The 119,545-nt window shown below is 43.0% G+C and overlaps 2 long non-coding RNA genes across 2 annotated transcripts; one reads left to right on the forward strand and one right to left on the reverse strand.

The window, feature by feature from the left end:
• Positions 1-8,555: 8,555 nt before the first annotated feature.
• LOC117501845 lies at positions 8,556-98,450 on the reverse strand. The gene is made up of 4 exons (XR_004558101.1): positions 98,382-98,450; positions 86,797-86,801; positions 48,606-48,615; positions 8,556-8,622 (listed from the first exon to the last, which is right to left on the reverse strand). It is a non-coding gene; the product is annotated as an uncharacterized LOC117501845 (long non-coding RNA).
• On the forward strand, positions 98,147-98,480 carry LOC117501847. The gene is made up of 2 exons (XR_004558105.1): positions 98,147-98,232; positions 98,384-98,480. It is a non-coding gene; the product is annotated as an uncharacterized LOC117501847 (long non-coding RNA).
• The last annotated feature ends 21,065 nt before the right edge of the window (positions 98,481-119,545 follow it).

The raw sequence follows: 119,545 nt of genomic DNA on the forward strand, positions 1-119,545 counted from the left end.
CAGTGTGGCTTCGTAGTAAAAGAGTTGTTATGTGTCGACGCGGGTTGAGGAGCGGACCTGCGTCTGACGGAACCCAGCGCTAAAACAACCAGAAAGCGGTTCCAATAACAAAACAATTTATTTTTCCACCCTTTGGTGCATAACAAAGTGCACAAACAAGTCAGTGGCGGAGTGAAGGACGGCACGCTCTCCAGCGCCCAAAAGGATCGAAGCCCGGCGCTTCTGGACCCACGTTCACCGCCAAACACCCCCCAGGTGGACACAACAAACCGAATCTAACAGGTGGAGGATCATCAGTCCGCATGCCACGGCAGTGAGAAGCAAGCTGCACAACTCTCATCAAAGATCCTTACTCTGGATGGCATTACCCTGACCTCTAGTAATACTGTGAGAAATCTTGGAGTCATTTTTGATCAGGATATGTCATTCAAAGCGCATATTAAACAAATATGTAGGACTGCTTTTTTGCATTTACGCAATATCTCTAAAATCAGAAAGGTCTTGTCTCAGAGTGATGCTGAAAAACTAATTCATGCATTTATTTCCTCTAGGCTGGACTATTGTAATTCATTATTATCAGGTTGTCCTAAAAGTTCCCTAAAAAACCTTCAGTTAATTCAAAATGCTGCAGCTAGAGTACTGACGGGGACTAGAAGGAGAGAGCATATCTCACCCATATTGGCCTCTCTTCATTGGCTTCCTGTTAATTCTAGAATAGAATTTAAAATTCTTCTTCTTACTTATAAGGTTTTGAATAATCAGGTCCCATCTTATCTTAGGGACCTCGTAGTACCATATCGCCCCAATAGAGCGCTTCGCTCTCAGACTGCAGGCTTACTTGTAGTTCCTAGGGTTTGTAAGAGTAGAATGGGAGGCAAAGCCTTCAGCTTTCAGGCTCCTCTCCTGTGGAACCAGCTCCCAATTCAGATCAGGGAGACAGACACCCTCTCTACTTTTAAGATTAGGCTTAAAACTTTCCTTTTTGCTAAAGCTTATAGTTAGGGCTGGATCAGGTGACCCTGAACCATCCCTTAGTTATGCTGCTATAGACGTAGACTGCTGGGGGGTTCCCATGATGCACTGTTTCTTTCTCTTTTTGCTCTGTATGCACCACTCTGCATTTAATCATTAGTGATCGATCTCTGCTCCCCTCCACAGCATGTCTTTTTTCTGGTTCTCTCCCTCAGCCCCAACCAGTCCCAGCAGAAGACTGCATCTCCCTGAGCCTGGTTCTGCTGGAGGTTTCTTCCTGTTAAAAGGGAGTTTTTCCTTCCCACTGTAGCCAAGTGCTTGCTCACAGGGGGTCGTTTTGACCGTTGGGGTTTTACATAATTATTGTATGGCCTTGCCTTACAATATAAAGCGCCTTGGGGCAACTGTTTGTTGTGATTTGGCGCTATATAAAAAAATTGATTGATTGATTGAAAGTTCAAATATACCTTCCTCCTTCACAGGCACGATGTGTCAAACCCAGGCGCGGTCCTCAGCGTCTCACAAATGAACATCACAAGGTCGAGTTCCCGGCAATTCTGCTTGAATCACACATGACTTAAATGCAGAACGCCATCTCATTATCTGCTTCAGCTGAAAGTCTTTAAGGTTGCACGTGAGCACCATACACAGGTGCTGCACATCATGTTGATGAGGGTGAAGGACTCTTCTGCCAGCACCTTCTCCGCAGACAATAAATCAGTTTGCATACCTCCTGGAGAGCAAAGAAAATAAAAGAACACCAAAACATCCAGCCACACCCCCCCAACACACAACAAGAGTGCAGGTACTAGTCTGGCCTGCCTGCAGTCCAGACCTGTCACCCATTGCAAAAGTGTAGCACATTATGAAGCGGAAAATATGACAACAGAGACCCCGGACTGTTGAACAACTGAAGTCATACATCAAGCAACAATGGGAAAGAATTCCACCTACAAAGCTTCAACAATTACTGTCCTCAATTCCCAAACGCTTATTGAGTGTTGTTAGAAGGAAAGGTAATGTAACACAGTCGTAAACATACCACTGTCCCAGCTTTTTTGAAATGTTTTGCAGGCATCCATTTAAAAATGAGCAAATATTTGCACAAAAACAATAAAGTTTATTAGTTTGAACATTAAATATCTTGTCTTTGTGGTGTATTCAATTGAATATAGGTTGAAGAGGATTTGCAAATAATTGTATTCTGTTTTTATTTACATTTTACACAACGTCCCAACTTCATTGGTATTGGAGTTGTACTTTTCGACTTCGCAGGTGATCAGAAAGCAGAAAATATTAATTCATTCATTCATTCATCCAATACTGCTTAGTCCAATTAAGGGTACATGGCACATGAGACGCGCATATGAAGGAATGCCAAGCACAATCCTGAATGAGCTAGTCTGTGACCAGTTCATCCATGCACTGACACCTGTGGAGCTGCGCTTACACGTACAGCTCGCCCACCCTGTGACACTGGGTGAGGCACTTGAACTGGCCCTAGAGAGGGAGCTCGCCACCTGTGCCATAAAGCCGTCAACACCTACACCAGTGATGGCTACCACTGTGAAAGAGCTGTCAGAACAGAGACCGGTGTGGGCAGAGGAGCTGGTACGTGCTGTGAAAAATCTGTCAGTGGGACCTAGTGTGAGCGGCATGCAACGCAACCTGCCTGCTGTCTGCTGGGGTGTGGCCAGCCAGGACACATGCTCCGTCGCTGTCCAGAAGCTAAAGGTCAGCAGGGAAATGGGAAAGGGTCCGTGTAGCTCGGATGACACGGACCCCGTCAACCATTCACCGGGATCCGCATGCTGATGCAGTAGAGACTGTGGGCTGGACAGAGGTGGGTGACCGCTGCCATGTTCCTATGCTGGTTGGAAATGTTTCCTGCCCAGCCCTTGTGGATGCGGGATCTACTGCCACATTGATGAGACCTGATGTCGTCCCAGAAGGGACCGTTCTAGAGCCGACGTCAGTGAGGCTGCGGACAATGACTGGTCAGACTGCTGAAATGAAGGGCAGAGGAACTTTTGTTTTCACAGTAGGGAGTTTGACAGTGACTTTTCCGGCATGGGTGGCTGAGGTGAAAGACCCATGTGTCTTGGGCCTGGACTTTCTCAGAAGCACAGGGTGTGTAGTGGACCTCGGGGCAGGTGTGCTCGTCTTGCCGGGAGGGCAGACTATCCAACTGATTCCGCACTGCAATCAGGTTCTCCCAGTGGCGCCCATCTCATGCACTGCTGCACATTCAGAGCTAGCCAGTCCTTATCTGGATGAGATCCAGCCCAGCCCGCCCATGCCACTCACCCCAGCTGTGCTGTCTGCAGATATTTTAGCCCCGCTGGATGCCACAGTAGATCGGATGGAGGCTATCCGTGGTATCTGGCAAGGAAGCTGCGTTGGTCTGGATGAATGGCAGCAAGTGGAACTGTGGCAGGTTCTGTGGGAATTTAAGGACATTTTTGTGCTTGGTGAAAATGAAGTGGGCCTCACACACCTGGCGGACCACTACATTGACACTGGGGATGCACGGCCCATCAAAGTGCGACCCCGTCGCTTGCCTATGATTCGACAGGAGGCTGCTGATCGTGAGGTTCAAGCCATGCTGGAGGCGGGCATAATCGAGCCCTCAGACAGCCCATGGTCTTCGGCTGTGGTCATGGTCCCTAAAAAGCATAGCTCAAGGTGGAGGTTTTGTGTGGATTATAGTCCCCTTAACAAAGTGACAAAAAAAAGACTGTTATCCCCTTCCCCGAGTTGATGAGACCCTGGATTTGGTGTCCGGCTCCTCATGGTTCTCATCACTGGACCTGCGCAGCGGGTATTGGCGGGTGCCCATCACCCAGGAATCCAGGCCAGCATTCAGCACCACCAGGGGACATTGGCAGTTCAAGGTTCTCAGCTTTGGACTGTGTAATACACCTGGGACCTTCGAGAGGCTTATGGACAATGTTCTGGCCAAGGTTCCTCGACAGGAGTGCTTGGTGTACTTGGACGATGTCCTCATCCATGGGAGGTCCTTTGAGGCTGCGCTGGACTCCCTGAGGCTGGTGCTGGGTTGGATTGCTGCTGCCAGATTGAAGTTGCACCCGGAGAAGTGTCACTTTATGCAGCGGGAGGTGGAGTTCCTTGGCCACAAAGTGAGCAGCGAAGGCATCAGCACGCTCCAGGTGAAAATTCAGGCTATCAGGGACTGGCCATTCCCAAATAACCAGAAGCAGCTCAAGAGTTTTCTCGGACTGGCCTTTTACTATCGGAGGTTCGTGAAGGGTTTTTCCTGCATTGGAGCCCCTCTTTTCCGTCTCCTCCAGAACAACCAGCCTTTCATGTGGACACCAAACTGCCAAGAGGCATTTTCTACCCTTAAGCAGGCTCTCACAAATGCCCCTATTCTCACCACACTTTGCCATTCTTGCTGGATACGGATGCCAGTGATGTGGGAATGGGAGCAGTGTTGGCGCAAGTGGGTCCTGAAGGGGAGCGGGTGGTGGCATATTTCAGCCGCGTTTTCAATAAGAGTGAGAGATGCTACTGTGTGACCAGACGTGAGCTTCTGGCTGTTGTTTTGGCTGCCCGGCACTTCAAGTATTATTTATGTGGCGTGCCCTTCACAATCAGGACTGATCATGCAGCCCTTCAGTGGCTGGTATCTTTCAGGGAGCCGGAAGGCCAGGTTGCAAGATGGCTGGATGGAGGAGCTGCAGTCTTTTCACTTCAGTGTCGTGCATCGACCAGGGGCCCAGCATGCCAATGCTGATGCCCTGTCCTGGCGTCCATGTGCAGTGGACAGCTGTAGCTACTGCGACTGCAGGGATGCCAGGGAAATGGAACTCAGGGGGGAGGGGTCGGCTGCTGAACAAACATGCTGCTCTCTAGAGGTTGTTGGGGCTGCAGATTGGGCCTCTTAGCAGGAACACAATAAAGAGTTGAAATCTGTGTGGCAGGGGGTCCAAAGCGGGGTCAGACCGTCCTGGGAGGGGGTGATGGGCCTGTCAGAGACTGTTAAGGGCCTGTGGAGTAAGTTTAGCATGTTGCGCATGCTAGATGGGGTGCTCCAGCGGGCATGGAAGGAGCCTGCCACCGGGGAAGAGAGATGGCAGGTAGTGGTCCCCAAAACCCTTAGACAGACAGTGCTGAAGGCGTGCCATGGGGGTACAGGCTCAGGACACTTCGGGAGTAGTAAGACCCTCCGTCGGCTGCTGGGGTCAGCATCGCCATGATGTCGAGGATTTTTGTCGGCGCTGCGATGATTGTGCAGCCTATAAAGGACCCCTTGATCAATCCTGGGCCCCTCTACAGCAGCAAGGAGTTGGGGAGCCCATGGAGAGGGTAGCGGTGGACATCATGGGCCCCTTTCCAGTGTCTGACCGAGGAAATAAGTATGTGCTCTGTGCGATGGACTACTTTACAAAATGGCCAGAAGCTTATGCTCTGCCAGATCAAGAAGCAGAAACAGTGGCAGACGGCCTGTTGGAGGGCATGTTCAGCCGGTTTGGAACACCTGACATAATCCACAGTGACCAGGGCCGGAACTTCGAGTCCAAGGTTTTCACAGCTCTGTGTGACCAGTTGAATGTGCAGAAAACACACACCACACCGTTACATCCACAGAGTGACGGCTTAGTGGAGCGTTTTAACTGCACAATGCAGCAGCAGCTAGCAATCCTTACTGCCACCCACCAGCGCAACTGGGACAGACACATTCCCCTGGTCTTGATGGCCTACCGCTCTGCTGTCCAGAGCTCTACAAACTGCACCCCTGCCATGCTGATGCTGGCTAGGGAAATCCGGACCCCAGCTGAGCTGGTTTTTGGGAGGCCACCAGACACAACACGGGACCCACCAGGACCGGAGTATGCAAGGAAGCTGCAGGATCGTCTCGAGATAGCCCACACATTTGCCAGAGACCAGCTGGAGAAGGCTGGCATGAGACAAAAGAGGAACTATGATTTGAAGAGCAAAGGCAGAAGCTTCAGGGCCGGTGAACTGGTTTGGGTCCATACGCCCAAACGTAAGAAGGAGCGTTGTCCAAAACTGGACAGTTACTGGGATGGCCCATGCAGGGTGCTAGAGTGTCTGGGAGGTGGTTTATAGGGTCCAAGTGCCCCCAAAGGGCAGGAAAGTAGCCCTCTACCGGGATAGATTGGCACCCTATAGGGGAGGGGATCTCCCTTCATTTGAACAAAGTTCTACCCCACTCCGTAGCCCAGAATGCTACGGAGTAAGGCCATACGTTGTCCCAATCATTTTAGCCATTTTTTCTAAAATATCAAAATGGAAATTTTACACTTTTTACGCAGGAGCAGTTTCTTTCCACAGGCCATCACACCGATGAACAATTTAACCTGCCGAAAAACTCACTAATTCATATACCCTGTGGACAACTTAACTTCAATCTGTTGTCTGTTTCATACATCCTGGTCATTTTTCAGGCTTTTTGTCCCGGACAGAGACTTTTGCACATATCCCAAGCTGTTCATTGGGTCATTTTAGTCAAGAACAATTGGGTTATCCTATCCTAAATGATGTGCATACATGTCTAAGGGCCCCTTCACACATATTGTGAATTTGGTCGATTTGCACATGAAGTGCGCATGAAGCAGGAATCGTGTGCAAAACGTGTAAAATTTTAGCTGCCTTGTACACCTGTTGCGACAATTATTTGCGCACACCAGCAGCTGAAAGTGTGTGCTGTGCAAGGCTATCGAACCCTCTCGTGGCAGGTGTCGGCCAAATTCTAGGTGACACACATGAACATCTAACACCGCTCACTTTGCACTTAAAAAATGTGTGGCCATTCATACTATTAACACAACAACTGTCAGCAGACAATCACTGTCAAGCTGGATGTGAAATTTGTCGAAGTGCCCACAACTGTGAAGTTGCCGAGTGCACATGTGGCATGCCAGCGTGTCGGCTCCCCACACAACATGTGTGCGTGTGTTTCACGCTCTCCCCCCCAACCCCTCACTCCCCCCTAACATATGTGTCTGTGTGGTTTGCGCACCTCCCACAGATGAGGCATCTCTCATCTGATCACAGAGTAACATCTTGGTATGTGCACTGACAGTACAGGGGGTGTGGCTGGCTGCCCACAGCTGTTGAGACATCTCCGGTTCTGGACATCACAGCTGCAGCACATGTCCCGTGTTTTGACGGACACGTGCGTGTGTGTGCTCATGTGGAGATACATAAAAACTGACCGTCAGGTCATGTGGACACGCAGCAGGCAATCTGAATGTCATGTCTGACAGGACATGTGTGTCAGGCTGTCAGGGCTGTGAGTGGTGAGCAGCAGGACCAGGACAAACCAATAGTGCCACAAATATGCCACTTTCAGTCATGTATCAGCAGAAATACGCTGTAACAAACAGTGTTTTTTTCTTTTTTTAGGAAAATATGTTTATCTGCTTGTTGATTTTAGCCATTTCACGCTCCTGTTATGAGACAGTGATTATAACACAGTGATAAAGTTTCTGTCTGGTAATCAGGGTGTGTGGGTTCAAATCCTGTGAGTGGCATTTTTTTTTTAAATTTAACCACAGGCTTCTGTATTGCCTCCCCTTTTATGTATTATTTATATCAACCCAGTGATATTCACTAATTATACAGCTGGTTTTTATTTTATTTTCCTCAACATTAGCAGTGCGATGTGGTGCACTTTGTCACATGGAACACAGTGCAAGCAGGTGTTCCTGCTTGAAAGACACCATCACGTGCACAAACCGTCGCACCATGCACAAACCGTCGCACCAGCATTGTGCACGCCTGCCCATCGGTGCCATGTTTCGCGGTGCGCTCATACGAGCTCTACCGCCATGTGTCGCCCTGAGTTCTACGTATTCGCACTATGTGTGAAAGGGCCCTAAGCTTGGTCCTCTAGTATTATCTGAGAAAACCGGGTCCAGATGTTGCACAAAAGAGGAGAGACTGGGGTTCTTAAAGTGGACAAATCTGATGGTCCACAAAGAGAAGAGGATGGAGATGGATACGGGGGCTAGAGAAGGACACAACAGCTGGAATATTAATTTCTCCTCATTTGATTTCAGTTTCAGCCACAGACTTGTTTTTTCTCAGCTCACACTAATACCTCCTGTTTCACACCTGCTTCTGGATCATGTCCAGGTGAAGTCTCCTGTTTCATTTTTAATTTTGATGCATTTTTTTAGATATTAACTGTTGCATTGGAGTTTTAATTGAACAAAATCTGTCCTGTGTATATTTGACTCAGCTGGCACACAGGCTGTTGCTGTTTGACAGTTTTCCTAATGTTACAGTCACATTTAAAACTTTTATTTTGACTTTGCAGCAGCAACACAGGAAATGGTTTTCCAGTTGCTGCCGACCTGCAGTGACTGTATGCTCGTCAACAATAATGTCACCTTCCTCCACTACCACCACATCCAGAAGATGTTTGGTCTTCCAACAATCCTCGGAGATGATAAGTTTCACGCCCGCTTCTTTTGTACCTCATGGGTACAAATGAATGACTGAGAAGGGAAGTAAAGTGAGTCTGACTGAATTCAGTAAATTCTTGAAGCCTTTTGTTTGTTTCTTTGCAGCCAAAAAGGCGTCTGAGAACGAGGAGGACCTGCAACATTTCAGGAAGCAGGCAGCCTGTGTTGGCTTCACTGGAGACCCAGACTATCACTACGACAACAGAAAAGGTGCTTCAGCTTTAAGTTTGAACCATTCATACAGCTCAAGGTCCACACATTTTTCTGGAGGATTGAAAACTTTTGGGAGTTCAGGTGATGTTACACAAACTATTCACATTTTTATTATTAAATTTTTTTTTTTCACATTTCTTCCACAGAATTCTGCACTCAAGGTGAAGGCCGACAGATGACGTTCTGACCATAAAGCCCCCAGGTGTCTTGAGAAAGTCATTCACCAAAAATAAAAGTGACAACAGAAAAACATCAAACGTCTCATGTGTCACATCTTTGTTGAATCAGCACAGTGGTTGAGTGTGGTGACATAGTGGTTTAAACATTGGGATCTGGGTTCATTTTCAGATTGTAGTCAAGCTCCCAAATGGCACTTTGAGCTGGAGAAGTGGAGAGACACGTGTCCTCTGGAAATTCACTTTGAGCTTTTGTTGGTGAGCCACATTAATGGCCCCTTCACACATAGTGCAAATTTGGTCAAATTACAGTGAAAGTGCGCAAAACAGTTCAAATTAACGAACCATGAAGACTTTGTGCCGACGTGCAGGCGTGTATGATCCTGCTGCGAAGATGTCATGCATGCTTTTGCACAAACCCAATGTGAGCAACTGGAGCATTTGTAACCACATTGTGCTGCTACTGTGGAATAAATAACAAATAAAAACCAGCTGGTACCTGTGGAACCACATCATGCAGCTCCTGTGTAAAACAAAACAAAAAGCATACATGCCACCCATGGGATTCATACCTCGACTTTACTGACTGCCAGCTCGAATTGTTGCCACTGCACTACCATCGCTGGCCTGTAAACAGTGGAAAAATGCGTGAAACCAACAAAGAGATGGATGTATTTAAAAAAATAAAATAAAAACACACACCATAAAAAACACCCCCTTATCAAGTATGAACCATCTGTTCCTCTGTAGGCGACCCATAGTCACAGACGTACAGTCATGAAATAACATTAATGAAGCAGTGTTGTTGTGAAAGTGTAGTGACACGGACCCACAACAGGGGGCGCAAATGAACGGTCAATAGATGAGCCAAAAAGTAACAATTTAATGTTGTGAAGGTGCACAACGAATACACAGACAATCTCAGAATCTGATAACAGTCAATCCACAAAGGTGACGTGTGGGCAGGCTCGAGGATAGAAGACGTCTGTCCTGAGAAGAGCCGGAACCACACGATTTCCGCCGCCACCAAACCTGGTGAATACTGGAGCCGCCAAGTCCAGAATTCCCAGGTGATCACCGTCCCCGACTGTCGGATCTGGTACTGCTGGCGAAGAACAAAGACAGTCAAGTGTGGGTGTGTGTACACCCCGTAACAACAACGGTGGGAATGCCACCTCCACCTTTAACACACACTCGTGCAGCGTCTGTTTAACCACTTATCTGACGAGACGAAGGACGAAACAGTCGTGACCCACGCCGGTCCTCTGGTTGACAGCTGCAACACAATAGCTCTGGAAATCACTGAATGATGACAGAGAATATTACCTCCATAGAAGTACGATATCTCGGCGATGAGGTGGAGATGACGTCTGGGTTTTATGGAGTGAGATGATGAAGAATGAGTGACAGCTGTCAGGAATTAATGAGTGACAGCTGTCACTCCCGGCTGTGTCCGTGGCGGCAGCGCCCTCTCGTGCCTGAAGCCCGCACTTCAGGCAGGGCGCCCTCTGGTGGTGGGCCAGCAGTACCTCCTCTTCTGGCGGCCCACACAACAAGTGTGCTGTTATCATTTCCACATCTACTGGTCCAGTGTGCCCAGCCGGCCCCGCGCACCTGTACATGTGGAACAGAGCTCACGTGTGTGATGTGACAGTAAGCTCGCCCACTGTGTGTTATGATCTGACGGTCCATTGTCACCTGGGGCAGCCTGTCAATGTATGGGCTGTGGGCGGATACACCCCCTGTCAGTTCAGTGCACACACCAACACACCATCTGTACATTCATATATCAGGGAAATGCAACCCCCCCACCGGCACCGCATGTTTACAGATTGGGGAGTGCAACACACACGCAATTCACACACATGGCACATGTGTGTGCGGGGGGAGCTGACACTCTGGCACCTCACATGTGTGTTGCTTGCTGTTTTGCAAAGCCACACTCGTGGGGCACTTAGGCAAATATCACATCCAGCTTCTCTAATTTTAACTATTAGAGAAAAAATTACTCATAACCATCCCAAAGACGTATCGTTATCTTTGGCTGCTTTCAGTGATGCCGGTATTTGGTTAGACTCTTTCTCTCCGATTGTTCTGTCTGAGTTATTTTCATTAGTTACTTCATCCAAACCATCAACATGTTTATTAGACCCCATTCCTACCAGGCTGCTCAAGGAAGCCCTACCATTATTTAATGCTTCGATCTTAAATATGATCAATCTATCTTTGTTAGTTGGCTATGTACCACAGGCTTTTAAGGTGGCAGTAATTAAACCATTACTTAAAAAGCCATCACTTGACCCAGCTATCTTAGCTAATTATAGGCCAATCTCCAACCTTCCTTTTCTCTCAAAAATTCTTGAAAGGGTAGTTGTAAAACAGCTAACTGATCATCTGCAGAGGAATGGTCTATTTGAAGAGTTTCAGTCAGGTTTTAGAATTCATCATAGTACAGAAACAGCATTAGTGAAGGTTACAAATGATCTTCTTATGGCCTCGGACAGTGGATTCATCCCTGTGCTTGTTCTGTTAGACCTCAGTGCTGCTTTTGATACTGTTGACCATAAAATTTTATTACAGAGATTAGAGCATGCCATAGGCATTAAAGGCACTGCGCTGCGGTGGTTTGAATCATATTTGTCTAATAGATTACAATTTGTTCATGTAAATGGGGAATCTTCTTCACAGACTAAAGTTAATTATGGAGTTCCACAAGGTTCTGTGCTAGGACCAATTTTATTCACTTTATATATGCTTCCCTTAGGCAGTATTATTAGACGGTATTGCTTAAATTTTCATTGTTACGCAGATGATACCCAGCTTTATCTATCCATGAAGCCAGAGGACACACACCAATTAGCTAAACTGCAGGATTGTCTTACAGACATAAAGACATGGATGACCTCTAATTTCCTGCTTTTAAACTCAGATAAAACTGAAGTTATTGTACTTGGCCCCACAAATCTTAGAAACATGGTGTCTAACCAGATCCTTACTCTGGATGGCATTACCCTGACCTCTAGTAATACTGTGAGAAATCTTGGAGTCATTTTTGATCAGGATATGTCATTCAAAGCGCATATTAAACAAATATGTAGGACTGCTTTTTTGCATTTACACAATATCTCTAAAATTAGAAAGGTCTTGTCTCAGAGTGATGCTGAAAAACTAATTCATGCATTTATTTCCTCTAGGCTGGACTATTGTAATTCATTATTATCAGGTTGTCCTAAAAGTTCCCTAAAAAGCCTTCAGTTAATTCAAAATGCTGCAGCTAGAGTACTGACGGGGACTGGAAGGAGAGAGCATAGCTCACCCATATTGGCCTCTCTTCATTGGCTTCCTGTTAATTCTAGAATAGAATTTAAAATTCTTCTTCTTACTTATAAGGTTTTGAATAATCAGGTCCCATCTTATCTTAGGGACCTCATAGTACCATATCACCCCAATAGAGCGCTTTGCTCTCAGACTGCAGGCTTACTTGTAGTTCCTAGGGTTTGTAAGAGTAGAATGGGAGGCATAATTATTGTATGGCCTTGCCTTACAATATAAAGCGCCTTGGGGCAACTGTTTGTTGTGATTTGGCGCTATATAAAAAAATTGATTAATTGATTGATTGATTGACAGTGATTGTCTGCTGACTGTTTTCGTGATGATATTGCGAATGGCCACACATTTTTAAAGTGCCAAACGAGTGGTGTTAGATGTTCATGTGTGTCAACTGCAATTTGGCCGACCCCAGCCGCGAGAGGGTTTAAGGTGCTCGCCCAGCACACACTCTTTCAGCTGCTGGTGTGCGCAAATAGTTGTAGCAACAGGTGTACGGGGCAGCTACAAATTTACATGATTTACATACGATTCCTGCCTCACACGCACTTCCACCAAATTTTCACTGTGTGTGAAGGGGCCATAAATAAAAACCTTTTCTGCAGGCTTAAAAATTCAACTTTTCACTTTCAGCAACAGAATATATATTTTGTTTCACAAAATCTTTGAAAAGGGGGAAAATATTTCCATCAAAAGGTTGTTTTTCAATTATTTCCTGAGAAATTTAAAAAATAATTACATGTAAAAATGGTGGGCTGTATATGTTACACCTTAGTCTTGTTCAGAGGTCCTTGCACAAATTAATCCCAATTTCTGCCGCAAATGGTGCAGCAGTACAAATGTACATTGCATATCAATCAATCAATCAAGTTTTATTTCTATAGCACTTTACAACAGTTTTCACTGAACCAAAGTACTTTCCAATAGCACCAGCTAGAGATAAAATAAAAAGAAAAGTACGAAAAACACAATAAAACACAATAAGAGCATCCAAAATAGAACAAAAATAGACAAAAAAGTGTCAAAGCAATTATGTGCAAAAAGCTGCCCTGAACAAGTATGTTTTTAACTTAGCTTTAAACAGAGGCAAGTTATTAATGGACCTCAGTTCAGGAGGTAATGCATTCCACAACTTAGGACCTGCTACTGCAAAAGAACGGTCACCCCATTGTTTGGACCTGGACCTGGGAACCTCAAGAAAGTTTTGGTCAGCAGACCGAAGTGCTCTGACAGGGTTGTGTGTTTTTAACAGGTCACATAAATAAGAAGGTGCAATGCCATTTACAGCTTTAAAAACAAACATTAACAGTTTAAAATCAACTCTAAAACGGACTGGAAGCCAGTGCAGGGAGTAAAGTACAGGAGTGATGTGGCTGTGTTTCCTGGTATTGGTCAACAGGTGAGCAGCAGCATTCTGGACCAGTTGGAGTCGGTTTAGAGAGCCTTGAGTGATATATCCCAAATCACTGTCATTACCAAATGTTATGAGTGTGTCTCTTCTTTAAGAGACAGGGGAGTGCCTGTGTGTATGGAATAGGTGGATGAGAGAGAGAGAAAGAAGAAAAACAAGAAAAATATTTCTGATGACACCCAGGAAGCTAAAGCAGAAACATTAACACAAAGAAACAAGAAAACTCACAATGGCCTCATTTGCTGATACGACCACCAATCAAGCAAAAAAATTCTATGAAGATCAATAATACAATCAGAATGAAACAGATTCCAGCAAAGTTGCTGGACATTATGTTATTTGTGTCTGACACACAGGCACTGACACACGCAGACCACAGACACTGACACACACAGACCACAGACACTGACACACACAGACCACAGACAGTGACACACACAGACCACAGACAGTGAAAGAGACAGAACATGAAAATTCACATCAGCAAAGTAACTCATCGTTAGTTTTCTGAGTACTTAATCTTAAAAATAACCAAGTTAGATTACTAGTTACTTTGTTTGTTACGTTCAGCAGCTGCGGACACATTGTCTGTAAAGTAACTGTAAAATGTAACTGTAAGAACTAACTTTTCAAAGTAACTGTGGCAACACTGGTCTCAATATACAACGATGACAGACCTTGAGCTGTTTTTTTTTTTTACAAAGTTTTATAGCAACCACCTCTTAAAATAAATAATTATTAATAGATAATGTGAAACATTTGAAGATAATCAATAAACTTAAATGTATTATCATAACAAAATAAGTAATAATTCACATTGCATAATCCAAAAATAATAGTACAAAATCAACAAACAATTGTCCATACCATAACCACAAATTATATAGTTTTTATAAAGTCTTTTAAAGCTGACTAGAGTCCAACAGGTTCTGATCCTGTTACCTTTGGGAGCACGCTGGCAGACGCAGTTGCCTAATGGGCAGCACTTTCTTCTTTCTCATCTTCTTTCATATTCTTCTTTCATCCTCCATGGGCCTTCACATTTAGGACACAGTGGGGTTAATGGGATAATTAGTTAAATTTGTTCTTTCGCCATGTACTCATTTATCATGATTCCTTCCAGGTATCACAATAAAATGAAAAAGAGGACAAAACCTCACAGGTACTTGCATGACAGGCTAACAAAATATGAAGTATGATCCTTTAGACCACCATTGGGTCCTTTTATAAACAAGCAAATAGACCTTGTGCATACGAGGGCTGTCAATAAAGTATAGGTCCTTTTAATTTTTTTCAAAAACTATATGGATTTCATTCATATGTTTTTACGTCAGACATGCTTGAACCGTCGTGCGCATGCGTGAGTTTTTCCACGCCTGTCGGTGACGTCATTCGCCTGTGAGCACTCCTTGTGGGAGGAGTCGTCCAGCCCCTCGTCGGAATTCCTTTGTCTGAGAAGTTGCTGAGAGACTGGCGCTTTGTTTGATCAAAATTTTTTCTAAACCTGAGAGACACATTGAAGTGGACACGGTTCGAAAAATTAAGCTGGTTTTCAGTGAAAATTTTAACGGCTGATGAGAGATTTTGAGGTGATACTGTCGCTTTAAGGACTTCCCACGGTGCGAGACGTCGCGCAGCGCTCTCAGGCGCCGTCGTCAGCCTGTTTCAAGCTGAAAACCTCCACATTTCAGGCTCTATTGATCCAGGACGTCGTGAGAGAACAGAGAAGTTTCAGAAGAAGTCGGTTTCAGCATTTTATCCGGATATTCCACTGTTAAAGGAGATTTTTTTTATGAAAGACGTGCGGATGGGTCCGCGCGTCGGGACGCAGCCGGCGCGGTACGGAGGCACAGGAAAAACACCTCTGTGTTGATAACCATTTGTAAAATCCAGACGGCTTTTGATGGCTTTCAGTGGAGTGAGTATATGAGAAATTGTTTAACAGCTGGACATGTTCCAACTTGTCCTTAAGGCTTCCAACGGAGGTGTTTTTCCTTATTGTCAGGGTTTGAATTTGTCTGGTTATCTGTTTTTATTTCTTTTCTCTCGTCTGTTTGTTATTTTTCTTATTTCATTGGTTTTTTGCGTGTTTATTCTCTTGCTGGGTTTTTCTGCTTGGGTCTGTCTGTCTGTCTCTATCTCTCTTATCTGTCTCTTGTTTCTTGGTTGTGGGTGTTTCCCTCTCTTGCTAGTCATGCACTTGTTCTGGTGCTTTCCATGAACAGCTGTTCCTGATTTGATGATCATCACCTGGGGTTATATAAGGTCACTGGGTATGTTAGTTCTTCGCCAGTTTGTCATGCCTGGTGCCTTCATTCCAGCTCTGTACCTGCATTCCATAGTCCTGCCTGCCTCATGGTGTCTACCTGACCTCCAGCTTGTTGCATTGACCATGCCTTTTTGCCTGATGGTTTGTGTACTGCTGCTTTTTCTGGACCCCCTACTTGTGTACTGACCTCTGCTATCCACATCAATAAAGCCTTTTTACAACCAGAGCTGCCTGTTCGAGCCATGCATTTGTGTCTAGCAATTCCTGACCACCCAGCCTGTCAGTTACGGGACATTATTTGAAGATTAATTCATTAATGTTGCAAAGTAGCCTCAGGTGAACTCTGGTGCAATGCATCAAATGGTTACTTTTATGTTTCAATTGTATGTGATCCCTTTCAAACTAATTAAATGAGAATGTTCATATTTCTGCCTCTGCTTGAGCCAAAGTTTAATTTTCAAACTAAACCTCTTTTGGAGTGTTTTGGGATTTATTTCAGAAGGAAAAGAATTCCACAGGTAGGTATTTTATGTTTCCTGTAAATATATGTACAGTGAGGAAAATAAGTATTTGAACACCCTGCGGATTTGCAAGTTCTCCCACTTAGAAATCATGGACTGGTCTGAAATTTTAATCTTGGGTGCATTTCCACTGTGAGAGACATAATCTAAAAAAAAATTCCAGAAATCACAATGTATGATTTTTTAATAATTTATTTGTATGTTACTGCTGCAAATAAGTATTTGAACCCCTACCAACCAGCAAGAATTCTGGCTCACACAGACCTGTTAATTTATCTTTAAGAAGCCCTCTTATTCTGCACTCTTTACCTGTATTAATTGCACCTGTTTGAACTTGTTACCTGTATAAAAGACACCTGTTCACACACTCAATCAATCACACTCCAACCTGTCCACCATAGTCAAGACCAAAACGCTGTCTAAGGACACCAGGGACAAAACTATAGACCTGCACAGGGCTGGGATGGACTACAGGACAGCAGGCAAGCAGCTTGGTGAGAAGACAACTGTTATGATTATTTATTATAAAGTGGAAGAAACACAAGATGACTGTCAAGCTCCCTCGATCTGGGATTCCATGCAAGATCTCACTTTGTGGGGTAAGGATGATTCTGAGAAAACACAGAACTACACAGGAGGACCTGGTCAATGACCTGAAGAGACCTGGGATCACAGTCACAAAGATTACATTAGTAACACATGATGCTGTCATGGTTTAAAATCCTGCAGGGCAGCAAGGTCCCCCTGCTCAAGCCAGCACATGTCCAGGCCCGTTTGAAGTTCACCAGTGACCATCTAGATAATCCAGAGGAGGCATGGGAGAAGGTCATGTGGGCAGATGAGACCAGAATAGAGCTTGTTGGAATCAAATTCACTTACCATGTTTAGAGGATGAGAACAACCCCAAGAAAACCATCCCAACCGTGAAGCATGGGGATGGAAACATCATACTCTGGGGTGCTCTTCTGCAAAGGGGACAGGACGACTGCACCGTATTGAAGGGAGGATGGATGGGGTCATGTATTGCAAGATTTTGGCAAACAACCTCCTTTCCTCAGTAAGAGCATTGAAGATGGGTCATGGCTGGGTCTTCCAGCATGACAATGACCCCCAAACACACAGCCCAGACAACTAAGGAGGGGCTCCGTAAGAAGCATGTCAAGGTCCTGGAGTGGCCTGGCCAGTCTCCAGACCTGAACTCAATAGAAAATCTTTGGAGGGAGCTGAAACTCCAAACCTGAAAGATTTGGGGAAGGTCTGTATGGAGGAGTGGACCAAAATCCCTGCTGCAGTCTGTGCAAACTTGATGAAAAACTACAGGAAACGTTTGACCTCTGTAATTGCAAACAAAGGCTGTTATACCAAATATTAACATTGATTTTCACAGGTCTTCAAATACTTATTTGCAGCAGTAACGTACAAATGAATTATTAAAAAAATCATACGTTGTGATTTCCTGATTTTTTTTATTTTTTATTTTTTTTTTTTTTGATTATGTCTCTCACAGTGGACATGCACCTAAGATGAACATTTTAGACCCCTCCATGACTTCTAAGTGGGAGAACTTGCAAAATCGCAGGTCATTCAAATACTTATTTTCCTCATTGTATATGTTGACAGACGTTAACCAGACAGAGCAAAAGACAGACTGACTTTTAATCCAGTGTCGACTGAATGGTCCCCCTAAAATTTTGCCTCATTTCTGCTTAAAACGGCCTCATTTCTGCTTAAAACTGACTTTAGAATGATTTAAGAGGTTTTACCTTTATCATCTAATGTTAATAATCCCATTAATACATTTGATTGCTTTGGGTGAAGAGACTCCGTCCTCAGCTGTGCTGCTGTGGTCCAAAATCACGCATGTGCGGATCCAAAAGGCGGACCGATTTTCAGGGGCACACCATTCGGTCTGCGACACCGGGTGTGAGTTGATGTTTGTGTGTCAAAAGCATTTTCTCAGTGTGTATTCAAATATTCATGGCTGAATACTGTTAAATGCTTAAGTGTGTGCTATTAGATGATGCGTGGGAACACCTGCTTCTGGGTTTTGGGATGTTTGATATCTGCATATCTGATCATATCGGGTTGCTATAGAAACAAAGTGTGATTAAACACTCAAGTAGGAAAGAATCAAATCAAATCAAATCAAAATCAATTTTATTTATATAGCGCCAAATCACAACAAACAGTTGCCCAAAGGTGCTTTATATTGTAAGTCAAAAGCCATACAATAATTACAGAAAAACCCCAACGGTCAAAACGACCCCCTGTGAGCAAGCACTAGGCGACAGTGGGAAGGAAAAACTCCCTTTTAACAGGAAGAAACCTCCAGCAGAACCAGGCTCAGGGAGGGGCAGTCTTCTGCTGGGACTGGTTGGGACTGAGGGGAGAGAATCAGGAAAAAGACATGCTGTGGAAGAGAGCAGAGATCAATCATCCATCCATCCATCCATTTTCTTCCGCTTTATCCAGAGTCGGATCGCGGGGGCAGCAGCTCAAGCAAAGCTGCCCTCCAGCTCCTCCGGGGGAACCCCAAGGTGTTCCCAAGCCAGCCGAGAGATGTAGTCCCTCCAGCGTGTCCTGGGTCTTCCCCGGGGCCTCCTCCCAGTGGGACATGCCCGGAACACATCTCCAGCGAGGCGTCCAGGGGGCATCCGGAAAAGATGCCCGAGCCACCTCAACTGACTCCTTTCGATGTGGAGGAGCAGCGGCTCGACTCCGAGCTCTTCCCGAGTGACCGAGCTCCTCACCCTATCTCTAAGGGAGCTCCCAGCCACCCTGCGGAGGAAACTCATCTCTGCCGCTTGTACTCGCGATCTTGTTCTTTCAGTCATGAGCCAAATCTCATGACCATAGGTGAGGATCGGAACATAGATCGATCGATAAATCAAGAGCTTTGCCCCCCAGCGAGGTGACATTCCACGTCCCAACAGCCAGGGGCTGTGAGCATCGACCGGGCTGCCGGGCCACCCGCCCTCGACTGCCACCCAATCCTCTCTGCACCTAGAGATCAATCACTAATGATTAAATGCAGAGTGGTGCATACAGAGCAAAAAGAGAAAGAAACAATCAGTGCATCATAAGCTTTAGCAAAAAGGAAAGTTTTAAGCCTAATCTTAAAAGTAGAGAGGGTGTCTGTGTCCCTGATCCGAATTGGGAGCTGGTTCCACAGGAGAGGAGCCTGAAAGCTGAAGGCTCTACCTCCCATTCTACTCTTAAAAACCCTAGGAACTACAAGTAAGCCTGCAGTCTGAGAGCGAAGCGCTCTATTGGGGTGATATGGTACTATGAGGTCCCTAAGATAAGATGGGACCTGATTATTCAAAACCTTATAAGTAAGAAGAAGAATTTTCAATTCTATTCTAGAATTAACAGGAAGCCAATGAAGAGAGGCCAAAATGGGTGAAATATGCTTTCTCCTTATAGTCCCCGTCAGTACTCTAGCTGCAGCATTTTGAATTAACTGAAGGCTTTTCAGGGAACTTTTAGGACAACCTGATAATAATGAATAACAATAGTCCAGCCTAGAGGAAATAAATGCATGAATTAGTTTTTCAGCATCACTCTGAGACAAGACCTTTCTCATTTTAGAGATGTTGTGCAAATGCAAAAAAGCAGTCCTACATATTTGCTTAATATGCGCATTGAAGGACATATCCTGATCAAAAATGACTCCAAGATTTCTCACAGTATTACTAGAGGTCAGGGTAATGCCATCCAGAGTAAGGATCTGGTTAGACACCATGTTTCTAAGATTTGTGGGGCCAAGTACAATAACTTCAGTTTTATCTGAATTTAAAAGCAGGAAATTAGAGGTCATCCATGTCTTTATGTCTGTAAGACATTCCTGCAGTTTAACTAATTGGTGTGTGTCCTCTGGCTTCATGGATAGATAAAGCTGGATATCATCTGCGTAACAATGAAAATTTAAGCAATGCTTTCTAATAATACTGCCTAAGGGAAGCATGTATAAAGTGAATAAAATTGGTCCTAGCACAGAACCTTGTGGAACTCCATAATTAACCTTAGTCTGTGAAGAAGACTCCCCATTTACATGAACAAATTGTAATCTATTAGATTAATATGATTCAAACCACCGCAGCGCAGTGAGAAAGGTTGCAGCCTCTCTTACGGATACACTGTAAAACCAATTATGTTACATGCTAATGCAGCTTAGAATATAAAGGAAAACCAAGGAAACCTAAAGAAAACGTTTAGTTTCAGGCCCAACTTCACCCAGATCAGAGATCTGTCTGGACAATCAATTTCTATTTACTCACTAAATAGAGGACCGGCTGATCCGCTCATTTGCTGGCTGTTGCCAGAGCACTGCCATCTTGGTGAGCATTTAGCAATCAGGCATAAAAAGAAATCAATGTGGACATGATCAATGTTTCTAAAAGAGTTTCAGGATAAATGTGCATTTTCCGTGCTATTACTGTGCTGTTACATTTATTCAAATGCAGTCCCATAAGCTTACAGCCACAATTTGTCAAAACAAATAAAGAAGAGGATCAGACTATTTATATAATTGACGCAAATTAGTTTGTCCCAGTCCAGATCGCAAATAATACCATCAGTTTGTCAAACACACCATGCCTGCCACGACATGAGATACTAGTCTAATCCTTAATTAATGTCATTATGAAGTTAAAGATGGAAAATAATCAAGGGTGAAAGAAGAACTTCACACATTCGCATCATATTAAAGATCTTAATATTAAAGGCTGCTCTAAACCCAACTGCGGTGTTGCTTTTCTGGAGCACTTCTCCACGAAAATATAAATTAATAAAATGAAACAGTCACGCCAGGCAGGGTAAAAGTAACATTATTCAATAATTTCTGGACCAAGTTGCAAAAAGTCTGAAAACACTACAGGTTGCTGGAGTGTTCAGTATATCATCGAGAAATTTATCTCATATTCTTGTATTAGTAAAATATACAATGTCAAAGCGGCTGTCATGTAACCCACCGAATTGAGAGAAACCATTTCTATTCTATGAATTTGCTCTTACAGAATATCTCAGGGAGGAAAACCTGATGTGAATAAAGAACCCTATGGTAATTATAAAGGGATAAATTGAGACTTATGAAACACTAAATGAATGGGAAGATATTTATCACCACAAAGCATTCAGGCAGTAAAACTGAAGTCATGACTTTACAGAATACAGATCGATACTAAAAATACTAATACTAATACTAATTCTGAAGTTTTGTAACAAACACAGACAGATGGCATTCTGGGCAAAATGTGCCTCTGCTAACACTGATTGGTTGACTCATTCATTCTATGTAAACCAACACGTTAATGTGAGTTGTGTCGTGTGTTGGTGTTTAGAGATAAATGTGCTTTTGTAAAATATGCCATTTTTATTATGTAAAAAAGGCATTTCAAAAAGAATCCAAGTTGCAATTCGATAACCGTCTGATATAACCGGTGTCAAAATAAATAGAACACTGCCATGATCTACTGGTGCCAGTGCGAGTTTTGGCCCTTTTTTAGCTGATTTTTTTATTCATGTGAGAATTTTTTGGATCACACAGAGTTTCAGGTTAATCGCACATCCTGCATCATTTAGTATACATGGAGTAACGAGCTGCGTTTAACATCTCACGACCACTTCCTGATCGACAATCGTATGGTCAGATGAAAATCAAAACTGTTTGATATTTTGGCTGGCTGCTGTGACTGTATCCTGCTTCAGCAGCAGGATACAGTCACAGCAGCAGGATACAGCAAGCAACCTCTCACACTGTGCCTGTGCAAACACCGCAGACCTTGTTGTGTGGGCCGCCAGAAGAGGAGGTACTGCTGGCCCACCACCAGAGGGCGCCCTGCCTGAAGTGCGGGCTACAGGCACGAGAGGGCGCTGCCGCCACGGACACAGCCGGGGGTGACAGCTGTCACTCATTATCTCATGACAGCTGTCACCCATCTACGCTTCATCATACTACTCCATAAAACCCGGACGTCATCTCCACCTCATTGCCGAGATATCATCTACCTGTGAAGGTAATGCTCTGCTAAACTGAAAACACTGACTAACAGTCTGAACTTCTTTGCAGCTGTTTTCCTGTAAGTGTTTCCTTATCTGTGGGATTGGCGTTTGGTGTGATTAGCGACGGCTTCGCTTCACACTCCAACCAGATAAGTGGTTAACAGGAGCTGCACGAGTGTGTGATTAGAGGTGGAGGTGACTTTCCACCTTCTGACTGTTTTTGTTACTGGGTGTGCACACACCCACATCTCACTGTTTGTGCTCCTCACCAGCAGTACCAGATCCGACAGTCGGGAACGGTGATCACCTGGAAATTCGGGACTTGGCGGCTCCAGTATTCACCAGGTTCGGTGGCGGCGGAAATCGTGTGGTTCCGGCTCTTCTCAGGACAGACGTCTTCTATCCTCGAGCCTGCCCACATGTCACCTTTGTGTATTGACTGCTATCATATTCTGAGATTGTCTGTATCATTGTTGTGCACATTCACAACATTAAATTGTTACCTTTTGGCTCATCTATTGACCGTTCATTTGCACCCCCTGTTGTGGGTCCATGTCACTACACTTTCCCCAACAGACCTGTCTTGTAATTTTTTTTTTTTTTTTTAACTTTGATGTCTCCCATCAAGAGTTTTTGTAAATTAAGTTTGAAAAAAAAAAAAAAATGCTTCTGTTTACATTTTGCTTCTGAAAACACGAGTCCGACGTGTGGTTTTTGAATGTACAATGTGTGTGAGAACATAAATCGTGCGCTCTGAACTTTTACACTGTGCAGTTCTGTGATACAGTTTGAGCTGGAACCGAGTACAGTGATTGAAAATATCATACAGTGTCTGCCCAGTTTCATGGTGAATACTGCCATGAACTCTACCGGCCAGTAGATGGCAGTAGAGACCTTGAAAACTTGCCAAGACAAAATTCCAGATAATCTGGGTTGCTGCGTTTAAGATGCGTGGAGTTTTACATACGCAAACATAATAACAATGTCTATAAACCCAGATAAAAACCAGCGTGCATGTGCGCCCGACCAGTTCTCTTTTGTCTGCAGAGGATAGGGCGGTTTCTTCTAGAAGCAGTTTGCTGAGGGCAGAACTACTCATCTGCTACAAAACATTTAACAGGTAGGTGCTCAACTGATTTTAAATTTTATAAGTGTTTGTCGCTGTCCATCTTTGTTTACCACGTTAACGGTGTAAAAATTATTGAACAAAAATTTATTGCAAAATAATTAGTCCGATAATGGTTTTCAAAGTTATCTGAAAAGATAATCCGATAATGAAAACTTTATCTTCGATAATTATTGGTTAACAAATTATCGGATCTGTTCCCACCACTACATCTGAAGTTTGCCCGAGAGCATATGGATGATCCAGAAGAGAAATGGGAGAATATCATGTGGTCAGATGAAACCAAAATAGAAACTCAACTTGTCGTGTTTGGAGGAAGAAGAATGCTGAGTTGCATCCAAAGAACACCATACCTACTGCAAAGGGGACAGGACAACTGATTTGGTTTAAGGGAGGAATGAATGGGGCCATGTATCGTAAGATTTTAAGCCAAAACCTCCTTCCATCAGTGAGACCTTTGAAGATGCAACATGGCTGGGTCTTCCAGCATGACAATGATCCCAAACACACCGCTTAGGCAATGAAGGAGTGGCTCCGTAAAAGGCATGTCAAGTTCCTGGAGTGGCCGAGCCAGTATCCAGAGCTTAACCCCATAGACAATTTGTGGAGGGAGTTGAAAGTCCATGTTGCCCAGCGACAGCCCCAAAACATCACTGATCGAGAAGAGATCTGCATGGGGGAATGGGCCAAAATACCAGCTACAGTGTGTGCAAACCTGGTGAAGACTTACAGGAAACATTTGACATCTGTCATTACTAACAAAGATTATGTTACAAAGTATTAAGTTGAACTTTTGTTACTGACCAAATATTTATTTTCCACCATAATTTACAAATGAATTATTTAAAAATCCTACAATGTGATTTCCTGGATCTTTTTCTCATTTTGTCTCTCACAGTTGAAATGTACCTATGATGAATATTGCAGACCTCTCTTATCTTTCCAAGTAGGGGAACTTGCACAATAAGGGGCTGACTAAATACTTTTTTACCACACTGTACATGTTGACCTCAACTAAAAATTTATGGTTTTGGAGATATTGGGTTTTGCATCTGAACTCTTCAATTATCAACTGAATATTTTCATTGAATTTTACTCTGTCTTTTGTTAGGGTCCCATCGGGTTGTTTTTGGGGGCTTGTATTTTGTCTCCTTCCTTGTCTGTCTGTCCTGTCTTCTGAATGGTCAGTGTCCAAGTTTCTGTTGTATTTGCTCTGTCTGTTCATGTCTCATGTCTGTGCGAATGTGTGGGTGTGTCATTTGGATGAAGGAGTGGAGTCGCGCGTGTGTGGGTGCGTGTGCACATCTGGTTGTTAGTGTGCTCAGCTACATGCGCATATGTTCTGGCACATGCACGTCAAAGTGGACTCCTAGTCCACACTGACATGCCTGCTGGCCCTCGTCCATGTGGATGTGTATGTCAGTGTGTGTGAATGCAGTTTTACATGATTTCCTCAGGCGCTCATTCCTCACTTCTTGTCTTAGTCTCCGCTTCTGTCATGCTGTGTATGTGTCTGCATTATTCCTCCTTCCTCTGTGTCGGTATCATGTGTGTGCATGCGCAACTCCTGCCGGTCTTTCACAGCCTCTCGTCATGTTCTGTGTGCATGTGAGATTGTCAGCTCCCGTTTTCTCCCCTTATCTCAGTTGGTCTGCAACTGTCTCTGTTGTTCCTGGTGCACGTGTGGGCTCTGTGTCTGGGTATTTCTCACTTAGCGTGCAGTGCTGTCAGCCCTGGTTAGACCCCGCCCTTTGTTCACGTTATGTTTTCTGTCTGTTCTCTCACCTTTCTTTCCAACCAAGTTTATGTACTACACTACTGTGGTTGCATGTGTCTTGGTCTTTCCACTGTGTGTTTGTCATTGTTCTTTTCTATGTCATAGGCTTATTACTATGTTGGGGCACTTCATGTCTGCACTCTTCGTTCATGTATGTTCTGTTCTCTGCCACCATCTAGTGTCTTAATTTAGTCTTCACACCCCTTCTCTGAGTTTCCAGCTGGAATTAATTCACTCATCAGACTCTGTATTTAATCTCACCTGTGTTCATGTTCCTTCCTGGTTGCTGTGGTGCTGTTTTCTCATTGTAGCTGATTCCTGTGTTGCTGGTTGTCTCTGTCCATGTACTAGCACTCTACTTATCATTCTGTTGTTAAAGTGACTGCTCACCTTTTCTGATGTCCTGTGTTCTCCACTGCTCCCTTTTTGTAAGTACTCAGTTCTGGTTTTTGCACTCCCTCTAAGATTGTCTACCTAAGTTTTGAATAGTTTCCTCATGCGCTGGACCTACCCACACCCTGAGTGGGTGAAATTTGTATTTTGGTTGTTCCTGTTCCTCCACTCTTTTTGTATCTTGCCACAAGCCCTGCATTAAACCTGGTATTTGTTGAAATTCAACCATTTGTCGTGTCTGCCCTGCATTTGGGAAATCTCAGACTCTGTTCAGATTCTGGCCACAAATCGCAACTGTCTTTATTCCTAAAAAGAAAACTTTGCAGCTGTTCCCATTGTTTTCACTCAAGGTTGCCACAGCAGATCTAATTTGGATCTGCATGTTGAAATGACACAAATTCTACACTGGATGCCTTTCCTGATGGACCTCCACATTACATGGAGAAATGTGGCAGGGGTGGGGTTTGGACCGGGAACCCTTTTGCACTGAAACCAAGTGCACTAACCACTTGGCCACACCTCTCTGCCTACTATGGATTATTAAAAATACTTAAATTTGTCAGACAGTGAGACAAAAGAAATTCTGTTTAGAAAGAAGATGCATCAAGATGCATCAATGGTTGTTTTATAATGAACACATTCATGAACTAATGATCCAAGATCTGCTGTGGTGACGCCGAGGAAAACAAGGGCAGCCAAAGGGACTTTTAACAACTCTGTCAGCTCTCACGGATGAACATTCTTTAGCAATTTTTCAAAACATGAGTTCTCACAAATGAAGTAAGAGGGGAGGTGATGGGCTAGTGATTAAATCTTTGGGCTTGAGATGAGAGGATCCTCAGTTCAAATTCCAGCCTGACTAGAAAATCACTAAGGGCCCTTGGGCAAGGTCCTTAATCCCCTAATGCTCCTGGTGTGTAGTGAATACATTGTATGACAGCACCCTCACATTGGGGTGAATGTGAGAGGCATTATTTGTCATGTCTTTGGATGTGGGAGGAAACCGAAGTACCCAGAGGGAACCCACACAAACATGGGAAGAACATGCAAACTCTACACAGAAAGGCCTCAGGTGGAAATTGAGCCCATGACCTTCTTGTTGTGAGGCAACAGTGCTAACCACTAAGCCGCCATGCTGCGCTGCAATGTTAACTAAATGAAATAAACTATTAAACAAAATATGTGACAGAAACAAGTAAACATCACTTTTACAAAGTAGAGAAGCTTGAATCTTCGACTGGACTGAGTTGCTTGACACAAGGATGTTTCGCTTCAAATCGCAGAAGCTTCCTCAGCTAAAATTCTTGCTCTGGAAGTCTGACTTCTGTCTGACTCTTGTAGAGAAGAATAAAACAGAAGCCAACAAAAGCTGGAGTTTTAAACGTAACCAGACCCCTCCTACTGCTATAGGCTAGTGACTAAACAATAGCTCTAATTAGCAACTATTGTGCTCTAGTTAGCACACCTAATGACAGGACAGCTGTCCCTCTAATGATGGGATGGATGCCTTTCTGATGGCTCCCTTGATGACGTGAATGACTCATTACCATGAACAAAAGACTGAAACTACTTTGACCTGAGTACCCCATTGTAAACAGGGGATAAAGTGTGTCTCAGACCCCCTCCCCGGTTAAGGCTGGGTTTCAAACGTTTCACAAAGAATGCCTCTTGACCCCTCTCTCAAACCATTTCTTCTCTCTGGCTAATATTTTAACTTCCTTGTCCTCAAACGTGTGGATAGTGTCTTTAAGGTGGAGATGAACCGCAGACTGAGGTCCACTGGTGCCCTCTCTGCGGTGCTGGTATAGCCTTTCTTGTAAAGGTTGCTTCGTTTCACCTATGTAGTGTTCGTTACAGTTTTCCTGACATCTGATAGAATACACTACATTGCTCTGTTTGTAACTAGGGATCATGTCCTTAGGGTGAACTAATTTCTGTCTCAAGGTGTTAACCGGTTTAAAGTAAACTGGGATTTTGTGCTGTCTGAAGATCCTCTGTAGTTTTTCCCCTACTCCTGCTAAATAAGGGAGAGACACTCTTCTTCTTGTCTCCATCTCCTGTCTATCTGGTCTCTTTGTTCTCTGGGACTTCTGCACTTTGTCCAGGGACCATCGTGGGTACCTACATACTATGAGGGCTTTCCGGACAGTTGTTGTTCTTTGCCCTTCACTCTGCAGTTGTGGGCACCTGTAGGGCTCTGTGTTGAAGCGTCCTGATCACTCCGAGCTTGTGTTCAAGGGGGTGGTTTGACCCAAAAAGCAGATATTACCCAGCCTTAACCAGGGAGGGGGTCTGAGACACACTTTATCCCCTGTTTACAATGGGGTACTCAGGTCAAAGGAATTTCAGTCTTTTGTTCATGGTAATGAGTCATTCACGTCATCAAGGGAGCCATCAGAAAGGCATCCATCCCATCATTAGAGGGACAGCTGTCCTGTCAGTAGGTGTGCTAACTAGAGCACAATAGTTGCTAATTAGAGCTCTTGTTTAGTCACTAGCCTATAGCAGTCTGCCTCTCAGTAGGAGGGGTCTGGTTAGGTTTAAAACTCCAGCTTTTGTTGGCTTCTGTTTTATTCTTCTCTACAAGAGTCAGACAGAAGTCAGACTTCCAGAGCAAGAATTTTAGCTGAGGAAGCTTCTGCGATTTGAAGCGAAATGTCCTCATGTCAAGCAACCCAGTCCTGTCGAAGATTCAAGCTTCTCTACTATGGAAACCACCTGGACAACTGAGAGCCTACACAGAATCACTTTTACAACCAACAAAGATGGTGAGACGTCTCTCACTCCACCTGCCACGTTCTCACTGCAGTCGGCTGTTTTCTATAAAAGCTGTGATGCTGCGAGTGAAGTTCAGTTTTCTGGGCTGTGAGCACCTTCAGGTCTTCTGAATCTGTGTTATTGTCTACCATGATGCTGTGGCTGACCATCCAGTTCCTCTTTGCTGCGTTGGTTCTGAGCGACGTCAGTCCGACACCTGAAGATTGTCACCAGCTGGTCAAACCCCTGTCTCTAAAGGACAAGTCCAAGGTAACAAGTCCTACATCAAAATCTATTCATACTTTGATTTTTTAAATTTTCAAATCCTCTCTTCTGCACCTTAAAAAAATCTTATGATGCTTCTTTGAGTTTAATTTTGTGTTGTATCATTTTGAAAAGTGCTAAACAAATTAATTTAATTAATGCAACAAATATCTGAGCAGAATCTGATCCGGTTTAGAAAAGGAACCAGAGGAAACTGATGGCACCACGAGAAATGCAAAAACATTTTAGTTTGTCGCTGTGAAAAGGTTCAGACACGACAATTCAAAAAATTTAGAAAAATTCTGAAGATAAATGTGTATTATTTCTAAATAAGCAAAATGAGTGACAATTTCGTAACTTGAAAAATTCATTCCTTTTAGATGTTCTCATGAACTTTATGATAAAATCAGTTTGTACTGATAACTTTGAGTGATAATTATCAACCCTGTGTGTGTGCACACACATGTGTTTTGTCATGCACCAGATGGTACAACTGCAAAGTAATCATGTTTTATTTATTTATTAACTTTTACAGAATTTCAAAGGTGATTTTCTGTTGGCACACAAAGAAAAAAATGATAAATTATGAAAAGCTTTGCTTCATTCATGAGATTGAAATTGTTCAAATTTGATATTTGTGAGTCATAACTTTATCTTCTTCATTTTAGAACTCATAGTTGATGTATTAACATTGTGTTTGCATTTGTGTGTCCAGTTCAGTGGTACATGGAAATTCATTGAAGGATTCGTTGATAATGAAGTAATCAAATCCATTATGAAGGCAGCTGATGCTTCCTTGGTCAAAATCATTGTAACACCCAACAACCCAGATGTACTACAATTCACAGATGAGCACAAAATGTGAGTGTGTCAACCAAGAACATCTCTCTGGGTTATTTAATAAGAACTTAAATGAACATTTTATTGTTTACTCATACAGTCAAAGCATTTAGCGATCAGACCACACCTGTGTGTGTGATCACATTTACATCTGATCATTATGGTTTTGAAAAGACTGAGACGGTGAAGCAGCAGTTTTCTTCATCTCTCCCGCCATCCTGTCAGGTATATTTTAATTTGTCTTTATTTTTTCCAGTAGGTCACATTTTATAGCCGAAATAGACAAATCAACTTCTACGTAGAAAATTCACTGTAGTATCCACCTCACCAAAACGGGCATCCTACTAATTTTACTGAACAATTTCTCAATTCAAGTATTAAATATTTGTTAGGTTAGGGTTAGAGAAGAGGCGGTGGACTATCAGCCCAGCAGAGACGAGGCTACAAAAGGGCCCATTGCTCCCCCCAAGTGAACCTATGTAGTTAAACCTTTAAGTGTATGTGATACAGGATACCCGGTTTCTTAACTTTAGTTTCCTAACTGTGGTCAAGATCCAAAATAAAGGAACCAAAAACCTCAACCTCAGTCTACCTCATGCTGGACACTGGCCCAAAAAGTGGAATGACATCTCAGGTTCCTCCCCACAGGCTTTTTATGTACTGACCTGTTGGAGTCTCATTACCATTTTATGTAGGTTCAATAGGTTGTGAGCTGTGAGATTCCCAACTACTGTACTTATTATACTTTGAGGCAGGCCAAGTCGCTCCCTGGAAAACCTTGGGTTTGGACCTTCAATGACCTCTCTTGCATGCCTACAGTCATTCAAGCACTGCAATTGTTTGTGGTGCTGCTTCCTGATCCAGTTTTGAAATGTGGCCTTCTGAACTGTTAACAGTTGACACCCCAACAATGGCAAGATCATGGTGTAGGTCAGGTCTGTGGGTTGACTATGACTGTTCTCACCATAGTAGAGAAGCTTGAATCTTCGACTGGACTGGGTTGCTTGACACGAGGACGTTTCGCTTCAAATCGCAGAAGCTTCCTCAGCTAAAATTCTTGCTCTGGTAGTCTGACTTCTGTCTGACCCTTGTCGAGAAGAACAAACAGAAGCCACAAAAGCTGGAGTTTTTAAACCTAACCAGATGCCTCCTACCAAAAGGCAGACTGCTATTGGCTAGTGATTAATCATTTGCTTTAATTAGCACCTACTGTGCTCTAGTTAGCACTCTCCTAATGGCAGGGTAGCTGTCCCTCCTAATGATGGGACTGACACCTCTCCTGATGATGTGAATGACTCATTACCATGAACAAAAGACTGAAACTGCTTTGATCTGAGTACCCCATTGTAAACAGGGGACAAAGCGTGTCTCAGACCCCCTCCCTGGTTAAGGCTGGGTTTTAACTGTTTCAAATAGAATGCCTCCTTCACCCCTCTCTCAAACCATTTCTTCTCTCTGGCTAAGATTTTAACTTCCTTGTCCTCAAACGTGTGGTTAGTGTCTTTAAGGTGGAGATGAACTGCAGACTGAGGTCAGCTGGCGCCCTCTCTGTGGTGCTGGTATAGCCTTTTGTGTAAAGGTTGCTTAGTCTCACCTATGTAGTGTTCGTTACAGTTTTCCTGACATCTAATAGAATAGACTACATTGCTCTGTTTGTAACTAGGGATCCTGTCCTTAGGGTGAACTCATTTCTGTCTCAAGGTGTTAACAGGTTTAAAGTAAACTGGGATTTTGTGCTGTCTGAAGATCCTCTGTAGTTTTTCCCCTACTCCTGCTAAATAAGGGAGAGACACTCCTTTTCTTCTTGTCTCTGTCTCCTGTCTGTCTGGTCTCTTTGTTCTCTGGGACTTCTGCACTTTATCCAGGGACCATCGTGGGTACCCACATACTGTGAGGGCTTTCCGGACAAGTTGTTGTTCTTTAGCTCTTCCCTCTGCAGTTGTGGGTACCTGTAGGGCTCTGTGTTGCAGAATCCTGATCACCCCGAGCTTGTGTTCAAGGGGGTGGTTTGAGCCAAAGAGCAGATATTGGTTGTGTGAGTGGGTTTTCTGTAAACTCCTGTCTGGAGCTGCCTGTTCTCTCCAATCGTAACATCACAGTCCAAGAAGGCTAAATGGTTGTTTCTGGCATCCTCACGTGTGAACGTGATATTGGAGTCCACAGAGTTGATGCTCTGTAAAGTCTTCAACCTCTTGTTGCTTGATTTTAACCCATGTGTCATTGACATATCTGAACCAGTGACTGGGAGGGATGCCCATGAAAGACATCAAGGCTCTCGTCTACATTCTCTCCATGTACAGATTGGCTACAATGGGGGATACCGGAAACCCCATCGCACAACCATGGATCTGCCTGTAGTAATTTCCCCTAAACAGGAAATACGTGGTGTTAAGACAGATCTCCAAAAGTTGGCAAATGTGGTCTGGTGTGAGTTTGGTCCTTTCAAGAAGAGACACATCCTCCAGCAGTTTCTGCCTCACAGCTGAGACGGCCTCAGCGGTGGAGATGCAGGTGAACAACAATGTCACATCAAATGACACCATAGTTTCATCTGCCTCCAGCTGAAGGTCCTTGATCTTGTTCACAAAATCTTGTGTGTTCTCCACATGGTGGTCTGAGTTACCCACTAGAGATGCCAAAATCCACTTGAGGTGCTTGGCCAAATTGCACGTGATGGAATCTCTGCTACATACAATAGGCCTGAGTGGCACGTCCTGTTTGTGGATTTTGGGCAGTCCATAGATGCATGGAGTAGCGACCCCAGGGTACAATCTGTAGTATGCCTGCCTGTCGATGAGTCCCTCTTTCTCCAGGTTTTGGAGGTAGTTAATGATTTTCTTCTTATAGCCACTTGTGGGGTCTCTCTTCAGACACTCGTATGTATTGGAGTCACTGAGCAAGTTGTTGATCTTGGCCTCATAGTCCGATGTGTTCAGGACCAGCGTGTATCTGCCTTTATCCGCTGGCAGGATAAGGATGCTTTGGTCCTTCTGCAGTGCTGACAAAGCTTTCCGTTCTTTTTCTTTGATGTTGGATGGACGAGGCTTAGCACTGTTCAGCACTGCTGTGACTCTTAGTCGGAGGTCCCCAGCTTCGCACTCTGACAAACTGTTATGTTTAATGGCTGACTCTACTGCAGTGATGTAATCTACTGTTGGTATATGTTTAGGGGTCACTGAGAAATGTAGTCCTTTAGCGAGCACATCCTTTTCTGTCTGTGTAAGAACCCTGTCAGAGAGATTCTTTACCCAATTTTCCCTGTTGTCACTACTTGATACTTGGTGTATCTTTATAACTACCACCACTGAAATTACAGACTTCTGTCTGACCCTTGTCGAGAAGAACAAACAGAAGCCACAAAAACTCCAGCTTTTGTGGCTTCTGTTTGCTCTTCTCGACAAGGGTCAGACAGAAGTCAGACTACCACTCAGTAGAGCACATACTTCCGCCATGCAACATATCAATATTAAACTAATAAACTAATACATTATGCTATATTCCAGAGTTTAATCCAGATCATCTACAAATTTTAATCCATAGATCCTGGACATATTTCCCATCATTCCACCAAATTTTGTTCAAGTGCATTCAAAACCTTTTGAGTTATCCTGTTAAAAGACAAACAAACAAACAAACAGAAACATGCCGGTGAAAACATAATTTCCTTGGTGGAGGTAATTAGGGAAACTCTTGCACAAGATGATGATGTACGAATTCTGTCAATTACAGATGATTTCACTGACCGGATGAACATCCATTGAAAGAACAAGATTATATATATATATATATATATATATATATATATATATATATATATATATATAAACCCAAGGATGTTTCTGGGGCTGAGAAGGGAAATCCATAAAAACATTAGAAGCACAAAAAACTAAACAAATAAAATGAGCGGTAAAAATTATGAAAGATATTATCCGTAAAGATCATGTAAACTTTTAATGCCCTTCTTACCCCATAAATGAAATGCAGTGTCTAAGAAGAAGGGAGGAAAGATGTGATTCTTACATACTGGGTCAAGACCTCTGATGTAAAGTCAAAATTTATACCATATTTTAATAGAGGCAAGCACAAAAGGATTATCTGTGTACCAAGACAGGATCAAAGGGAGAGATGAAATCAGTAAGTCAGGGAGAGATGTACACAAACGTGACTGAACCTCTAATTGACCCTAAACTTTATAATGATCTTTTAACCATTAAATGTATTTTTGAATGTTAGCTGCGCCATAATAAAACATCAAATTAGGTCAAGACAGACCAAAGCAAAAATTGAAGAGTACAGTAGAGCGAGCCGAATGTGAGTCTACTTTCAAACACCATCCCAAAAGTCACCTTGACATGATTATTTCTAATACAATTTGTGAAGCAACGATGATTATGTGATTATATCTCTCATCACAGTTTACTGCTCCACACCTCTGATTTAAAATCTGGTTCTGTGAATGCTTCAGAACATCAACTGACCCTCATCTGTCTTTGTCTTTAAGAAAAGGAATCTGCTATGGAGCAGAATTCAGCGCAACCATCAAACATGATACTATGTTTGCAAAATGTAAGTTACTACATTAAATGTTGCAACCTGATGTGTTTTGGGGTAAATATACAGTAGTGTTCAGAATAATAGTAGTGCTATGTGACTAAAAAGATTAATCCAGGTTTTGAGTATATTTCTTATTGTTACATGGGAAACAAGGTACCAGTAGATTCAGTAGATTCTCACAAATCCAACAAGACCAAGCACTCATGATATGCACACTCTTAAGGCTATGAAATTGGGGGATTAGTAAAAAAAAGTAGTAAGGGGGGTGTTCACAATAATAGTAGCATCTGCTGTTGACGCTACAAACTTAAAACTGTTATGTTCAAAATGCTTTTTTAGCAATCCTGTGAATCACTAAACTAGTATTTAGTTGTATAACCACCGTTTTTCATGATTTCTTCACATCTGCGAGGCATTAATGTTGTTGGTTTGGAACCAAGATTTTCCTCATTTACTAGTGTGCTTGGGGTCATTGTCTTGTTGAAACGCCCATTTCAAGGGCATGTCCTCTTCAGCTTAAGGAAACATGACCTCTTCAAGTATTTTGACATATCCAAACTGATCCATGATACCTGATATGTGATATATAGGCCCAACACCATAGTGGGATAAACATGCCCATATCATGATGCTTGCACCACCATGCTTCACTGTCTTCACTGTGAACTGTGGCTTGAATTCACAGTTTGTGGGTCGTCTCACAAACTGTTTGCGGGAGATTCTTGCAAATAAATTAGCTTCACACAGGCGTCTTCTAAGTGTCACAGCACTTACAGGTAACTCCAGACTGTCTTTGATCATCCTGGAGCTGATCAATGGGTGAGCCTTTGTCATTCTGGTTATTCTTCTATCCATTTTGATGGTTGCTTTCCATTTTCTTCCACGTGTCTCTGTTTTTTTTTTTTTTTTGTCCATTTTAAAGCATTGGAGATCATTGTAGATGAACAGCCTATAATTTTTTGCACCTGCGTATAAGTTTTCCCCTCTCCAATCAACTTTTTAATCAAACTACGCTGTTCTTCTGAACAATGTCTTGAACGTCCCATTTTCCTCAGGCTTTCAAAGAGCAAAGCATGTTCAACAGGTGCTGGCTTCATCCTTAAATAGGGGACACCTGATTCACACCTGTTTGTTCCACAAAATTGACAAACTCCCTGACTGAATGCCACACTGCTATTATTGTGAACACCCCCTTTCTACTTTTTTTTACTAATAGCCCAATTTCATAGCCTTAAGAGTGTGCTTATCATGAATGCTTGGTCTTGTTGGATTTGTGAGAATCTACTGAATCTACTGTTACCTTGTTTCCCATGTAACAAGAAGAAATATACTCAAAACCTGGATTAATCTTTTTAGTCACATAGCACTACTATTATTCTGAACACTACTGTAGTAAAGGTTCAAAATTTGGCCAAGTCTGTTTCCTGTCACAAATCACAGCATGTCTTGATGAGCTTTACCTCGTCGATGGCGAACTCTGTGGATGAAGCACATCTGTAGTGAAACTACAATCTGCGTTTGTGACAATACAGGAGGGGCTTATAGTCTAGGTCCTACCTTCGGGCCCCTTCACACATAACGCAGTTGAGGCAGAATGGCAGATGGAGGAGTCAAATGCCACTTCTGAAAAATCAGAGCCACCTCACGCCTCGTGCAGCTGTCACTACAACTAGAGGTGGGACAAAGTCACTGTTAAGTAATTCTCAGGTCATCAATCTGCAAGTCCCAAGTCAAGTCTCAAGTCAGCTTGCACACAATTGGTGGCCATTATGACTTGAGACTTGATTTGGGACTTGCTCAGTCATGACTTGAGTGACTTGAACGTGACTTTGTCTCACCTCTGGCTACAACCATTCACACACACCAGCGCCTGAAAGACAACGAGTGCCCAGGAAGTACTCATTTGATCCCCCTCTCGGCAGGTGTCAGCCAAATGCCAGCTGTCACACACAAACACTCAACCCTGCTCACTGGACACTTAGAAAAGGCGGGGTTATTTGCGCTCCTGGTATTAGAGTTGAGAACAGTTGACCACATTCGAGCTGTTTGTGAAAATTGTCTAAACTCCGAGTGTGGCATCACCAAGCAACACACATGGGTGTGGCTGTGCCGAACACCCTCCCAACACATGTGGCTGTGGCTTGCGTGTGTATCACACCCCGACCCCTAACACATGTGGCGTGCATGCGTGTCGTGCCCCCCACTCCCCGAACACATGTTGCATGCCATAGTGTCGGCTCCCCTCTCAACATATGTGGCGTGCGGAGAGGGGGGGAACAAACTTGCATGACATGCTGATATTTATGTATAGACAAGCTCACAACCAGCCATGTCTGAATGCACACAGCATGGCAGGGCGCCTCTCAGCTGATCGTTGGCCAGCCACGCACTGACAGCTGGAAATGATGGCTCAGTGCACATGACGTGTTACATTAAAAACACAGAGAACAGAGCCAGGACAAGTATATAAATAAATGCTACCATAACTGCATACACAATTACATACCAAATAATTAAAATTAATCACATAACACAGAAACAAAGAGTGACAATTTGTTCTGTGCACTGAACAAACAGGTTGGTGTGGCTGCACACAGCAGCAGCTGTTGAGATCTCTGGACCCGCGAGTCACAGCTGGAGAACACGTACCGTGTTTTGAAAGACATGACCTTACAACTGTACGCAGTGAGGCACTTGAGTGTGCTTACTGTCCTCATGCGGAAATACATAAGCACATATATCGCCTTTGCCACAGGCTGGAGCAGCCGCTCAGTGCACACACCAGCAGGTTGCACCATGAGAAATGGACAGTCTGATCCAGCCCAGTCTCACATTGTTTTTTTTATGTGCCCGTCACGAAATGAGTAAAATTTTCATCATGGGTTTTTTTAACTCAATATTACTAACCCTACTCCTACCCCCAACCCTAACCTTAACCATAACCTAATCCTACTTCTTCCCCAAACCCTAACCATAACCACCCCGACCCCCCGTTTCACTTTTAATTTCATGCAGCCATCACTGAATGAATTTGAATGAACTTTTGCTGCTGTGACAAAAATTAGGCACTTTTCACCACAATATCACAAACCAACAGATTAATGTATTTTTTATGTTGCTGAATCATGACTTGCCATGAGCTGCCACCAGGCCCAGCACAGGCGCGATACAAGCCACAGCGGCGAGACAGCTGCCACCAGGCCCGGCGCAGGATACAGCGGTGAGCCAGCTCCCACGAGGCCCGGCGTAGGCTACAGTAGTGAGACAGCTACCACCAGGCCCGGCGCGGGCTGCAGCGGTTGACCAGCTACCTGAGACAGCTGCCAACAGGCCCGGTCCAGGCTACAGTGAAAGCCATCCAGCATTGCTAATCGGCGACCTGCAAGTACGTCTTCAAAAATGTCACCTAAAAGTGCAAAATTTGAGGAGGATTTTATGATCTCCGCTCAAGTTCTTTTGGATGATCTTTTGGATCAACAAATGGCGTCATTTCAGGAGCTACTGCAACAACAGGAAGGCACCTATAAAGGTTTTATTCAGATAATAATGGACTCCTTCAACAAAAGGCTAGATGGTGTCATTAAAGATCTGTGTGTCCTTAAAGTAAGCCTTCGGTACACTCAGAAGGAGGTTGATGATGTCAAATTAATTTCTGATGATCTGTCACGTAAGTGTAAAGAAATAAGAAAAGACATTTCTGTTTTTGATTTGACATACAACAATGTGGTTAGCAAATTTGATTACCTGGAGAACCAGTCTCGACGGAATAATTTGGTGTTTGATGGAATTCAGGAGTCTGAGTCTGAGGACAAGATAAGGAAGATCATCTCTGAAAAACTTAAACTAGACCCTGAAAATAGATTGTACATGGTTCTGTGAAAGTTGTTGCTTAATGTTCCCATTCACTTCACTTAATGATGAAGAGTTTGAAAGACATCTTCTTGATAATTATGATGGTTTCGCTGTTAATGAGATTTTGTTATTCAGTCCATTTGAACTTGATCGAGATGATGTTACTCATAGATTACAAGCTGATCCTGATATGAATTTTTTTTCTAATGCAAACAACTCTAATTCATGTGATTATTATATGACAAACTCAAATTCAAACATCTTCTACAATCTTATCCTAATACTTATTAAACATTTTCAGTCTTACATTTAAATATTCGTAGTCTTCCTAAAAATAATGACAAATTGACACATTTTATATCCTCTTTGAATTCTGAGTTTTCTGTAATCATCCTGACATAATCATGTATGACTGAGCAGTGTAAAGACACTGGCTTGTATGAACTGCCACTTTATAACTCTTACAGTACTCTGTTTATTCTGTTTGGTACTCACTCTTTTATGTAGAGACTTTTCAATGCACTCTCCTTTACAGGAAGGAGTCTTCTATTGATGTCACATTTTCTGAAGAGGGAAAGAGTCCCCAGTTCTGTTGAGCATTCCTCTGGAGCTTCCACTGGCAGTGCAGTAGCATTCCTTCGTGGCCCTCACCAGGATTTGGAAGAGAACTCCCAACTCTTGAGTTTTGTTGCCCCATTTTGTCTTTGACTGGTTTCTTTATCACTAATCAAACTGTGCTTTAACATCACTCTGTGTCTTGGCTGTCCTGCATTTAGGGGTTCCCCTCCTCCCTTGGTTCACCTCCTCCTGACCATAACAGAATGGACCTGCCACAGCAGAACCTCGCAGGCAGCATTCCCAGTCCTACTGTTTTCAGGACTTTTTGTGAACAATTTACTTTGTTTTAATTCCTTCCATGGATACCAGAAGGAGAAAACAAAGAAGGAATGTCTGGTCAAGGCTCAGAATATGGTCAAAGCCCACCCATGGGCTGTGGACCTCCTGCCAGAGCTTTCTTCTGTAGAGAAGGTGTTACACAATAATAAACCTGGGCACAAGACTCCCTGGTGTATTTCGATGGACTACATTGCCGGGCGTCAGCCATGTCCGAGCAGCCTCCCACCACACCGATTGTCTCCTCGACTCCTCTTGCCATGACCAAGCTCACTCCCAGTAGATGGCACCAGCTGCCAATGGCGACACAGGCAGGGCCCCACTGAAAGGGAAGAGGAATCATGCCAAGACTGTCGATAGAGAACTTAGTGGTTCAGATGAAATGGTAGTGAACATTCATTCCAGCCCCACTGAAATCTCAGGGGTACATCCAGGACCTGTCCCGGAAGTGGTGATGGGGGAATGAGCTGCCTCCTCTCCTGAGGACACCCCTACTCCTATGGTTCTCATCCAATTACAGCCCTTCATAACTTTAGCCTGGAACTTTTTGTCAGTAGATCTGGCAGCTGTGTGTGTCCACCTGTCTGCTTTACAGAAGCAATTATCCCAGCTCCAGAGCTCTTCCACAACTCCAGCTCCTTCCACTGTATATGCTTTCATCTCCTTGATCAGCAAAATTTGCAGTCTCCTAAAACCCCTTGTCAATAAACCACCAGCTATCTCTACAACCGGTTAACTGCACTCCTCCTCATCCACCAGTGGACTCTGACTCACCACAGCGCATACACCCAGCTGATCCATCCTGGGTTTCGCTCTTGCCAGCCTCCAACTGTGGCTTGGGTGGAACCAGGGAGAAGAGGAGCAGTTGCCATGACTAGCGAGGAGGAGCTGCCTGATATCTCATCTGATCCTTCTCCAGATGGCGGGGGGGGGACAGACTAACCAACTTTGAGAAATTTCAGGTCACATGATGATCCCTGCTGCACGGGAAATTTGGGCCCTGTTGACATCACTGAGGGGGACTTTCTTCCAGTTCCTGGTGACACCACAGAGGAGCTACCTGCCTCAACTTCAGAGGTCACTTCCAAAGAAACTGTACTTCCTGCCACAGACACCTTCCAGGAGCAGCTGTCAGACCTTACAGTTGAGTTATCATCTCACTGCAGGGTGGGGGTAGGGCTTGATAATGGTTGTGTGCCACTTCTTACAGGTCTGAGGAAGCTGGGGCCGTCCGTCTGAGACCAGGTGACATTATAGGGGAGTTGAGTGTCTCTGCTCTTGACGACGGGATTCAGGAGATGATGGCACCTTGCAACATCACTGAAGTGGGGCTGGACATCCCCACTCACAAGGATGATGCTGGTAAAAGTGGGGTGGAACTCAAAAATTTCTGTGCCTCTTTTTGCAAGTCTGAGGAGGCTGTCCGTCTGGATCCTGAGTCTAAGATTTTGGTTCCCAGGGATGCAACCCAGGAGATGGCAGCCTCTGCACCAGACTGTGTTGGTGAAATGGGGTTGGACACCCCCACTCCCAAGGACTGTGGTAAGGGGCTGGATGTCCCTGTCTCGGCACCAGTGGAGAACTCTGGTGAGTCAAATGCTCACCCTCCTGCCTCCACTGGAGACTCCAGTCAGTTGGGCTTCCTGACACCGATCCGGATAAACAGTATCCCCAGTTGTTTAGTTACCAGCGGAATGATGTTGACTTGTCTTTTGGGTTGTCTTAATGTAAATTTATCTCAGGATCTTGATGACAATGCAGGCTTATCTCCCAGTTGTCATGACGAGGTAAATGTAACTCAAGAATTCCAGACCAGTCCAAACCTGTCTTGTAGGTCCTCCAGATCCAGAGATGGAAAGGGTTTTACATTCCCTGGTTCCCAGAGCAGTTCCAGTTTTACATCCCCAAATTCCCAGGCCAGTCCAGGTTTATTTCCTCCTGCTTCCCAGATCAGTCCTATGTCCCTAGCTCCTGGTTGCCAGACTAGTTCTATGTTTTTATCTCCTGGTTTCCAGTCCTTAGCTCCTTGTTCTGGGTCCTTGTCTCCTGGTTTCCAGACCGGTCCTATGTCGCTGTCCAATGGTCTCTTTACCATTCCTGGTTTTCAAACCAGTACGCCCCAGTCTTTCCAGCTGGGGCGTGACTCATTTGGTTCATCGACTGGTTTTCACACAGTACAGCCCCGTTCAGTGGGCCTTTCCAGCCCAGGCATGTTCCAGATGGTCTAGGTCACCCCTGTTAGGTGGGCCTATTCTGCCTGGGCAACAGGCCAGCCCACTGTTTCCTGCTTTTCGGCCCCAGTCATGGTTGTTTGGTGGGCCTTTAATCCCTCAATGGATTGCTGGGTTGTCATTCCCCGGCCTTTTGGGCGGTTCTCACCGGCTGGGTGGGCTTGTCTCCGTGGGTCCATCCCCTGCGTCCCGCCCGGTGTTGCTTTTGATGGGTCTGGGGTGTATTTTGGGTTCCGGTGATGGTCTCCCCATGTTTGTCTCATGTCCCCAGTTTTTTCTGTGTTGATCTGTCTTCCTTGTGGGGTGCGCTGTTTTTGGACTGTCAGGGGGTCAGCCATTTGGGGGGGTACTGTTGTGGTTCGGTCTGTGTTGGGGTTCGAGTCTCCTCTCTGTTAATCTGTTACCAGATCTGATCTGTCTTCTTCCACCTCTTATCTTGTATCACCTATTTTCTGGCCTAACATTCTTTTCATATCCCAGCTTTTGTCTGTCTCAGTAGTTTTTGCCATTTCCAGGTCTATCACTCCTTGTTAATTTCACCCTTTTTTTTTTTGTCTTGTATTCTTTGCATTGGCCCTTTATTATGTTTCAGTGTTTAGCACTCTCTGCTTCCCTCTAGTGACCCTTTGTCTTCAAAGTTCTTAGTCTGTCTTTGCTTTACCTTCATCTAGTGCTCATTTTTGTCCCTACACATAATGTGGCATTATCATTTACACCTTGGTTGGTCTGCACCTATAGCTGAGACATGCTACTTAAAGTGACTCTGACTTTGCTTCAGTGCAGGTCCATTGTCTCTGTTTGCTTGTCTGTGTATACATGAAAGGTTTGCACTTGCAGCCTGAGTGCTTCCTGTCCTCCTTCTCCTTGGATCATGTTTGGAGCGCGAGTTAAAATTGGTTTGCACTTTGGAGCAAGAGACTTTTTCTTGGAATCTGGTTTTGAATGAGAAGACTGTCTGTTTGAACATTATTTTGTATACCAGAAATACTCTTGGTTGACTTTGGTGGTTCATTTTGGAAATTCACTCTAAGCAGCAAAGGCATTCCTTGGCTCTGCTTATTCTGTTTGGTACTCATTCTTTTATGTAAAGACTTTTCAGTGCACTCCCCTTTACAGGAAGGAGTCTTCTATTGATGTCACATTTTCTGAAGAGGGAAAGAGTCCCCAGTTCTGGTGAGCATTGCTCTGGAGCTTCCACTGGCAGTGCAATAGCATTCCTTTGTGGCCCTCACCAGGATTTGGAAGAAAACTCCCAACTCCGCGTTTTGTTGCCCCATTTTGTCTTTGACTGGTTTCTTTATCACTAATAAAACTGTGCTTTAATGCCACTCATTGTCTTGGCTGTCCTGCATTTAGGGGTTCACCTCCTCCCAACTGTAATGACATGTTTATCAAAATATCCGTCAACTTTTTCAGATGGATCTAGAAGTTTCTCTGATCCTTTTGATATCGCTTGTAAGGTTAAAAGGTTCTTTTCAAATGTTGGTGCTTCTCTTGCAAAGAAAATTGACTCCACAAATATAAATCCTGTTGATTACATTAAAGGTTCATTTCCTTCTACAGTTGAATTTGAACCCATAAATTCCAATGAGGTTTGTGAAATCATTGCTGGTCTGCGTCCATCTGCAGCTGGCCATGATGGAATAATTACATCTGTTAAATCTGTCATATGTGAAATTTCTGGACCATTTCTTGACCCTCTGGGGTCCAAGGGCATTTTTTGGACAGTTCACTCGCCTGGCATAAATATCTTATTATTGCTGTTAACGGCTCTCCCTGCATCCTATAATCAAGTTTTGTGTTGTTTTTTTCTTGACAACCTGTGCTTTCAGAATATGTTTTTTGTTGTGTTTTATAAGTGTAATAAATGTTTACAATCAAAATAGGCAAGGAAAAAAGCAAAAAATAATTTTCCACACATTTATTCAAAACACACAGCAAACTATAATAAACAACTTTGACACTTTATAAAGGTAATTTGAGGTCTTGTGTGAAAGGCTGTACAACAAAAAGGTTTAAGCAATAAACGCAAATGCACATTTTGAACAATATATAAAAAATGGTCTATGCATTTTGTTGTTGCTTGATATGGAAAACAGCGTTTTACGCAGAGAAAGCAACAGTTATCCAGTAACATTCACATGCAAACTAGTGGAGCAATCCTGATAGTTACACACTTTGTTTGAGCATGTGAGACTGTCATCGGAGGCTCTCCGTGTGCTCCTGCTTTCACTGATCGCTGTGCGTAATGGCGCAGGGCACACTGAGTATGTACGAGGTCTGTTAGAAAAGTATCGGACCTTTTTATTTTTTTCAAAAACCAGATGGATTTGAATCATGTGTGCTTGCATGAGCAAACCTTGAACCTTCGTGCGCATGAACTTTTTCACGCCTGTCGATTGCAGCCTTTGTGTGAGGTGTGTGTCGTGTGCTCGGCGTTTTTTCATTCCAAGGAAAAAGATGGAACAACTGGAGCAGCGCCACATCAAATTTTGCCAGAAACTGGGCAACAGCCAGGTGGAAACCATTCGGAAGATTCAGACGGCTTTCGGTGAAGATCCTATGGGCATTACACAGATCAAGGAGCGGTACAAGCGGTTTAAAGACGTCCGCACAACGGTGGATAGCAAGCTACGCTCTGGTCGGCCATCAACACACCGAAATGACCAGATCATTTCCAAAGTGAAGGCTGTGGTGATGCGGGACCGTCGTGTGACTATCCGAAAATTGCGGGAGGGGTGGACATCAGCACTTTTTGGAACATTCCACTGTGACAGAAGATTTGGTGGTGAAAATCATGCCGATGGCTTCGACACAAAGCTGCCGACGGCGGCGCAAAAGCGCCTTTGTGTTGAAGTCTCACAGGACTTGCTGTGGCATGCCCACCTCTTCCACAATTTCTCACATAGTCACGCAACTGAAAAGTCACCGAAAGCCATATGAATCATCCGAATGGTTTCCACCTTGCTGTCGCCCAGCTTCTGGCAAAATCTGATGCGCCGCTGCTCCAGTCGTTCCATCTTTTTCCTTGGAATGAAAAAACGTCGAGCGCATGACACACCTCACACAAAGGCTGCTTACCAGAAAATGATGCAATCGACAGGCATGAAAAAGTTCACGTATGGGCACGAAGGTTCAATGTTTGCTCAGGCAAGCACACGTGATTCAAATCCATCAGGTTTTTGAAAAAAATTAAAAGGTCCGATAGTTTTCTAACAGACCTCGTAGTCATTGGAGCACCCAGTGGGCTATTCAAACGGGCCAACTAGTAACATCACTCCTGAAAACGATCTTTGGCTTTTCACTTGAGGTAACTCTGCCCTACAATTGGATTTTGTAAAACCGGTGAACCAATTCCAATTGGACACTCACATTTCGCACGTCATCACACAGCTTCTATGAGGAGTACAAAGATGGCCGATGGCTGGCTCGAAAGTCTGCGGAGTTAACTTTTCAGCAAAAAAAAGTAAGTTTCTATCTATCATTCAAAGGTTATTTATAATTTAGTAAAGCTTGGTCTTAGCCATTGTATACGACGGTGTTGACCCCAGAGCTTTAAACATATTTTTTTTCTTTGTCTTTGAAAACAGGCATAGTACCTTCTGATTTAAAGATTGCTAAAATCATACCTGTTTAAAAAAGGTGATTCAGCATCTTTTTCAAATTATCGTCCTATCTATCTTGCCATGTTTTTCAAAGATCTTGGAGAAACTTGTTTATAAAAGATTAAATCATCATTTGCTTAAGAACTCAATTTTATATAATTATCAATATGGTTTTCGGAAAAATCATTCAACTTATATGGCTTTGATCGAATTATTGGATAGAACTCATTTAGCTTTGGAAAACAGAGTTTGGTATTGGTGTGTTTTTAGATCTTTCAATAGCATTTGATACAGTAAATCATGAAATTTTGCTTTCAAAGTTAAACAAATATGGATTTAAGGCAGCTGTACACACATGGCTTAGTAATTATTTATCTGAAAGAAAACATGTTTCTCCAAACCTGGACTCGGATATCAATTGTATATAGTGTGGAGTACCTCAAGGTTCAATTCTGGGACCATTATTGTTCATAATATATTAATGATTTTGCATCAGTTTCTACTACATTGCCTTTGTTTGCTGATGATACTACTCTTTTTATTTCCAGCAAAGCTATTGATAGATTGGTTAGTACTTTAAATGATGATCTTTTTAATTATTCAACCTGGTTCAAAGCCAGTAGATTATCGTTAAATATAAAAATGTCAGATTTTGTCATTTGCTGGCAATAAAAAATGTAATCATGGTGTAATGAAAATTTTCATTGATAATGAAATAATATCAGGGGTCTCATCTATATGTTTTTTGGGTGTGTGGATAGATGAGAAACTGTCTTGGAGAGAACATATTGATCATGTTTGTAAAAAAATAAAAATAAATAAACAATTAAAAAATAACCAAGTCAATAGGAATCATAAGCCAAATAAGATATTTAATACATCACAAATGTCTTTTAACATTATAGTTTAGTTTTTCCATATTTGTTGTGAAAGTGTAGGAACACGGACCCACAACAGGGGGCGCTAAATGAACGGACAATGGATAAGCCAAACAGTAACAATTTAATGTTATGAAGTGCACAACGGAATACAGACAAACACAGTTTTGGTACCACAGACAATTAAATGTTGAGTGACGTGTGGGCAGGCTTGAGGATAGGAGACGTCCGTCTAGAACCGAGCCGGATCCCACACAGCCTTCACCGCCAACGGATCTGAAGAACACCGGAGCCACCAAGTCCTGGAGCCCCAGGTGGCCACCGTCTCGAGCTGTCAGACCGGGTACTGCTGGCAGAGAACAGAAACAGTTTAGATGAGTGTGAGTTCGCACACTCAGTAATTCCACCGTCTGTGTTCTTTAGGGAGGGAGCACCTCCACCTCCAATCACACACTCGTGCAGCTCCTGTCTAACCACTTATCTGGTTGGAGTGTGAAGCGAAGCCGTCGCTGATCACACCAAACGCCAATTCCCCAAATAAGGCAACACCACAGGAAAACGGCTGCAAAAAGAGTTCAGACTATTTGTCAGAGTTGAATACAGCAGAGAAGTTACCTCCAAGGTAGCTGATTTCTCGGCGGGGAGGTGGAGTTGCAGTCCGGCCTTTATGGTGGTGGTGGTATGATGTGAATGAGTGACAGCTGGTGCTGATGACGGGTGACAGCTGTCACTCCCGGTTGCTATGACGCCCTCGTGCTTGAAGCCCGCACTTCAAGCAGGGTGCCATCTGGTGGTGGTGGGCCAGCAGTACCTCCTCTTCAGCGGCCCACACAACATTTAAGTTATTGTAATATTGTATGGGGAAGTACCTTTGCAACTTATGTAAACAAAATATTTCTTCTACAGAAAATTTTTGCTTGAATAGCTACTCGTTCGAAACCTTGTGCTCCAAGTGTACCTCTTTTTTTTTTTTTAATTGCAGCTCTTAAACATTTCCCATATCAATATTTTCTTGACTTGTACGTTTGTTTTCAGAGCTCTCTATGATATTAAGTGGCCTTCCTTCATTAAATATTTTGTGCATAACCATCAAATTTATAATTATCCGACCAGGCAGGCTGCACATTTGCATTTACCTTTGCATAGAGTGACTCGTTATCAGCATCACATCAGATATCATGGTGTTAAATCTTGGAATGATAATGTACATCTTGTGAATCCATCTATCACCTTATATACATATAAAAGTGCACTAAAGGCGAAGATCCTGCCGGAGTATTTACAATGATTTGTTTTAATCTGGAAAAAATGGTGTAATTCTGTTGTATTCTGTTATGTTTGCTTTGTTTGGGAGTGGATTCTCTATAAGCCTTTTGGCTTCCACCACTCCCTTGCACATTACTTATATTGAATATTTTTTCTCTCCCTCTCTTTTGTTGTTTTATGTATATACATTATTTTGTATGAGTTTTATTTTGGGCAAAATAAATCAAATCAAAAATCTGTTCCGCTAATCTGCTAACCATCGAAGATAATGTTTTCATTATCAAGTTAGCTTTTTAGATAACTTTGAAAACCGTCATCAGACCAATTATTTTCCGATAAGTTTTGGTCCAATAATTTTTAGTCCACTAACATGTTTGCAGAGATAGCCTTTTGTAGTAGATGTACAGTTCTATCCACTACAAACAGAGAAGAACTAGTTCTAGAAAAAAACACTCTGTTCTCCACAAGCAAAGAACTGGTCACAGAAAAGAAAAAATCACATTTATTTTGACCTCACAGTGATGCTGGCACTATTGCCTAAGTCATCCAGAGGAATACAGTTTTAATTTATGGTTAAAGTTTTAAGCAAAGTACTTTCGGACAAGTTATTTAAATTAATGTCACATCTGAAGTTTTATAAAGTGAAAATATTAGATATATGTTTTAGTTTTAAAGTACTGGACTAATTTTAAAGGTTTTAGTGAGGACATGGTATGTGCGCAGTGCATTCTGGGTAAAAGTTCACGACAGGAGAAATGCATTTGAGAAACTCTGATCAGGGTCCACACAGACAACAGCATTAAACTCTTTGTATATTGTGCCTAAAACACTCGTGAATATTTTCTCTGGGTTTGTATACATTGTTATTGTGTAGGTTTTATGTAGAAATGCTGGAAAAAGCCCAGGTTGCTTCTCCAAAAGCAGAAAAGTCTGTTAAATTGTGATTTAGGCCGTGTGATATAACCAGCATCAAAATGCATAGAACACTGCCATCTACTGGCAATTGGTTATATCACAGTGTTTTTGAAGGCAGGATTTTAAAATTATCTGTAGGTTTCCAAAACCTGAGACCACACACGTGGAGATAAAAAAAAAAGAAAAAGAAAACATAGATCTGACAGGTTTAGTTGTACAGTGTGTGGTGTCAGCCACACAGTAAAAAGAACACACACAAACAGATTTCACACACGAACATTCCTAGGTCCGACACCTCGCTTTCTGATTGGCTGCATGTCACATTTAGCTCCTCACGTTCTTCTTAACACACCACACACAGCAGGAATATCTGATAAGATTATATTTAGCGTCATCAGGATTGTCGGGGCGTCCTTAAGATTGTCGGAAGGAGAAGATCGGGTCTGATATTGGACTAATTATCTTGCCATGTGAACCAGGCTTGATGTTATGAAGCCTCACGGAGCGACTGATTGATGCGTTATGACTCTGCACCGAACATGTTTTCACGATTATTTGATTTCTTTGAGCAACTGACATCGTTATTCAAGCATTCAAAAGGTGATTCCTATCGCCACACAACTCCAACCACACACGAGAAAGTTTTTTTGACAGTTCTTATTGAAAGAAACCTTGTCTCCCTAATCGGATAGAGTTGCGATGTCATCACAGGTGCGCTTAGGCGCTGTTTAGCGGGATCTTGAAATTTTCTTTCTTTCTTTATACAAATGAAAAAAGACATTTTATAAAAGCACATTTATTTATAAACATCAACACGTTACATTGATTCACTTGTGTTTTTTTTTTTTTTTTTAACATAGAATGAATGAATAAACCAGTCAGTATGAGCGGAGGCTTAGTTTACCTATAATCCCCTCTTGGCATCTGTGTGTTAATGTTCAAATCTTAAAATTGAGTCCATTATTTTATAAGTTTTTAGACAGTTTAGCTTTAAAAGAAGACAACTTTTCAGTTGGCTGATTACCAGTTATCGAAGCTAACTTTTTGGTTAGCTGTGCCCATCACTGACCATGGGTCAGCTACAGAGAAACAGGAGGTCCATAATTTTATTGTCCGCTCAATAAGAGGGATTCAGTAAGTTGCAGTGTTTTTTTATGGTGTGTGGAATTAATTTTTTTCTCCACAGCAGCGGCGCGATGTGGTGCAACACATTCCAGGTACTCGCACTGTGTTTGTGCATGCACACAAGCGTACACAAAACCGACGCCAGTATATACTTCATGCCTGTCTGACTGTGTGTCCCTTGTGATGGCATGGGTAAGTTCTAATATGGATGTTTTAAGAGAAACCCACAAGAAATTTTGCTCAAATGGCCTACTACAGTCCAGAATTGCTACATATTTAGTAACTAAAACTTTCTGGGCTTACATATTGTGCATATATGTCTACATTTCCCTGATAATCCTTAAAACATTTAAGATCTCTAGATAACTGTTGTCTGCTAAAGAAACAAGTTTTGTTTCAGTCATACTGTCAGCAATATTCAATTGATAACAGTATGACTGAAAACAAAATTTCAATATATTTGGCAAATGTTCTTTTTTTTTATTTTAGTCTTATTGTAGTTTGTCATTTTCTCTTATTTTAGGCCTTTTCTCTTAAAATATCAAAACAGAAAAGTTACACTTTTCTATGACCCTCCCAAACAGGTATTGCTTATTCTAAACATGTTAAATACATTGGAAAAACTACAGATGCTGCAATTTAGAAAATAGAGCTGTATTCGAAGTAACACTCAGGACGACAAAGTGTGTGGTCAATTTTGGGCTTTTTGCCACATATCCCAAGTTGTTCATTGTGGTCATATTAGTCTAGAACAGTTGCGTGATCCTCTCCAAAATGATGTGCACACATGTCTAAGCGTAGTTCCTGTACTATTATCAGAGAAAATCAGATGTTGCACAAGAGAAGAGAGACCATCATCTCCTGCTGACTGGGGTTCTTAAACTGGAGAAATCTGATGGAAGAATAGAGAAGGACACAACAGCGAGAATATTAATTTCTCCTCACTCTCTTTCAGTTTCAGCCACAGTATTCTTTTTACCCAGCTCACAACACCTCGTGGGTTCACACCTGCTTCTGGATTGTGTCCAGGATTAGTGTCATTTAACACATAACACGACTGAGGCAGAATGGCGCACGAAGGAAAAATCTGTGCCACCTCAAATGCCTCGTACAGCTGTCACAACAACCATTCTCGCACACCAGAAGCCGAAAGACAGCGAGTGCCGTGTGAGTGCCCATTCAACTTCTCTCTCTGCAGGTGTTGGCCAAATTCCAGGTGTTTCACCCGAACATCTAACACTGCTTGCTGGACACTTAGAAAAGGCTATTCACACTCCCGGAACAAGAGTAGAGAGCAGGCGATCACATTCGAGCTGCCTGTGAAAAGTGTCCAAGTGCTTCTTGAGTGTGGCGTCACCCAGCAACACATATGGGCATGACTGTGCTAAACTCTTCCGCTACCCCCTCCACACACACACAGCTTGTGGAGTGCATCATCGTCCGTCCATCCATCCGTCCATCCCCACACACACACCATGAATCCAACATTGTCAGCTGTGGCTGAGAGCCTAGGAGTCCGGTCGCTGTCCAACACAGTGTGCTGCTGAAACAGCTCACTTTTGTGTACTGCAGCTCAGCTGGTAAACACGCAATGCACATGTGTGGGTGGGTTCTAATGCCCTCGTGACATGCTAATAATTACGTACCAACAGGATCACATGAGGACCGGCCATCATCTCAGCTCGCACAGCACGGTGTGGAATTACTGAGCCAGCAGAGCAGAGTGATGTCAGTTCCACCATGTCAATTGTAGTTTACATGAAAAATAGAGTGGAGATTAAATAATACAAATAAGTGTAAAGGCGTGAACTCATTCATTTGTGATCGCTTTGCTCATACACTTTTCTGTGGACATACAGCGCCTGTCAGCTGACCGCCGACTGTCAGCTGGACCTGAGCGTGCACTGCGCACGCAAACACAGACATCAAACAGATGCAGGACAAACAAATAATAATACATCCATAAAATAAATATCACAGAATGAAGGTACAGAGGGTGAGCCTTTTTTTCTGAGTTGCGGAGGTCTGCTGACAGAGGTGGGCATGTCCCCCTGCAACATGCAGCTGTTCAGATATCTGTACTCACAAGTCATAGTTAGGGAACACCTTGTAGGATATGACCTCACATAACTGCACTGTGGAAATTAATTACAGCACATATTGCTTCAGCTGACAGCTGATGAATATTGTGCCATGCAGGAGATCACCTCATTGGTCACCCCCTCGAGGCTCATGTCACTGCGGGATTTCCCCACATTGTAATCATTAAAACATATATCACATTTACAGAGGATCACTGCACGCTGGACACGCAATCCAGCTTATGTGTTCATGATGCGAGAACCCGGCTGCTAATGTCACGGGAGCTGACTCTTCATGAGACGAGCGTATCAGGGAATTCATGTAAAACATAAAAGGGAGAACAATAATCCACGTCATTTCATTACTTCCTGGTGTACGTCTAGGCGGAGGATAAATCTGCTCTTTATAACAGGAACTAAGTATTATAAATTATGGTGTTTTATTAATTATTTGCTCCGCTGCTATGTGTGCGACGTTCCACGTGCTCGCACTGTGTTCTTGCAAATGAACATGAGCGTGCACAAAACTGTTGCCGTGGTATCGTGCACACTTGTCCGAATGTGCATCACTCCTAACAGCAGGTGGAATATTTCATGGTTCCTCATTTCATTTTGGTTCGTGGATTTTTATTTTTTATTTTTTTTCCAGTTTCTGCATCTTTTGTGTTATATGTGAAGGGGCCCTTAAAGTCTCCTGTTTCATTTTGCATTTTGGTGTTGTGGTTCTTCAGATATTAAACTGATGCTTTGTAGTTTTAACTGAACGAAACCCGTGGTGTGTTTGTCTCAGGTGACACACAGACTGTTGCTGTTTCACAGTTTTCCTGCTGTTACAGAGTCACATTTTAAACTTTCATTTTGTCTTTGCAGCAGAAAAACAGAAAATGGTTTTCCAGCTGCTGCCGTCCTGCAGTGACTGTTTGGTCAGCAACAGCAATATCACCTACCTCCAGTTCCACAAGATCCAGAAGATGTTTGGTTTTCCAACGACCCTTGGAGACAAGAAGCTTCAGATCCACGTGTTTAACCTCTACGGTACAATCAAATGACTGAGAAAGGAAATAAAGGGAGTCTGACTGCATTCAGCAAATTCTTGAAGCTTTTTGTTTGTTTGTTTCTGTGCAGCTAAAAATACGTCTCTGAAGGAGGAGGACCTGCAATATTTCAGGAAGTGGGCAGCCTGTCTCAGCTTCTCTGGAGATCCAGACTTTCACTACGACCCCAGTAAAGGTGCTTCAGCTTTAACTTTGAACCAATCACAGATCAAGGTCCACACATTTTTTCTTGAGGACTGAGAACTTTTGGGAGTTCAAGTGATGTCACACAAACTATTCAGGTTATTATTATTAAGTTTATTTTATTTTTTTAATGTTTTTTCCACAGAATTCTGTGCTGAAGGTGAAGGCCGACAGAATGTGCTCTGACCATAAAGCCCTCAGGAGTCATCAGAAAGTCATTCTTAAAAAATTAAGTGACAAAGGAAAAACATCAAATGTCTCATGTGTCACTTCTTTGTTGAATCACCACATTGGTTGAGTGTGGTGACATAGCGGTTTGAACACTGGGATCCGGGTTCATTTTGAGATCACAGTCAAGCTCCCAACTGGCACTTTGAGCTGGAGAGGTGGAGAGACACGTAAATCAAATCAAATCAAATCAATTTAATTTATATAGCGCCAAATCACAACAAACAGTTGCCCCAAGGCACTTCATATTGCAAGGCAAAGCCATACAATAATTACAGAAAAACCCCAACTGTCAAAACGACCCCCTGTGAGCAAGCACTTGGCGACAGTGGGAAGGAAAAACTCCCTTTTAACAGGAAGAAACCTCCAGCAGAACCAGGCTCAGGGAGGGGCAGTCTTCTGCTGGGACTGGTTGGGGCTGAGGGAGAGAACCAGGAAAAAGACATGCTGTGGAGGGGAGCAGAGATCAATCACTAATGATTAAATGCAGAGTGGTGCATACAGAGCAAAAAGAGAAAGAAACACTCAGTGCATCATGGGAACCCCCAGCAGTCTAAGTCTATAGCAGCATAACTAAGGGATGGTTCAGGGTCACCTGATCCAGCCCTAACTATAAGCTTTAGCAAAAAGGAAAGTTTTAAGCCTAATCTTAAAAGTAGAGAGGGTGTCTGTCTCCCTGATCCGAATTGGGAGCTGGTTCCACAGGAGAGGAGCCTGAAAGCTGAAGGCTCTGCCTCCCATTCTGCTCTTACAAACCCTAGGAACTACAAGTAAGCCTGCAGTCTGAGAGCGAAGCGCTCTATTGGGGTGATATGGTACTATGAGGTCCCTAAGATAAGATGGGACCTGATTATTCAAAACCTTATAAGTAAGAAGAAGAATTTTAAATTCTATTCTAGAATTAACAGGAAGCCAATGAAGAGAGGCCAATATGGGTGAGATATGCTCTCTCCTTCTAGTCCCTGTCAGTGCTCTAGCTGCAGCATTTTGAATTAACTGAAGGCTTTTCAGGGAACTTTTAGGACAACCTGATAATAATGAATTACAATAGTCCAGCCTAGAGGAAATAAATGCATGAATTAGTTTTTCAGCATCACTCTGAGACAAGACCTTTCTAAATTTAGAGATATTGCGCAAATGCAAAAAAGCAGTCCTACATATTTGTTTAATATGCGCATTGAATTGACATATCCTGATCAAAAATGACTCCAAGATTTCTTACAGTATTACTAGAGGTCAGGGTAATGCCATCCAGAGTAAGGATCTGGTTAGACACCATGTTTCTAAGATTTGTGGGGCCAAGTACAATAACTTCAGTTTTATCTGAGTTTAAAAGTAGGAAATTAGAGGTCATCCATGTCTTTATGTCTGTAAGGCAATCCTGCAGTTTAGCTAATTGGTGTGTGTCCTCTGGCTTCATGGATAGATAAAGCTGAGTATCATCTGCGTAACAATGAAAATTTAAGCAATGCTGTCTAATAATACTGCCTAAGGGAAGCATGTATAAAGTGAATAAAATTGGTCCTAGCACAGAACCTTGTGGAACTCCATAATTAACCTTAGTCTGTGAAGAAGATTCCCCATTTACAAATTGTAATCTATTAGATAAATATGATTCAAACCACCGCAGCGCAGTGCCTTTAATACCTATGGCATGCTCTAATCTCTGTAATAAAATTTTATGGTCAACAGTATCAAAAGCAGCACTGAGGTCTAACATAACAAGCACAGAGATGAGTCCACTGTCTGAGGCCATAAGAAGATCATTTGTAACCTTCACTAATGCTGTTTCTGTACTATGATGAATTCTAAACCCTGACTGAAACTCTTCAAATAGACCATTCCTCTGCAGATGATCAGTTAGCTGTTTTACAACTACCCTTTCAAGAATTTTTGAGAGAAAAGGAAGGTTGGAGATTGGCCTATAATTAGCTAAGATAGCTGGGTCAAGTGATGGCTTTTTAAGTAATGGTTTAATTACTGCCACCTTAAAAGCCTGTGGTACATAGCCAACTAATAAAGACAGATTGATCATATTTAAGATCGAAGCATTAATTAATGGTAGGGCTTCCTTGAGCAGCCTGGTAGGAATGGGGTCTAATAGACATGTTGATGGTTTGGAGGAAGTAACTAATGAAAATAACTCAGACAGAACAATCGGAGAGAAAGAGTCTAACCAAATACCGGCATCACTGAATGCAGCCAAAGAGAACGATATGTCTTTGGCATGGTTATGAGTAATTTTTTCTCTAATAGTTAAAATTTTATTAGCAAAGAAAGTCATAAAGTCATTACTAGTTAAAGTTACAGGAATACTCGGCTCAATAGAGCTCTGACTCTTTGTCAGCCTGGCTACAGTGCTGAAAAGAAACCTGGGGTTGTTCTTATTTTCTTCAATTAGTGATGAGTAGTAAGATGTCCTAGCTTTACGGAGGGCTTTTTTTTATAGAGCAACAGACTCTTTTTCCAGGCTAAGTGAAGATCTTCTAAATTAGTGAGACGCCATTTCCTTTCCAACTTACGGGTTATCTGCTTTAAGCTGCGTGTTTGTGAGTTATACCACGGAGTCAGGCACTTCTGATTTAAGGCTCTCTTTTTCAGAGGAGCTACAGCATCCAAAGTTGTCCTCAATGAGGATATAAAACTACTGACGAGATAATCTATCTCACTCACAGAGTTTAGGTAGCTACTCTGCCCTGTGTTGGTATATGGCATTGGAGAACATAAAGAAGGAATCATATCCTTAAACCTAGTTACAGCACTTTCTGAAAGACTTCTACTGTAATGAAACTTATTCCCTACTACTGGGTAGTCCATCAGAGTAAATGTAAATGTTATTAAGAAATGATCAGACAGAAGGGAGTTTTCAGGGAATACTGTTAAGTCTTCAATTTCCATACCATAAGTCAGAACAAGATCTAAGGTATGATTAAAGTGGTGGGTGGACTCATTTACATTTTGAGCAAAGCCAATCGAGTCTAACAATAGATTAAATGCAGTGTTGAGGCATTCTCAGCATCTGTGTGGATGTTAAAATCACCCACTATAATTATCTTATCTGAGCTAAGCACTAAGTCAGACAAAAGGTCCAAAAATTCACAGAGAAACTCACAGTAACGACCAGGAGGACGATAGATAACAACAAATAAAACTGGTTTTTGGGACTTCCAATTTGGATGGACAAGACTAAAAGACAAGCTTTCAAATGAATTAAAGCTCTGTCTGGGTTTTTGATTAATTAATAAGCTGGAGTGGAAGATTGCTGCTAATCCTCCGCCTTGGCCCGTGCTACGAGCATTCTGGCAGTTAGTGTGACTCGGGGGTGTTGACTCATTTAAACTAACATATTCATCCTGCCGTAACCAGGTTTCTGTAAGGCAGAATAAATCAATATGTTGATCCATTATTATATCATTTACTAACAGGGACTTAGAAGAGAGATCTAATGTTTAATAGACCACATTTAACTGTTTTAGTCTGTGGTGCAGTTGAAGGTGCTATATTATTTTTTCTTTTTGAATTTTTATGCTTAAATAGATTTTTACTGGTTGTTGGTGGTCTGGGAGCAGGCACCGTCTCTACCGGGATGGGGTAATGAGGGATGGCAGGGGGAGAGAAGCTGCAGAGAGGTGTGTAAGACTACAACTCTGCTTCCTGGTCCCAACACTGGATAGTCACGGTTTGGAGGATTTAAAATTGGCCAGATTTCTAGAAATGAGAGCTGCTCCATCCAAAGTGGGATGGATGCCGTCTCTCCTAACAAGACCAGGTTTTCCACAGAAGCTTTGCCAATTATCTATGAAGCCCACCTCATTTTTTGGACACCACTCAGACAGCCAGCAATTCAAGAAGAACATGCGGCTAAACATGTCACTCCCGGTCCGATTGGGGAGAAGCCCAGAGAAAACTACAGAGTCCGACATTGTTTTTGTAAAGTTACACACGATTCAATATTAATTTTAGTGACCTCCGATTGGCGTAACCGGGTGTCATTACTGCCGACGTGAATTACAATCTTACCAAATTTATGCTTAGCCTTAGCCAGCAGTTTCAAATTTCCTTCAATGTTGCCTGCTCTGGCCCCCGCAAGACAATTGACTATGGTTGCTGGTGTCGCTAACTTCACATTTCTCAAAACAGAGTCGCCGATAACCAGAGTTTGATCCTCAGTGGGTGTGTCGCCGAGTGGGGAAAAACGGTTAGAGATGTGAACGGGTTGGCGGTGTACACGGGGCTTCTGTTTAGGACTACGCTTCCTCCTCACAGTCACCCAGTCGGCCTGCTTTCCCGGCTGCTCGGGATCTGCTGGGAAGGAACTAACGGCAGCTAAGCTACCTTGGTCCGCACCGACTACAGGGGCCTGGCTAGCTGTAGGATTTTCCAAGGTGCAGAGCCGAGTCTCCAATTCGCCCAGCCTGGCCTCCAAAGCTACGAATAAGCTACACTTATTACAAGTACCATTACTGCTAAAGGAGGCCGAGGAATAACTAAACATTTCACGCCCAGAGCAGAAAAGTGCGGGGGAGACAGGAGAAGCCGCCATGCTAAACCGGCTAAGAGCTAGTAGCTGCGCTAAGCTAGCGGATTCCTAAAAACACGCAAAGTGAATAATGTGTAAATAATTTAGAGGTGATTCAGCAGAGGGAGTGCTTTAGTTAAGGCACGTGAAGATTACACTGTGAAACAAATTGTTATCTAGTTAACTAGATCAATCTAACTGCGCAGATTAAACAGCTAACAGATACAGCAAAACACCTCTGTGCTCCGGAACAGGAAGTGATACAATACCGCAGTGAGAGCCCTTAAGTCGGGCCCTTCTGGAAATTAGCTTTTAGCTTTTGTTGGTGAACCATGTAAAATAAAAACCTTTTTTACAGGCTTAAAAATTCAACTTTCCAATTTCACTAACAGAATATATTTTTGTTTGTGCATGTGCCACGGAGCAGCCTCTAGTGAGCCACGACTGACCGGTCATTAGAGCCTCAAATGGCTCGAATCAGCCACACTATGCCAGTATGAGTCACGCAGTGCCATGTAGCACGACATCAGTGCACACACGTTTGGTCCTACCCTCTGCCCCTCCCACACCCCTCCCCTCATGGAGCAGGAAAGAGGGAAAAAAAAGCATTCCAATGAAACAGTCTTCTGTAATTCCAGAAGTGATTAGAGGTGTTTTCAGCATCCAAGGTTTGGAAGAAAATGATTATAATCTGCTAAAAATAATTATTTTATATACGGCGTCTGTGGCACAGGGTAGGTGGAATTGTTCGCGCAAGAGGGCAGCCGCTCCAAAATTAGCCTCGCAGGTCCTGCGTAGCTGCCAGGTGCTGTGATAATGAGCTTTTAGCAGCCTCAAGCACCACACACCTGCCTCTAAAATCCTTGTTAATGTCACAGTAGCTCCTACACAAACTGCCCCACGCTGTTGTTGCTAAATTTTGAACATTTTGAAATTAGCGCCACGCTCAGAGATAAGCCTTGTTAACTGAAGATAATGCCTCTGCCTCTAAGGGCCCTGTCCCACTGGCGTTTAGGAGGATTTGCGTATAGATTGTGCACAAAATTGGCCCATTTTCGCCAAACATCCGCAATATCCGTGTAACATGCCTGTATGAGTCGGCCGTCATCCGAACACGCCCGTGATCATCCACAGAGGCACGCATGTCCGTAGCCAGGATTTTTGAGCTGTTCAAAAATCTGAATGCGGATAACATCCGCCTTACATACTCCATATATACTCAATTCATACACAATACATACTCTATGCGCTGTATATCTGCCGTTAACTGCTGTTATCTGCAACTGACGGGGATTTGCGGCTTGACAGCGGACCGGGACTGTGTGTAAAACAGATATATATCGTGCCCATCATGTCCACATCAGAAACTAAAATATGTTGTAGCAAATGCATACAGATTGGCCACGAATAAGCATTTTTATTACATCTGATTTGCAGCTGATTTGCGGACAATCTGTGAATGCATAACAAACGCGTCACGTAAACCCAAAGTGTGGCAGAAAGCGACATACCTGCCAGTCAGTGCTGGTGTGGCTGTGTAAATCCACAAAGATGTAATAGCTGCTGCAATCCAGGACTTTTATTTAACACCAACAAAAGGAAAAGTTGCTGTTTTAGCCACAACTCATGCTGACGTATTTTCTGTGACACTCTCAAAAAAAAAAAACCTCATGAACAGCTAACCCTCGCATGTCAAATTGAACATTGACTCTGTGATCACCTTGTCCAAGTCCAGCAAATGTTCCAGAGCCTGTATTATTGGTGTGAATAGTGATGCCGACGGCCCGAGTACGCTTCTTTTATGACCGCAATGCAGATGCCGTGCACGTGCACGCACAACACACGCGCGATGCATTCATAATACACTCGTAATACTGCCGTGATAATCTCAGTGTGTCGGATCAGTTTCCTCAATACATGCGTTATATAACCGTGATTGTGCATCATATATTCGCTATATATTATTAATATATCCATGATTCATACTCGGATATTTGTCATTTTTGGCCATTTTTGTTGCGGACGACAGCGAACGCCTGCAATTTGTATACTCAAGTCATGCGCAGTTAATCCTCTCCCCAGTGGGACAGGGCCCTAAGACCCTCTCAGAGCCACCATTCTACCACGATAGTTGAATAAACCTTCTCATAGCAAAAAAAAAAATGCTGAGTGGCTTATTATTTATCCTTCATTATTTGGTGGGAGCAAGGCTTTATTCTTCAGAGCTCCTTCCACATTTAAGCCCAGTTTCAGCCTCAAATGGTGCAGCAGCACAAATATACATTGCACATATCCCAAACACTGGTGGGGACAGCTCACCAAAAAGTTAGCTTCAATAACAGAAAATCAGCAAACTGAAAAGCTATTTTTTTATAAAGTTAAACCAATAAACTAAGGATGTGACAATCGTACCGATGCACCAAAGCTTGTATCACTCCTTTCAAAGCAACAAGGTCCGACACGGTGTGTTGGAGCTTGTGTCCACCACATGACTAATGACGGGAGGAGCATCATACGGCACTGGTACGCTGGGAGGGGGCCGAAACATGCCGCTGTCCCAATGGATAAAAAGACACGAAAATGTTGCACACAAGCATATGTATCCTCATATATATGAGATTGCTTTGCGGTATTTTTGCACTCCAACTTCCTCTGTCCCTTGTGAGAGAATTTTGTCCAAGGCTGGGGAAATTGTAAACAAACGGAGAAACCGTTTAAAACCCACTGTTGTGGAACAAATACTTTTCTTGTAACCCTGTTCCACAAAACACTCCTCCGTAAACACATTACCCCAATATCACCCTTTGTTACACAAGTACATTCCACACTTCCCCCACACTGATACATTTGTATAGCACTTTACTGTATATAGCACAAGCACTTTTCCACAAGCCACCTATAGTGAATATTTAGCCCATTGGCTAAAAGTGCACTCCCCACCCTGAAGTCAATCCCATCATGACAACACCGTCTATGTGGAGTTTGTCAGCTATAGTCTCAACCCTAAACTATCAGCTATAGGTAGAGAAATTGCCTTCTTTCTGCAATTAGTACACATAAAAGAAATGACAGACAAGAAACAATCGGGTAAACATATTTGATTTCTTTAATAATCAAGTACGACCATGAATTCTCCAGGTCATAACATTTTATTCTCAAGTTGAGATAAGTTTCATTTCTATGGATGTGTCAATACTGTTTCATTAGGGTTTTGTTTTTTGCCTGTTGTAATTTCAGCAAACCACCAGATGACGCCAGTTGTCCCTGATGCTTTGATGCCTCTAACCTATTTGTGATACAATCAGGAAGAAGATCCACAAGCCTCACAAGGCTTCATTGCCCATCTCTACAATAAACTACCCAAAAATTGATTACAAGGTACAGCAAATCGATAACTTCCAAAATTGTCTCCAGTACACTTGCAATTACTAACAAGATGATTTTGAGTTTTAACACCACAATCGCTTAACGTGACCACAGACCCAAACAATGAGTCCGAACTTCTGTCTTTGAGCGCTTTGCTTACTGCTGGAAGCTCCTGTTTATTACATAACTTGCAACAAACTGTTGAGAAGCACATCAAAGTTCAACTCTCTACTTAATAGCTGTGCTGCCATGAGGTGGAGGAAAATAAAGCAGTGCTGACTTATAGTTTTGATTCATAAATAAAATTAATGCCAATAGAATAATTCCATTAATGTCAATTCTGTCATTTGTACAAAGTTAAAATATAACATTTATCTTTTAATTTTAAATAATGCACTAATTCTGAAGTTTTTTAACAAACACAGACAGATGCCAAAGTGATTATGGGTAAAATGTGCCTCACTAACACTGATTGGTTGACTTATTCATTCTATGTAAAAACCAACCTAATGTGAGGTGTATGTACTGGTGTTTACATATAAATGTGCTTTGGTAAATATGCCATTTTTTTATTTGTAAGAAAAAAAGACATTTGCAAAACAAAGGCAAGTTGTAATTAAACAACCGTCTGATATAACCGGTGTCAAAATAAATAGAACACTGCCATCTACTGGTGCCCAGATGCTCAGTACTTAGGGTGAATACTTCCATGAACACTACTGGCCAGTAGATGGCAGTAGAGACTGTGAAAACTTGCCAAATCAAAATTCCAGATAATCCACGTCTGCTACTTTTAAGATGTGTGGAATTTTATAAATGCAAACTGAATTTCAGACATCTTATATATATTACTCTGGAACAAAGATGACAGACAGTGTTTGACATAAGCAGGACTCTAAAGCACAAACAGGAACTGATTGCAATGATTCCAACTGAAAATAATGGAGAAGCAACCTAGGCTTCTTCCGGCATTTTTACATAAAACAAACACAATAACAATGTCCATAGAATATATTCACAAGAGTTTTAGGCACAATATACAAAGAGTTTAATGCTGTTGTCTGTGTGGAGCCTGATCAGAGTGTCTCAAATGCATTTCTTCTGTTGTGAATGTACTGAGATTACACATAATACACCTGGACACAGCATGTCCACACTAAAACCTTCAAAATTAGTGCATTACTTTAAACTAAGACATATATCTGATATTTTCACTTTATAACACTTCAGACGTGACGTTAATTTAAATAACTTGTCCAAAATTAGTTTGCATAAAATTTTAACCATAAGTTAAAACTGTATGGCTCTGGATGACTTAACTGGTATTGTCAGTGTATCAGTATGAATAAACAAAAAAAAAATATTTTTTTCATCACCAGTTCTCCTTTGCCTGCACAGGAAAGTGATTTATTTTAGTATTGACTCTTCTCTGTTTGCAGAAGATAAAATTGCACAACTACTACAACACATTTAACAAGTAGATACTCAACTGATTATAGGTTAAATAAATGTTTGTAACTGTTAAGCTTTGTTCACCAGGCCTGCAAAAATATGTTAGCAGTCTAAAAATTATAGAACCAATTATAGATAATTGGTCCAATGATGATTTTCAAAGTTACCTGAAAAGCTAATCTGATAATGAAAATATTATCTTTGATAATTAGCGGATTAGCGGAACTGTTCCCACCACTGATCCCAAATAATAACTGTCATTACCAAATGTTATGAATGTGTGGCTTCTATAAGAGACAAGAAAGTGCCTCTTTGTATCGAATAGGTGGATGAGAGAGAGAGAGAGAAGAAAAATGGGAAAATCTTTCTGATTACAGTCAGAAAGCGAAAAAAGAAATATGAACATCTTGTTTCTGAACATTAACATTAAGAATCAAGAAAACTCACAATGGTCATATTAGCTGATATTAACACTAATCAAGAAAATTGTACAAAGATAAATAATACAATCAGAATGAGATTCTAGCCAAGTTGCTGGACATTATGTTATGTTCATGTGAGACACAGACACTGACACAGACAGAACATGAAAATCCACAACATCGTCCTCATTAGTTTGAACAGCAGAGAGAATCACAATTAAAGCCTCAAAGCATATTTGATTTTTCCCCCAGAGACAGAAGGGAGAAATCTGATTGGATAAAACACAACTTTCATCCACATGAGCTGATCTGGAAATGTCAGAAAATTGTAGGAATGATTTTGTAGAATACATGTAGTATGAATAAAAATAATTTTTCACATTCTGATAACTATAAAAAAAACAACAACATGTTGACAGAATCATTTCTTTTCACTTGCAATTATATAACATAGTAATTATAAATTTGTACCTGCTCCCAGTGGTGGGCACAGTTCCGATAATCGATATTTATCCAAGATAATGTTTTCATTATCAGATTATCTTTTTAGATAACTTTAAAAACCATTGTTGGACTAATTATCTTGCGATAAATTTTTGTCCAATAATTTTTAGACCGATAACATGGTAAATAAAGCTGAACAGCTACAAATATTTATAGAACTTAAAATCAGTTAAGCACCTACCTGTTAAATGTTTTGTAACTGATGTGTAGTTCTACTCTCTGCAAAACAGAGAAGAGCTGCTTTAAGAAGAAACTGCTCTGTCCTCTGTAGGCTTTGAGATGGCATTCAGACAGCTATCAGTGGTTTTTCCATCGAGTGATTATCTGAGAAATTGTGGATGTGCCTGGACATGCCAGAACATGTCCCGTGAGGCTTCATCACGGCATTGCTTTGCACCATGCGGCACCACCACGACGCGCGGAATTCCTCCGCACGTCTGTCTCAATGTGCCGAAAAAGTGCTGATGTCCATGTCTTTTCACAATTCCTGTGCTAGTCAGACAACGTCCCAGATAAAACACAGCGTCCAGTTTGGAAATGAACGGCACATTCCACTGTTCAAGGAGGCTCCGCTCGGCTTTCCATGACAAAATCTCTTGTTAAAAGTGAAATCTGCCGGAAAATGGTTGATGTCCAGCTCTTGTGATAACCAGAGAAATGGCACACAATGGTCACGGATCCAGACAGCCATCCGTTTAGAAATGAAATGGTCGTTCAGCCTGTCGATGGCGGCTTCGGAGCGCCGCGCGCCCCACAGCCGCTGGGGGCCATCCTTAAAGCGACAGTAACACTCCTTATTCTCAACCAAGCCCGTAACATTTTCACCGAAAGCCAGATAAATTTTTCTAATGGTTTCCAGCTGCCAGTCTCTAACAGTTTCTGAAAAAATTCTGATGAAAAAAAAGCCCAAATCATTCCGCCATTTCCTGGCAATGAAAATCCGATGAGGGGGCTGGACCACTCCTCACTCAAAGCCTGCTCACAGGTGAATGACGCAACCGACAGGCGTGGAAAAACTCACGCATGCGCACGAGGGTTCAAGCTTGTCTGACGCAATCACACGTGATTCAAATCCATATGGTTTTTGAAAAAAATAATAAGGTCAGATACTTTTCTAATAGACCTCGTATGTCAAAACAATATTGAGTGCAAATTTTACAATATAATAAAACGTGTGCACAATATAATAAAACATTCACACAACATCATAAAACGTGCGCACAATATAATAAAATGAGCGCACATTCTCTCCACATGCAAAACATTTTGCGATGACACTTCCAGGGCTCCACAAAAATGCCTGTTTTTACAAATAAAAAAAATGGAATATTTTACAAAAGCACATTTATCTGTAAACACCAACACACGTCACATTAACGTGTTGGTTTACATAATGAATGACTGAACCAATCAGTGTTTAGCAGAGGCACATTTTACCCAGAATCCTTTGCGATCTGTCTGTGTTTGATACAAAACCTCAGAATTAGTGCATTATTCAACATTAAAAGATATATGTTATACTTTAACTTTGTACAAATGACAGAATTGACGTTAATGGAGTTATTCTATCATTATTAATGTTATTTATAAATCAAAACCATAAGTCAGCACTGCTTTACTTCTCTAGCCCTCCGCCTGACGGGAGAGTTGTGATTGGGTATAGAGCTGGCCTTTGTGGCTGTGCTCATCTGGTTTCTGTGCTGGAAGCTACGTACTAAACAAGAACTTCCAGCAGGGGCAAGTTTTTCGAAGACAGAAGTGTGGGCTCATTGTATGGGTCTGTTGTTGTTTTTGATGCTACTAGAAGCGATCGTGGTGTTAAAACTCAAATTCAGTTTATTAGTACTGTAGCTGCGCATGTACCAGAGACAATACTGGAATTTATCGGTTATCTGTAACTTCTGATACATTTTTGGGTGTTTTATCTTTATCAAAGATAACTTTTCAGTCATCTGATTATCTGTTATCAAAGTAAATTTTTTGGTTACCTGTGCCCACCACTGCCTGCTCCTTTAATAAATGTGAGGAGTGTATTCACATGCATTGTTTTTCCCACCAGAATGCCAGAAAATTACTTTTGAAGTCTTAAAACTTTTTCATTCCAACAGATCAAATTTATTTATTTTTTTTTTGCAGTTCATTGAAGAATGTAAAAAAGCAGCCAATCTGCTCTGTGTAACCCTGATCCCGTCAGATCTCAGAAGTTAAGCAGTGCGGGACCTGGTTAGTACTTGGAGACCTCTTTGGAACACCAGCGGCTGTGTGTGTTTCTCCAGGTAATATCGGAGCTGCGTCAGGAAGGGCATCCGGCGTAAAACCTGTGCCAAATATCAATGTGGATCTGGTTGTATCTGCTGTGGCGACCCCGAACATAAAATGGGAGCAGCTGAATGGACAACCATTGAAGAATGTAAAAAAACAAAAACAAAAAACAAACAAAACAAAAACAAAAAAACTTATTTTCTCTCTTGATTCCATCACTGTTTTCTCACAAACATTTGCTGGTGTTGTCGCTGTTTCCGTAACTGTTTTCTCAATGGTGTTTGCTGATGATGTTTTTTCAGGCACCATTGTCTTACTAGTGTGTGCTAATGATGTCATCATTTCCATGACAGTTTATTTGCTAGTGTTTGCTGATGATGTCAAAGATTCCATCACTGTTTTCTCAGTGGTGTTTTGACAAAATTTTCACCACAGATCCAATATAGGCAATGGAAGAACATTAAATTTTGAAGGCTTTGAAGGATTACTTTTCGTAGGATTACGTCAAAACTACAGCACAGATTTTGACAAAATGTTCAACACTGATACATATGAGGCCATGGAAGACTCCATTCAATTTTGGAGGTGCTCCAGATCCAGATCCAGATTCTGGATCAAAATTTCACTTTATATATGCTTTGAAGGATTATGTTAAACCTACTCCATGGATTGTCACCAAATTTGCAACACAGATAGATATTAGGGCATGCACAGTAAATTTTGCAGAGTAAAATTATCTCTGCTAAGATAACATATGGTCCCAGTCCACATAGAGTGAAATAAACTCTATCACAGTGCTAAATCAACTCTATCACAGTGTAACATTAACTCTTATTGGAGTAGAAACACTTGATTTGACAAGATGGTATAGCTGATTTCACTCTATAATAATCTATTTGACTCGATTTAGAATGGGAACAAATGTTATCCTGGCAGAGTATATTTTACTCAGCAAAATTTACTGTGTGGAAGACTCCACTGAATTTTGGAGGTGAGCTGGATCCCAATCCAGATTCTGGATTAAGATTTCACTTTATATAGGCTTTGAACAATTACTTCAAAACTACTTCACAGATTCTCACCAAATTTGCACCACATATAGGTATTAGGGCATGGAAGAATCCACTGAATTTTGGAGGTGATCTGGATCTCGATCCAGATTCTGGCTCAAGATTTCCCTTTATAAAGGCTTCAAAGGATTTTTTTCATAAGTAACACATGGGTTCTCACCACATTTGCACCACAGATAAACAGTAGGGCATGCAGTGGTGGTCCTAGAGTGATTTACTCCCCGGGCGAAACCCCCTGCGTGCGCCCCCCCCCACTGCGCACACAAAACTTCATCCAGAACACCCACAATCCCACAAATTAACTCACAACAGCTATTCTCAAGAACAAATTTACGGTTTTAATGACTACTGCAATAACAAACACAAAGATAAACAATAATTACTTCAATAAAGTTTTTGAACATAAAAAAAAAAGACTCAGTGACTTCACATTACAACTATGTACAGTACAGGTATTTAATCAATCAATCAATCAATCAATTTTTTTATATAGCGCCAAATCACAACAAACAGTTGCCCCAAGGCGCTTTATATTGTAAGGCAAGGCCATACAATAATTATGTAAAACCACAACGGTCAAAACGACCCCCTGTGAGCAAGCACTTGGCTACAGTGGGAAGGAAAAACTCCCTTTTAACAGGAAGAAACCTCCAGCAGAACCAGGCTCAGGGAGGGGCAGTCTTCTGCTGGGACAGGTTGGGGCTGAGGGAGAGAACCAGGAAAAAGACATGCTGTGGAGGGGAGCAGAGATCGATCACTAATGATTAAATGCAGAGTGGTGCATACAGAGCAAAAAGAGAAAGAAACAGCGCATCATGGGAACCCCCCAGCAGTCTACGTCTATAGCAGCGTAACTAAGGGATGGTTCAGGGTCACCTGATCCAGCCCTAACTATAAGCTTTAGCAAAAAGGAAAGTTTTAAGCCTAATCTTAAAAGTAGAGAGGGTGTCTGTCTCCCTGATCTGAATTGGGAGCTGGTTCCACAGGAGAGGAGCCTGAAAGCTGAAGGCTCTGCCTCCCATTCTACTCTTACAAACCCTAGGAACTACAAGTAAGCCTGCAGTCTGAGAGCGAAGCGCTCTATTGGGGTGATATGGTACTACGAGGTCCCTAAGATAAGATGGGACCTGATTATTCAAAACCTTATAAGTAAGAAGAAGAATTTTAAATTCTATTCTAGAATTAACAGGAAGCCAATGAAGAGAGGCCAATATGGGTGAGATATGCTCTCTCCTTCTAGTCCCCGTCAGTACTCTAGCTGCAGCATTTTGAATTAACTGAAGGCTTTTTAGGGAACTTTTAGGACAACCTGATAATTGTTGTGAAAGTGTAGGAACACAGACCCACAACAGGGGGCGCAAATGAACGGACAATGGAGGAAGTCAAATAACAACACTTTACTGTTGTGAATATGCACAACAAACACAACGGATCACACAATAGACAGAGAAGTCAATTCACAAGAATGTGTCACGTGGGCAGGCTCAAAGGTAAGAGACGCCTGTGAGCAGGCTTTGAGTGAGGAGTGGTCCACCCCTCTCGTCTATTTTTTATTGTGAATAAATGTCTGAACGATTTGGAGCTTTGCTGCATCAATTTTTTTTCCAGAAACTGTGAGAGACCTCCAGGTGGACACCGTTCGAAAAATTAATATGGCTTTCAGGGACGATTTTATGGGGATTAAACAGATTAAAGAGTGATCCAGACGGTTTAAAGACCACCCACAACTGCTGAGAGTGCGGCACACTCCCAGCCCCCATCGACAGGTTGACACCCCGCTGGAACAACCAGATCATTTCCATCGTGAAGGCTTTGTTGATCCGGGACCTCGTCTGACTTTCACAAAAAGGCTGAAGATGTGGACATCAGCACTTTTTCGGTACATTCCACCGTTACAGGAGTTTTTTTGATGTAAAGAAAAGCGGAGGGACACGCCCCGGAGTCGTTCATTACGCGGGACAAAACCACCTCGGTGTTGGTCTCACAGGACGGCTTAAAGGTGGATTTCAGACGGCTGTCGGTTGCTTTTCAGTTGTGTGATTATCCAATTGTGATTGTGCATGAGCTGGACATGCCAGAACATGTCCCGTGAGGCTTCATCACAGCGTTGCTTTGCGCCGAGCGGCTGCACCGCGACGCGCGGTGGAGCAGCTTCTCTTTCCTTGACAAACTCCTGTAACAGTGAAATGTGCCGTTCATTTTTAAACTGGACACTGTCTTGATCCGGTATGTCATCTGACTAGCACAGGAATTGTGAAAAGACGTGGACATCAGAACTTTTCTGGCACATTAAGACAGACGTGCGGAGGAGTTCCGTGCGTCGCGGTGCAGCCGTTCGGGGTAAAGCAACGCCGTGATGAAGCCTCACGGGACATGTTCTGGCATGTTCAGCTCATGCACAATCACAATCGGATATTCACACGACTGGAAAGCAACCGGAATCCGTCTGAAATCCACCTTTAAGCCGTCCTGTGAGACCAACACCGAGGTGGTTTTGTCCGGCGTAATAAACGGCTCCGTGGCGCGTCCCTCGGCTTCTTTTTCCATGAAAAAAAAACTCCTGTAACGGTGGAATGTGCCGGAAAAACTGCTGATGTCCACGTCTTTTCACAATTCCTGTGCTAGTCAGATGACATACCGGATCAAGACAGCGTCCAGTTTAAAAATGAACGGCACATTTCACTGTTACAGGAGTTTTGTCACGGAAAGAGAAGCTGCTCCAACACGCGTCACGGTGCAGCCGCTTGGCACAAAGCAACGCTGTGATGAAACCTACCAGGACATGTTGAGGCATGTCCAGCTCATGCACAATCACAATCGGATAATCACACGAGTGAAAAGCAATCGACAGCCGTCTGTCCTGTAACAGTGGAATGTGCCGGAAAAAGTGCTGATGTCCACATCTTCTGCCTTTTTGTGAAAGTCAGACGAGGTCCCGGATCAACAAAGCCTTCACGTTGGAAATGATCTGGTTGTTCCAGCGGGGTCTGAGCATGTCGATCAGCGCTGGGAGCGCGCCGCGCTCTCAGCAGTTGTGGGCTGTCCTTAAAGCGGCAGTAACACTCCTTAATCTGTATAATCCCCATAAAATTGTCCCTGAAAGCCATATTAATTTTCCGAATGGTGTCCACCTGGAGGTCTCTCACAGTTTCTGGAAAAAAACTGATGCAGCAAAGCTCCAAATCGTTCAGACATTTATTTGCAATAAAAATCTGCCAAGAGGGGTGGACCACTGCTCACACAAAGCCTGCTCACAGGCGAATGACACAACCGACAGGTGTGAAAAAACTCACGCATGCACACGAGGGTTCAAGCTTGTCTGACGCAATCACACGTGATTCAAATCCATATGGTTTTTGAAAAAATAAAAAGGTCGGATACTTTTCTAACAGACCTCGTATATCCAAATCAGGTAAACATGGATCAAAAGAAACAGGGCAGCAGTCTCCTTTATTTCCTGGTACCATAAATTCCGGACAATAAGCCGCTACTTTTTTCATACGCTTTGAACACTGCAGCTTAAATAATGATGTGGCTAATTTATGAATTTTTACATCTAGGTAAAAGTGACATTGAGAGTGGCAACAAAAGACAGTCTGAAGAAGTGTGTAACAAAGTAATTCTGTGGATGTTCAATTCCGATACAGAAGAAGATGACTTTACTGGTTTTAGTGCAAAGAAAAAAGTAAGTCCCTTCGGCTGCTCCCTTGTTTGCACTTGGGGTCGCCACATCAAATCCAAGGTGGATCTGCATGTTGAATTGGCACAAGTTTTACGCCGGATGCCCTTCCTGACACAACTCCACATTACATGGAGAAATGTGGCAGGGGTGGGATTTGAACCCGGAACCTTCTGAACCGAAACCAAGCGCATTAACTACTTGGTCACCACCCCCCCGTTTTAGTGCAAAGAAGGAAGATGAAAATAGTGATACTGTACTGCAGATATTTCTGTATACGAGGTCTATTAGAAAAGTATCCAACCTTATTATTTTTTTTTCAAAAACCATATGGATTTGAATCATGTGTGATTACATCAGACATGCTTGAACCCTCGTGGGCATGCGAGAGTTTTTTCACGCCTGTTGGTTACGTCATTCGTCTGTGGGCAGTCTTTGAGTGAGGAGTCGCCCACCCTCTCGTCGATTTTTCATTGTTTAGGAATGGCTCAGAGACTGCTGCTTTGTTTGATCAAACTTTTTTCAAAACTGTAAGGCACAACTGAGTGGACACCATTCGATAAATTCAGCTGGTTTTCGGTAAAAATTTTAACGGCTGATGAGAGATTTTGGTCTGGTAGTGTCGCTTTAAGGACGGCCCACGGCGCCTGATGGCGATCTACGCTTCGAGGCGGCAGCATCTCGCCGTTTCAAGTTGAAAACTTCCACATTTCAGGCTCTGTTGACCCAGTAAGTCGTCAGAGAACAGAGAACTTTCAGAAGAAGTCGGCATGAGGAGTTTATTCAGACATTCCATTGTTAACGGACATTTTGTAATGAAAGAACGTGCGGGCAGAGTCGCATGTCGGGCCGGACCCGACCGCGGGGGGGTCGCGACAGTAAAAACACCTCTGTTGGAAACCTTAACGGGCAAGTTGGAACATGCCCAAGCTGTTAAACAATTTCTCAGTTACTCACTTGTTGAAAGCCATCAAAAGCCACCTGAATTTTACAAATGGTTTTCAACACGGAGGTATTTTTCCTGTCGCGGCGCACACAGATTTGCCGAGTCGTCACGGAAACGACTCGGCGAATTTACGCGAACGTCTTTCATTAAAAAATGTCCTTAAACAGTGGAATGTCCGCATAAAGTCTTCATGCCGGCCTCTTCTGAATGTTTTCTGTTCTCTCACGACGTCCTGGGTGAATTAAGCCTTAAATTAGGATGTTTTCAGGTTGAAACAGGCCGACGACGGCGCCTGGAAGCGCTGCATGACGTCCCGCTCCGTGGGAAGTCCTTACACCCACAGAAACACCCCATAATCTCTCATCAGCCGTTAAACTTTTCACCGAAACCCGGCTTAATTTCTCGAATAGTGTCCACTCGGATATCCCTCACAGGTCCAGAAAAAATTTTGATAAAGCAATGCGCGCCGTCTCGAGCAGCGTGTGAAACAAAGGAATTCAGCCCAGAGGGTGGGACCACATCTCACTCAAGGCCTGCCCACAAGGAAATGATGTCACCGACACGCGTGAAAAAACTCACGCATGCACATGAGGGTTCAAGCATGATTGGTGTAATCGCACGTCATTCAAATCCATATAGTTAAAAAAAAAAAATAAAAGGGTTGGTTTATTATCTAATAGACCTCGTATATTGTAGGCCTACATTACCTGTTCTCCTGTTGAAAAACTGTGACAATTGAGGCAACAGTGTTTCTGTTTACAACAGGTTGGACACTTTGTCCAGCCTCAAAAGGCCATGATTTATAACATGATCAATTATAGTTGCCCGAATTTCATCAGTAACTTGAGCCCTTCCAACTATACCTCCACCTTGCACACGGGCTCCTCTTCCTCGAACTCCTCTACCTCTTACTCTCACTCTCATCTGCCTTAGACCTCTTTGATCCATGTTTGCAAAGAACAACACAGGCATGACACCTTTTAAGGCCTACTACAGACTGATTGCAAATTGAAGATTTGTGTGAAGAAGTGTCAAACAGGTGCTTCAGTGATTGCATACCGATCAGATAGCTTCTAATAGCTGGGAACATAAGGTTTCTGTTAGAATACCGGAGCTAAAACAATGGAGTTTTGACTGCTTGAATGACATCTATGTTAACTGATATGAAAAAGAGTGGGGAAATGTGTCAATCCAATGAGAATGGGTTAACACATTTGCAAGAGGTGTCTTTTGCTCTGCTGAGATGGTGATGATGAAGGCTGAGAGGTTCCTAGTTTCTTCAAACAGGTCAAAGCAATCAATAAAAACTGTAAACTGTTGAACAGTTCCACCTGAAGAGGGCGCCATCAGTCAATTCATAATAGTTCTTGAATTGTTTTTGCTATGTTCAGGGTCACAGGTCATCAGAGTATTGATGGCAAACTATTGCAGGACCAGTAAAGTGGTGTGTAAGTACCTCACCCATTCACCCCCTCATCAGTGATGGCCGCCAGATGAGTCATGTGAAACAAAAAAGCACAACCACCTGTCACATGATCTGTCATGATGCTCAGTAACTGGTTAACAGATACATTTTCCTTTTCAGATAGATGTAAATATCCAACAGCACTATAAATAAATCAATAAATTTGTCTGTTTGAATTACACTTTTTTTTGACTTGATGGAAAACATAAATGCTGGAGCCACCAACCAGATCTTCTCCAACCACGGTCCTGGAACCTGTAAATACCTACAGTTCTCCTACATCTGTGTCGGTTAGTCCTGATCCTGGCTGTCGGCCCAAAATCTTCATGCTGAAATACAATTAATGAAACATATATGACCTTCTCTTCAGCATCAAATCTGATGAGCATGATCGTCACATCAAAACATCCAAAAGGCCCAAATGCTTTCCCCAAGCCCAAAGGCCTGTTCACAGGTGCCGCTGAGTTTAACCAACTCATGATTACTTGCAGAAACTAGGTCAGACTACAGAACCTTGTGAAGGAACAGTTGAAAAGACAAGTGGGTCATGTGCTGGGTGACATCATATACTGCGAATGAGAAACATCAACCAACCTGTGGGCCCCTTCACACATAGTGCAAAGTTTGGTCAAAGTGCACACAAAGTACGCATGATGCAGGAATCGTGTGCAAACCGTGTAAAATCATCCCTGCCTCTAACGTGTTGTACACCTGTTGCTACAACTATCTGCGCACACCAGTGGCTCAAAGACAGAGCGTGCACTGTGCAAACTCATCGAACCCTCTCACAGCAGGTGTCAGCCAAATTCCATCTGACACACACAAACATCTAACATCACTCGTATGGCACTTAGAAAATGTGTGGCCAGTCACACTCTTGTTACGACAACAGTCTGCAGACAACCATTGTTGTGCTGGCAGTGAAATTTGTCTAGGTTCCACACGACTGTGGAGTTCCCGAGATGTGGTGTGCTGTCGGCTCCCCCCACAACACATGTGTGAGTGTGTCATGCGCTGCCCCCCATCCCCCCAATATGTGCATATGTGTGGTTCGTGCACACTGACAGGTCTAGCTGGACTGGCCTTCAGTTTAGGTGGACATGCAGCAGGCAATCTGAACGTCACATCTGTCTGACAGGACAATGAGCGGGGCGTTGCAGGACCATATAACAGGCCAACAAATATGGAGACAAATATGCCACTTTCAGTCACGTATCAGTAGAAATACTCCATAGTAGATGCTGTTTGGTCGGTTATCGCAGTGCTTTTTTTCTTTCTTTTTTTAGAAAATACATTTGTCTGTTTGTCAATTTTAGCCATTTCATGCTCCTATTGCAAGACAGTGGTTGTAGTGTAGTGGTAAAGTTTCTGTCTGGTAATCAGGATGTGCAGGTTCAAATCATGAGTGGTGTTTTTTTGTTTTTAATGGGTTTCTGTTTTGCGTCCCTCTTTATGTATTATTTATTTCAACCCAGTGATATTCACTAATTATACAGCTGGTTTTTATTTCATTTTCCTTCACATCAGCAGCGCAATGGGATGCAGCTCATCCAATCGAACACAATGCAAGCAGCTGCAGCAGCCCACACTGTGTTCCTGTTCAACTGGCACCTTTGCGTGCACTAACTGTCACGCTGGCGTCGTGCACGCCTGCCTGTCAGCACGTTTCGTGGTGCGCTCATTTAACTCTACTGCCATGTGTCGAGAACATAGCCCGCAGGATACGTTCCATCTAGGCAGGTAGGATCCCCCAGTCCTGATCTTCTTGTAGAAAAAATGGTGTCAATAGGGTTCAGAGACCAGCTGATCAATTCCAAGGTAAATCCAATAGTAGTCTAATAGATCCAGTATCCAATATAATTTGAGAAATTCACAGTCTGGTGAAGTAGGGACTTGAAGGTTAAAGCAGAGAGCAGAGATAAGGGAGAGTGGAGGAGATGCGACTGCCCTCGTCGGAGTCCCAAGCTGTATGCTTATAGTGGAAGAGTATATTTTACTCAGCAAAATTTACTGTGTGGATGACTCCACTGATTTTGACAAAATGTTCAACACTGATACATATGAGGCCATGGAAGACTCCATTAAATTTTGGAGGTGATCCAGATCCAGATCCAGATTCTGGATCAAAATTTCACTTTATATATGCTTTGAAGGATTATGTCAAACCTACTCCATGGATTGTCACCAAATTTGCAACACAGATAGATATTAGGGCATGCACAGTAAATTTTGCAGAGTAAAATTATCTCTGCTAAGATAACATATGGTCCCAGTCCACGTAGAGTGAAATAAACTCTATCACAGTGCTAAAACAACTCTATCACAGTGTAACGTTAACTCTTATTGGAGTAGAAACACTTGATTTGACAAGATGGTATAGCTGATTTCACTCTATAATAATCTATTTGACTCGATTTAGAATGGGAACAAATGTTATCCTGGCAGAGTATATTTTACTCAGCAAAATTTACTGTGTGGAAGACTCCACTGAATTTTGGAGGTGAGCTGGATCCCAATCCAGATTCTGGATTAAGATTTCACTTTATATAGGCTTTGAACAATTACTTCAAAAATAATTCACAGATTCTCACCAAATTTGCACCACATATAGGTATTAGGGCATGGAAGAATTCACTGAATTGTGGCGGTGATCTGGATCTCGATCCGGATTCTGGCTCAAGATTTCCCTTTATAAAGGCTTCAAAGGATTTTTTTCAAAAGTAACACATGGGTTCTCACCACATTTGCACCACAGATGGACAGTAGGGCAGGGAAGACTTCACTGAATTTTGGAGGTGATCTGGATCCCGATCCATATTCTGGATCAAGATTTCACTTTATATAGGATTTGAGTGATTACTCCAAAACTAATTCACAGATTCTCACCAAATTTCCATTACAGATAGATTATAAGGCATGGAAGACTCCACTGAATTTTGGAGGTGATCTGGGTCTAGATCCAGATTCTGGATCAAGATTTCTCTTTATGTAGGCTTTGAAGGATTTCTTCAAAACTACTCCACAGATTGATATTAGGATATCGAAGACTCCACTGAATTTTGGAGGTGATCCCAATCGGGATTGGCAGATGTCAAAGTCTCTGATAGCTCTTGTTTGCTGATGTTGTTGTTTCCCTCACTTTTCTTTTGCTGGCATTTGTTGATGATGGCATTCTTTCCATCAATGTTGTCACTGTTTCTCACATTCTGTTCTCACTGGTGTTTGCTGATGATGTCATTGTTGCCAACCCTGTTTTGTCACTGGTGTTTGCTGATGATGTCATTGTTGCCAACCCTGTTTTGTCACTGGTGTTTGCTGATGATGTCATTGTTTCTCACATTGTTTTCTCACTCGTGTTTCGTGATTATATTTTTGTTTCTGTTGTGCTGGCACGTGTAATGGTCAGTTCAGGTGTTCTGTGATAATGAATTTGTGTAATTTGCATGAATCCTGCCTGAGTAGGTGTGTTTGGATGGGCACGTCATACACCATACACAACATGGGAGGAAGTAATTCTTTGAAATGCAACAGAATAAAATCAACACGTTGTCACAGTAAAGCACTGAATGTGTCGCTCCTTTCAGAACTCCACCATGTGTGTCAGAAAAGGAAGGTGTGTCTCAACTCTGGTGAGTGCCATGTTTTTACTGTTTGTCTGTTAACCTGTCAAACAACAGCGGATTGTATTTAGAGGGAGATCCAAAACCTTTTTTTTCCAGTATGAATAAAATTGTGTCAATCTAAATTTTGAAGTCTATGATGAGAAGCATGTGACTGTGGGATCTTGGGTCTGTGACACAGAATCCCCCAGTCCTCAGACCAGGTACAGCCAGTGTCTTACCTTTGATATAAAGACACAGCAGCATCTCAGTGGAAGAAAACACCTTCACACCTGTAAGGTACAGTTTGGTCAATAAATATTGGAACATTGGCCTGTTTTTTTAAACTGTAAATTTGAGCTCATAAGACAGACTCTCAGCTTTAATCTGAAAGTAAATATATCCAAATCAGGTAAACATGGATCAAAGGAAATGGGGCAGCAGTCTGCTTTATTTGCTGGTACCATAATTTTCGGACAATAAGCCTCAAATTTTTTCACAGGCTTTGAACACTGCAGCTTAAATAATGATGTGGCTAATTTATGAATTTTTACCTCTAGGTAAAAGTGACATTGAGAGTGGCAACAAAAGACAGTCTGAAGAAGTGTGTGACAAAGTAATTCTGTGGCTGTTCAATTCAGATACTGAAGAAGACGACTTTAGTTGTTTTAGTGCAAAGAAGGAAGATGAAAATAGCGATCAATGACTTTTCCTGGAAGGCTACGGTACCGATATTTTAATTTTTTTTAAGCAGCTGTGTTACAGCAACCCAGTCACACAGCAAGTCATGATTCAGCAGCACAAAATATACATTAATCTATTGGTTTGTGATATTGTGATGAAAAGTGCCTCATTTTCATCATGGCAGTACAAATTCATTCTAATTCATTCCGTGATGGCTGCATGAAATTAAAAGTGAAGCGGTGGGGGGGTGGTTCTGGTTAGGGTTGGGGGAGGAGTAAGATTAGGTTATGGTTAAGGTTAGGGTTGGGGTAGGAGTGAGGTTAGAAACAGTGACTTAAAAAAAAACCCCGTCATGAAAATTTGATTCATTTTGTCACGGGATCATGAAAAAGAAAAAAATGTGACATCATATACTGCGAATGAGATATGCCACTTTCAGTCACGTATCAGCAGAAATACTTTGTAGTAGATGCTGTTTGGTCGGTTATCACAGTGCTTTTTTCTTTTTTTTTTTAGAAAATACATTTGTCTGCTTGTCGATTTTAGCCAATTCATGCTCCTATTGCAAGACAGTGGTTGTAGTGTAGTGGTAAAGTTTCTGTCTGGTAATCAGGATGTGCGGGTTCAAATCATGAGTGGTGTTTTTTGTTTTTAACTAGGGCTGCTTAACCACGGGTTTCAGGTTTTGCGTCCTCCTTTATGTATTATTTATTTCAACCCAGTGATATTCACTAATTATACAGCTGGTTTTTATTTCATTTTCCTCCACTTCATTAGAGTTATAATTATTAGGGTTGGGGGAGGAGTAAGATGAGGTTATAGTTGGGTTGGGGTAGGAGTAGGGTTAGTAATAGTAAATTAAAAAAAAACCCTGTCACTAAAATTTGACTCATTTCGTCACAGCAGCATAAAAAAAAATGTGAGACTGGGCTGGTTACAGACACTGTTCAGAAGAAAAAGCATTAACAGTAGGTATTTCTGTGTTACTGGTACATATTTAATGAAACGTTAAAGAATAAAATTCACACTTTCTGTGTCAATATCTCATGTTACAACATGGACACCTGCAGCTGATAGACAAGTACAACCTATATATGTACATTTTTTTTTCTTCTGAAAGTTACTGGGTGTGGCTTATTCAGGTGCGCTCAATCCCCTGAAAATTATGGTAATCTCCTGATCTGTTTTCCATACTTGAGTGTTTTTTTTTTTATTGTCAAGCCGGCAGATACATGTCAAGCAGATTTCAAGAGTAAACATCTTTGAAGCCAATTAAGTTGTTAAGACATTTAAAGATAATGACGCAGTCACTTTCCCTCCAGGTACTGAACATTCTGTCCAAAACAGGTTCAGAGCCCAAGACTGTTACATTAAAGTGTTGAACAGTTCCACCTGAAGAGGGCACCATCAGTCAGTTCATAATAGTTCTTGATTTGTTTTTGCTATGTTCAGGGTCACAGGTCATCAGACTATTGATGGGAAACTATAGCAGGACCAGTAAAGTGGTGTGTAAGTACTACATCCCCTCACCCCCTCATCAGTAACGGCTGCCAGGTGAGTCATGTGAAACAAAAAAACACAACCAGCTGTCACATGACCTGTCGTGATGCTCAGCAACTGGTTAAAAGATACTTTTTCCTTTTCAGATAGATGTAAATATCCAACAGTAGTATAAATAAATCAATAAATTAGTCTGTTTGAATTACACTTTTTTTGATGTGATGGAAAACATAAATGTTTGAGCCACCAACCAAATCTTCTCCAACCACGGTCCTGGAACCTGTAAATACCTACAGTTCTCCTACATCTGTGTCGGTTAGTCCTGATCTCGTCTGTCGATCCGAAATCTTCACACTGAGCTACAAGTGATGAAACATATATGACCTTCCCTTCAGCATCAAGGCTCATGAGCACGATTGTCGGGCATCATAACATCCAAAAGGCCCAAATCTTTTCCCCAAGCCTGAAGGCAGGTTCACAGGTGCCGCTGAGTTCAACCAACTCATGATTACTTGCAGAAACAGGGTCAGACTACAGAACCTTGTGAAGGAACAGTTGAAAAGACAAGTAGGTCATGTGCTGGGTGACATATACTGTGAGGAAGAAACTTCAGCCACCTGAGGGCCCTTTCACACAGAGTGCTAAGTTTGGTCGAAGTGCGCATGATGCAGGAATCATGTGCAAACCGTGTAAAATCATCCCTGCCTCTGACGTGTTGTACACCTGTTGCTACAACTATCTGCGCACACCAGATATTGTGCAGAGTGTGCGCTGTGCAAACTCATCAAACCCTCTCGCAGCAGGTGTCAGCCAAATTCCATCTGACACACACAAACATCTATTATCGTTCGTATGGCACTTAGAAAATGTGTCGCCAGTCACACTCTTGGCACGACAACAGTCTGCAGACAACCATTGTCGTGCTGGCCGTGAAATTTGTCTAAGTTCCACACGACTGTGGAGTTGCCGAGATGTGGTGTGCCATCAGCCCCCCCCACAACACATGTGTGAGTGTGCATGCACTCCCCCCATCCCCCCAATACGTGCATATGTGTGGTTTGTGCACACTGACAGGTCTAGCTGGACTGGCCTTCAGTTTAGGTGGACATGCAGCAGGCAATCTGAATGTCACCTCTGTCTGATAGGACAGTGAGTGGGGCGCCGCAGGACCCTATGACAGGCCAACAAATATGGAGACAAATATGCCACTTTCAGTCACGTAGCAGCAGAAATCCACCATAGTAGATGCTGTTTGGTTGGTTATCACAGTGCTTTTTTTCTTTTTTTTTTCAAAAATACATTTGTCTGCTTGTTGATTTTAGCCATTTCATGCTTGTATTGCAAGACAGTGGTTGTAGTGTCATGGTAAAGTTTCTGTCTGGTAATCAGGATGTGAGGGTTCAAATCACGAGTGGTGTTTTGTTTTTAACTAGGGCTGCTTAACCACGGGTTTCTGTATTGCGTCCCCCTTTATGTATTATTTATATCAACCCCGTGATATTCACTAATTATACAGCTGGTTTTTATTTCATTTTCCTTCACATCAGCAGCGCAATGTGGTGCAGCTCATCCAATCGAACACAATGCAAGCAGCTGCAGCAGCCCACACTGTGTTCCTGCTCAACTGACACCATTGTGTGCACGAACTGTCGTGCCGGCGTCGTGCACGCCTGCCTGTCGGCACAATGTTTCATGGTGTGCTCATTTGACTCTACTACCGTGTGTCTCCCTGGAGTTGTACACAAATCGACCAAATTCACAGGATGTGTGAAGGGGCCCTGAGCACTGGGTTGGCTAATGGATACCAGGTCTATAGACACCAAGAAACAGATGCAATTCTGCTGTCTGCCAATGCAAATGTGAGAACCTATAAGTACACTGGACCTCTTGTCCTCGACAGTGAGGACACAGATATTTTTGTCCAAGCAGCTTATGTCTCACAGCAAGTCAGAGGTGATCTGCTGATTAAACGCAAACACGAGTTAATCAACTGCCACACTCTCAAAAGAGGTTGCAGATATCATCATACCTCTTCATGTGATCACTGGCAGTGAGCACACCTCAGGGTTTTATGGACACATAAAAAGGTGAAGATCAATTCTGAGGCAAGAGAGCTCCTATGATGAGTGGGTGAGTCTGGAATTAAAACAAAGTCAGAGCGGATATGAAGACATTTGTCCTCTCCATCATTTATGCTGAGAGTTCAGATCTGAGCTGCAGAAAGGCCAGAGCTTCCAAATGGATACAAACTGAAGAACAAGACTATAATTCGTCTCCCACCTGTTGATGACTCTTTGAATCTTCACAGGCCCGGCACCAGAAAAAAATATTAAGGGGGCGATGAGTTTATCACAGGGGGTGGGGTCGACACCCCCCCCCCCCAAAAAAAGTGCGCACCGGAGGGGACGTGCCTCTGAGCGTGCATAATGAATTGGGTGCGCTCCTGGAAAGCTTGTGTATTTAGGCTACACCGTTGTAAGAGACTGACTGAGTAAGAGTAAAGAGTGATAACAGTATTTTTTTTAATTATTATTTGAACGTATAGACCATCGGTCAAGTGATCTCCACAAAACCAAACCAACAACTGATCTGAGAAACGTCACGAGACAGTAGATTAACCCCACATACAGCCCTCCATCACAAGCGCAAACACAGCGCAATTGGGCATGACAGTCACACAACGGGTCAAAGATAAACCTTTCATGTAGATATATTTACAACAATACATAACTTTTATCTTACCATAAAAGTCCATATCTTAATATAAAATTCTGTGTGGAAACTGGATGCTAGCCTACCTCAGAAGAGTTGAAGCCTTCGGTTGGATGCCGCGTTGAATCTTCTGAGAAGGACATCTCGCCACTCTCCGTTGAATTTCCTGGTTAGGTCATTCTCAAATGCCAGCCTTATTAACGGCCGTTGGCCGTCGTGGCTCGTGAGGGTTCTGCACAGCGCTACAAGCATCTACGCGCTGATTACCTGCGCACTGGATCTGTGTTTTTGTCCACCATGATGCTGTGGCTGACCATCCAGTTCCTCTTTGCCAGTTTGGTTCTGAGCAACATCGGTCCAACACTTGAAGATTGTCAGCAGTTGGTCAAACCCCTGTCTCTAAAGGACCACTCCATGGTAACAAGTCCTACATCAAAGTTTATCAATACTTAAATTTTTTTTTTCAAATCCTCTGTTCTGCACGTTGAAAAAAGATCTTATGATATTTCTTTGATTTTAACTCTGTGTTGTGTCATTTTGGGAAGCGCTAAACAAATAAATGAATGCAACTAAAACCTGAACAGAATCTGATCGGGTTTAGAAAAGGAACCAGAGGAAACTGATGGCACCACAAGAAATGTGAAAACATTTTTGTGTCACTGTGAAAAGCTTCAGACACGTCAACTCAAATTTTAGGAAAATGATGAAGATACATATGTATTATTTATAAATAAGCATAATGTGTGACAATTTGGCAACTTGAAAAAAAAATTCCCTTTAGATATTCTCATGCACTTTATGATAAAATCAAGTTGTACTGATACTTTTGAGTGATAATTATCAACCATGTGTGTGTGTGTGTGTGTGTGTGTGTGTGTGTGTGTGTGTGTGTGTGTGTGTGAGAGAGAGAGTGTGTGCACACGTGTGTTTTGTCATGCACTAGATGGTACAAATGCAAAGTAATCATCTTTTATTTATTCATTAATTTTTTACACAATTTTCAAAGAAAAAATGATAAATTATAAAAAGCTTTGCTTCATTCATGAGACTGAAATTGTTCAAATTTGATAGTTGTGAGTCATAACTTAATCTTCTTCATTACTTTGTCTTCTTCATTTTAGAACTTACTGATGTATTAACAGTGTGTTTGCATTTGTGTGTCCAGTTCAGTGGTACATGGTACCTCATCGAAGGATTCACTGATAATGAAGTATTCAAATCCATGCTGAAGGCGCTCGATGCTTCTTCGGTCAAATTTGTAACACCCAACAACCCAGGCGTACTACAATTCACAGACGAACACAAAATGTGAGTGTGTCAACCAAGAATGTCTCTCTGGGTTATTCAATCGGAACTTAAATGAACATTTTACTATTGACTCATACAGTCAAAGCATTTAGTGATCAGACCACACCTGTGCATGTGTGTGTGTGAGATCACATTTAAATCTGCTAATCATGCTTTTGAAAAGACTGACATGGCATAGAAGCAGTTCATCTCTCCATCAATCCTATCCATTCTATTTTAATTGGTCTGTTTTTTTCCAGTCGGTCACATTTTATAGCCAAAATACACAACTCAACTTCTACATAGATGATCCATTGCTGTATCCACCTCAGTAAAACAGGCATCCTACTAATTTTACTAAACAATGTCTCAAATCAAGTATTAAATATAGGTTAGGTTAGGGTTAGCGAAGAGGCGGTGGACTATCATTCCAGGAGAGACGAGGCCACAAAAGGGCCGATTGTTCCCAAACAAGTGAATCAACTTAGTTAAACCTTTTAGTGTATTTGACACAGGATACCAGGTTTCTTAACTTTAGTTTCCTAATGTGGTCAGGTTCCAAAATAAAGGAACTGTTATGTGTCGGACGCAGCTCGGAGAACCGACCAGCGTTTGAAGGACCCAGTATGAAATAAGCAGAGCACGGTACAAAGGCTAACTGAATTTAATACATAACAGTGATAATATAATAACAAAAGGTGCGGCCTGGCGTGGTGCGCTCCCAGCAGCGCTAACGGTCCGGAGCCAGAAGCTGTTTCGGACCCAAGGACCCCGCCGACACCCCCCAGGTGGCCGCAACAACCGAGTCTGTGAAAGAAGGAACCATTATGTGAGTCCACACTCTACACACAGAACACTTAAAGGTGTACAAACAGCAAACACTTCCTGGCTTGATTACTGATCAGCTTCCCAACCTGCAGGCATGGAACAATCAGTTCACAAAACTCCACTGCAGTGGAAGCTGATACATGACTAACAAACAGCTCAATACAATAAGGTGTGAGGGACACCACATTTACTGACTGTATAACTGTTAGTCAAAAAATCTAACGTACCTCAGGAAGTGTGCTGACGAGCGTGAAACCTCGCCCCCTCCTCTTTCACAGACTGTGCATCAAACCTGGACGTTCTCAGCATCCGCTGTTGATGAGATGGCTCCCGAGACGACGATCTCACCCGTCTGGTCACAAGGTCGAGTCTCTGGCAAATACACACTGTGCACTCCAGTCTTAAATGCCAACATGTTCCAATCCATCCAGATGCACCACAGCTGTGAGTCCTGACGAGTCGCAGGTGATCAGGGTGAGGTCCTGACAGCCTCAGCAACACAGCCACTCAGTCCCAAACGCACGCCACCTGGGAGGAAAACCAAAAGACAGAAACAAACCGGCAGCCAGGCCCCCCCAGCCATATAACAGTACCCCACCCTCACGGGAAGCCTCCCGGCGACCACACACACCTGGCCCAGGAGAAACACCCCCCTCCAGGGACCATGGCTGGAAACCGTGTCCGCGTTCATCCTCCAACAGACTGGTTGAACTGGCTGCATCTTTGCCCTTGTTTCTGACAGTCTCTTAGCACAGGTGTGGCCAGGAGTTCCTACACCTGTGCGGTCAGCCTTTATCCAAACATGTGTAATTAGTCATAAAACAAAACACAAACAACCAAAACACCCCCCCCCCCCCAGAGGACCGTTCCATCAAACCCCAGGGAAGGGGAGAAAAGAAAAACCCAAACTTGAGCTCACAAACAAAAATGCTACAACACCCCCCCTCCTCCCCCCCAAACGACATGTAGGGACCAACACCCCCCAGAGGGCCTCCCGCCAGCTCCAGGAGTAATAACCACGACCGAGGTCCCTCTGGGATCCAACGTCACCCACGGGGACTACCAGCGCCTCCCAGAGGACCACTCGTCAACCCCAGGAGACGCCTCCCCTCATGACCAATGGACCCAGCCCCGGCCGTCCATGGCTAGATGGGCCTACAGCCCTTTCCCCCCCAGAGGACACCACAGTCAAACCCTGAGGGCGGAAACTGGGGGGGGGGGGAAACAAAAAGATACCCCAAACCCCCCCCTCCCCTCCCGGGTGCAGAGGCTACCTGGGAAACGCCCAGCACAACCCAACTGCACCCCTCCAGCAATGCCGACACCACGGCACACCCGGCTGGAGTCAGAGGAGAAGAGAGGGCATAACAAAAAACAAAAAGAGAAAAAACAACCCAAGTACCACCCCATCACCCCCCAGGGGACCGTTCCATCTAACCCTGGGGATGTGAAACAAAAAGAAATAAAAGAAAAAACAAACAGACCAACACACAGTTGTTTGGGTCCCTTTTTTGTTTTTTGTTTTTTTTTTTGTTCTTTTTCAGACAGGCTGCAGGGTCACAACCCCAGACAAATAGTGGAAAACAAAAAATAAAATCCCACACAAAACCAACTCAAAAAAACACCCACACAAAATGAACTAACACAAAACAAATCAGTGAGTTATACCGTCAAGCTCAACCAAATGGAACACACCTGTTCCTACTCAAGAGCTTGACGGTAACGTGATTCAGTCACCACAAGGGGGAGCCAGAGTGCAAAAAATGAAAAAACCCCTTTGGCGACAGAAAAAACAAACAAGCTGCTTTTATGTGCGCAGCTGAGTGCAACACACAACCAAAATGTGCTCAACTAAATAACGCCGGAGCTGAAACAACAGACGCAGTAGTTACCTTTATCCGGGGAAACGGGGCTACGACTGTAACACAGGAAGCCCAGCGACCCGTGCTAACAGAGCTCCGCCGTGCGCGTGAACCCATTACAAACGCACTCTTGCAGCTCCCGTTTAAACCTCTTATCCGGTCGGAGTGTGACGCGAAGCCGTCGCCAGTCACACTCCACCATGACCCACGGATAAGGCACAACACAGGAACACGGCTGCAAGAGAGCACAAATCAGTATCCAGTAATGGGTTCTCAAACACACGCCTTCCGGGCGGAGAGCCCCGCAACTGATCCGGATAACCACTGAACGTCTGCTGCCGCCTTCCCGGCGCGTTACCGTCTCTGCTACCGCTGGGTCCATGATGTTTGGCCAGAGACTACTGTTATGTGTCGGACGCAGCTCGGAGAACCGACCAGCGTTTGAAGGACCCAGTATGAAATAAGCAGAGCACGGTACAAAGGCTAACTGAATTTAATACATAACAGTGATAATATAATAACAAAAGGTGCGGCCTGGCGTGGTGCGCTCCCAGCAGCGCTAACGGTCCGGAGCCAGAAGCTGTTTCGGACCCAAGGACCCCGCCGACACCCCCCAGGTGGCCGCAACAACCGAGTCTGTGAAAGAAGGAACCATTATGTGAGTCCACACTCTACACACAGAACACTTAAAGGTGTACAAACAGCAAACACTTCCTGGCTTGATTACTGATCAGCTTCCCAACCTGCAGGCATGGAACAATCAGTTCACAAAACTCCACTGCAGTGGAAGCTGATACATGACTAACAAACAGCTCAATACAATAAGGTGTGAGGGACACCACATTTACTGACTGTATAACTGTTAGTCACAAAATCTAACGTACCTCAGGAAGTGTGCTGACGAGCGTGAAACCTCACCCCCTCCTCTTTCACAGACTGTGCATCAAACCTGGACGTTCTCAGCATCCGCTGTTGATGAGATGGCTCCCGAGACGACGATCTCACCCGTCTGGTCACAAGGTCGAGTCTCTGGCAAATACACACTGTGCACTCCAGTCTTAAATGCCAACATGTTCCAATCCATCCAGATGCACCACAGCTGTGAGTCCTGACGAGTCGCAGGTGATCAGGGTGAGGTCCTGACAGCCTCAGCAACACAGCCACTCAGTCCCAAACGCACGCCACCTGGGAGGAAAACCAAAAGACAGAAACAAACCGGCAGCCAGGCCCCCCCAGCCATATAACAGGAACCAAAAACTCAACCTCAGTCTACCCCATGCAGGACACTGTCCCAAAAAGTGGAAGGACGTCTTAGGTTCCTCCCCACAGGCTGTTCATGTACTGACCTATTGGAGTCTCATTACCATTTTATGTCTGTTCAGTAGGTTGTGACCTGTGAGATTCCCAACTACTGTACTTATACCTCAAGGCAGGCCAACTCGCTCTCTGGAAAACCTTGGGTTTGGTCCTTTAATGAGCTGTCTTCCATGCCTGCAGTCATTCAAGAACTGCCATCATTTGTGGTGTTGCTTCCTGATCCAGTTTTGAAATGCGGCATACTGAACTGTTGACGGTTGACACTCCAACAACAGCCTCTGGACCCACAAATTTAGTTTAACTCCCCGACGCTGTCAGCCAAAGTACTTCTAAAGCTGCTGTCTGTGCTGTCCTGAGGGTGCTTGCGATACAAAGGCATGCCACCCTTTGAACATGAGTCAGCATAACCCTCCTAGTCCTGTGCTCCACCAACCTATTGCAGCATAACTCAGCATGGGTCTTACCACCGAAGTGTAGATCCATCTCATTACATCAGGACAAACTCCCCATCTTCATCCGAAAATACAACGGCACTCTTGTAAACTGAGAACTGCATTCTGACATTTCTCAGTTATGTGTCTCTTCAAGAATAGTTTGTTATCTAAGTAGACACACAGGAATTGAACTGACTCACCAAATTTACCACCAAATTTTGGTAGAACTACAACCCCAATTCCAATGAAGTGGGACATTGTGTGAAATGTAAATTAAAAACAGAATACAATGATTTGCAAATGCTCTTCAACCTATATTCAGTTTAATACACCACAAAGACAAGCTAGCTAATGTTCAAACTGATAAACTTTATTGTTTTTGTGCAAATATTTGCTCATTTTGAAATGGAAGCCTGCAACACGTTTCAAAAAAGCTGGGACAGTGGTGTGTTTACCACTGTGTTACATCACCTTTCCTTCTAACAACACTCAGTAAGCATTTGGGAACTGAGGACACTAACTGTGACTGTCATGACTGGCTATAAAAGGAGCATCCCCAAAAGGCTCAGACGTTTGCAAGCAAAGATGGGGCGAGGATCACTACTTTGTGAACAACTGTGTGAAAAAAAATAGTCCAACAGTTTAAGAACAATGTTTCTCAATGTTCCATTGCAAGCAATTTTGGGATTCCATCATTTACAGTCCACAATATAATCAGAAGATTCAGAGAATGTGGAGAACTTTCTACACGTAAGCAGCAAGGCTGAAAACCAACTTTGAATGGCCCCGATCTTCGATCCCTCAGGCGCCACTGCATTAAAAACCAGTCATCATTGTGTAAAGGATCTTACCGTATGGGCTCAGGAACACTTCAGAAAATCATTGTTAGTCAACACAGTTCGTCGCTACATCTACAATCCCAATTCCAATGAAGTTGGAATGTTGTGTAAAATGTAATTAAAAACAGAATACAATGATTTGAAAATCCTCTTTAATCTATATTCAATTGAATACACCACAAATCCAAGATATTTAATGTCCAAACTGATAAACTTTATTGTTTTTGTGCAAATATTTGCTCATTTTGAAATGAATGCGTGCAACACGTTTCAAAAAAGCTGGGACAGTGGTATGTTTACCACTGTGTGACATCATCTTTCCTTCTAACAACACTCAATAAGCATTTGGGAACTCGGGACACTAATTGTTGAAGCTTTGTAGGTGGAATTCTTTCCCATTCTTGCTTGATGTATGACTTCAGTTGTTCAACAGTCCGGGGTCTCTGATGTCATATTTTGCGCTTCATAGTGCGCCACACATTTTCAATGGGCGACAGGTCTGAACTGCAGGCAGGCCAGTCTAGTACCCGCACTCTTTTACTACAAATTCATACTGTTGTAACACATGCAGAATGTGGCTTGGCATTGTCTTGCTGAAATAAGTAGAGGCTGTTATGTGTCGGACGCAGTCGGAGTACCGACCAGCGTTTGAAGTAGGACCCAGCATAAAGGAAACAGAGCACGGTTCAAAGGATAACAGAATTTAATAACATAACAGTGAGTGCTTAATTAATAACAAATAAGTGCGCGGTCTGGCGAGGTGGAAGAACGGTGCGCTCCCAGCAGCACAAACGGTCCGGAGCCAGAACAGTTCGGACCCAAGGACCCCGCCGACACCCCCCAGGTGGCCGCGACCAACCGAGTCTGTGAAAGAAGAAACCATCATGTGAGTCCACCACTCCACACACAGAGAGACCACTCAAAGGTGTACATAAACAGCAAACACTTCCTGGCTTAATCACCAATCAGCTTCCCACCCTGCAGGCATGGAACACCCGGTTCAATTCTCCACTGCAGTGGAAGCTGATTAAATGACTAACATAACAGCTCAATATAATAAGGTGTGAGGGACACCACATTTACTGACTGTACTCATGTTAGTCACAAAACCTAAAGTACCCCAGGAAGTGTGCTGACGAGCGTGAGACCTTACCCCCTCCTCTTTCACAGACCTTGGCATCAAACCTGGTACGGTCTCTGCGTCCATGATGATGAGATGGTTCTCTAAACGTCGATCTCACCCGTCTGGTCACAAGGTCGAGTCTCTGGCAAATACACACTGTGTACTCCAGACTTAAATGCAACCATGCCCCAATCCATATAGATGCACCACAGCTGTGAGTCCTGACGAGCTGCACATGACCAGCCTCAGGTGATCAGGGTGAGGTCCTAATAACTCAGCCACACAGCCACTCAGTCCTGAACGCATGCCACCTGGAAGGAAAAACAGAAGACAGAAAACAGAAGACAGAAACAAAAGCCAGCCAGGCACCCCAGCCACAACAGAGGCTGCTGGATCCCTGCTTGGATGGCAGCATGTGTTGCTCCAAAACCTGGATGTACCTTTCAGCATTGATGGTGCCATCACAGATGTGTAAGTTGTCCATGTCATGGGCACTAACACAAACCATACCATACTTTTGAACTCTGCTCTGGTAACAGTCTGGATGGTCTTTTTCTTCTTTTGTCCGGAGGACACAACGTCCAGGATTTCCAAAAACGATTTGAAATATGGACTCATCAGACCACAGCACACTTTTCCACTTTGTGTCTGTCCATTTCAAATGAGCTCAGGCCCAGAGAAGGCAGCGGTGTTTCTGGATGTTGTTGATGTATGGCTTTCGCTTTGCATGGTAAAGTTTTAGTGGTGAACATACCACTGTCCCAGCATTTTGAAATGTGTTGCAGGCATCCACTTCAAAATGAGCAAATATTTGCACAAAAACAAAACAAAAAATTATTAGTTTGAACATTAAATATCTTGTCTTTGTGGTGTATTTAATTGAATATAGGTTGAAGAGGATTTGCAAATCATATTTTGTTTTTATTTACATTTAACACAATGTCCCAACTTCATTGGAATTGGAGTTGTAGACCAAATTTAGTTATTTTATTTCTGAAGAGGACCATAACTGTTTTGTATGGATTCGCAAACAAACTGTTGGACACACACCACTTCTCTACTATCCTGAGAGCATTCTACATTAGTTCTGGAACAGTCCTCAAACAGAATCCCTCAATAAAGGTAGTTAATTTGTCTCCATATCCTTAGGTGTACAGTCTACTGTCAGATTATTTTACACACTGAGAAGGGTGTCCACAACAAGTAACCAACAAAGAGGACAGATAATCCCTCCTTGAGGACACCTGTGCTTCACTGCCACCATGATTGTACTGTCACCAAGTGAAGTTGTTGCCCTTCTACACTGAATCATGGCAACAATCCATCTGGTTATAGTGCTGTTCATATGTTTGTACTGAAGAGCTACTTTTATGGAATCCTCTTGTACATTATCTCATACAAATGAAATGGGTGGAAAAAATTATTAAAGGTATTATCTGTAAAACATCATGTAAACTTTGAATGCTCTTCTTACCCCATTGATGAAATACAGTGTCTAAGAAGAAGGGAGGAAAGAGGTGATTCTTACATAATGGGTTAAGAGGAGAAGCAAAGATACATCTGTTGTGAAGTCAAAACTGATACCATATTTTAATCAAGGCATGTACAACAGGATTATCTGTGTACCAAGACAGGGTCAAAGCGAGAGATGAAATCAGTAATTCAGGGAGAGATATACACAAACACGACTGAGCTTCTAATTGACCCCAAACTTTATGATAATCTTTTAGCCATTAAATGTATTTTTCGGTCACAACAGACCAAAGCAAAAAATGAAGAGTGCAGTAGAGCAAGCCAAATGTGGGTCTACTTTCAAACACCATACCAGAAATCACCTTGACATGATTAATTCTAATGCAATTTGTGAAGCAATGATGATTATTTGATCATATCTCTCATCACAGTTTACTTCTCCACAGCTCTGATTTACCATCTGCTTCTGTGAATGTTTCAGAACATCAACTGACCCTCATCTCTCTTTATTTTTAAGAAAAGGAATCTGCTATGGAGCAAAATTTAGCGCAGCCATCAAACATGATACTGTCACTGCAAAATGTAAGTTACTACGTTAAATGCTACAACCTGATTTGTTGAAGGGGTAAAATAGTAAAAGCTTCAAAATTTGGCCAAATCTGTTTCCTGTCATAAATCTTGTCTCTGTGAGGTTTACCTCGTCCACAGAGAACTCTGTGGGCGAAGCACAGTTGTCATGAAACTACAATCTGCGTTTGTGAAAATATAGGAGGAGCTTGTCTCGTACAGCTGTCACTACAACTAGAGGCGGGATGAAGTCACTCTTAAGTTCTCAAGTTATCAATCTACAAGTCCCAAGTGAAGTCTCAAGTCACCTTGCAAACAATTGATGGTCATTATGACCTGAGACTTAATTTGGGACTTGTTGATTCATGACTTGAGAGTGACTTGATGGTGGTTTTGTCCCACCTCTGGCTACAACCATTCACGCACACCAACAGCCAAAAGCCAGTGAGTGCTCATTCGATCCCCCTCTCGGCAGGTGTCCGCCAAATGCCAGGTGTCACACACAAACATCCAACACTGCTCGCTGGACACTTACTATAATCAGGGACCCCTCACATCTCCTTTTTGTCATCACCTTTTTGAACTTTTCCCCTCAGGGAGTCAGAATAAACAGACTAAAGAACAGTTTTTTCCTAGAGCTGTTGCTGCCCAGAACACTGCAGAGTAACTTGATGTGCAATATGTTTTAATCAGTCTTTTTCTAATTGTTTTTATCTCTTTTATGCATTTACTGCACTTTAATCTTTGCACCGTCTTTGAGAGCTGCTGTTTTTGAAGGCCGTTGTGCTTCTTTTGCAATCACAATAATTGGAATTCAATTCAACTTAGAAAAGGCGGGGCTATTCGCGCTCCTGGAACACCAGCAGCTAAACGACAGTGAGTGCTCATTTGATCCCCCCTCTCGGCAGGTGTCCGCCAAATGCCAGGTGTCACACACAAACATTCAACCCTGCTCAATGGACACTTAGAAAAGGCGGGGTTATATCCGCTCCTGGTATTAGAGTTGAGAGCAGTTGACCATATTCGAGCTGTTTGTGAAAACTGTCTAAACTCCCACAAGTGTGGCATCACCAAGCAACACACATGGGTGTGGCTGTGCCAAACACCCTCCCAACACTTATGGCTTATGTGTATATCGCACCCCTAACCCCCAACACATGTGGCGTGCATGTGTGTCATGCTTCCCCGCTTCTCCCCAACACATGTTGCATGCCAGTGTGTCGGCTCCCCTCCTCAGCACATGTGGTGTGCGGGGGAGAGAGGGAGCACACTTGCATGACATGCTGATATTTATGTACACACAAGATCAACGGCCAGCCATGTCTGAGCGCACACAGCACGGTAGGGCACTTCTTAGCTGATCACCGGCCAGCCACACACTGACAGCTGGAAATGATGGCTCAGTGCACAGGACGTTTTACATTAAAAACACAGAGAACAGAGCCAGGACAAGTATATAAATAAATTCTGCCATAACAACATACACAATTACATAACAAGTAACTAAAATAATTAATCACAGAACACAAGAACAGAGAGTGACACTTTGTTCTGTGCACTGAACAAACAGGTGGGCATGGCCGCACACAGCAGCAGCTGTTGAGATCTCTGGACCCATGAGTCACAGCTGGAGAATATGTACCATGTTTTCAAGGACATGACCTTACAACTGTATGCCGTGAGGCATGTGAGTGTGCTTGGTGTCCTCAAGTGGAAATACATAAACGTATATATCTCCTTTGCCATGGGCTAGAGCAGCCCCTCAGTGCACACACTGGCAGGCTGCTCCATGAGAAAAGGACCATCTGATCATGTGTACACTCAGCTGGCGATCTGAATGTCATGTCACCCAAGTGAGCTATAGCCCACATGATGCGATGTCTCTCCTTCGGCGCGCTGCTCGCTGGACATGCACGCGTTGGCTTGAAATGCTGGGCGAGCAGATGTGGACAGGATAAGAGCATACTGCTTCATTCATGTCATTTCATGACTGTAGGTCTATGACCATGGGTCATCTACAGAGGAACAGAAGGTCCATATTTGTATTGTCTGCTCAATAAGAGGGATTCAATGAGTTGCTTGCACAGCTGCTTGCATTGTGTTCGTGCATGCACACAAGCGTACACGAAACCATCACCACTGTATCATGCACGCCTGTCCAACTGTGTGGCCCTCCTGACAGCAGGTGGAATGTTTTGTGGTTCCCCGTTTTGTTTTTTTCCAGTTTTTGCTTCTTTCGCTCACCGTCGTGTTATGTGTGAAGGGGCCCTTAGACATGTATGCAGATCATTTCGAAGAAGATAACTCAACTGTTTGACTAATGTGACCCCAATGAACAAGTTGATGAACAAGTTGGGATGTGTGCCAAAATCTTAATCCGGGATGAACAGCCCCCAAAAGACCACACCCTTTGTTGTCCAGAGTTTTACTTCAAATACAGCTGTATTTTCTAAAGTGCAGCAACTACATATTTTTCAAGGTATTCAATATGCTCAGAATGACCAGTACATGTTTAGAAGGGTCATAGAAGAGTGAAAAATTTCTAATATTGATGTTTTAAGAGAACCTCACAAGAAAACATTAGGTCACATGACCTACTATAGTCCAGAATTGCCACATATTTAGTCATTAAAACCTTCTGGGCTTAAATTGTCGGGATCTGCTGTCTGGGTTTTTCCCTTATTTGGGTCTAGGCTTCCGCTGAGGATTTTACGGTTTTACTTTTCATATCATTATACATTGTCATTTAAGTCTTGGTTTGGTTCAGTTCATTTCTTTAGTTTGTGTAATGCTTTTGTTAAGAGGTTAATTCTCTTTTCATCATTTATTTGTGGTTTAGTCATTCATTGCATTACCTGTATTGTGTTGTCTCTGGTTTTGTTTTTGTTCATAATTTATTTCCTATTCAGTCAATAGTTTGGTTTGTCATGTTTATTGTATTTACCTTCTTGTATCAGGTTCTCTCTAGTTTTAGTTAGTATCATTAGTTTTCTGTTTTTCCACTCTTTGACTTGCCACCTTAGTTCTTAGTTTTACCCCTTTATTTTGTTTGTGTTTATTATGGTTTATCAAGCACGTCACGTTTTGCATCGTTGGGCTTTCTGTTAGTTATCTTGCTCCACTTCACTTTGCTTTTGTCTTACTGCAATCTCTTGCACATACCTTTGTCTTCCTCGGTCACGCTCCCTTCCAGCACCTTCTGTGCACCTGTGTCTCGTTCACTAATTTACCACCTGCCTTATTTAAGTCTTTTGAGTTCAGCACCACCTTGCCAGTTCGTTGTGATCATTTGTATCCACGTCCCAGCCTTTTTGTCGAGTCTTATTTTTGCCTTTTTGTGCCCTGACCTTGTTTTGTCTTTCGGATCTGCTTTTGCCTTAGCCCAAGTACTTACCCCCAATCTCAATTCTCTTTTGTACCCCTTCCCCTTCCCCTTGGCCCTACCCCTACGCCTACCCCTTTAAAACAAGGGGTAAGGTGAAGGGGTATGCCTCTAGCCCTATGAATTGAGACACCCCTCCACCTTAGGAGAAAAAAAAAGAACTGCCGGTGTCAAACTGCCGTCTTCACTTTTTGTTAACATGGCAACCGAAATGCAACTTGTTGCAGTAGCCTGTTTGCTCTTTTTATTTTCTCGCCTTTCTGCGTAAATGCAAAGAAATAGAAGTCGCAGATTTCTTTGATGCATTGCAATCATGTCATGTCACTTAATTTAATTAATTTGTAATTTATAATAATAATAATACTACTACTACTACTACTACTAATAATAATAATCATTAATATGATTAATAATTAATTGATTAGTAATTTATTAATGTTAATGATACTAGTAATTAATCAATAATAATAATTAATATTCTTTGATTAATCATTAATTGATTGATTAGTAATGAATGAATTAGTAATTAAAATAATATATGATAATAATTTATTAATTTATATAGCGCCAAATCATGACTAATAGCCTCAAGGTGCTTCACAAACATCATTTAAAAGCAGAATAAAATGAAATAAGACTAAAACACAATAAAATTTTTTTAAAACATAAATAAGTAAAAGAAGTAAAATAATAAAAATAATAAAAAAGACACACAATCATAAAATACTAATGATAAAACAGGAACACTGTTTATTTATTTAAAATAAATAAACACAAAATATACGAGTATCAGTCTGTGTGCAATGAATGTATACATTATACAAGTTTCACTTTTTGAATGGAAGTACTGAAATAAATCAACTTTTTCATGATATTCTAATTATATGACCAGCACCTGTATGTATGTTATGGGCTGCATCTAGTTCTGTTAACCTGATATTTCTTTTTCAAATTCTCCCATTTTTTGCACCCAGCCCTATTTCCTTTAGAAATTTCCTTGACAAATAATAGCAGTCTATTAGGACGTCAGGTTATGTGTTACACGTATACATGTGCGTCTGTATATATTTTCCAACTTATTTCCATTGATGAAACTTCTCCTCATTTTCTGCCTCATTTTCTTATTATGAGTCGAGTGTGTTCAGGGCTCCTGTTTGTTTACTAAATACACGCACATTAGAGACCTTGAAATCCAACAGCAGGGGTTGATATTATGCAAAGATTTATGAACATACAAATTAACGTGTTTATCCTTTATCATGATTTTCTCCGTTGTGAGATATAAAAGTGTCTTATCGTAGCGTTCGTGTGTATATGCATTTTAACGCCTCAGCGCACAAGCGATGTTACAATATTCTTCAGAATATTAATTCTTCTACCCCTCCAAACGGAGTGTACATCCAGCCAACTTGTGTACCGAACTACTGCTTTGCCTCCAGATAAAGTTTTTTGATTATTCCATCAACTCTGCCTGTGGGTCCACACTTCTGTCCTCCAACTTCTGTGTCACAGGTTCATGAATCCTGACATAAATATTGTGCATATATGTCAACATTTCCTTTATAATCCTAAAAACATTTAGGATCTCTAGACAATTGCTGTCTGCTCAAGGAACAAGTTTTGATTCAGTTATCAATATTCAATTGATAACAGTATGACTGAAAACAAAATTTCATTATATTTGGCAAATGTTATTTATTTATTTTTTTTATAGTTTTCTTATTTTCACTTATTTTAGGCATTTTCTCTTAAAATATAAATTTTACACTTTTCTATGAACCTCCCAAAATGTATTGCTCATTCTAAACATTTTAAATACACTGGAAAATTTACAGCATCTGCAAACTAGAAAATACAGCTGTATTTGAAATAACACAACAAAGGGTGTGGTCAATTTCAGACTTTTTGTCCTGGATAGAGATTTTGCCATATATCCCAAGTTGTTCATTGTGGTCATAATCATCTAGAACAGTTGAGTTATCCTCTCCGAAATGATGTGCACACATTTCAAAGGTAGGTCCTGTACTATTATCAAAGAAAACCAGGTCCAGATGTTGCACAGGAGAAGAGAGACCTTCATCTCCTGCTGACTGGGTTTTTTAAACTGGACAAATTTGATGGTCTGCAAAGAGAAGACGATGGAGATGTATACGGTGGCTAGAGAAGGACACAACACCTAGAATAATTTCTCCTCAGTTTCTTTTGGTTTCAGCCACAGTATTCATTTTTCCCAACTCACAATAACACCTCATGGTTTCACACCTGCCTCTGGATTGTGTCCAGGATTAGGGCCCCTTAAAACATAACACGATTGAGGCAGAATGGTGCATGAAGGAGGAGTCAAATGCCACTTGTGAAAAATTGGAGCCACCTCACACACCTCATACAGTTGTCACAACAACCATTCGCACATACCAGCAGCTGAAAGACAGTGAGTGCCATGTGAGTGCCCATTGTTCTCCTCTCTTGGCAGGTGTTGGCCAAATTCCAGGTGTCACCAATGAACATATAATACTGCTTGCTGGACACTTAGAAAAGGCAGGGCTATTCGTGCTCCCAGCATGAGAGTAGACAGCAGGCATTCGACATTCGAGCTGTCTGCCCGAAAAGTGTCTCAGTGTCCCATGAGTGTGGCATCACCTAGCAACACATCCGTTCGTCCGTGCCCACGCACACACCATGAATCCAACATTGTCAGCTGTGGTTGAGGGCCTTGGAGTCCGGTCACTGTCAATGTGCTGCTGAAATAGCTGACTATTGTGTACTGCAAGTCAGGTGGTGAACACGCAATGCACGTGTGGGTAGGCTGTCATGCCCTTGTGAAATGTTAATAATTATGTACCGTCACGTTCACATGAGGACCGGCCATCGTCTGAGTGCACACAGCACAGTGTGGAATTACTGAGCCAGCAAAGCAGGGCGATGTCACTTCCACCACTTAAATTGTAGTTTACATGACAGACAGAAAAAGTGGAGATTAAATAACACAAATAAGGGTAAAGGTGTGAACTCACTCATGATCACTTTGTTCATTTGCTTTGCTGTGGATATTCAGCGAGCGCCTGTCAGCTGACCGCCGACTGTCAGCTGGACCTGAGCATGCACGCAAGATGTTACATTACAAACACAGACATCACACAGATGCACAACAAACAAATAATAATATGTACATAAAATAAATATCACAGAATGAAGTTACAGAGGGTCAGCCTTTTTTTTCTGTGAGCTGTCAAGGTCCACTGACAGAGTTGAGCGTGTCCCCCTGCGACATGCAGCTGTTCAGATATCTGTGCTCGCAAGTCATAGCTATGGAACACCTGTAGTGGCTTGTAAAATGTGACCTCACATAACTGTACTGTGAGGTGTGGACGTCAGCATGCTGTCCTCACAAGGAAATTAAAGCACATATTGCTTCAGCTGACTGCGGCGTCAGTGCACCACAATGCTGGTAAATATTGTGTTATGCAGAAAATCACCTGAAAGAGACACCCCCTTGAGGCTTGTGTCACTGTGGGATTTCCCCAGATTGTAATAATTAAAACACAGATCACATTTGCAGCGGATCACTGCGCGCTGGAAATGCAATGCTGGCTGATATGTTCATGATGCGAGAACCCAGCTCTCAATGACACGGGAGTCGACTCTTCATGAGACGGGAGCATCAGGCAATTCATGTAAAACATAAAAGGGAGACCAATAATCTACGTCATTTCATTACTTACTGGTGTACATCTAGGCGGAGGATAAATCCGCTCTTTACAACAGGAATTAAATATTATAAATTATGGTGTTTTATGAATTATTTGCTCCGCTGCTGTGTGTGCGACTTTCCACTTGCTCGCGCTGTGTTCTTGCGTGTGAACATGAGCATGCACGAAGCCTTCATCGCGGTATCGTGCACGTTTGTCCGAATGTGCGTCCCTCCCAAAAGCAGATGGAATATTTTGTGGTTCCTTATTTCCTTTTTGTTTGTGGATTTTCTTCCAGTTTCTGCATCTTTTATGTTATGTGTGAAGGGGCCCTTAAAGTCTCCTGTTTCATTTTACATTTTGATGTTGTGGTTTTTGAGATATTAACTGTTACTTTATAGTTTTAATTGAATGAAACTCGCTGTGTGTTTGTCTCAGCTGGCACACAGGCTGTTGCTGTTTGACAGTTTTCCTGCTGTTAAAGAGTCACATTTTAAACTTTCATTTTGACATTGCAGCAGGAATACAGGAAAGGGATTTCCAGCTGCTGCCGACCTGCAGTGACTGTTTGGTCAGCAACAATATCACCTTCGTCCACTTCCACACGTTCGAGAAGATGTTTGGTTTTCCAACAACCCTCAGAGATGAGAAGCTGCAGATCGGCCTCTTTATCCTCTACGGTACGATCGATGACTGAAAACGGGAAAAAAATTAGTCTGGCTGTACTCAGCAAATTCTTGAGGCTTTTTGTTTGTTTGTTTGTTTGCTTGCAGCCAAAAAGACATCTGTGAAGGAGGAGGACCTGCAATGCTTCAGGAAGCAGGCAGCCTGTCTTGGCTTCTCTGGAGACCCAGACTTTTACTACGACCCCAGTAAAGGTTCAACTTTTTGTTTGAACCAGTCATACAGATCAATCTCCACACATTTTTTTTCAAGGACTGAGAACTTTTGGGAGTTCAGGTGATGTCACACAAACTATTCAGGTTATTATTATTAATTTAACTTTATTTTTTAACATTTCTTCCACAGAATTCTGCGCTGAAGGTGAAGGCCGACAGATGATGCTCTGACCATAAAGCCCAGAGGTGTCATCAGAAAGTAATTCTACAAAAATAAAAGTGGCAAAGTAAAAACTTCAAACGTCTCATATGTCACTTCTTTGTTGAATCCGCATATTGGTTGAGTGTGGTGACATAGTGGTTTGCAAATTACAACCCCTGGCAAAAATTATGGAATCACCGGCCTCTGTGGATGTTCATTCAGTTGTTTAATATTGTAGAAAAAAGCAGATCACCGACATGACACAAAACTAAAGTCATTTCAAATGGCAACTTTCTGGCTTTAAGAAACACTATAAGAAATCAAGAAAAAAAAATTGTGGCAGTCAGTAACGGTTACTTTTTTTAGACCAAGCAGAGGGAAAACAATTTGGAATCACTCAATTCTGAGGAATAAATTATGGAATCACCCTGTAAATTTTCATCCCCAAAACTAACACCTGCATCAAATCAGATCTGCTCGTTAGTCTGCATCTAAAAAGGAGTGATCACACCTTGGAGAGCTGTTGCACCAAGTGGACTGACATGAATCATGGCTCCAACACGAGAGATGTCAATTGAAACCAAGGAGAGGATTATCAAACTCTTAAAAGAGGGTAAATCATCACGCAATGTTGCAAAAGATGTTGGTTGTTCACAGTCAGCTGTGTCTAAACTCTTAACCAAATACAAACAACATGGGAAGGTTGTTAAAGGCAAACATACTGGTAGACCAAGGAAGCGTCAAGACAGAAAACCTAAAGCAATATGTCTCAAAAATCGAAAATGCACAACAAAACAAATGAGGAACGAATGGGAGGAAACTGGAGTCAACGTCTGTGACCGAACTATAAGAAACCGCCTAAAGGAAATGGGATTTACATACAGAAAAACTAAACGAAAGCCATCATTAACACCTAAACAGAAAAAAACAAGGTTACAATGGGCTAAGGAAAAGCAATCGTGGACTGTGGATGACTGGATGAAAGTCATATTCAGTGATGAATCTCAAATCTGCATTGGGCAAGGTGATGATGCTGGAACTTTTGTTTGGTGCCGTTCCAATGAGATTTATAAAGATGACTGCCTGAAGAGAACATGTCAATTTCCACAGGCATTGATGATATGAGGCTGCATGTCAGGTAAAGGCACTGGGGAGATGGCTGTCATTACATCATCAATAAATGCACAAGTTTACGTTGATATTTTGGAGAATTGAAAGGATGTTTGAGGATGATGAAATCATTTTTCAAGATGATAATGCATCTTGCCATAGAGCAAAAACTGTGAAAACATTCCTTGCAAAAAGACACATAGGGTCAGTGTCAACGAGCAGATGTGATTTGATGCAGGTGTTAGTTTGGGGGATGAAAATTTACAAGGTGATTCCATAATTTTTTCCTCAGAATTGAGTGATTCCATATTTTTTTTCCCTCTGCTTGGTCTAAAAAAGTAACCGTTACTGACTGCCACAATTTTTAAACAACTGAATGAACATCCTCCGAGGCTGGTGATTCCATAATTTTTGCCAGGTGTTGTAGAATCCGGGCTCATTTTTAGATCGCAGTCAAGCTCCCAACTGGCACTCTGAGTTGGAGAGGTGGAGAATCATGTATCTTGGGCCCTTCTGGAAATTAGCTTTTAGCTTTTGTTGGTGAACCACGTAAAATTAAAACCTTTTCTGCAGGCTTAAAATTTCAACTTTCCAATTTCAGTAATAGAATCTGTTTTTGTTTGACAAAATCTTTGAAAGTGGAAAAACATTTCCATCAAAAAGTTGTTTTTACAGTAATATCCTGAGATATTTTTTTCATTAAAAGTTCCTGAAACAGTAACAATGGTGGGCTGTATATTTTACACCTTAGTCTTCAGTGGTCCTTCCACAATTAAGCCCAGTTTCAGCCTCAAATGGTGCAGCAGCACAAATGTACATTGCTTATATCCCAAATAACTGTCATTACCAAATGTTATGAGTGTGTGGCTTCTTTAAGATACAAGGGAGTGCCTGTGTGTATGCAGTGTTTCCCAACCGGGGGTACGCATACCCCTAGGGGTACGCGGAGGTACTGCAGGGGGGTACGCGGTGCACGGGGAGTTTTTTTTTTTTTTTTTTTAAGGTGTCACACAAAAGTACAATGAAAACTACATTTTGTATGGTTTCACGACGTCAACGTCTTTGGAACTACCGCAACCTCAGTGTTTCTTCTGTGGTGAAATTCTGGCTAACAGCGCAATGAAGCCAGGACATTTGCAGCGACACCAGAACACCAAGCACCCTGCAAAAGTAGGGAAAACTGAAGAGTACTACAAATGAAATGTGTCGAGCAAAGCCCTGGAGGCATCTTACGCTGTATCGCTGCTTGTGGCACAAACAAAAACTCCTCACTCAATTGTTGAAGAACTAATTCTCCCTGCAGCGACTCGCATGGTTGAAATAATGATAGACAAAAAAGCAGCTGAGACATTCAAGAAAGTTCCCCTGTCAAACAACACCGTGGCCCGTCGGATTGATGATATGGCTCTTGATACTGTGGGACAAGTTGTGGACAAAATAAAATGAGCCGGTCAGTTCTCTTTGCAGCTGGATGAAATGACAGATGTGAGTGGAGAAGCGCAGCTCCTGGCCTTTGTTCGTTACAAAGATGTGTCAGACATAAACGAGCATATTTTGTTTTGCAAAAGACTGCCAGGAAAGACAACCGGGGAGAAAATGTTTCAGGTTATTGACAGTTTTTTCAAAGAGCACGATATACAGTGGAAACAATGCAGCCACATCTGTACTGATGGCGCAGCTGCAATGACTGGGAGCGTGAAGGGACTATTCAGACAAGTGAAAAAGGTAAACCCCGACATTAAATGGATGCATTGTATTATCCACCGCGAAGCACTGACTAGTAAGAGAATGAGCCCCGATCTAAATGCTGTTATGGATGACGCTGTGAAGATGATCAACTTCATCCAATCCCGGCCACTAAATCACAGACTGTTCGAAACTCTTTGCCATGAGAGCGGCGCGCAACACGACCAGCTACTGCTTCACACAGACGTCCGCTGGCTGTCTCATGGGAAAACGCTACTGAGGCTTTATGAACTTCGCAGTGAAGTTTTTGCATTTTTGAAGGAGCAGCTGCATCCTCTTGCTGTGGTGTTTGAGGATGCCAGTTGGGTGGCACATCTGGCATATCTCGCTGATGTGTTTACCAAACTCAACGAGCTCAACCTCTCACTCCAGGGCAAGGAGTTACACGTCCTGAGCATGTACAAGAAAGTGGAAGGGTTCACATAAAAGCTCAATCTGTGGCAAAGGAAATGTGAGGAGGGTGATGTGAGCCATTTCCCATTACTTCATGCACATCTTGCCACTACTGATGTCACCAGGGCCCCAGTGGTAAAACTGGTGGAAGAACATCTATCCAAACTCAACTCAGACTTTAACCAATACTTTCAGGATATTGATAAAAAGTCAGAAAGCCTGGATTGGGGTGAGGGACCCATTCACCCCAACTGAGAGCCGCATCAAGCTTCCCGCAAGGCTGCAGGAGCAGCTGCTGGATGTGTCCCATGACCAGGGCCTTGAAAGTGGCACACAGAGAAAAGATATTGACACAGTTTTGGTGTAATGTGGAGAAGGAATATCCTGAATTGGGAAAATATGCACTGATTAAACTTTTGCCTTTTGGGTCAACATATATGTGTGAGGTGACCTTCTCAGCTCTGACACATAAAAACAAATAAGAGGAACAGGCTGGATGTGGAGAACAGCCTGCTAGCAGCTGTTTCCACATTGTCCCCAGATCTAACAAAGCTGATGAAAGACAAGCAAGCTCAAGTGTCTCACTAAAGACCAGATTATACTACAGTAGTGAGTATTTTGATGAAGGTTTTGTTTCAAATATTAATTATTAAAAAGCCTGTTTATGGAGGACTGTTTATGAAGGAGACTCCAGTTTTGTGATGAATGTTACATGAGTTATGTTAATGTATTCTTTAAAAAGAGAAATGTTTCTTGTTTAAGTTAGATATAACAAAAGAAAGGTTATTTTGATTTAGTATTTATAATATTTTTGTTAATTATTTATATTCCAAGAAAAAAATCTTTATTCTTATGTTGAATTAAGGTTAAAAAGAGAGAGAAAGCCTGAGAATTTTATGTTAAAGTTAAGGAGATTAAATAAAATGATTTTCATGTAATAACTACTGTGTTGTGCTCTACTTTTGGAGAATCATCAACGCATATGTGTGTGAGGGGGTACTCGTGGTGTGACAAGAAGGCTCAGGGGGTACTCAGGCGATAAAAGGTTGGGAAACACTGGTGTATGGAATAGGTGGATGATAGAGAGAGAGAGAAAGGAAAAATGGGAAAATCTTTCTGATAACAGTCAGGAAGCAAAATAAGTAATATTAACATCTTGTTTTGTTAACATTCACTTTCAGAAACAAGAAAACTCACAGTGGTCACATTTGATGATAAGACCACTAATTGTCAGGGCTCATGGTGGGCTGAAACTCAAAGCAGTAGGAGGCCAATTCAGACTCACAGGCATGGTTGGTTTAGATCAGGGGTGGCCAAGTTCGGTCCTCGAGAGCCACATGCCAATGAAAGACTCGTTAGCAGACTTTTAATGAGCATTTCATTGGATTCAGGTGTGTTGGAGCAGGGAGACAACAAAGAGTGTCAGGAATGTGGCTCTCGAGGACCGAACTTGGCCACCCCTGGTTTAGATGAATAATAGGCTTAATCTTGAAACCAGGCAATGGGTTCGTTACACAGGTAGTCAGACATGGAAGCAGAGGTATCAGACATGGTACAGGTTGGGACCATAAACCAGGCAGGGTTCGTTCACACGGCATCAAGGTATAAAGCAGGCAAAACAAAGGCAGAGTCAAAATACAGGCAGAGTTCATGATACAGCAAGGTGGAGGTCGGAGCACAACAACAAGGTCAAAACACACAAGAGCAAACTGGACAAGAACGAGAGGCGAGAAAGTGAACGAAGTCAACAATCAGGCAGTGAGCTGTGGAACTGTGGGGGTTTTAAAGAGGAGCAAACTAATCAGGTTGATGTGAAGCAGGTGTGTTGAAAGTTCTGGAAAGCAGTGTGGTGAAGTGAACAAAGAAGAGAGAAGAAAGGCAAGAGAGTGCGAGAGGGCAAAACAAGAGAAGTGAGTGACCAAAAAACTAACTGTGCAAAACATGACATGTTCCAAGATGAATGTGAGCAAAACAAAAGGGGAAAACCTAAGAACTTCTGAAACAAACAAAAAAGGGGAAAACTAATGATTAATACTAAAACTGGAATGGAACTGGTAAGCAACATCAAAGATAAATAATAACAAAAAACCTGTGACTAAGCATATACAATAATTGTGATAAACAGAACAAAACGAAGACTAAAGAAACCTTAAGAACCATGACTAAACAAATACAAAAACCAACTATAGAATCAATAAATGCGAAACAAAATGATAAGATAAAGAATGGAACCAGTGACTACCTAGAAATCAAAGCAAAGCAATAAACAGAACCAAACTGAGGCTTACAAGAGAAGTATAAACATATGAAAACAAAAACCAGAAAACAATATAGGACATAAATTCAAAACCCAGACCTAAACCCCAAGCCAGGGTCAAGCATGACACTAAACAAGAAAAACAAAATCTCTCAAGATAAATAATAGAATTAGAATGAAACAGATTCCAGCCAAGGTGCTGGACATTGTCTTATTTGTGTCTGACACCCAGGCACTGACTCACTCAGACCACAGACACTGACACACACAGAACATGAAAATCCACAACATCATCCCAATTAGCTTGAACAGTAGAGACAATTGTAATCAAAGCCTCAAAGCAGATTTTTCCCTCAGAGACAGCAGGGAGAAATCTGACGAGATAAAACAGACCTCTCACCCGTATTACTTTATCTGATCTCGAAATAAATTTCAACAAATTGTTGTAATGATTTTGTAAAATACATGTAGTATGAATAAAAATAATTTTTCACACTCTGATCAAAATAAAAAAATAAATGTAGACACAATAATTTCCATTCACTTGCAAATATAACATAACCTAAAATGTGTACCTGCTCCTTTAATAAATGTGAGTAGTGTATTCACGGACATTCTGGGTTGTTTTTTTCCTCACCAGGATGTCAGAAAATCAGGTTTGAAGTCTTAAAACATTTCCATTCAAACACATCAAATCGTATCTGTTTGTTTTTTTGTGCAGTTCATTGATGAATGTAAAAAAAAAAGAAAAAATTCTCTCTTGATTCCATCACTGTTTCCTCACAAACATTTGCTGATGATGGTTCTATTTCCATCACTGTTTTTGCACAAACATTTGCTGATGATGTCACTGTTTCTGTGAATGTTTTCTCACTAGTGTTTGCTGCCATGTCATTGTTTCTGAAATGGTTTTCTCAATGGTGTTTGCTGATGATGTTGTTTCCATCACTATTTTCTCACTGATGTTTGCTGATGATGTTGATTTTTTGGGCCCCATTTTCTTACTGGCGTGTGCTGATGATGTCATCATTTCCATCACAGTTTGCTCGCTAGTGTTTGCTGATGATGTCAAAAATTCCACCAGTTTTCTCAGTGGTGTTTTGACAAAATTTTCACCACAGATCCATGTTAAACTATGGAAGAACCCATTAAATTTTGGAGGTGATCTGGATTCTGGATCAAGATTCATTTTATATAGGCTTTGAAGGATTACTTTTAGCAGGATTACATCGAAACTACATTACAGATTTTGATGAAATGTTCAACACTTCTACATATCAGGCCATGGAAGACTCCATTAAATTTTGGAGGTGATCCAGATCCAGATCTTGGATCAAGATTTCACTTTATATACGCTTTGAAGGATTACATCAAACTTACTCCACGGATTGTCACCCAATTTGCACCACAGATACAGTTGTGCTCAAAAGTTTCCATACCCTTTTTTTTCACTCATGGTTAGTGGTTTGGTGAAGCCATGTATTGTTAAACAACTGTGTTTCCTCTTTTTAAATCAAAATGACAAGACAACTACCCAAACAAACCTGATCAAAAGTTTACATATCCCTGTTCTTAATACTGTGTATTGCCCCCTTTAACATCAATGACAGCTTGGAGTCTTTTGTGGTAGTTGAGGATGAGGCTCTCTGATGGTAAAGCTGCCACTGAATTTGTTTACAAAGAAATATAAACAATATGGCACTCGATGGTAAATCTGCATGGACTAGACAGTTCTCAAAAACTGAGTGACGATGCAAGAAGTTGAAGAGTGAGGAAAGCCACCAAGACACCCAGAAGAAGTTATAGGCTTACGTGACTGTAATTGGAGAAATTATGCATAGTGCAAGCTTAGCATTTTGTATCAGCAGTTATCCATTTTCATGATGAAGTGGTATAGAAGAGGATTTTCTTAAGAGGAAGACCTGAAAGTTTAGCTACAAATTGCCAGAATGTACATCTGAGATGCAAGCCTGGATTTGATCTGTTTTGGTGAAAGAAAATCCCTCTCTGCTCTACTCCGCTATGAAGCTAAAAGTAATGATGCAAAATGAGGCAGAAGTCTTGAAATGGAAAGCAGGTTTGAATTATGGTTTTGCATTAAATATAAAATTACCTACCTTAATGTAAACTCTTAATATGTACAAAGGGATATATAACACATCTGATAATTTTAAAATAATGCACTAATTCTGAAGATTTGAACATTAACACACAGATCCCCCAAGGGGATTATGGGTAACTAAGCCTCCGCTCATACTGATTGGTTGATTCATTCATTCTATGTAAACACCAGTACAAGTGAATCAATGTAATGTGTTGGTGTTTACAAATAAATGTGCTTTTGTAAAATATGTCATTTTTTTCACTTGTATAAAAAAGAAAGAAATTTTCAAGATCCTGCTTGATAGTGTGATGACATCACAACTCTATCCGGTTAGGGAGACAAGCTTTCTTTCAATAACAAGAACTGTCACAAAACTTTCTCGTGTGTTGGAATCGTGTGGTGATAGGAATCAATTTTTGAATGCTTGAATAACGATGTCAGTTGCACAAAGAAATCAAATATTAGTGAAAACATGTTCAGTGCAGTGTTATAACAGATCAATCATTCGCTCCATGTGGTGTCATAAGATCTAGCCTGGTTCACATGGCAAGATAATTAGGCCGATATCAGACCCGAGCTTTCCTTTCTGACAATCTTAAGGACGTCCCGACAATTCTGATGATGCCAAATATAATCTTATGAGATATTCCTGCCATGTGTGGTTTGTAAGAGCACTCTGATCTGCTCAGAAGGATGTGAGGAGCTAAATGTGACATGCAGCCAATCAGAAAGTGAGGTGTCTGACCTGGGAATGTTTGTGTGTGAAATCTGTTTGTGTGTGTTGTTTTTACCGTGTGCCTGACACTACACACTGTACAACGAAATCTGTCAGATCTATGATTTGTTTTTATCTCCACATGTGGGATATCTCAGTTTTTGGAAACCGACAGATAATTTTAAAATTCTGAGGTCGACAACACTGTGATATAACCGGTCGCCAGTAGATGGCAGTGTTCTATGGATTTTGACGCCGGTTATATCACACGACCCGAAGCACAATTCCAGTTTTTGGAAAAGCAACCTGGGCTTCTTCTGGCATTTTTACATAAAACAAACACAATAACAACACCTATAAACCTAGAGAATATATTCATGAGAATTTTAGGCACAGTATACAAAGAGTTTAATGCTGTTGTCCGTGTGGACCCTGATCAGAGCATCTCAAATGCATTTCTCCTGTCATGAACTTTTACCCATAATGCACTGCGCACACACTATGTCCACACTAAAACATTCAAAATTTGTGCATTACTTTAAAACTAAAACATATATCTGAAATTTTCACTTTATAAAACTTCAGACATGACATTAATTTAAATAACTTGTCCAAAATTACTTTGGTTAAAATTCTAACCACAAGTTAAAACTCTATGTCTCTGGATGACTTGGGTTTTGAACAACCTTCTCACAGTCTTCATCATGTGCAGAAATGCATGTGTACATAGTAGGATGTGCTGTTTGCTGAATCAATACCTCGAGGAATTGACTGTTGATTGACAGCTGGAGGCTTTCTGGATATTGACGTTTACAGGATGCACTGTCTCTCTCTCTCTCTCTCTGCCTCCACCAGCCACATTCTCACTGCAGTCTATTGTTTCTTTTAAAGCTGTGACGCTGTGAGTGAAGTTCAGTGTTTTGGGCTGCGAGCACCTTCAGGTCTTTTGAATCTGTGTTGGTTCTGAGTGACACCAGTCCGACTCCTGAAGATTGTCAGCAGCTGGTCAAACCCCTGTCTCTAAAGGACCACTCCATGGTAACAAGTCCTACATCAAGTCTATTCATACTTTGATTTTTTTTTTAAATCCTCTCTTCAGCACCTTAAAAAAGATTTTATGATGTTTGTTTGATTTTAGTTCTGTGTTGTGTCATTTTGGAAAGCGCTAACCAAATAAATTAATGTAACTAATATCTGAGCAGAATCTGATCAGGTTTAGAAAAGGAACCAGAGGAAACTGATGCCACCACAAGAAATGTGAAAACATTTTAGTTTGTCACTGTGAAATGGTTCAGACACATCAACTCAAATTTTAGAAAAATTATGAAGATAAATTATGATTTATAAGTAAGCAAAATGTGTGACAATTTGAGAACTTGAAAAAATCATTCCTTTTACATATTCTCATGTACTTTATCATAAAATTAGGTTGTACTGATTATTTTGAGTGAGAATCTTCAACTCTCTGTGTGTGTGTGTGTGTGTGTGTGTGTGTGTGTGTGTGTGTGTGTGTGTGTGTGTGTGTGTGTGTGTGTGTGTGTGCACGCACATGCATATGTGTGTGTTTTGTCATGCAGCAGATGGTACAACTGTAAACAATGTTTTATTTAGTAATTAATTTTTACATAATTTTAAAGTTGATTTTCTGTTAGCACTCAAAGAAAAAATGATAAATTATAAAAAGCTTTGCTTCATTCATGAGACTGAAATTGTTCAAAATTGATAGTTGTGAGTAATTACTTAATCTTCTTCATTAATCTTCTGCGATGCGTAGGGAAGAAAAAAACGTGGCGTGGAGCTGCTCCAACTCGACATAGAGCTGCTTATCTTGGCATAGTCAGTGTGCCGCAATACGCAACTCAAAGGTGGCCTCACTGTGAAAGGGGCTTTACAGATGATGTATTAACTGTGTGCTTGCATTTGTGTGTCCAGTTCAGTGGTACATGGTATTTCATCGAAGTATTCACTGATCATGAACCCTACAAATCCATGATGAAGGCGCTCGACACGACCAGAGTCAAAATGGTTCTAACACCCGGCAATGCAGACATACTACAAGTCCTTGAAGAAAACAGATTGTGAGTGTGTTGAAACAAGAACCTCTGAGTTATCTAATCACAAAGGAGCGTTTTACACACTAATGCCTCACATTCACCCCGATACACACCGGGAGCAACTAGGGGATTAAGGAGCTTGCCCAAGTGCCATCAGTGATTTTCCAGTCAGGCTGGGATTTGAACTGAGGATCATCTGGTATTAAGCCCAACACTTTAACCACAAGACCATCACTTTACTTGCACAGTAGAAGCATTTAGTGATCAGAACACACCTATGTGTGTGTGATCACATTTAAATCTTCCCATCAAGGTTTTAAAAAAGACTGAGGCAAAGTACGAGCAGTTTTATTCATCTCTCCATCCATCCTGTCCAGTCTATTTTAATGTGTCTTTTTTCCATTAGGTCACATTTTATAGTCATAAAACCCAAATCAACTTCTACACTCTAGTCTAAAACATTGCAGCCTCATTTAGTTATGTCCACTTGTTACCTCTCTTTAACATAAAGAGCTCTTACAAGTTTTGACAAGTTTTACAACTCAACTCTTAACGAGCTGAGTTGAGTTCAACATCCAAAACTTGTAGTTATCATTTACGAACTCTTGCAGTTGTACCTCCCCATACAAATGAGGAAAGCATTTGATCGATACATTAAAAAAAAAAAAGGTTTTGGGTAAGAAAAACAGATGCACTGAAATACAGTGCATCCGGAAAGTATTCACAACATTTTATATATATATATATATATATATATATATATATATATATATATATATATTACACAAGGAGTCCAACATAGAGAAATATTGGATATATAATATAACTTTTCTGAATCCAATATTTCTCTATGTTGGACGACTTGCCATCCATCAATTGTTATGTTCTCCACTCCCCTCCCAAATTAAGCAAACAACAAAGAGTCAAGTAAATTAGATCAATTTATTTTGTTATGAACAGCATATGAATTTAAATTCAAATTAAACAAAATTGAAATTTATTAATTTATATAGCGCCAATTCACAATGAAATCGTCTCAAGGCGCTTAACACAACATGCTTCTAAAACGTCAGTAGTGTGCTTGTCTACCTTCTTAGTGTTTTTGGCATCCTTGGAGTTCAATATTTCCACCAGGTCCTCCTCTGTGAACTCAGCAGACTTCGCTGGCAGACAATTTTCTGCTGTTGTTGTCATTTTTTCAACCAGCATCTGTCAGCAAGTTCCTGACCTCCACTACATTATTAGTGATGTTATCTCATGAATAATTGTATGCCATGCTCTGACTGGCTATTGGTTAGTGGGAACCGATCCAATGTAACTTTTGGTCCTAGCCATTTTGGATCCCTTTGGATCCAACATAACTTTCTGGCGCCAAGATTGCCAAAATACAGTTAAATGATGGACAGAAAGGCTAATCTGTGATTGCTACTGCAATCTGAGTGGAGAACATATATATATGTATATATATATATATATATATATATATATATATACGAGGTCTGTCCATAAAGTATAGGTCCTTTTTATTTTTTTCAAAAACTATATGGATTTCATTCATATGTTTTTACGTCAGACATGCTTGAACCCTCGTGCGCATGCGTGAGTTTTTCCACACCTGTCAGTGACGTCATTCGCCTGTGAGCACTCCTTGTGGGAGGAGTCGTCCAGCCCGTCGTCGGAATTCCTTTGTCTGAGAAGTTGCTGAGAGACTGGCGCTTTGTTTGATCAAATTTTTTTCTAAACCTGTGAGACACATCGAAGTGGACACGGTTCGAAAAATTAAGCTGGTTTTCAGTGAAAATTTTAACGGCTGATGAGATATTTTGAGGTGACACTGTCGCTTTAAGGACTTCCCACAGTGCGAGACGTCGCACAGCGCTCTCAGGCGGCGTCATCAGCCTGTTTCAAGCTGAAAACCTCCACATTTCAGGCTCTATTGATCCAGGACATCGTGAGAGAACAGAGAAGTTTCAGAAGAAGTCGGTTTCAGCATTTTATCCGGATATTCCACTGTTAAAGGAGATTTTTTTAATGAAAGACGTGCGGACGGGTCCGCACTTCGACTCGCAGCCGCCGCAATGCTCCGCCACAGGAAAAACACCTCTGTTGGAAGCCTTAAGGACAAGTTGGAACATGTCCAGCTGTTAAACAATTTCTCATATACTCACTCCACTGAAAGCCATCAAAAGCCGCCTGGATTTTACAAATGGTTATCAACACGAGGTGTTTTTCCTGTGCCGCCGCTCCGCGTCGGCTGCGTCCCGACGTGCGGACCCGTCCGCACGTCTTTCATTAAAAAAATCTCCTTTAACAGTGGAATATCCGGATAAAATGCTGAAACCGACTTCTTCTGAAACTTCTCTGTTCTCTCACGACATCCTGGATCAATAGAGCCTGAAATGTGGAGGTTTTCAGCTTGAAACAGGCTGATGACGCCGCCTGAGAGCGCAGCGCGACGTCTCGCACCGTGGGAAGTCCTTAAAGCGACAGTGTCACCTCAAAATCTCTCATCAGCCGTTAAAATTTTCACTGAAAACCAGCTTAATTTTTCGAACCGTGTCCACTTCGATGTGTCTCACAGGTTTAGAAAAAATTTTGATCAAACAAAGCGCCAGTCTCTCAGCAACTTCTCAGACAAAGGAATTCCGACGACGGGCTGGACGACTCCTCCCACAAGGAGTGCTCACAGGCGAATGACGTCACCGACAGGCGTGGAAAAACTCACGCATGCGCACGAGGGTTCATGCATGTCTGACGTAAAAACATATGAATGAAATCCATATAGTTTTTGAAAAAAATAAAAAGGACCTATACTTTATGGACAGCCCTCGTATATATATATATATATATATATATATATATATATATATATATATATATATATATATATATATATATATATATATATATATATATAGTCTATTTCTACCTCATTTTTGAGGTAGTATTATTATTGCTTATCCTTGCACACCCTGTTTGATGAACATTTTCCTCTACTTGCACCCATCTTGTGTGTTTTTTTAATAGCTGACATAACATGAATTTCTCCTCTGTGAGATCTATGAAGTTTTATCTTATCTTAAACTTTCAAAGGAAGGCTTAAAGTCTACAAACAGCACAGCTCTGTGGTCTTCTAGCAGAAGGCTAATATCTGCTATAGTTACAGATGCAGCAAGTGGTGAAGTTACTCTGTCTCGATTTGACGTACTTTTAGACTTTGACTTTTGCAAGTGATCATAAAGCGGAAATGAAACTGAATCCACATAAGGATAAAATTGAAAAGTGCAGTGGATTGAGTCCAATGTGCGCCTGTTTTCAAAACCGCACAGTCTCACATTTTGTTTTATTTATTTATTTAGTTTTTATGCCCTCGTCATGAAATGAGTCAAATTTTCAGGGTGGTTAAGGTTAGGTTTGGGGGTTGGAGTAGAGTTAGCAATATTGAGTTAAAAAATATCATGAAAATTTGACTCATTTCGTGACAGGAGCACAAATAAATAAATAAATAAATAAATGAATAAAATAAAATAAAATAAACAAATTTAAAAAACGTGAGACTGGGCTGCGAAGATGAGATGCTTTTCATCACAATATCATGAACCAATAGATTCCGTGCTGCTGAATCACGACTTGCTGTGAGACTGGGTTGTTTCAAACACCATAATGGAAGTCACCTCATTATGGTGATTTCTAATATGATTTGTGAAGGCAACAATGATTATTTGATCACAGTTTAATCCTCCACACATTTGATTTACCATCTGGTTTTGTGAATGTTTCAGAACTTCAACTGACCTTCATCTGTCTTTGTCTTTAAGCCATGGAATCTGCTATGGAGCAAAATTCAGTGGACCCATCAACGGTGATATCGTGACACTAACATGTAAGTTACCACATTATATGTTGCAACCTGATGTGTAGACGGGAAAAACAATAAAATGTTCAAGATTTGGCTGCGTTTGATTCCTGCAGTAAATACCAAAATAGAAATTTGACACTTTTCTATGACACTCCAAACATGTCCAAGGTATTAAAAATGTTCAGAATGGCCAATACAGGCCATTCTGAACATTTTTAATACCTTGGAAAATCTATAGCTGTTGCAGTTTAGAACATATTTGAAGTTGCACTGGGGTAGAAAAACAGTGTGGTCATTTTGAGGCATTTGATAGAGATTTTGGCTCGTATCCCAAGTTGTTCATTGGGGTCCTATTAGTCTAGAACAGTAGAGTTATCCTCTCCTAAATGATGTACATATATGTGTCCAGTAGGTCCTCTGCAATTATTAGAGAAAACCAGGTCTACATGTTACACAAGAGAGGAGAGACCTTCATCTCATGCTCACTGTGGTTCTTAAACTGGACAAATCTGATGGTCCACAAATAGAAGAGGATGTAGATAGATACGGGGGTAGTGATGGACAAAACTGTTGGGAAAGTGTAGGAACACGGACCCACAACAGGGGGCGCAAATGAACGGACAATGGAGTAAGTCAAATAACAACGCTTTACTGTTGTGAATGTGCACAACGAATACAACCAATCACAGAAATGGACAACAGTCAATTTACAAAAGTGTCGTGTGGGCAGGCTCGAAGATAGGAGACGCCTCTCCAAGGTAAGACCGGTACCACACGGCTTCCTCCGCCACAGGACCCCGGGTATACTGGAGCCGCCAAGTCCCGAACTCCCAGGTGGCCACTGCCTCCGCGTGTCGGACCTGGTACTGCTGGCGAGGAACAAAAACACAATTAAAGGTGGGCGCGTTTGCACCCAGTAATCCACACGGCAGGAAAGCTACCTCCACCTCTCGTTGGAAAAAAAGGTCTGTTATCACTCACAAAAGTCACAAAAGGTTACTGTCAAGCAGTCAGCTGAGAATATTACCTTCCAGGTAGAACGATATCTCGGCAATGAGGTGGAGATGCCGTCCTGCTGATATACCCCACTGATGATTGCCATCAGCTGTCTCAGGTGATGGGTGACAGCTGTCACCGAGGCTGCTCCCGTGAGGCGGCGGCGCCCTCTGGTGCCTGGAGCCCGCACTCCAGGCAGGGCGCCCTCTGGTGGTGGTGGGCCAGCAGTACCTCTTCTTCAGCGGCCCACACAACAGGACCCCCCCTTCAACGGGCACCTCCTGGCGCCCGACCGGGCTTGTCCGGGTGGCGACGGTAGAAGTCGACCAGGAGGTCCGCTGTCTCCTGGGCCGTTGGGAGCTTCGGGAGGGCCACGAAGTGGGCCGCCTTGGAGAATCGGTCCACTATCGTGAGGATCACGGTGTTGCCCTGGGACGGCGGGAGGCCCGTGACAAAATCCAGGCCGATGTGGGACCAGGGGCGATGAGGCACGGGCAGCGGCTGTAGCAGTCCCGGAGCCTTGCGATGGTCGGCCTTGCCCCTGGCACAGGTGGTACAGGCCTGGATGTAGTCCCGGACGTCGGCCTCCAGGGACGCCCACCAGAAGCGCTGCCGGACAACTGCCACGGTTCTTCGCACCCCTGGATGACAGGAGAGCTTGGAGCCGTGACAGAAGTCCAGGACTGCAGCCCTAGCCTCTGGTGGGACATACAGTCTGTTCTTTGGTCCAGTCCCGGGGTCCGGGCTCCGTGCCAGGGCCTCCCGGACGGTTCTCTCTACGTCCCAGGTGAGGGTGGCCACGATAGTGGACTCCGGGATGATGGGTTCCGGTGGATCCGACAACTCCGCTTTGACCTTGTCTTCGTGTACCCGGGACAAGGCATCCGACTTCTGGTTCTTGGTCCCGGGCCGGTAGGTGATGCGGAAGTCAAAACGGCCGAAGAACAGTGACCAGCGGGCTTGCCTGGGATTCAGCCGCTTGGCGGTCCTGATATATTCCAGGTTCCGGTGGTCAGTGAAAACCGTGAACGGCACGGACGTTCCCTCCAACAGGTGTCTCCACTCTTCAAGAGCCTCTTTCACCGCTAGGAGTTCTCGGTTGCCGACGTCATAGTTCCGTTCAGCCGGGGTCAACCTGCGGGAAAAATAGGCACACGGATGAAGGACCTTATCGGTCTTCCCACTCTGGGACAGCACAGCTCCTATCCCTGAGTCCGAGGCGTCCACTTCAACCACTAACTGGCGGCTAGGATCGGGCTGCACCAGAACGGGTGCAGACGAGAAGCGCCATTTCAACTCCTTGAACGCGGCATCGCAACGATCCGACCAGGTGAAGGGGACTTTTGGTGAGGTCAGGGCTGTCAGGGGGCTAGCAACCTGGCTGTAGCCCTTAATGAACCTCCTGTAGAAATTCGCAAAGCCGAGGAACTGTTGCAGCTTCCTACGGCTTGTGGGTTGGGGCCAGTCTCTCACCGCTGCAACCTTGGCCGGATCAGGAGCGACGGAGTCGGGGGAGATGATGAACCCCAGGAAGGACAAAGAGGTGCGGTGAAACTCACACTTCTCGCCCTTAACAAACAGCCGGTTCTCCAATAACCGCTGCAGGACCTGACGTACATGTCGGACATGGGTCTCAGGATCCGGAGAAAAGATGAGTATGTCGTCTAAATATACGAAGACGAATCGGTGCAGGAAGTCCCGCAAGACATCATTAACCAATGCTTGGAACGTCGCGGGAGCATTTGTAAGACCGAACGGCATGACCAGGTACTCAAAATGACCTAACGGGGTGTTAAATGCCGTCTTCCACTCGTCTCCCATCCGGATCCGAACCAGGTGATACGCATTCCTAAGATCAAGCTTGGTGAATATCTTGGCTCCATGCAGGGGCGTGAACACCGAATCCAACAAGGGTAAGGGGTATCGGTTACGAACCGTGATTTCGTTCAGCCCCCTGTAATCAATGCATGGACGTAATCCGCCATCCTTTTTCCCCACAAAAAAGAAACCCGCACCCATCGGGGAGGTGGAATTCCGGATCAACCCGGCAGCCAAAGAGTCCCGGATGTAGGTCTCCATTGATTCGCGTTCAGGTCGTGAGAGGTTGTACAGCCTGCTGGACGGGAACTCAACGCCTGGAACCAAATCAATGGCACAATCATACGGGCGGTGCGGAGGAAGGGTGAGTGCCAGATCCTTGCTGAACACCTCCGCAAGGTCATGGTACTGCACCGGCACCGTCCCTAGATTGGGCGGGGCTCTGACCTCCTCCCTGGCCTGGGAACCGGGAGGAACCGAGGAACCTAAACATACCCGATGGCAGGTCTCACTCCACTGGACCACTACCCCGGACGGCCAATCGATCCGGGGATTGTGCTTCAACATCCAGGGAAAACCTAAAATCACACGGGAGGTGGCCGGACTTACAAAAAACTCGATCTCCTCCCGGTGATTCCCCGACACCACCAGAGTTACTGGTGGTGTCTTGTGGGTGATTGGAGGGAGTAGGGAGCCATCTAGTGCCCGTACCTGCACAGGCGAGGTAAGCGCCACCAGAGGGAACCCTATCTCCCTGGCCCATTTGCTATCAAGCAAATTCCCTTCTGAGCCCGTGTCCACCAGTGCTGGGGCCTTCAGGGTTAAATCCTCATAAAGGATTGTAACTGGGAGTCGTGTGGCGATGTGGGTGTGTCCCACGTGAACGTCTCGGCCCCCCCCTAGCCCAGTGTCTAGGGGCGGGCATTGGTGTTTAACCATTCGGGGCAGTCTCGTACCTGATGCTCAATCGAGCCACAAACAAAACACGCTCCACGGGCCAGCCTCCTTTGTGTGACCGGTGCCCTAAATGTTGCCCTACTCGTGTCCATAGCTTCGTCAGCAGGGGGAGCTGTGATCGCACGGAGCGCAGGGGCCGTGGAGCGTGGGGAGGGTGGAACGCGGTCGGAACCGGAAGGGAGAGGGACGACGCGTGCCTGGCCACGCCCTTCGTCTCGTTCCCGACGGCGCTCATTTAACCGATTGTCTAATCGTATGACAAGATCGATAAGCCCATCCAAATCCCGCGGTTCGTCCTTAGCCACCAGGTGCTCCTTGAGGACCAATGACAGTCCGTTTACGAAGGCGGCGCGGAGGGCAGTGCTATTCCAGCCGGACCTCGCAGCCGCGATGCGGAAGTCGACTGCATAGGCAGCTGCGCTCCGGCGCCCCTGTCTCATTGACAGCAGCACGGCTGAAGCGGTCTCTCCTCTATTAGGGTGATCGAACACTGTTCTGAGCTCCCTCACAAACCCATCATATGTCTGAAGGAGCCGTGACTTTTGCTCCCAGAGCGCTGTAGCCCAAGCGCGTGCCTCACCACGAAGCAGATTTATCACATAAGCTACCTTGCTAGCGTCGGTCGCGTACATGACGGGACGCTGTGCGAAGACGAGCGAACACTGCATAAGGAAATCCGCGCACGTCTCCACACAGCCTCCGTACGGCTCTGGGGGGCTTATGTATGCTTCAGAGGATGGTGGGGGGGGTCGTTGGACAACCAGTGGAACGTCGCTGTCACGCACAGGGTCTACGGGAGGGAGAGCCGCAGCGGCGCCCGGAGGGCGCGCATCCACCTGCGCGGCGAGAGCCTCCACCCTGCGGTTCAGGAGGGCGTTCTGCTCGGCCATCGATTCTAACCGAGTCGTGAAAGCGGTGAGGATCCGCTGCAACTCACCGATTACCCCTCCTGCGGACGCCTGTGCGCCTTGTTCTTCCATTGGCCGTTCAACAGCCGGTTGACGCCCCTCGGGATCCATGACGCTGGCCGAGATATCCTGTTGGGAAAGTGTAGGAACACGGACCCACAACAGGGGGCGCAAATGAACGGACAATGGAGTAAGTCAAATAACAACGCTTTACTGTTGTGAATGTGCACAACGAATACAACCAATCACAGAAATGGACAACAGTCAATTTACAAAAGTGTCGTGTGGGCAGGCTCGAAGATAGGAGACGCCTCTCCAAGGTAAGACCGGTACCACACGGCTTCCTCCGCCACAGGACCCCGGGTATACTGGAGCCGCCAAGTCCCGAACTCCCAGGTGGCCACTGCCTCCGCGTGTCGGACCTGGTACTGCTGGCGAGGAACAAAAACACAATTAAAGGTGGGCGCGTTTGCACCCAGTAATCCACACGGCAGGAAAGCTACCTCCACCTCTCGTTGGAAAAAAAGGTCTGTTATCACTCACAAAAGTCACAAAAGGTTACTGTCAAGCAGTCAGCTGAGAATATTACCTTCCAGGTAGAACGATATCTCGGCAATGAGGTGGAGATGCCGTCCTGCTGATATACCCCACTGATGATTGCCATCAGCTGTCTCAGGTGATGGGTGACAGCTGTCACCGAGGCTGCTCCCGTGAGGCGGCGGCGCCCTCTGGTGCCTGGAGCCCGCACTCCAGGCAGGGCGCCCTCTGGTGGTGGTGGGCCAGCAGTACCTCTTCTTCAGCGGCCCACACAACAGGACCCCCCCTTCAACGGGCACCTCCTGGCGCCCGACCGGGCTTGTCCGGGTGGCGACGGTAGAAGTCGACCAGGAGGTCCGCTGTCTCCTGGGCCGTTGGGAGCTTCGGGAGGGCCACGAAGTGGGCCGCCTTGGAGAATCGGTCCACTATCGTGAGGATCACGGTGTTGCCCTGGGACGGCGGGAGGCCCGTGACAAAATCCAGGCCGATGTGGGACCAGGGGCGATGAGGCACGGGCAGCGGCTGTAGCAGTCCCGGAGCCTTGCGATGGTCGGCCTTGCCCCTGGCACAGGTGGTACAGGCCTGGATGTAGTCCCGGACGTCGGCCTCCAGGGACGCCCACCAGAAGAAGGGTGACAGCTGTCACCGAGGCTGCTCCCGTGAGGCGGCGGCGCCCTCTGGTGCCTGGAGCCCGCACTCCAGGCAGGGCGCCCTCTGGTGGTGGTGGGCCAGCAGTACCTCCTCTTCAGCGGCCCACACAACACAAAACAGCGAGAATTTTAATTTCTCCTCACTTTCTTTCAGTTTCAGCCACAGTATTCTTTTTTCCCAGCTCACATTAACACCTCCTGGTGGTTTCACACCTGCTTCTGGATCATTTCCAGGATTAAAGTCCCCTGTTTCATTTGGCATTTTGATGTCTTTTTTTTTTTAGATATTAACTGTTGCTTTGTAGTTTTAATTGAACAAAATCATTTGTGTTGTGAAAGTGTAGGTACACGGACCCACAACAGGGGGCGTTAATGAACGGACAATGGATAAGCCAAAAGTAACAATTTAATGTTGTAAACTGTGCACAACGGGATACAGACAACAATCACTTTGGAACTATAGTCAATTACACATTGGGTGACGTGTAGGCAGGCTTGAGGATAGGAGACGCCCGTCCAGAACCGAGCCGGATCCCACACGGCCCTCACCGCCAACGGATCTGAAGAACACCGGAGCCGCCAAGTCCTGGGTCCCCAGGTGGTCACCGTCTCCAGCTGTCAGACCTGGTACTGCTGGCAGAGAACAGAAACAGCACAGGTGAGTGTGAGTACGCACACTCAGTAATCCCACAGTCTATGTTCTTTGGGGAGGGAGCACCTCCACCTCCGATAACACACTCGGACAGCTCCTGTGAAAACCACTTATCTGGTTGGGGTGGGAGGCGAAGCCGTCGCAGTCCACACCAAACGCCAATACAGCAGACAAGGAATACGTCACAGGAAAACGGCTGCAAATGAGATCAGACTATTATTCACAGTTAAGCTTAGCAGAGAAATTACCTCCAAGGTAGCTGATTTCTCGGCGGGGAGGTGAAGTTGCAGTCCGGCTTTTAAGGTGGTGGTGATGTGGATGAGTGACAGCTGGTGCTGATGACAAGTGACAGCTGTCACTCCCGGTTGCTATGACGCCCTCTTGTGCTTGAAGC

Source organism: Thalassophryne amazonica, chromosome 20 (genome assembly GCF_902500255.1).
Source record: "Thalassophryne amazonica chromosome 20, fThaAma1.1, whole genome shotgun sequence".
Taxonomy (NCBI): Eukaryota; Metazoa; Chordata; class Actinopteri; order Batrachoidiformes; family Batrachoididae; genus Thalassophryne; species Thalassophryne amazonica.